The sequence below is a fragment of the Vanacampus margaritifer genome, chromosome 1, assembly GCF_051991255.1.
Source record: "Vanacampus margaritifer isolate UIUO_Vmar chromosome 1, RoL_Vmar_1.0, whole genome shotgun sequence".
In the NCBI taxonomy this organism is placed as follows: domain Eukaryota; kingdom Metazoa; phylum Chordata; class Actinopteri; order Syngnathiformes; family Syngnathidae; genus Vanacampus; species Vanacampus margaritifer.
In genome coordinates, this window is record NC_135432.1 from 14219199 (window position 1) to 14363377 (window position 144179).

General features: G+C 40.1%; 1 protein-coding gene across 1 annotated transcript; it reads right to left on the minus strand.

Annotated features, from left to right (window-relative positions):
• Positions 1 to 22077: 22077 nt before the first annotated feature.
• On the minus strand, positions 22078 to 77096 carry tshz2 (teashirt zinc finger homeobox 2). The gene is made up of 2 exons (XM_077545523.1): positions 76489 to 77096; positions 22078 to 25759 (listed from the first exon to the last, which is right to left on the minus strand). The coding sequence occupies exons 1-2, from the start codon at positions 76526 to 76528 to the stop codon at positions 22737 to 22739; spliced, it is 3063 nt and encodes a 1020-aa protein (XP_077401649.1). The 5' UTR covers positions 76529 to 77096; the 3' UTR covers positions 22078 to 22736.
• Positions 77097 to 144179: the final 67083 nt, after the last annotated feature.

Sequence of the window (144179 nt, forward strand, 5' to 3'; positions counted from 1 at the left end):
CAGGCCTGAGCCCGTCAATTAGAATTTGATCACAACATTAGTGACTATAATTTGATATGTAATCTCTTAATCTGTTGTCTGTTTTAACATATTTATTTCTATAAGCATATAAATAGTTAGGGTCATTGATATGATTAAATTTACAATATATTCTGCGTGTAAACGGTTGCAATAACTGAACAGGAAAAGCCCTATTTGTGTGAATCGTCTTCAATTACTGTCTACAGGAATCACATGTTGGCTGTTTTATTCATTTCAAATCCATCATGGCCGTGCATTGAGGCAGAACTCATACAAACTCTGTCCCTGTGCACATACTTGTGATCCTAACTGCATATCTATATCTATCTATAGAGCTGAGTAGTGATAGCGCGTAAACAAAAGAGCACTCTTACAGTCAGTCATGATGAAGCCACCCACAGCTGCCACTGGGACCTCCATTAAGCGTAGTGTTCCTGAGATGCTCTGGTCTTATCTGATCCATCAACAAGACGTTGGCTGGCATGATTTATCTATGCCACTTACTTGTTTTCATTTTGCCCGGGGGCTGCTGCCAGCATCGGGGGCTTCTCTTTCTCTTTCTCTCTTTTTTTTTTTTTTTTTTTTTAACAACATGACAGCTCCATCTCAAGAGAAAAGATTCCTCGTGAAAAAACAGTGCATCATAACAAATAAGGCCCAGGCCACTTAAGTGAAGTGGCTGCGTTCAGGACCCATTTTCACCACATGTCAAGCAAATGAGGCAGCAGCACGCACAAATCTGCATTGCTACTGTGCTCTTCATGGTTTTGTCTGCAACTTTTATGCAGCAGAATTAAAGCAGAGGGCATGTTGGCAAATTTGGTACTCATCGAAATCTACAATCGTATTTTCTTTTGCCTTTTATGCAGTCTATTCCACTTTTGAGCCATCTATCGGTCAATTTGTAATTTGTTGCACTCATGTAAGATGTTTAGCTAAAATATGACCTCTTTTTAGCTAGTAAATGGGTAGATTATAAAAATGCCCCCTCCGTCAAACAGCTTGTTTATCAATCTATCCATTATTCTGATATTGCTTTTTACTAAATCACTTTGCTAGAACCGCCATCCACAAATATTCCAACCTCATTGAATTTACATTCTCACTTCCACTGTCTATCAATTCTTCACGTTTCATCTTTTAACAAAAAAAGAATGGGACAGGTTTTTAACCCATCTCAACCAATAAATCTCATTCCCTGCCATTGACAAGTATTACATTTTTTTTTCAATGAGGCTAGATGAGGGAGAATCTGATTATGCTCCGCTGTAAATGTCAAACTTGGAAACAACTTTACTGATCTCCAACCACCAGTAGATTGACTTCATCGCCCCATTTTATACCAAATAACACCGTTTGGGAGTCCATGGGGAGTAATGGATGCATTTTTCTACGGTCGATTATAATAGAGCGGGACAAGGCAGAAAGGACAGAGTCTATGCTGTCATTTGTCAAATTCGGTTTATATATAAATTAACATAATATTGTGTGGGTATTGAAAATTTCGAAATTTTCTAAAATTTCTAAAAAACTGAATGAGATTCTAGTATAATCTAATAAGCAACCTTCCTATCTAATACAGTGGTACCTTAATTTTTTTAATTCAACTGAGACCAAATGTGTAGATCACTTTACTAGTAAACCTATATGAAATCAATTTTCTAAATTTCTAAAAATCATTTTCCCATTCCAGCCTTCAAAAAAGAACACAAGCTTGCATGTTTTGGGATAAATTTATATGGCACTAAATTGTAAAATATACATTTAAAAACACAATTAAACACAATACAAGAATGTAAAGAAATAAACTGGTTATATAAAATGTAAGCTGAAAGTCACACACACACATGCCGTGTGTTGCGTGTCATCATCTCCTTCATGTTCCTTGCGAGTGTTTCCATTTTGTCTTTATGCGTTTGACTCTTTTGTCTCATTCAATACATGACGAAAGGTGCATTGTGGTTAATGCTCTCATTTTCTTTTTATTTCATTCAAGCTGCAGAATATCTGATGCCTGCTCTTTCTTCAAATTTTGTCTTGCAACAAATAAATAAATTAGGCCACTCGTAAATCAAGGCACCGCTGCATTTTATTCGGACCCACCCACCCCGGATTTCAATTTAATTAAAGATGCTAAAAATAATGTTGAGACCTGACAGCAAAATACATTCTATTTGTTTCCTTAATGATGTGTCTTGTTTTTACACTTCCGCCCACCCCTTCCCTTGTTCCACAGCCTAAATCTACAGGCGACGGGACGCTTTGTGGTACATTAAATAAGAACTGTCACCCTGGGCGAGTTGCAGCGACGAAGCGTTTATTCTGCCTCACATTTCCTGGCACTTGGAATTATTTCCTTCATGCCTGATAACCAAATTACAATATGGCAGGTCTCCCCGGAGCCACGGGATTGTTAGTGCCAGCTCACGACATACTTTCAACCAATGTGGCATTTCATGTACAGCTGCCAATCAAAGGCGGTGGAAAGGAGAGATGTAAATGAGGGCGGGCTCGACGGTGTTCAATTACGCCTCTGAGCTCGGCATAATCCCCCTTCCCGCTGACGGACTGATTGACAGTTGTGCGTTCCTCCTCAACGCCGACTTTTCCCCCTAATTTCGCCGCTTGGTTGCTGCCTTATAGATTGAACGGGGAATGAGGAGATTTATGTCACTTGTATTTGGAATAGATAGTCCTACAAGAAATGGCTAAAAGGTTTATGTGGATTCAGGTAAATCCCGTTTAAGGCCTATGCTCAACACAAACCAAAATATTTGACAAAAAACCCTCACAAGCAAGCATGTTCTCCTTTAAGAGAATTCAACAGCTCTTTTTGCTGCCGACATTGCTTCAATCTTTTGTAAATATGGAGAATTAGGAGGATCTATGAACTCTCTGCTCTTTGTATCATGACGACGCCTTTGAATCCTTCCATGAAAGAAGAGGAGTAAAAGCGAAAAGGAATTTGATAAAACTATGGAATCAATGATCGGTCTATTCAAGACTTCTTGTTATTTTCTATTGTAATTTTTGATATCAGAATATACGGAACTAAGTCAAATGTATCATATTAAATAAAAGACATTTTGAGCCCTCTATTTCATTTCCCATTAAAACCCTGACGTATATGATCTAACACATGCATTGCACGGATAAGCCATTAGAGGGCAGTATCACCCAGCTGATGGCTTTTCCAGCGACCTTGCAAAATCGCCCCAATTGAGAAAGGAGAGACACCTATACTTAAAAATAGTGGTTAATGTTCTTTCTGATTTGTGAAAATACTAATATGTTTGACATGTCTGTTTATTATAATATTTTTGAAAGTCATAAATGTACGAATTTAAAGCATTGTGACCAAATCAAAAGTCATATGTGGAAGTTTTACTTTTTTTTTTTTTTTTTACAGAGTCAGAATTGTTTTCAAATTTACTTTCTTTATAGGGTTAAAGACCTTAAATAAAATGATCTGCAGTCATCAATTTCAATGCAGCAAAAAAGCAGTAATGCGACCTGAGGCTCAGAGTTCAACTGTTCAAGTCGAGGTGCAGCAAAACAAAGTCATGACTGTTGTACATGACAAATACAAACCTCACTCCATTCACTTGACTGAACACTCAGTCTTGTACCTATATACAGTAAATACTTTTTTAATGCTTACGGCAAGCATTTTTTATTATTTTAGTTCAAAATGCTCCTGTATTAAATTTCTTCAGAAACCCGTTTAGGCAGCAACCTCGTTGGTAACTGGTTGTAGCCAAAATTAACCAAATTAAAATAAAAAAATGAAAAAACAATTTGCCATCCATCCATCCTTATGTGAGTCGCTGGAGCCTATCCCAGCCGTCTTTAGGCAGTAGGTGGGGTACACCCTGAACTCATCTTAAAAAATTAAACCCATTTATTTATCTTGGCTCCTCCTATTAACCATGCAGTGCTTTATCACACTACAGTATAGCATATACTGTAGTGTGATAGCTGGCTCTGTTTAAAGCCATTTGAGAAATGCAGGTTGTTTTCCTCCACAGTTGTCTGATTTCCGTCGCTCCAAAAGTGGCACTTTTGTCGCCTTGTGAGGGGTTGATAAATCAATCCATCAAAAAAATTATTTGCGGTGAAACTCAATCAAGAAAGGTCATGTCGGCGGGAAAAGAACAGATTAAATTAGCATTGAATTAGACATGGAAAGTGAGCTCTGTCAAAACCATCACTGTGCTCAGCACAATTAGAATATGTTAATTATGCATTTCATTAAGGGGCCTCGGCGCTCTTTGAATGTGAGATGAAATGTCACTGGTGTAGGCAGCCGAAAAATGGAAGATTGCCAGGCACAACTTTCTTTGTGCAATGTGTGACACCTTCATTAACATCAGGGATTGCTAGTCTGATTAGACTTTTTGTATTAAGCCTTCGGGCTTTCAAATGCGACGCCTTTTTTCCCTCTCCGTTCTGATGTGTTGCCTCAGTCCCATCTCCATTTCCGAGCTGATCTTGTCTATTATTTCGGTCTTTGTTTCAATTCTCCCGACATCTCATTGTCTTTATGTCGACGACGGCATTTACCACGCCTTTGTTTCGCTTAATCTCGGGTCACTCTCAGCCATGTGGGATTTAACCGGACAAATTCCGGCACTAGAGGCTCATATCCGAGATTCTAATATGAACCTTTGCCTTGATATTAACTACCGACTGTAACAGTTTTCATTACAGCGTTTCAGCATGCTCATATACTGAGGGTTGATACTGGGAGGGCTAGATTAGGGTTACTCATGACCCCAAATTAGTGGGGGATAGGGTGGGAAAGCTAATTTTTGGGCAAAGAGCTCTTTTTGATTTATTTTACAAGTAAATGAAAGTTTCTCGGTCAGCATAGTAGTAACGTGGTTAACATGTGGGACTCACAGTTCTGAGGTTCTGGGTTTGAATCCTGGTCAGGCATGTTCTCCCCGCTTGTGTGGGCTTTCTCTGGGAACGCCAGCTTCCTCCCACATTCCAAAAACATGCATGTTATGTTCACTGAAATGTCTAAATTGTCCAAAGGTGTGAATGTGTGTGTGTTTTAAATAATATTTATTATTATTATTATTATTATTATTATTATAATAATAATAATAATAATAATAATAATAATAATAATAATAATAATAATAATAATTATTATTATTATTATTATTATTATTATTATTTTAATGTAATATAATTAATAATAATAATAATAATAATAATAATATAGTATATATTATTTAAAACGGGCAGCACGGTGGCTGACTGGTTAGCACGTCCGCCTCCCAGTGCAGAGGACGTGAGATCGAGTCCGGGCTTCGGCCTTCCTGGGTGGAGTTTGCATGTTCTCCCCGTGCTTGCGTGGGTTTTCACCGGGTACTCCGGTTTCCTCCCACATTCCAAAAACATGCATGGCAGGTTAATTGAACACTCCAAATTGTCCCTAGGTGTGAATGTGAGTGTGGTTGTTCGTCTCTGTGTGCCCTGCGATTGGCTGGCAACCAGTTCAGGGTGTACCCCGCCTACTGCCCGAAGCCAGCTGGGATAGGCTCCAGCACCCCCGCGACCCTAGTGAGGAAAAGCGGCCAAGAAAATGGATGGATGGATATTATTTAAAACACACATATTCAAACATTTGGGCAATTTAGACACTATTATTATTATTATGATTATGATTTTTTTTTTTTTATGTAATAATAATAATAATAATAATAATAATAATAATAATAATAATAATAATAATAATAATAATAATAATAACAATAATAATACAGTACACATTATTTAAAACACACACACATTCACACCTTTGGACAATTTAGACACTATTATTATTATTATTATTAATATTATGATTACATTAAAAATAAAATGAATTAATAATAATAATGATAATAATAATAAAACACGGGAAAGAGCTGGAGCCAAGATTCAAACACAAAACTGCTCCTCTGCAAGGCAAACTTACTCATGCCCTCATTACAGGCAGCTTAGTTCAAATTTGACTTTTAAATAAAATTAAAAGGTAAATAAAATGATCAAACGACATGGTTGGATGAATGGAACGATGCATAGGCTGAGACTGTATTTTATTGCATCCACTGACACGCATACAAAAGCGGTCCGCCAACTTTAAAAACTTCATTAAAAGAGAATGAGAGCACTTGGCGGCGCACTCCCATTAAATCCAAACGCTCCGGGACGACATGATGAAAGCTGGAGGTGGGAGCTGTCTGACAATCACACACACTTTGATGACACGAGATGATTCTTTTGTGGCGAATGTGAACGGTAGCAATGATTGTCTCCCGGAGAGCTCATCTCACAGATGTAATATAGATGTCGCCAATGACTGACTACCTGCTGCTTGCTTTGTCTTTGCACCTCCCACCTCGCTAGCTGCGCCACAAGATTGTCTTTTTATGCTAACCGCATAGGACGAGACCTCCGCTATCATCATGAGCCTGCAGCGAGGGATCAATGACTTTATGTTTTTACGCTTTGCTGTATAACTGTCATTCTTGTAGAATCAATCTCGACTTGGCTATTATAATTTGATAACAAGCTCTCCTTTCAGTAATGTACTGTGAACACATACTGCATCGGGTGAGCCCCCCCACCAACCCACCCCCGCCTCTCTTGTGGACACTTTTCATGTAGTCCTTTTATAAGGTAAAGGGGCGATATTTGGTCACTTAAGTGGGTTTTAAAAATGAATCCTTGCCAGTCGTCAGTCTCCCAGCTAATCAGTGAAGACAAATCATAATAATAAAGCTTTTGAAATGAAATACAGGATTTCATCTCTTTTTTTTTTAAGTCAGCATTTTGTACTATTGGGAGTGAAATAAAATATGGGGAATGAAGCAAACTGAAAACTACATCATCATCAGTGTTTACAATAATGCACGTTTGGATTATCAGACTCCATTAATTATGTTCTTCCAAGACTCAAAATTGTAACACTAATGAGTCACGAAAAATGACTTTCATCATTTCACTTAGGGGTGTACTCACTTTTGTTGCTAGCTATTAGCTATTAACGTCTGTATTTGAAGTTACTTTGAGGGAACAATACTTTTACACTGTACGCTTTACACTTATTACTTTTCATTGTGTCCAAAGTGTCATTGCTTCACTATTGTCAAATGAAAATATATAATAAAATATCTGCAGAATTGTGAGTGGTGTACTCACTTTTATGAGATACTGTAGGTTGTTTGTAGGAAATATATAACTCTAAACTTCTGTTATCATTATTATAATGTATTAAGATACTTGATTGTCTTCAGTGCTGACAAAAATCTTAATTATTAAACCGCAAAACTGTCTTATGTATGTTAGTTTCCTCACAGACTCAAAAGTATCCTCAATGTTTGCATTGCATGTTCATTGACGACTGTATCAACTACATGATATTATATATTCTGTAAATTTTCTTCAATGCTAACAAAAATATGTACAATAGGTTCTGGAAGACTGAATTGTTCATAGGTAAAAATGTAAGTCTCAATAGTTGGTGGTCTTTGTGCATCTGTCCTGTGATTGACAGGCTATTAGTGCAGAATGTACACCATCCTTGCAAGACGAAACTGTTCGTTTTAGATTCGGGCCTCTAATATGTGCAGTGCTAAGTGCTCACCTGGGAAAAATCGAGCCCCTGCTAAAGTTTACCACAGGTGTAGTCATTCCCCTCTCTCGTCTGGACGTCGGGCGTTTGTCACATTAAAACCTCGGGAGCTGTGACAGCTGCGCTCCTGCGAGAAGTGGGCTAATTAAAATGTATCAATCACTTGTTTGAGAACATGATTTTTCCTCCCCGCTTGATCCGTCCGACGTGGACGGCAGTAACAAAACGTACAATGAAAAGCTCGGCGTGGCAAAATAATCCACTTTCAGGTGCAGCACTGCAGGGAGGAACTCGATCAAAAGAGAAAAATGGAAGAAGGTGTCCAAGGCCTAAATGTATTCCATGGCCAGAGAATGAACCTGCCGCCCATGTGACACATGATTTACACAGGAAGAGGCCTGTGACTCTCTACAATGATAGATCTCCGTCCAAGTCTGCCTGGGCTCACTCTATGACACATCATCCTTCTCTTTTAGCTCGTAAGATAGAGATGGATAACAAAATGCTGTATTGATTTCCCTGTCCAACGTGCGGCTGCCTTTTTAAGACTGCACGTCTGAATTTTGACCACAGTGACAAGTGCCTCGCCCGTCTCCGTCGCCGTTGCTTACATTTGCATCATTAGATCCATTTGGCTTTCTTGACATTCGCGGCACGCTCTGCATTCTAATCTGCTGCTCGAGGAAAAACACAACTTTAAGTATTGAGAGATATTTCTGACTGCTGCGCTGTACACATGGCAATTGATGAGTCTGCAGGAAAACCTCATGCCCATTTGTGACTGGTAGTTGGTCAGTCTGACTTCTTTGCTCTCAGGTGGCGTCATTAGGATTTTTGGCATGGATAAGAAAACGCACATTCGAATATCCTCAGATCGGAATCATAGGAGATTTTTGGTGCCGTTTTAGAAAGCATGTAGGTATGTGAGCAAACACTTTTCTAATTGGTTCTCTTAAAATAGTTCTGTGCCAGCATCCATTCACCCATCTACCCACCCATACCCCCACCCGTCCGTCCGTCCATCCATCCATCCAAACATCCGTCCATCCATAGATCCATCCAAACATCCATCTGACCATCCATGCATCAATCCAAAGATCCATCCAAAAATCCATCCGTCCATCTACCCTTCCATGTCTGCCTCCCTCCCACCCTCCATCCATCATCCATCATCCATCCATCCATCCATCCATCCATCCATAGAAGCATCCAAACATCCATCCGACCATCCATGCATCAATCCAAAGATCCATCCAAAAATCCATCCGTCCATCTACCCTTCCATGTCTGCCTCCCTCCCACCCTCCATCCATCATACATCATCCATCCATCCATCCAAACATCCATAGATCCATCCAAACATCCATCCGACCATCCATGCATCAATCCAAAGAGCCATCCAAAAATCTATCCGTCCATCTACTCTTCCATGTCTCCCTCCCTCCCACCCTCTATCCATCATCCATCATCCATCCAAACATCCATGCATCCATAGATCCATCCAAACATCCATCCGACCATCCATGCATCAATCCAAAGATCCATCCAAAAATCCATCCGTCCATCTACCCTTCCATGTCTCCCTCCCTCCCACCCTCCATCCATCATCCATCCATCCAGTCATTTATCCATCCAGCCATCTATCCATCCATCCATCCAAACATCCATCCACCCATTTGTCCATCCATTCATCCATCTATCCATCTGTATCTCCCTCCCTCCCAAGTTCCCACCCTCACTCACTCCATCCATCCATCCAACCAACCATCCATCCACACATTCATCTGTCTATCCATCTGTCGGTCCATCCATTATCCATCCATGCATCCACCCAAAAATCCATCCATCCAAACGTCCATCCATCTGTCCATCCGGTGTCCATCATCCAGCCATCCATCCCTCCATCCATCTATCCATCCATCCACAGATCCATCTGTCCATCAATCGGTCTGTTCATCCAACTATCCATCCATCCAAAAATCCATCCATCCAAAAATCCATCCAAACATCCATCCGTCCATCTACCATCCATCTAAATCTCCATCCGTCCATCTACCCAACCGTATCTCCCTCCCTCCCACACTCACTCCATACATCCATCCGGCCATACATCCATCTGTCCATCCATTCGTCGGTCCATCTATCCATCCATCCAAAAATCTATCCAAACATCATTCCATCCATCATCCATCCATTCAAACATCCATCCATCTGTCCGTCCGTCCGGCCATCATCCATCCATCAGCACCACTAATGTTACCAAACATAATTTCTAGCCAGATATACATTCCCAGATTTGAACACATTGTCAGATAATTGAAAAGACTATACATGTGTATACTGCATGCTTTAAGAAATTAAAAACATAATCATCTAAGGCACCAATCTACATGGTTGGTGTGCTTTTCTCACATGGCCTTGTGATAGGTCGTCAAAACCTGTGATGTCACTTTAATGGGAGGCTGAATGCGGGCGTCGCAGCTGCACATCATGTCACATTAGTTGCTTGTCATTTCACATTATAAGATAGCTGTTTCGCAAATAACCTGCAACAGCTTACTTGGGCTCTATGGTTCACCAAAGTAGTTTTGGGGTAGGCGGGGCAACATGAGCTTGGGCTTCTTCATGTGTGTCTGCTGGAGGCCCGCGGACCTGTGTGTGTGTGTGTGTGTGTGTGTGTTTACATGGCTTTAAACGTGGCGGCGTCAATGCTGATTCATGTCACTGTGAGTGACAGCTGACCTGAGAGCCGGCAGCCAGACACTCAGACGGATTACAAGGCAGCTAAATGCACACAACCTCTGGCCTGCTGTGAGGCAGCTTGATGACAGCGTGGGAGGGGGCAGGCAGTGGGTTGGGGCCAAGAGGTGGCGACCCCCCCACTTCCATCCATCACCCATCCCCCTCTTGGCCACCATCCACGTTGCTGGCTGGTAGAAGAGGAATACTAGCGCTAACCATTGGTTAGAGTCACTTTTATTTGTTAAAGTGAATAATTTGTTCATATGACAAAAGCATGTCAGAGCATGAAAACGTGTCCCAAAGAAGAATCTGAAAACTCCACCAGTGCTTTCTCATTAAAAAGGAAAACAGTTGTCTGCAATTATACAGTAGTAAATGTTTAGTGTAGACACGCACGAGGATGTTGCAACCAAAACAGAATTGGAGGACCACAACATTAATGTGCTTGTGTTTAAAACGGTAGTTGTCAACTGTTGTTGCTCTGGGACCCTCATCTTCATTTTGTTGCAACATCGCAACCCATTTAGACATTTAAGAACATCAAAGCAGCCCCTGAAAATACATGCACAACATGCTACATTTTTAAAACTGCCCTTCAACTGCGTTTAACATACAGTACTACCAGAAGCAGAGGCTACTACTAGTTATGATGTCCTCTAACTTGAGTGGCAAGTTAGTAGCATTTCCTGATGCTTACCTAATATTGAATGATCTATGAAGAAACTTGTGAATACAAACACATGCTATTTTTTTATTAGCTGTCCACAACCCAGCCAAAAATGGGTCCCGACTCACCAGTTGAGAATCACTAGTTTGTAACATCCATTTACAACAAACACCTCACATTTTTTTTATTCCCTTATATCCTGACAAGGGTTATTCGAAAGCACAAGCATGGTTGGTGTATGAGTGTTGTATTTCTTTGCAACATTTATTTATTTATTTATTTTGGAGATCTGTTTGAAGGATTGTTTTGCATGTGAAATATTGTTTTTTCTGTGAAAACATATCCTTTAGCTATTTGAATTGGTTTTCTACTATAGATATAGTCTTTGTTGCTACAATTTGGAAATAAAAATGTTAAACAAAATATTAAGAAGTCAAATTAAAATTGCACATATATTATGCACCAGGGCTGTACGAAATTCTGAATTGAATTGAGAATGACCCCTAAATTCTAATTTAATTCTTGAATCTGAATTGAGGTGGCAAACAGGAAGCAGAATTGCAATTGAAATTTAAATTGCAGGCAGTGAATTGAAATTCCTTGAAAATTCAAAGAAATTCATGATGCAAATTTTTAATGTGTATTTAACATCGAAGCTTTAAAGTATATAAAACTATTTACAACAAGAATTTCATACAATTATTGTAAGGACTGTATGTATACAATAGTAAACACTAAAGTGTTTTTTAGTAACATGAAAAGCCAACTCAGATCAAACCGATCATTACAATTGTAGAAATTGCTTAATTTAATGACAAAGTCACTAAGATTGTAACACCAACACTATATTTGTATAGAGGTGCACGCGTGCTCGGCATAAAAATGGACACGTCTTGATTTCCATGTCGGGGCAAGTCTAGTTTGCTGTGTCTCAGAATTTGGCAGATGTCGCTGCGCCAGGCTGGGCAGACCGAGTGCCTTTTCGTTGACACACCTCTGGTGCACCTGAAAAGTTGATGGGCGAAAGTAGACTAAACATTAGACCAGCTGAAAGCAGGTCTGAGTTGTGGCACAGTTGGTGTCACGTAATTTTGCTGGATTTGACTGCACTTCTGAGCTCCGCGAGCATGTGAGGTTGATGTCATTCTATTCCATTCATAAATAGGACAAAAGTGTCATATTTAGCATCGAACCCTCTACATAATTGTAGAAATCAATTCGGCTATGTTGACGCACATTTCTAACTTTGTATGTCTACAAAAGAAAGAAAACTCTACCCATGTACAGTTAGGCTGCTCGTTTCGCTAGATTTGCTCTAGGAACAAAAACACGGTCCTGAGTGCGTGAAGATTGATTCTAGACCGGTTCCTAAATAAATATATTCAGTATACAGCATATAAAGTGCCTCGAGATGAGTACACCTGTGAATTGGCACGATATATTTGAACCGACTTGACCTGTTTTTATATTTATATTTACATTGTGTCCTTAATGAAGTGGCCAGCGGTGAAGAAGAAAAAAGGAGAGAGAAGGGCAACGATTCAGCCTTACCAGTACAAAACGAACGTATTCACGTGTCCTTGTCGGCTGTGACCAAGCCAACAAACCAACAAATCTCTTGACACAATCTAAGGGGTCCAAATCCAATTGCCTCCAATTCCTCTAGTTAGTTCACAGCAAGGACGACCTTGAACAGTTCTGGCAGTCTTTGCCGAAAACTTTCATAATTGTTAGACCACACGCAGCTTTGAAAATGTTTCCAGAATTCAACGTTTAAGAAAAATGGCCTACTTAAAATGTTTATTGCGAAAACAACCTCCCTCACACGCACAAAATGTCCCCCATCTTGGCCGTTTTACATCAGATGTCTCACTTTATTTTGAAATCAAATTTCCCTGTGGAGCAATACATGTAATTTGGAATGTCAGAGAGCAGCCATGACTTGCAACTCCTTCCAAGTTCTGTTCAATCGAGAGCATTCTTTCGTGATCAGCTGACTGATCATGCTATGCTCTTTAGACCCGTTAGTGTAAGGTGATTTTTTTTTTTAAATTGAGGTTCTTCTGGGAGCCTCGAATCATTTTTTATTTTTCCCTACCTTCTCTCTATATCCACTTTTTTCTAAATGTTGAATTGTTTTGCTATAAAACTCCTAATGATGTTCACACCTGAGCCAACTCTTCAACACAGTTTTTACTCCCTGTCAATCCTTTTATTAATCTTTCTGGACATATTTACTAGAGAAAGGGCCGCAATGAATTTGGTTCTGGACCACGGATGCTTATGGTAACACCAGCATGCACATTCAGCATGCATTTTTTTATTTTTTTGCACTTAAATGGCAGAACAGGGATATACGTTATGGCATAAAAAAAAAAAGGGGGGGGGGGGGGTCAATTGGCCAGGTACCACCTTTTACACATTCAAATTCACAGATACTACAGTGTAGAATGTGGGGATGGCAACCCCAAGATGACAAAAATAATACCTACATCTCACATGCTTATTTTGTTATGTTTTTTTTTAATAATCCCAAATCAGTTTTAATTACCAAAATAATCAATGGCATAATTAAATAAGCAAAAATAATTGCATATGGCAGCCAATAGAGTAATATGGCGCTTTAACCCAATGGGAGAGAGTCAGCATAGTCCATCAAGACGCAATTTAATATTTTTTTATATTTTTCTGAAGAGCTCAGTATTGTTCATTCGGTAATTTTACCGATTTGACATGTCATCATCATTGCTCTCTCTTTTTTTTTTTAAAATGTATTAAAAAAAAAGAAGAATAATATATTTTTTATTTTGTATGTGGGTGAGTATGTGTATGTGCATGTGCATGTGCGTGTGCGCGTGCGTGTGAGTGTGTATTCATTAATTCACCTAAAACTTCCAGCCAGAGTCGTGAGGCCGTCAGGAGACCCGAGGAAGGACTAAAGAAAAAAAGGAAAGTGAAATCCAGCACCGACCAGACACCACCCACCGGGTAATATTTTTATAATTTGTATTGTATGTATTATTGTTTACTTCTGTTTCGTCACTGGCGAGTGGTGACCCTTGCGGCGTTACTCATCTGCTTGCTCTGGTTGTTTCTTGTTTTCTATCAGTGTGTGGTGTGTCCGAATATGAACCCTGATGGTTTTGATTCCGGGTAAAAGATTGTGGCGGTGATCCGGGCTCATATTCAGACATTATTTGGTCACTTGTCTCTCAGTCACGCTTTCCTAACTTTTTGATGTCATAGCAAAATCCCCATTGGTTGAAATGAGGTCCAAGTTATAGCCATATTTTGTTCCTCGTCACCTTGCCAATATTTGTTTTCATTTGATGGTGTGATGCTATGCCAGTAAGAACAAGAATGCTATTGATTGTGATGCCTGATCCGGGATCGTGTTAAATGTCTTATCAGTGCATTTCTTTTTTGACAGAGTTCAACTAGTCCCTTTTTGAAATGATTCTTCTTTAAATTTTCAGAGGGCACTGTGTTATGGATCTGCGCCAAATCCATATTGACTAACGTCTTTTTCCAACTTTTTCACATTCTGTTTAATGACAGCCATATTGATTTTGACGTTTGAGGCAAGATACTTGCGGTTGCTGGGGTTACAGGTCAAATGGTTGAACATGGTTTCTTAATATTCTTCACTACTCTGGTCATCGTTTGCTTCAGTTCTACACGTCTTTATGTCCTTACTACTAACGTCCCTAAAAGAAATAGAAAATCTAGTCAAAGCGTACTATTGCCGCAAGACATGATAGGAGTTAATATGTTTTCACATATATTCTCAATCTTCAACTCATCCTCGGATTAAAGAACAATGTCGTCCTGGCAGGCTGCACATCATGGCGTTGCTAATAGGCGCTTATCTATTTTGGTGGTTGTTGCAGAGCATCCAGTTGGGATCAGCGTGTCTTCTGTGATCGTGCTGACGTGTGCAAAGGGGGAGGGCACGGCTGCTGCGTGTATGAAGCCCAATAATATTAATGGGAAAAAAAGTGTGATTTGTTGCTTTCATATTTGGGGGATGTCATCTCCAATTTGATCGCGTGCTGCCTTGAGGGACAAACATGAAGGATGAACTCATGAAGTGCTGGCAATCAAGTGTTAGCTCTCTCTATGTTTTTGCACTGAGCTAATGCTATCAGTCCAATTAGAATGACACTTATCAGCAAAAAATAAAAAGGGAAGTCTGCTTCATGCTTCTTTTCATTTCTTTGTGAGAGCCAGTTTCTTTTTATTGTTTGGATACAATTAGTTGTGTGTCAGGAATGCCTGCCCACCTATCCCGTCAAAATAAAACAAGTAGGCTAAATATTTGTTCACCCCACTGTTAAGTAGCAGTGAGATTAATAAACACAATAACCATCCCCACATGAGTTTTTCAGCCAATAACCGGCACCGAGGCTGAAGGAACCACTAAGCAGCGGCCGAAGCCTTTTCATGTCATATCAAAAGTCGAAAGGTCCAGAAAAAAAAAAGTCGAAAGGTAAGCAGAGCTGCAATCTTAATACAGATTAACTTTAACTAACAGTGTTACCCGCGTTAGCTTTTTGTTATAGAAATGTTCTGCTAAATTTTTGGTATTTATGTTGCAATGCACCACAGAGCAAACAAGTGAAAATGCTTTTGTTACCTTGACACGAAGCAAACTTGTTTTAGAAGTTGGCCGCCACAAACACTCGAGGCAGAAGAGGAGATGGCCAAACTCCGGCAGGATTGTGATCCAGCCCACTGGTCGTCACTCTTAATGAAAGCTGGACTTGCCATTGGCCTAGCAGAATATTGTGCGGGATAAAGATCCTAAACATGCTAATTTCAACATGCTCGGAAGGAATATGTTATATAAATATGTCTATAAATCTTGGCAGATTTGGGTAAAAACCTTCCACAAACTTCTTAAAAAAACAAACAAACAAACAAAACCCCACTATGTCTAAATTTCTATTGTTGCCATCTGTTAGTGCCTATTTGTGTTGATGATTAAAAAAAAAGCCTTTTAATTATGTTCCAACTAAAACAAAAAACTCACTCAATTTGGATGTACATGCTTTTCATTGGACAGCAACTCTGAACTGGCAATTGTAAAACCCGTCACATGAATCATAAACAGATGAAACCCAATCTAAACATGATACCGATAATGACACGGAAAAGCATAATCAAATGTAATCCGACTGTTAAGTGTGCAAATGCTGCATGAAACATGACCCGGACTTTCATGGATTTAATCCGTCTTCCAAGCGCTCCATCAACCTTCAGCTATTTTTTTCCCGGGACGAGACAGTAGTTTCAGCGTGTATGATTAATAAGATACAAATGTGCAACGGATACTTGATAAATGACTGGGCTTTCATATTCATGATGCCCAATGAATATGCAGCACCGGCGGCTTGGGCCTATACTTGATTGATCAAATGTATTCAATTCATCACACATTTTGTGCTTAATTAGCATATTTGAGGCAACACCATTAAGAGTGCAGCACTATGGGCTATTTGGGAGATATGATGTATGTATGCAGATGAGCACACATCCCTCTTTGTCTAGTACGGCTCTCCGTCGTTAGAAATCACTTCTGCCAGGCTGAGGAGAAACGTAGAAATAGAAATAAAAAAGCAGTTATTTGCTTGATAAATGTTTTCAAACGGATATTGTTAATCTAATCTATGATGATTGTTTCCATCGCCGTTTATTGTGGGGTAGTTATCAGGAGGCTACGTGACATTTTTGGTGTGAAATTCAAGTTTGAGTTGCAATAAAACACTTTGCTCCTCCCTAGAATTCAGAAGGTCGACTTCTGCCAGTTTAGGCTAGCATCTCACTATGTCAATTAAATGCCAATACTTCCGTCAGTCGTCAATGCCCATCAATGACGATGGCCACCTTTCGGTGAGTGCTTGATGCGAAGCCTTGACAAATACATGGACTGAGTTTTGTGAGGCTTTGCGTCATAAAGCTTTCACCAAAAATGACGATTGACTGCTTCGAAGACAGAAGACAAAATACATAATGTTCAAAATGTAAAGAAAAAAAAGCTGGGGTCTCCCTTGTCGTATGTTGTGCTTATAATGCTGCACACATTTTCAATGGGAGACAGGTCTGGACTGCTGGCAGGTCGGTATAGTACTACTCACGCTCTTTTACTATGAATCTGCACTGTTGTAACATGTGCATAATGTGGCTTGGCACTGTCTTGCTGAAGTAAGCCATGTCCATAAAAAAGACATTGCTTAGATGGCAGAATATGTTGCTCCAAAACCTGCATGTATTTTTCAGCATTGTGTCTAGCATATGCAAGTTACCTGCTGTGGGCAGTAACATGCCATCACAGATGCTGTTTTTTTTTAATTGGCATTGGAAATACAGTCATCTGAACAGTCATTTTCTTCTTTGACCCAGAAGACACAACGTCCATGATCTACTGAACAAGAAAAAAAAAACAGTTTTTTTGAGGGAGACAGTCTGGAACAGATTATTTCTATTCCTATTATTTCCTGTGGAAGAATTTGTTTTGAAATCAGAACAAATTGGAGGTCACCCAGCATCTCAAAGTGGATGGTGTTCATCCTTTATTAGTTCATTCGTCTGTTGTAGTTTTTTTTTTTTTTTTGTCAACGCTGTGAGAGGAAAATGAAATCATCTCTGAGAAAAGGAACGATGCAAGGCTCTCGGCAGGATATTTGTCCAAATGGGATGTAATAACCTGCACAGGGAGGATAAATTGGAGGAAGGGGAGTCAGGATGTGGGTCATTATGGCTCCAAGTTCTAAAGGCCTTCATTAAACACATGAGCTAGTCATTACCCCGCTGCAGACTTGATGAACATTCGCCGCACTCCTCACTGCGACCCCCTCCTCCTCATCCCCGGATTCACAGGCCCGATGATGCAGAGCGTCCATGCTTGTGTGGCGCAGGGGGAAGCAAAGTCACACATGCACATGTACCAAATGTTTGTTGTCTAGCCCAGCGATCACATTTAGATTGCTTTGTTACTGCACATGCATTCATTAGCGACAAGAGGTGGATTTTTCGCTCATGAACTACAGAACAGCAAAAGGGAGGAGATCGATTTTGAAATTTAATGAGAAAAAAAAGAAAATGGTGGCACACCATTTACTTTGGTAGACTACAGTGGACACCTGCATACTTTCCAATTAACCTATTCCCATTTTTTTGTCAGTATTTGTTGTAATATTTTTTATTTTATTTTTTTTAATGTTGCAAGCCAACCCCCCCTTTTTTTTTTAAATAAACAACAAAAATGCACTGACAAATTATTCTAAAATATATATTTTTAAATTGCACTGAAAAATGATCAAAAAAATTATTTTTTAATTACTTGTATTCAAAACACAACCAAGTAAATCTACCTATTTCCAAAAATATATCTGCAGGGGAGTAATTCAAATGTTTGCCTGTTACCTGCACGTGCCTCATACACGGATCTGCTACAGTAATTGCCAAGTATAATTTGGTATCTTCTTCCTCCAGTCGCTTTGTGCCCGCCATGCCCTAACGCCCATGGTCGTTATGATTACGAATGACATACTCTGCATTGGTCCAGTGGTGAACAATACAGCATTAACGAGTAAGTTCAACCACGGTGTTACAATTGGGTGTTAATGTTCTGTAATTTTATATTGAGTGTGTATTTTTGACAAAGGAATATCCAAAAACTTTTGATAAAACACTTGGAAACTGTTAAAAGGTAATTATGGTTAAATGCTGTACCACCACTGTTCAAGTGTTCCAACTAATGTAAAGTCAGTATAATGAACCGATAATACCGCAAAAGGGAATAGTCTGCCCCACAGTCAAAATAATTCGGATTTGCATGCAAAAACAAATTCATTTTTAGTGTAGACATGCATTTCCTGTTTGCTTGTCTATTGAAGCAAATTCGAGTAGGAAGATTTTTATTTTTTTTATACCCTTTCTGTGATCACACTACTGGTGGCAGTCTTCTTTCATTAGCCGACAGTGAAATATGCAGAGTCATCACAATGTGTTTGAGGCTCTTATATGCTATGAATGATGATCAGTTGCGACCCTTAAAAGAACATTTAAAAAATAATAATACAATGCAGATACAGTATAATTGTTAAAATCCATTCTATGATGTCGGTCGTCTTCCGAGTTGTTTTAATGCAGACAAAAAAGTAATGAATCAGTGAATGAATAAAACAAATAAACTGTCTAAGACATACTACAAAGTAGTCTGCATTGCAACATTGTTTGTTGTTGATGATAAAATATGTCTCTTTTTATATTGAAGTATTTCCCCGGTTTAAAACGTGCTTGAAAGTTAAACGGGGTAATTTAGAGCAGAGGTGTCTACATCAAACATGTGGCCCGTGGGCCAAAACTGGCCCAACAGGGGGTCCAATCTGGCCCGTGAGGACAGAACAATCAACTGTTGTTGCTAATTTTGTCCACTGGAGGTCGCAGTAATGACTACTTACAGACAGTAGAAGACCTTCTAAAATTTGGCTTAGTCTGCAATAAGATATGTGGGAATATTTTCAGAATGTATTGGTAATTATTTGCACAAAAAAACCCTGCAAATATTTTTTATCTGTCGGTATTTATAGCTTATTAGGCCACTGACATACTACTAGTATGGCCAGCTTTGGGTGAATGTGAATAAAGTTTGACACCCCTGATTTAGAAACTAGTGACACATTTTGACAAGAGATTTTTAATTCCCCTCTCCAATTATGAAACATTTATTTGTGTGTTAGTATAATATTTTGTGTGTACACAGTGTGGATATAGCCACATAAAAAATACATTTGTTTTTCAATTACAGCTGTATCTCTTCCAAAACCTAATCATTAAAAAGGCATCTGAACCCTGTCACCTCATAAAGAAATATCTATATTTTTGTCGTGGTCTCACTCCAAAGAGCATCGTAGGAGCTCTGCTTGCGCTCCAACATAATGGCCTGGTAGACGAATCAGAAAAAAGGCTTTAAATAATTGATGGCTTTAATCTGCTCACTGAGGTGTAGGCTCTTTGACAGTAATTATAAATGCGTGCAGAAATTATAGCGGAATACTTTAACTGCATTAGGAGTCATCTGATGAAGGAGGTGATTGCCGGCTCATTTCCAACAATGGGGGCCACGTCGGTGTCACACGCATTGGAATGGCCGCCGCTTTCCCCCCATTTACCATCAAATGTCACTCGCCTGTTATAAAATAAGGATTTGATGGGTCGAGGTAATTGAGGACTCGATTGCTGCGAGAAAAAGAGATGAATTGCATAAAATGTTTATGAATTTAGGAGGCAATTATTTTTTAATAGCCTTGAAATAATAGAGCTGGAGGAAATATGTTTAATTGTTATGATACCATCTTGCAGAAAAGCAATAAAGGCCGACATGCGGAAATATCTTGGCTGTGCATCTAAACGCCATTACGCGGAGATGAGCAAGTATTGTACAGTGCGGCCATGTTGTCCTTGATCTCACGTCGCTTCTTACTGTGGGATTAAAATGTGTTCCTGTTTCCACAATTGAATAAGATGCATCCTGCAGCTCCATCATTTCCTAATAATGTCCTCAGAGCAAACGGGGTACTTTAAGTCCATGCCAATATTCATCACTATTAGCTGTTGTTTACACCCTCTCTGTTTGCCATCAGGGCCCTTTTTACGACATTTGCAGAGGAGTGAAGCCTGAGCTGAGGAGGAGTCCATTTAATTCCGGGCCCGTTCCATTTAACAGGACCTAAAAAAAATCTCCTTTGCAGAACACAAACATTAAATACTGTAGGACAGCTTTCTAATGTGAAAAACATGGCAGCAAATTATAATAACATTTTTTGGGGCAAAATAATTCAAACACATCTGTCTTTTGGGAATAGCAGTAGTTCATCCATAAGAACTAGAGAGATCCTTGTTATCTCTATCCTGATTACTGTCAAGACAACTAACACTTACAAACCTCGGGTCACTGCAGCAAAATAAATTTATATTTTTAATATTGATTCATTCTTGTAAACACTAATATTATAGTATAGTATATAATATCTTCAGGTGGTGAATTAGGGGTTTTCGTTACAGCTATAAGCTATCATCACCCGAAATTTGAAAAATTGAATCAGAAATTATTTGACTCTGTGTGCATGTGTTTTACTGTGAATTTATATTTCAGTTTCACTGTTTCACTTTTTAAACACCGAAATAAATGGCGTTACCACAATGTTGCAATTGATTGAGATTTACTTTGCAAAACTTTTTCACTGTAGACTTCTCTTCATCTTAATTTTTGAGGTATATGGGGTGGTGTGTGTGTGTGTGTGTGTGTGTGTGGGGGGGGGGGGTTCTCAACACACTTCCTCCCAAACTAACATTTTTAGATAATACCAAATTCAATTTATGTCAACGTGAAAATGACTTATCACAGATTTATTATTTCTTATGGTTGTTACTGGTGAACATTTTTGAAAAAGCACTCAACAAATGTAAGCAATTGTTTTTGTTATACTTGTAGACCCCCTCCCCCACCCGCACCCACACACATTTTTTTTTTAATCATCAGTAAAACCTTGTATTTCTGGTATTCTATCATTCACTTTAAATCCCCCTTCAAGTGAGTAACTTAATCATACACATGTTGAATTTTTACAGGATCTAAAAAAAAAAAAAAAAAAATCACATTTTTCTACATTATTGAATGATTTATCCACATCAGATAGAGATGTGACAGTTAATGGAGTTATTTTTAAAGTACAGAGAAAAAAAACAAATATATCCAAAATAGAATATTTCTTTTCCTTGCTGTCATGTCGATGTTATATTTATCTTTTGATAAAATAAAAAAAAAGCTGTTAGGTTTTTAACGCGCTGCCACTGCCTCCCTGTGATAACCGCCGAAGGTATCAAAGATACAAATTTCACCATTGAGACATACGCTTGTTAAGTCCGTAAATGGTAGCAAGTTGCATGCATGACTATTTATTGTACATCGTCAATTATTTGAAAATGAATGAAATAACAATACAAACAGCTATCAAATGTTAACTCTTTATTTGAATATGTAAAAAAAAAAGGTGCAGGGATCACAGGTATCATTTGTCTTGCAGCTTGTCCTCATTGCATGTTTCTTTTTCATTGAAAACATCATTTACACGTGACATGGTTTTGCTTTTGAAATGCTCGAGCCACTTTTGAGACTTGTACAGAATCCAAATTGGTGATTAAAGATTAAAGTGCTTTTCTTTCTCTCCTATCTCGCTTCGTTTATGGGACACGAAACAGCTTTACAAAGAAATCGACTGTACAGCTCTGTACAAGGCTACCTGCTGCACATGTGTTTAGGTGTTCTGTATCCCAAAAGTTGCAAAGTACAATTCTTTTCATTATGTTGACTTTCAAATACAATTGAAACTTGCCATATCATACAAATAATAAATAGTAGTCATAGCCGTGGCTACGCATGCAAACATCAGCATTTATGTTTCTTCAAGCAGTAATAGAATTCATTACTGGTGATGCATTGGCGCAGGGTGCAAACGTTTGTCTTAGTGTCTCCTAACGTTTCTAACCAGTGTGTCTTTGCCGCCACTCCGTCAAATGTTGTCAAGTCCTACGCGCAATGCTAACTGGGAAAAACAGTTGAAATGTCCGACCCGTGTGTTCAAACAAGAACTGTGTCAATAATATGAAAAACTATTCTTTGTCCATCTCCACATACTGCGAATGGTTGTCAGGCGATTTGCTGTGAGTTTTACTCAAATGGAGTTTGACGGCGTGATTGCTAGCGAATGTCCGACAACACAGCTTACATTTAAACTTAGAGTCAGCGTCCTCCTCCGGCACCAGAGTCTCTGAGGCTCGGACGCCGAAGACCTTTGGGAGCTCCGCCTCGTCCCCCTTGATCTGATGCTCCACGGGCATCTTGCACATGTCTTTGATTTGGAAGCCCAGGTGGGATTCCAAGTGAGAAATGAAGGTGGTTGGCAATCTGAATTGGGAAGCGCAGTCATTGCAGTAGAAGACCGGATGGCCTGTGTCCATGTTCTTCAGGAATTTGGTGCCTCCTGTTTTCCGCAACTGGTACTTCACATTTGCTAACCAATGGCTTATGGTGGTCATGGAGAGTCCTGTGAACTTCGAGATGTGCATCCGCTCCTGAGGGCCGAGGTCAGAGAGGAGATATTTCCCCTCCGAGGTGAGGAAGAGGCTGGAAGCGAACTGAGCTTGCAAGATGAGAAGATGGCGAGGATTCCAGTTGGACTGGCGGCCTTTGCGCTTGTGGACCGAGTAGATCTCGGCGGACACGTCCTCAAAGCGCCTGACGTCGGATTCCAGTTTCATGGCCGGTAGTCTTGATGTTACAGGTGGTTTTGGCGTGGTGGCTTTGGGAAGAACTTTCACCATGTCGGCGATGTCGGACAGAGCGTACTTCTGTGGCATCGGGGCGGCGGGCTGCAGTAGCGAAGACCTTGGCTTGCTGTGTTTGGATTTTGTCAGGTCTATTGGTTGGTCATCGCTTGCAAAAAGAAATGATTTTTTCGGCTTACTCCTTGCAGGATTGCTGAGCATCAGCGAGGGCTTGTCACTACAATTGTTAGTGTTAGCAAAAATAGATTGGATATGAGACGATAGTTCATTTGCTCGCGAATTATTGGGCTTATTTGCTTTGCCCAAATGATTGTTCAGAACAGACTGCAGAGCACTAAGAGGGTTTACAGCAAGGATATCCAGAGTGTCTTTGAGAGGCTCTGTGGCGCTGGCAGAGGGACTCGGAGTCTTGCCCCTGTCAAAGAAATCGGGGCTCAGCTTCCCTTTGATCGGCTCACACCCGTCATTCCCACAGTCGGCATCAGGCTTTGAAGAGAAAGAGGAATCATCCTGACAATCGCTGTCGTCTGTTTCCATCAGATCAAGCTTCACACTTTGACTTTCTTTCCCGTCACTAACCACAACCGTTTCTTGTTTGATGTCCAGGTTTTTATGCATCCTCGGGGGACTCTCAACGCCCGTGGCACCTTGGTACTTCCCCTTTGGGGCGAGCGCCCTCAGCTTTTGGTTGAACGTCTGCTTCAGCTGAGCAGGGGGCAACGCAGCTGCGAGAGGGGTGCTTTTGATAATGCCAGAGATCTGATAGGCGGCGTGAATGCTCGGGTAGGCACTCCAGCTTGGCGTCCCCGTTTGAGCTTTATTGATGGCTGAGGCCACTGTGTTGGCTAAAGATTTAAGAATGTCCCCCCCTCCACCAGAGTCCTGCTCCAGATCTTCCTCCCGAAGATAAGGGTACTTAAATCCCCCATTTCCTGCCTTTTGATCGTCACTCTCTTCCTTGTCATCTTTTGCTTCAGTGTCTTCCATTTTGTCTGATGCACCCTCCCCTTGGTCATCCCTCTCGCTGCTTGCAGGGGAAACATTCTTGGGAGACAACTTTTCTCCATCTGGTTCACTGGCAACGGGCTCAGCTAACCCCTGGATTTTCTCCACGGCCAGGGGGTCAAGCGCTAGCTGTTTACCCTTCTTGGAAGCGGAGTTGGTGACCTTAATGAAATGTCCGGTCACCATCATGTGTGTGGTGAGTTGCTGTAAGGTGTCATGGGAGCTTCCACACTCCATGCATTTCAAAATCTGAGACTTGCACGTCTCAAACTGCCACGTGTAACTCGCACCGTTCTGGTAGCCATAGCGATTATTGCTTGCATTCGAAACGGCACTAGCGCGTTGGGTGTCGCCGTACCCGGGCGCACCGGTTGTAGAGTCGGGGGAGCACGGCCTGGCGGTTTCAAAGGCGCGCTTCTTTGCTGGTGGCAGTAGTTTGGGCGTGATTACTGGTATTGGCTCCTTTAAAGGCACTTTTTGGTAATGCTTAGTTTTGATCATATGGACACTCAGATCCTGGAGCGAGTCAAAAGAATGGCCACAGAACATGCACTTCAGAACTTTCTGTGCATCCTCCTTCCCTTCCATATCCTGCAAACTGCGCTTCTTAGATTTAGAGGACGAGGCCGAGGAATTACTTTGTTTGCTGAGGTTGTTGTCCTGGTAGTGGCCACTCTTGTTCATGTGGACCGTCAGTTCCACTAGGGTGTCATAAGCAGCACTGCAGTCCTTACAGCGAAATCGGCTAGCACCTGTGAATACTGAACCGCAGGGTTTGCTGCTTTGCCGGTACAAGTGGACCGAACTAAAGAGGTTGGGTTTGAACGTCGGCTTCGGAGAGACCGTCTGCTGCAGGGTCTTTGACAAAGCATCTTGGTGCCAGTCGAACTCACTCTTGGAGCTTCCGTTGGTGCTGTCACAGTTGGCTTTGCTGGTGTTTCTGCCCAATTTCAATTCACTCCCCACTCCTGTCCAGTAGGAATCTGAAAGAAAGTTTGCATAGGCTGCCTTCATTTTCTGCAAGCTGTTGCCCGTCTCCTCTTTGCGTTTAGAGCTCTCATCATCCGGCCGGCCCTCGCACGGTGAAGAGTTCTTGAAGTCGGACAGTCTGTCGCAGGTGTCGCTGAGGTGCGACTCCAGCTCCGCCTCTTGGTTCGACAGGAGACTGGAGGGAGAGTTCTGGTTGCTGTAACTGTTGGTGCTCTTGTTGTCCAGCTCGCGGTCCTCAGACACTTTTGGGCTTGTCTTCTCTGAGAATTCTTCTTCCGTCAGGGTGTCATTCTCTCCATCGTCCTCGATGATGGAGTCTTGAAGAGCAGCGTCTTCATCTTCAGGCATGTATACTACAAGGACAAATGAAAGACATTGAAAAATGAATGACATTAACGTTGTTTTTGTAGAGATTTTGCTGTGTAGCACCATGCAGCGGGTGGCTGCATATGGTCAGCACAATACTTAATTATAGCAAAACTTAATAACTTTCTTATTGGTTGTTACCCAACAGACCGGAGTGAAAAGGAGCATGCACGCACAGAAATATTTGAAGCCAAACTAAAGATTTATGTAATTTTTTTACATGACGAATTCTCATTTTCAATTGATTTACTTATTTTTAGATCATGTTAACATAAACCTACCTGAATACATATTCATTAGTCAAATAAAGCCTATTTATTTGAAATGCATAATCCTCAGGTTTATGCATTTAATATCAATAAAGTTTAATCACTTTTTTCCTTTTCTTTTTTCTGTTTTTGGGATGTCTGCTTTCAGTTTCATCCCCAAAACATACAAATGGAAATAATAATAATAATAATAATAACATTAATAATAATAACAATAATAATAAAAATGGACGTAAGTGTTTTCCACATAGCAGTATATTTATTTTGAATAGGTAACCTGATTATTATGCAATTCAAACAATATACTTTATGTATTTTAAAGAAATACTTTCATTATTATTAATTCAGAGTAATTATACTTTATTGATACGGAATATATAAACCGGAGGATTATAAATTTAAAATAATTATGCTTTATTAGACTAATGAATATGTATTTTATTAGGGTTATTTGGTAGGTTTGTGTTAAAATTATAAAAAAAAAATGTAAAAATGATTAAAAAAAAAAAGTAAATGGGAATTTGTCATGTAAAAAAAAATCATAAATCTTAAGTTAGGCTTGAAATATTTCTGAGTGTGTTTGCCTTCTTTTAGTTGCTGTACTTACTTTTTATGATTATAATCACCAACAATTAGTATGTCTGCATGTTTTTTCCCCCTAGCTCGTATGTTGAATGTATCAAGTTTACAAAGCTTCTTCCTTAAGTATTAGTCTGCTATTATTGTTTGTTGTCTTCTTTTATGTTCAAAGTCCTTCTTAAAATGATGATACTTGTAATGTAAGGAAAAACACCATTTATGAAAACAAAACCTTACTGCGATTAATATTATACATTTAACAAACTACAACTAAAATGTTGAGGGCTGTGTGCATAATGTGCAAGGGATGCTGTTGCCTAAATACAGTCCGAGACTCATGACTCGTTGGCAATTACTGTCATAAAGTAGTGAATACTTTTCCAAATGCTCATCCCTAATTCAGAATATAAACTACACATTAGAGCCGTTTTAGCCAACATTTGTGCCTTATGAGACCCGCGCTGGACACGGTGTCTTTACTAACAGACTGCTGCAGTCTGTGATTCACGACGGGCCATCGACTTAGTGCTGTGTCCAAGCTTTTCCTGGCCTCAACTTGATGTGTTTACAACAGTCATTGGCGACTGAGTGACAAAAGCAAATTGATTCTCCTGAGGCCTGTTAACTGTTATTGCAAATGACCTATTCCACAGTGATTAAGGAGGCCGTGAAGTGCAGTGAAAATGCGAGCCTTGTGCTTCTCGCCGCCTCCCCGGAAGCCGACACAAAAATTTGACGTACTAACGCCGCGACATGCGCGAGCAACAAATTAGAAGGCGATGGGGAAACATGACTCCAGCAGATGGTTTGCGAGCGATTCGACATCAGGAAACTGATTTTGCTGACGGCAAAACAGAATTATGTTGCAAATGTGAGCGATGATGAAGAGCAATGAAACTGTACATAAATAACAACTTTCGAGAGATTACGGGCAATCTGTCAGGTCTTTATATCCCCCCCCCCGACAGCCTCATAAACAGTAATTACATCTTTCATTATTCACCTGTTCCTTCTCCCAACTCATACTGCACAAACATTATTGCTTTCATTAACAGATAATTAAACAACACTATTACTAATTGGCACGCTTCCCGTCACGCAATTAGAAGAAGTCTGACTCAGCACGGAGCATTTTCAGGTGGCTGCGGGAGCGCAGGAAAATGTCCTCTTTAAATGGCCGTCAACGATATCACGCCCGGCGTTCTCTTCAGAAGGCACTTTGCCATAAATGAAGTTTGTCAGCACAAATCTGAGATGTTTTCCACCTCGCAGCCATGCGGGGAAAATGTGCATTTTGGGAGAAAGACTTGGCAGATGTGCTCCCGCTTAAAAAATGAATGGGACATAACAGCCGTGTCCGGGTGCACTTATGCCTTTCACGTGGTTAATATTTCCTCTCTCCACAGAGCCGCATTCGCCGGTGCCGCACCGGCCGGCTCGAGGAATGTCTTGCCTCTTCGCTTTCTGAAAATAAAACTTTTTCCTTTTTCAATCAATATTTCACAAGCGCCTCCAGAGAAAGCCTGGAGGTGAGTTGCTTGCCAGCTAATGGACACAAGATGGAGATGGGCTTTGGACTTTTAAAACAAATATAGAGAATGCGGCATCATAAACACACAAGAGCCCCCAATGTGCCGTGACCTTGATCCGTCGTAAGAGCCACGTTTTGATTGGCCCACCGACATCCGTGATGGCCTCTAAAACACCCTGGATGCTGAGGGAGCATGGAGGTATGTTTTATTTAGAGTCTTATATATAGAAGGAGAACACCGGCGGCTCTGACAAGCTCGACTGGCAAGAACAAACGTCAAAATGAAGCTATTAGTGTTTGTTAGGCTGGAGGGAACTGAACGCCACTGCTTGTTGTAAATTCCAAAATTCACTCGAACTTCACCCCTTTTTAGGAACATAATTGTGCATTCCGCAAGGGAGTCTCGCCGCTTACTGTAATATCAGTTTTAATATGAAGGTTCGTCTTATCAGGCTGGGAAGAATCGTGGGAGATTAACAGCTGCCCTTCCCGCTCTTCCGCACGGTTCTATCAGATGCCCCGAGTAGCAAACTTCCAGAGGCACCAATTAACCTTCTGGCAGGCAATGCCAGAATGTCCGACTCTTGCCTTTCACTTGACGTTTGTAACTTAAGTTTTTCCTAATGACCTTTAATACAAATTGGGCTTCAAGGGCAAGACACCAATGGCGTTTTCACATGAAATAAAATGGTGGATAACTACAGTAACAGCAATGTCATAAACCCCAGAGTCACGATTGCTTCGTGACAGATACCCGGTGGTTTTTAGAGGCATGCCTTTTTTTGAGGCGGGTAGGGGTTTTATTTTTTATATATTTATTACTATTACAATGTTTGTACTGTATTCAAATGAATATATTGCATCCAACACTAACTTTTACCATCATATTGCGAAAATTCACCAATATGAGCCATATACTGTGGACCCGAATATATGTTAGAAACACCATTTTTTTTTAGTGATAATTGAGGCACAGCTTCTATTACAGCAGTGGCCAAGGTTTGAGGGATGACAATCAATTTGTTCATATTTCTGGCCATGTCACATCTCTCCTTAAGTTTTTTTTCAAGCTGAATCTGCAGGGTACAATCATTAGTGCCCCATTATACATTTTCAGGATTACACAGGGAAAGGACTGACGACAGGAGCTTAGTCAAAACACGCAAACTGAAAAAATGGCAGTCAAACAAAGCAGAACTACAACTTTTAGATAAATATGATTTGAAGGTTGACTCCCAAGAGGTATTTTTTGTTTCATTTGGGTCACAATTTCCACTACATTTTGTACATTTAACTATATTAAAATGTGGGTTCCATAGATAAATGGACAAAGAAAGATAATTTGTAGTACATAAACATCTTTCAAGTGAAATTTTCCACGGCACACTGATAACCTCTCACGACACAGTGGTTGAGAATCAGTCCAGCAACTAAAAGAAGGCAAATACACTCAGAAATATTTCAAGCCCAATTTAAGATTTATGATTTTTTTTTACATGACAAATTCCCATTTACTTGTTTTTTTAATCATTTTTCCTTTTTTTTTTTTGTTGATAATTTTAACACAAACCTACCAAATAACCCTAATAAAATACATATTCATTAGTCTAATAAAGCCTAATTATTTTAAATTTATAATCCTCCGGTTTATGTATTCCGTATCAATGAAGAATAATTACTCTAAATTAATAATAATTAAAGTATTTCTTTAACATACATAAAGTATATTGTTTGAATTGCATAATAATCAGGTTGCCTATTCACAATAAATATACTGCTATGTGAAAAAAATTACTTGCATCCTATCGAAGCATTTTATGCTAGCAAAAGGCAAACCCAAGTGTTTAAGTCCGCTTATGTGGAAATGAATCTGACCAAATTTGGTGCTTCTTGAAACGCATACTGAAAACAAAGAACCATCTCCTCTCCCACGGTGCTATATCAATGATGCGATAGGAATCTGCCTCCACTATTTGCCATATCAAGAGACTAAAAAGCACCACAGAAGAAGAGCTGAACCTTGCTCAACGCTTTCTCCAAATCTCCTGCCACGGGGTAGGAAGAAGGCAACCTGACTACCGAGCTTGCAAAACAAGAGGTTGGCATGGCTTACAGGAGATTTAGCATGTCATAAACCGCTGTTAAAGCCTCCAATCTGTGTCAACGCAAATTTATACCTTCAGACGGAGATATGCAAAGGTCAAAAATGCCGAGGTGTCCGTCATAAATCAAGCGTCTGAAGTGTTTAGAACCTTTATCCGTGAAAGCAGGCTCTTGGCATAGTGAGGTCTAGATTTACGGAGGCAGCAGCCTGTTTGTCAGCCAACACGCTCTTTTCCTCACGTCTACAGAAAGCAGCTAAGTGCTTCGGCCATACTAGATTACTTTTACGGCTACATCCGCCCACTGGCAGCAAGTTGTCCGAGCCGATTGGTGCGGAGAGCGTCCATGACCAAATATTTAGTGCGACGTTTGCAACTTCAGCGTGCGCGGTCCTCGCTTGCCTGTTCGAGAGATGACTCTCAGGATGTGTCAATCATTTGAGGAATTTCCTGTTTCGACACGCCAGCATGTAAGAATGTTTAACCGACAAAAAGGTCAACACTTCATTAAATTCATTGTAAAATGCTTGTTACATCCATCAGGTGTGTGGCAATGTCAGGCCTATGTGTGTCCAACCATGTCTCCTAAATTTTGCGTGTTAGCAGAGTAAGGTAAAAACTGATTTACAATCAAACTCTACATTTTTGACAAACTTTTATATGTACAAGAGATTGAGTTTATACAAACATTTTCGCCGTTCATCAATGAAGCTAACAAGTGTTAAACACAAACAACAATCTATCATCTTCGTCATAACATCTTGACTTGAGATCAACCGTGTCCAATAGCATTTATGTATTTGTACAATCTCTGCATCCAACTCTGAGGTGTAAAGTTATCATTGACGCAAGCGCTAACGCAATGATAGAGTAGGTGACGACTGGGAACTTTTTTTTGCTCATTACAAGCCAATGCACGACAGTACGGATCAGAGCTGGGCAAACATTTGTTCTCCAAAGGCCACATTTGACTTTTAAAACAGACAGATGGGCTAGGTCCATTTGTAGATAAGCCGAAAAAAGAGTGAAAATATTTTAACAATGACGTTAACATAATGTCATTGCGATAATTACAATGATTAAAAAAAAATGAATTAACCAATGATGCAACATTTTTTTTGGAATTATTAACTTATTAATTTAGCTTATCAACAAAAAATGGATATGAATAATTTTATAATCAACAAATGACTACTAAATGACTAATAAATTAATGATAAATAGAGACAAAAAGACAAATACCAAATTCCATACAGATATTTGAAGGAACTATTTATTCATTTATTTTACAAACAGTTTTATATATAATAAATTATTTTACTGGATTCTTGAATGTACATTTTTAAAGAATAAAAGGCATACTTTGCCTTCCCCCAGCATTGATGGGTCTGTTACTAGAAATTCTAATGAAATATTGTTCTATAAGATGCATTTACATGCATAATTATTGGGTCTGAAATTTTAAACCTATTATACAAGGCGAGATGTCAAGTGGAGAAACTACGCTAGCTAGCGTGGACTCAATACGAAAGGTATCCTGCTTGCCCGTCAATAATATACTGTAAACCGTTAAAGCAGATATGAAATAAGCACGACAATGACAGAAATACTATTGTCCTTAAAACAGTCTCGGTGGATAATCCACATGATTCTCCATCTGTAGGTTTCAGGGTAATTTGAAAAACCGTAGGCAAATTGCTGCAGTAACGCATAAGTAAGTCATTTTCTTGCTAACTCAAAGGCATCCATGACGTTTCTGCATGACTGTGCTCGCACCCCCTAACATTCAGCCCCCCCCCCCACACACACACACAAAAACACCTCCACCCACGAATACTCTCAGGCTGTCTCAGGCTTCACTTTTGCTGCCCGCCGATCGATATCTCTTTTTACTTCTCATTGATTGCTTAGCGGCGGGAGCGACCTAAGCAGGACTGTTATGACATTTCCAGATTTCCCGCTGTCCTTGCAACAATCAATTACATGTGCATGGCAATCAAAACCTCTTTGCAAAATGAACCTGCCCCGTGACATTTTCATCTCGGAGATTTATGCCACATAAAGCGTAAGAAAAATGGCATCAGTGAACATTCTGCGGGTTGCCGCGGTAACTATCACCCTCTCCGTCACATGAAAGTACCAATTAATGGTGTGTGTCAATTTCAAAACACTTAAAATAAGTGTTGAGGTGTCAGTCAAAAGAAAAAAGTTGGATTCTAAACAAAGTTGAGGTGCTCTTTTGTGTCGAGAACAAGCACAAATAAAAGTCGTGTCCTCAGTGAGCTATGATTAGAAGGCGGCGCGCACCCTCCACAAGGTGTAATATTTGACATCTTGATATCTGACGACGTGTGCGAGTCACGATCAAACGCCGGCGCTGTCAGACATCCCGATGACAGACTTGATGACACGCTTGACGTCTGAAGTTAATTCTGAACACAGTCGCAAAAATAAAGGGATAAGTGTTAATTCTGAGCCCCGCAGCCATCTGTAAATATCTGCAAATGCTTTTCCTCGTCACTGCTTCCTGTCAGGAAACAGCCCCGGTGCACGCGAGGACGCAGACAGAACAATCAAGTCTGGGCTGCCTCCTTTTGACAAAATATGTCTGGAGGTTAATTGACATCATGGGATGAAAAAGTATTTGATTTGCCTTTAAACAGGAGCGTGTCATTACCTCCCTTCTGACCCATTATTTCCTTGCAAGTCTTGAGTCAAGCGGCTCTGATGACGCCCTCCAGGGACTTCAACTACTCTGACACGCTACAACTGATCATTTCAGAGATTTAGCTAGCAGTCGTGTGTGGCACGCTGCTGTGCAATGAGCAGACCGGGGATGGGAATTCGGACTCGTTCCCTTGATAAATATCAGGGAGAGAATTAAGCAACAATTCCGGATGGATGGATATACCAATTTATTTTAAAGCTCATTTAAAAAAAAAATATATATATAATTATGTTAGAGCATTTCATAAAAATTTGACATGATAATCCTCGTTTAAACAAAAGCATGCACAGTGAGCACAGTCTGACACTAATAAAAGAAAGTCATCCAATAGGATATTCAACAATCCACTTAAACATCAACCATTAACTGGCTTGTTTAGACAAAAGAAGTACAATCACAATGCCAGACAAAACTGAGGCTCAGAGCTGAATGTCTTCACATTCAAACACAGTCAAGAATAGCCTAACAATGATTCTTAGTCCGGCTGAACAAAGTGGCTGAAACCATCTGAACCATCGCAAAAAAATGACAGATGGCGAGGCGTCACCGCACATCAAGCCAAAACAAAACAAAACAAAAGAGCAAACCTGTATCGGGTTTTGAAGCTTTACAAACAATACTGTATTAGTAGGTTTTTTCGAACCGCAAAAATGGCTCGATTGTCAAGGAAGAAAAAGGAGAAAGTGGCAAAAGTGACAGGCCTTTTGAAAGCAGATGGGAAAAACAGTTCTTTTGGAGAAAGAGGAGGAGGAACCAATTCAAGTGGGGGAGCTCGCCGCTGGCAAGGCCGCTCTGATGCTCACCTCTCTCACGTGTGTCTCTGGGGACGCTTAACTGACTCTCTAGCGATAGCATTTAGAAAAAGCAGGTTACTATAATGCTGCAGAAAGTATTTTCCAAACCAGATCAAATTTGTTCTTATTTACAGAACAATTCTTTCTTTTTAGGTTTGAATTCATTTGACTGGAGTTGAATGCAAATCTATCTTGTGAAAAAAAAAAAAAAACTGGTGGAGAGCCGATATCCTGGCAGGAACGATGAAATTAGAAGCTCTTCTATGATTGTTCTCTCAATGTTTAAAGCTGCTGTATCAGTTGGGCTTAAAACCCAAATACTCATTTTCTCCAGACCAATAAAAGTAAAACTGAGCAATTTTCCTATGCTTGCAGATATCTTGTAAAGAGACACAAAAACTGCATCAAGATTTTTGGTCTCTTGACATATGAAAGAAATATGAATTTAACATACAGTTTTAAACTCCAAGATCAGCCAAATTCCACCTGAACAAAAAATGGATACACTGACTTATGATGCATATAAGACAGATAAGACCATTAAAAAGTGTCTTTAAAAGATGGGTGCTGAATGTGTTTTGGCTCCAAAAAGCACAAGTGGGGAAAAAGCCCATCTTGACTTGTGTATGCATGACAGAGATGCTACTTTAAGCACATTACGTCCTCCACTAAACACAAGTTATCCATGCAGATAAATGGCTCGTTCTCGTACACCCTCAACCTGAATATTTGATGCCCTAATATAATCACATGAAAACTTGCGGCTCAAAAGAGGACAACAGATTGTGTGCGCAGCAAACGATGCTCAAATGGACCCAGCGCCAGATTAATACGACGGGATGGCGGATGCGACACCATCTCCTGCCATCTGGCTCTTCATTTGGCCAAAAAGGATCACAATAATTAAGGCAATTAATCAAAGGAATGTTTTCACAAGCCGCATTCGATAAGCTAAAATAAAAAAAATCCCACAAAAACACTCAGCACACATCCAACTCTAATGACCATATGCACCCAGCCTCTACATCGCTTGTGATGTCATCAAGTGAGGCGAACGCCTCTTTTGATGATAGAATGTTCCGCGTCAGTCGGCCCAACGCCTAATTGGAAGCGAGCTGTCCGAGAGCGACACAATCTGCTCTCCGGAACCCAAAGTCATCAGTCTGAACCAGCTACGGATTACGCATCACATGAGGCCGCTGCTGCACCTACAGATCCCGATCGAGATCATGCACGAGCACACACACCATACACACACACACACACACACACACATTGTGGGGCCATCTCATTGACATCATGCATTTCCTAGCCCCTTCCCTTAACCCCAACCATCAAAAATAATTGCCTACCCCCATTCCTTACTCTAACCTCAACCATAACCAAATTCAAACCTAAACTCTAAAACCAAGTCTTCACCCTCAAAAAAAAAAAGTCTAAACTTGTGGGGCCACAAAGACGGCTGGGCCCCACAACTCTGTGAAATCCCGAAATGTTAGCCCCACTATGTAACAAAAACAAGACCACACGCACACACACACTTTCTGGCTCATCTTGTTGTCTATTGCGTAGCCTTCGTGACGTGTTTGTATCTGGATCAATCTTTGTTATTGTGAATGTCCTCTACAATTCATAAAGCAAATTGACATTTGTTGCATTCATCTTTTCGGGGTCTGGACATTATGCACACTTGTACTCCTATTAATTGAGGTCACACTGTAAACTACAAACTGTAAACCAATTAATTAAATGATTACATTTAATTGCTTTCATGAAATTACAGCTTTGAAATTACGGTTATCCTACATTGGCTTATAATAACGATGACACCCACTCCGATCAACTACTTAAGCAGGTCGTAGTAAGAGTGAACCAGTCTACACACCTCTCAAAGTTGCGTACTAGCTTGGATGCTAACATAGCCGTTGAGAGTTGTGTACAGTGCTGGCGTTAACAAAAAGAAATATCAGCAAATGTTTAGCTAATGAATAATAAAACTTTGGTCAATGAAACGAATGTGAGAAACAATTAAATTTAATACCGACACGAGGAGCCCCGTAGCCAAGAACCCAATTATTACCTCAAAGAAGGTTATGCTGCCTCTCTGACGCCTTGCTTGATTTTGGAGCATTGTTCCGCAAACGCTACTGGACTACGATGCTTTGGTTGGATCTAGACTACAGGGTTCAAGCGAGATAACTGATGTTTTGCTCTCAAGTGGCACAAATGAGATAGAATATGTAGAATGTGGATAAGAATCTGATACCTATGGGATATCTGCCAATCCGAGTTTCACGTCAGCAAAATACAATTGGTCTTCGCATCAACCAAGATTATCATATTTAACAAAAACTAACGAAATAATTAAAATGAAAAAAATGACAAAAACATTTGAACAAAAATAAAATATAAACAAAAGTACTTTTAAAAAACATGACAACTAACCGAAACTACATTTAATGTTTATAAAACTAACTATAATTCCAGCAAAATTGTAATTTGTTTTCATCTTTGTCAATTACAAATACATTAGCTTCTGGCATTGATTTAAAAAAAAAAAAATCTGTAAATTTAAATGTATTTTGTTAACAATGTTCGGCCGTACAGAAGCAGGAAGATTACTTTTTTTATACAATAATTATTGTGGCGTTTTATAAAACTTCCTCTCAATAAATACTCCATATATATACATATATATATATATATACTAAAACTAATAAAAATTAAAATAAAGGAAGTCATGCAGTTGAAAAAAATACTAACGAAAGCTGAAAAAAAAGCTACAAAAGTCAAAACTAGATAAAAAACTATAACTATAATGACAAAAAAGATTACTTCATTATACAATACTTATTGTGATGTTTTATAAAACATCCTCTCAATAAATACTCCATATATATATATATATACACTAAAACTAATAAAAACTAAAATAAAGGAGGTGAAGCAGTTGAAAAAAATCCTAACAAAAGCTGAAAAAACAAGCTAAGAACTAATCAAAACAAAAGTCAAAACTAGATTAAAACTATAACAATAATGACAAAAAAAATCCTAAACCGTTTATATTATAAGCCTTCTAACAACACAAATAAACACGTTAAAAAAACACCCCTTATAAACTAGAGCGAAAACATAGGGTCTGTGCCAGAATTAAAAAAATGATGTAAATGTGCTATATTGCCGACAGTGACCAGTCAAGTCATGTGGAGGTTTCCCTCATTTCAATCAATTCGGGAAAAGTCAACCAATGACAATTCACGTTATGTAACATTCAACATTTATGTATTGTTAACTTGTTGCGACTGGCTGGTGTTAAGGGATTTACAGTAAGTACAATTTTGGAAGATGGGATCTATCGTGTTTTCTGTCAGCATAAACACAGCCACATGGGGTATGTGTCAATTGAAATGTACGTGGAAATAGTCGGATCTGCAGCAGGCATTAAATGGTAATTGGGCAGTGTCAATTCAGCTTTTGTGGGGAAGTCAAGAACTGATACACCACAGGAGGTGTGTATCTATGACGGCTTACAATTTGGTGCTGATCCCATTTAAGATTGCTGGGCCAATGGAGGAATGTGAAAACACGCCCCCATAGCATCCTCCTCTGCTTACAGGCAAAGGTAAACAAAAGAAGCCATCTTGGTGAGAGTGTAAGAAGTCTTTACAAGTGAGGATGAGCAAACACTCCAGTTTGTATTTGTCAGATTACGAATGATTTTTTTTTCCCGCCGCCGCGGCTGATCCACTCACACAGACTCGCAGTTCCAGTCTGTCGGCTTAACCGGGCCGGCCGTGCTCATGACACGGCTCTCCCGCAGCAATGTGATGAGGTCCGATGCTTCCTTTCTGCAGAACAGCAGTTTACCCCTCATTCACCCTTATCAGAGTGGGGGAGCCATCATCTCGCCGTACGCCACTCAAAAAGCGTGGCGCATATTGGAGCTGACCGCTCCAGCAAACAGGGCGGCGCTAATAAAAGAGCATCCTGCTCGCCTTCAGATTTCCCTGATGGAGTGTCAGTCAGGAATGTTTGCGTGGCGGCCGCCAGGGAAGTGGGCAGCCGTTTAAAGGGCCTCGCAACACATGAGGCCTTTGTTCTGCTTAGGAGACACTGAGCGCCTCATTTCACTCACTGTGTGAATGCTGAGAGATGAGCATTCACACTAACGCTGTGGCACATCCAAAAACTGGCCTTCTTTTTCCAATCTTTCACCAGCTTGTCTTTATTGTCATGAATAGCAGCGCCAGAACTAATGCGACTTCAACTCCCAAAAAAGCACTTTGAGAATCGCAGCATTTGTTCGCAATTAGCAAATTGTGGTTAGCATGTCGGTCTCTCTTTTGTCAGGATCTGGATTCGAATCCCGACGTAGGTCATCCTGTGTGGAGTTTGAATGTTAACCTTGTGCTCGCGCAGGTTTTTCTGCGGCTCCCTCCCATTACAAAAACATGCATGTTAGGTTCATTGAAGACTTTAAACTGTCTTAGGGTGAAACGAGTCCCTGAGTAATTGGAGTACCTCGGTTAAAAAAATATCCTCAAGGTGTCGGGTACGTGCTTATTTAGTGTAGTCAGAAAGAAGAAGCAATAATTGTTCATGCTATGCACGGCAGTTACACGTCACTAACACAGTGAGAAAGCCAACTTCAAAATAAACCTTACACACCAAATAGTACTGTATATGGACATCAATGGCTTGGGATGCTTTTATTTTGAAGTTGTTCCTGGAGCGCATCGCGGCTCAACAGCTGACTTGACACATCTTTCCGACTGTAGTTGGGGAGTTTATAATGCGTTCATATTGAGTTTAGTAGCGGCTCCAGCGTTAGCGGCTAACCACTAAGTACGTTTTTTGTGTGTGGTTTTTTTGCGTTCCATTCAGGCAGGCGAGTGCCATTGGATATTAATCTATTAAGCAGTTTAATAGACTGAAATGATTCTGCACACTTTGATGCTTTAGTTGCCGTTTCTACTGACCACTTTCAACAGACCAGGCTCACTCAAATGTGCTGTTTTAGCCAGTGGCAAAATCTCCACTGTGGTTCTGACGTCTCTTGCTCTCATCTATTTCTAAATCTCTGGGGAGAGATCTGTCTAAAATCTCAGTAATATTTCTAAAGAGGAAAATAATGTGTTGCTAAGCACAGTTTAAATTTAAGTAAAAGAAAAATCTAAAAATAAAAAGCAGTTTGTTAATTTTTACGTGGGTGTTTTTTTGTTGTCTAATTATAATTGCTTTTTAAAGGGACAGCATCCTGTAACAGCGCACCTTATTCATTATAAATAGCGATTACTCGACCTACGATTATATAAAAAATAATAATGTTTTTTTCACATGCTATTGAAATTAATAATGTTTTTTTTTATTATGATTTTTTTAAACAAATATATATATATATATATATATATATATATATATATATATATAAAAATCTTCACTTTAACCAAGCAAAAATATTTTTCTTTTTATCTGAAAAGTCCAATATTTGATAGAATTTTCAGTAGGATACCTGCAGACCAAAATATTCACACAGTTTAAATTTAAGTAAAAGAAAAATCTAAAAATAAAAAGCAGTTTGTTAATTATTACGTGGGTGTTTTTTTGTTGTCTAATTATAATTGCTTTTTAAAGGGACAGCATCCTGTAACAGCGCACCTTATTCATTATAAATAGCGATTACTCGACCTATGATTATATAAAAAATAATAATATTTTTTTCACATGCTATTGAAATTAATGTTTTTTTTAATTATGATTTTTTTTAAACAAATATATATATATATATATAAAAAAAATCTTCACTTTAACCAAGCAAAAATATTTTTCTTTTTATCTGAAAAGTCCAATATTTGATCGAATTTTCAGTAGGATACCTGCAGACCAAAATATTCACACAGTTTAAATTTAAGTAAAAGAAAAATCTAAAAATAAAAAGCAGTTTGTTAATTATTACGTGGGTGTTTTTTTGTTGTCTAATTATAATTGCTTTTTAAAGGGACAGCATCCTGTAACAGCGCACCTTATTCATTATAAATAGCGATTACTCGACCTATGATTATATAAAAAATAATAATATTTTTTTCACATGCTATTGAAATTAATGTTTTTTTTAATTATGATTTTTTTTAAACAAATATATATATATATATATAAAAAAAATCTTCACTTTAACCAAGCAAAAATATTTTTCTTTTTATCTGAAAAGTCCAATATTTGATCGAATTTTCAGTAGGATACCTGCAGACCAAAATATTCAGTAGCTGCAGCGCTAGTCTTAGATGTGCATATGAGTATAAATGCTTGTTTGTCTATCTGTGCCCTGTGACTGGTTGATGACCTGTCCAAGGTGCATCTCTGTCGCTCAAGTCAGCTGGGACAGCCTCCACCTCATCCTCGACCCTAATAAGGATAAGCACCACAGAAAATGGTTGGATGTTTTTCCTCCTTCATTTTCATGCACATGTTTCGATGGCAGGTCATAACGTGGCCATTCCTCAAAGGACTTCATCAAAGAAAATAAATGCCACGTTTGTGAAAGGCCGACTAACCCCCCGCCCCCGTCTTGACTAGTTGCTCCCGATATTTTGGACACTTACTGCATCAATCAGATTGCTCTGATATCACGTTAGTCCATTTTGCAAGGATTAGGAAATATCCCGGTTTGAAGCTCACAGGGTCTGAACTCAAAGTGTTCCTATCAAGCGTTTAAAAAAAAAAACATGGCTGACCAAGATAAGCTAGTATTTGTCTGTAATTAGACTGCTACGCCATCAGTGACGTGTAAATATGAGGGTATTGCTATGCCATGCTGTGATGCAGAAACTCTCAGTTTATTTGTTTCTTTGACATTTGGTATGAATTGCTCAGCCTTCACATGTCATTTCTAAAGGATATGCAACTTGTAGTTCACAAAATCACAAGGTTTATATTGCCATTGTAAGCAATGCCATTAGCAATATTCTGCTAAATAGACAAAGCATACAATTGAATTTTTCCATTCAGTAATTTTCTTTTACATTACCAAACCTACTCAGAAACAACAATAAAGGCTTTCTAAAAGCAGAAGTCAGTATGAGAGATGTAGAAAAAATGTCAAGTTCTTGACCGTTTTGCATCTACTGTATGTCCAGTAATAATCAGACCTTGTATGCCCTTGTGACGTCAGGTGTTATTTTATTAACAATATCTCTCTCATTCCCGGCAGGACCTACCAAGACTCCCCCCTGAGATCACTTTCTCCCAGCAACATCACCTTTATATGAACCCAAAACAACGACCTGTCCTCCCCCCCCCCGCAAAAAAAACACCCTCCATCAAGGTCAGCCTCTGATGAATGTGATAGTGCAGCTGTGTGTATCCTATTAAAAACAATCTGCATGTCACTAACTCCTCCTGCCTGCTTTTTTTTTTTTTTTTACGAGCCTGCTGGATGTGCTCCAGCCGCAGCTTTCCTCGTACAAGCACTTTTAAGTTTTCAGCAAAGGGAGGCACTTTTTTAACATTCCCACTTCATTAATAGTAGATTGCCACTTTTTCCCTTCATTAAATACAATGAGGAGGCTGCGGATGGAAGGTGCGGCTGCGCGAGTGCCTCGGCCCGTTGTTTCTGGCGGGACCGAAACGCGGCAAGACAGGCAGTGTATTGAAAACAGCCCCGAGAAAAGCTCCCCCTCAATAAAATGATCATTTTTAAGTGCAAAACTTCAATGAAGCTTTGTCACTCTGACAGCCCATTGTGACAACAAGGCTGCCCAAACACAGACAGCCCACAGTTGAAAGTTTCATTCTTCCAAAACAGACCCTCCGCTGTTTGTGGGTATTTTACAGCGTTGATATCTGCGTGTTGATTAGAATGAAAAAAGAAAGTGTGTTGAATCAGGGCTCCCGGAGCAGCACACCAGCCATTGTGTCACAATGACAGTCACTCCATTGAGCCAATTATTTCTCTTTGACAAAAGCTGCTTAAAAGACTGCTGTCATTGTTGGGAGTAATAAGAAAAGGAAAAAAAAAAGGCATGAGTGCTTTAACATACATCCCACTAAGTATTGCTTTTACTACTTGGAAATGATTCCTTTGTCTGGTTAAAGCTGAAACCTTTGCAGCGTTATTGCATTCAGGAACCAGTCGGAAGTGAGATGCTAAAAACGAAAATCTTGAGTTTAGCGGGCATGATAAAAATAATCAATATATATAGTTTAGAATTTAACATAACGTAAATGTCCATATTCTCCCGCACCGACTTTCCACAATGGATAGCTAAATGACCAATGAAAACGTGCTTATTTTAAACAGGTTGGCCAGCGGAGTCTATTAGACATTTACGTTCACTACAGGACATCGGCACGATTAAGGCGAGAACTGACCCTTGTTTCTTTATTTTGATGAACCGAGTGGCGACAACCACTAAAATCTATTGGCTAAATTTGCCATTAAACGATGAATTATGCCGATATCAATGCTTTGATCACATTGTGAGCTGGTTTAACCTTGATACACGTCATGACAAACTGAGAGCAAGTAAGTGTGCATTGTCATGGGTATGAATTGAACAGGTGTGGCTTTTAAAAAATATATATTTATGTGGCAAAATGTAATCTTGGTAGAGAGGGCCAAAATTAGAAGCCATATCATTTGGTTAGAATCTGGATAAAAGTGGTGTTGCAAATGTACACAATTAGTACAAATTAGACATCAAACACTAAACTGAAAGTTGATGCTTTATTAGTGGCTGAATGAAGGTTATTATCACTTAGAAGTGTTTTTTCTGAATTATAAAAAAAAAAAAAATCAAAACCTACAAAAATCATGAAAAATCAAGTTGCTCTCAAAGACTTTATGTCTGCTGAATGAAATCGTGCCCCACTGGAAAATAGTTGCTACTTTGCCGAGCATCTTATTCCTACACATCCTTACAGGTTTGAAAATATATCCGACCGGGTCGTCGCGGGGCGTTGCACACCATGACGACAGGTGCTAGCCTGGCCACCAGCTAACAGGCTCCGGCCTAGTTATAATAAGAAAGGAACTCGCAATTGCGCCAGGTAACTGATGTGAACAAAGGCACTCAGGTTCTAATATAACAGGAACGGGTATTTAGAAACACATCTCTGAATTCGCTTTACAGGGTTTGTTATAGATCAGTTGAGGAAGAATAATAGAAGCATGTAGCATGTGCTACATGATGCGACCCTACAAACGCATCGCAGCTCTTCAAATATTGCCACCGGAAAAGTCAGTGCCACAACAATATTTTCCCTGCGTGACATTTGCGAGGTAAGAGAGGAGGAGAAGGTCGCTGACTTTTCTTCTTTATTCACGACAAGAGAGAGAGAGAGAGAGAGAGAGAGAGAAAGAGGTTAATTTATTGAAAAGAAGGTAGGCGGACGAAGCAGCGGCACGGAACTGATACCCTGCACGGCTGTAGGTTGTGCACCGAAGGAGGGGGCGGTAACACGGGGGCCGGGGGGGGGAAGGGAGGGGTGCGTCGACCAGTGCGACACAGGAACGGTTAATGGAAATGAGTGACAGGCTTTCAGAATGATTTACAACGGGTGGCGCTGCGGCAGAGGCGGCGCTTGATGGATGATCCTGAAAGACGGAGACGAACCATAAATCATGTCTGGGAATCATTGACAGAGATAAAGGAGGGCGAGAAAAAGCAACGGCATTGACGTTCATTCTTCCAATAATGTACATTGACGAGTTACACTACGGAGCCTTAATTAAAAAGTGAACATGGGTTCTTCTCCCCCCTCCATCACAGCCACACCACCGTCCCTCCGCACTCCCTCTCTGGTTGTCCTCCCCCATCCCTCTGTATTGCCTTATCAATGGTAATTAAAGATGTAGCGGTTTAGGCCAAAAGACACTTCCGCCACATGAGATAAGTGCTGTGCCAAAAGATAACGACCATGGCCCTTCCTCACAAAACAATATCTGACCCATTTGTTACTGTTTTTTTTTTTTAGGTACAGCTTGATTGTTTCATAGGGAAACATCACTTGCAGACTACATGCAGCACTTTCTCCGGTGTAAAAAAAGGGCTATATTTTAAACAAACTTGAAAAAAATAAATTTGAAAAAAATATCATACATTCAGCACTATTACTCATGTCAACTACACTCAGTACCGGGCGGTGTTAGGGGGGAGTACTTTATTTGTACGAATCTCTTTTTTTTTTAAGCTTGTCTTCATGGGTCACAAGAGAGCTGGCGTCTATCCCAGAAAACTTTGTGTAAGAGTTAAGGTACACCCTGGACTGGTCACCAGCCAATCACATGACACATATAGACAAACATTTATACACACTCACATTCCAGGGTTCCCACAGATCCTTAAAGAGTCTTAAAAGGCATTGAATGCATTCATCTAAAGACGAGGCCTTGATTGGCATTGAAATGTGTTAGATTAGGCCTCTTAAAGATTAAATAGGTGACTTGAGCTAGGCCATTATGTCGCTGTGACCTGTCCTGGCTTGGCGTCTTTCTATCCATTTGCACTACAGCACTCTTACCTAAAAAACAGGTAAGACCATCAGGTCACACATGGGTTTGGGTGAGCCGAGACGGTAAACCATTTTGGACAGATTAGACCTTCTTCCGCATTATTAATGGAAAAAGGCTCCACAGCTGTGTACTCGATCTTTCTGGCATCCAGTTAATAGTTCAAATGAGAATATACATTCAACTGGTTGTTATTATTAGTATAGCGAGCATGCAAGATAAAAGAACCGGTAAACGTTCCCATCAGAACTTTACAATTGGGGGCTCGTTTATGTCTTAAATCAACGTTTAACAGTACAGTGTAAAATGTTAATACATAAGTAGCCTCAAATCTCTCACTAACTAAATACATAATTTATCAAATGACTCAAGCTAACATGACAAAGGAAGCAATAAAACAGTGATATTGTTAGTTAAGTGCAAAAGCACATCATGTATGTACTGTAGCAGCATTGGACATTGAGAACATTGTAAAATTGATCTTAAATTTAAGTTTGAATGAAAAACAGACATGCAGACCACTAATTCAACGTACCGTCCAAACACATTTTTTACATGACATGAATATTATCAAATATACATATATTACAATTAGGGATGCACCGAAATGGAAATGTTTGGCCGAAACCGAAAATCGAAAATGAAAATTGCTTGGCCGAAAACCGAAACGGCCCAAAAAATTTATGCCAATTTTTACTATCATTGCATTTATTATAATTAATTAAAATTATACAATTAATATAAAATATTTATTTAGAACTGGCATTGTGACAAAGCACAATTTTGAAATGTGCCCACACCGCAGACATGTTGGCTAATGGTACATTAAACACCAAACGAGGGTTGAGCATTTGCTGGCGGTGCGATTGCACTTTATAATCAATGTAGTTTGCACATGCGGGCACGGATGCGTGCGGCGGGACAAGGTGCAACGCACTTAAAATCGGCACATTCCCATATTCAACAATTTTTAAAAATAGATAAATACATTTGTTCGCACCAGCCAATCGGCTTTGGGAACGGACTGCAAAGCATCCTGTACAGGTCTGTCGCCACCCGGAGATAGCGGTAAGTGTTTACGTTTTTAAAACTGTTGATAGCAATAGCGCTAACATTAGCTTAAGTATTTAGCACGGCCAACGGGATGCCGGTAAAAAAGTGGAAGCGTTCAAGGGGCTCTTACATAGGGAAGGCGCTGCGGGAGAAAGAGTGGCTCACCTGTACTGCAGTACACAGCAGTTCTGTTCAGTTTTTCGACCCTCAACCGGTGTGCGCAACGACCTCGGGAGACCGTTGCAAAGTTGCAAATTCACACGGTGAAAAGCCAGCGAGAAGCAAGGCGGACACTCACCCCCGCGTTCGCTGTTTAATTCAGCGTTTTTTGTTTTTTTTTTGCTTCAGTCACCAAAGCATCCTAGTTCGGCCATATTCTTTCGGCTTTAATTTTATTTCAGCCGAATGCCGAAAATGGCTATTTTTGCCATTTTCGTCCGGAAATTTTCGGTGGCCGAATATTCGGTGCATCGCTAATTACAAAATGTTGAAAAACAAAAAAAAATGTGAAAGAGAAAACACAACAAAAAAGAAGAATCTAGCTCTTTGACTGCCAGACGTTTTCAGAAAAGGGATGCCGTGGGTGCCAGCCGATTTTAAGCATTTTGACTGATCTTTCAAGGTCCATAGAAAATTATGTGTTTGGACTATGGAAACACACATACTACCAAATGAAAGATTGGACTCTCATCTTTCATCAGAAAAAAAAAGTTTGTTTCTACCTTATTCCGTTTTTCAGTAATCCACAATAGAAAATGGTTAGTTTCACCTCTGTTTTGAAACAAACGTCTTTTAACGTCTTTGGCACTCCTCCATAGGATTTTACTAAACGTTATTTAACGTTTTTGGCAGTCAAAGAGTTAAAATAAAAAATCTAGATAGGCTGGACAGATGCAGATTAGGCAGCCATAATATTAAGATGATAACACCCCTGATAGCACCCCTGAACATGAACAGGCACAAAACACTGCGGAAATCAACTTGAATGCTGCACCAAGAACTCATTTACAATACACTAATAATATACATACACGTCTCCACACTGGAAATCATCTGAGTATGTGCTTCTGTAGTTGCTGATGGTTAGCAACAATTAGCGACAACAGTCAAATTGGCTCAATAGCTGAGGTATAAACGATTAGAAACAATTTTTAGATAGCTTGCTTCAAGTGGACAATGCAACAAATCAGTTCACAACAAAAGAAAAAGTATGGCACCGCATTTTGAGAGTGTGTCCAATGATTTCTAATTTGTCTGCACAAGCACTGAGCAGTGGATGGCTGGATGAAGAATGCCAGTCTTGCCTAACCTCAAACTAAGCAAACGTATGCGTTATCGCAGTCTGAGTTGCATGCAAATCCGTTTCTGAGCATGCCATCTGTCAATGGTTAAATGAGCGCCACTTTTTCTTTCATTGTTTTTAAGCATCCACTTCTTGTACCGGCCACAATCTTGTTCCTTGAAGGGTTTACAAATCGTACAACAGCTCTGGAAAGTTAGCTTGTCTGATTTATTATCTTTAAAAAACACACATACACCAAGTGAGCGGTGCGTCCATCTTCCCATCGTGCGCCTCTTGAAGATGGCGTCAGTGTGTCGTGAGTGCAGATGGCACTTTGATAAACAGGAGGAGCCCTGCAGGAGCCAGGATGAGTGGCATTCCACATCAGCTGAGCTCGCTTTACGTGCACACAATAGAGCAATGAGGTGAAAGTAATCCTAAACATCTGTCTGCTGAGCCCTACACGCACTCGCTGTTTGTTCAAGTTCTAGGAAAGACATTAAAGAGTGGGGGTGGGGTTGATGGAGGGGCTGTGAGAGGAGATATCAGTTCATGCTCTCGCCTCCAGAGGGATTAGGATTCTGTTGTCCTTCCTCGCAGTGTTGCGACAAACAAAACGAGCATCCATTATTGTAGCATGTGGCAGTAATATTGAATGTCAGGAATACAATTCAATAGATTTCTGCTCAGGAATATTTTCGTCAATTATGAGACTTTGGATTGATGTAGCAATTGCATGAAAATGGCACTACATTTGGAGCAATGGAGGCATATTTGATTTGAAACCAAAAAATTGGACATGATTTAGAAATATGATCATTTGAGTGACAACATTTCCAACGCAAACAAAATGAACTGGGATTTATGTTGAAAAATAAAATGTTTATTCATCAAAATTCCAATATACTGAAATGGATATAGATTTTATACCTGAAGCTTGACAAATATCCGACTCTTCTTTCAACCTGGGCTATTTTCATTGAATTTCTTCAAAAATACACTCTTGTGGTTATTCTAACAAACACATTTTCATTGCTAGTGAATGTCATTCTCCTATCTGGGAAAAAAAAGTATCACGTTGAACGAAAATTTAATTTCAACATAATTGTAACACTGAACTCAGTTTTACACATCCTGTAAAAAATGTTGAGTGAGTATAGGCTGTTATGAGACTACAAAACGATGACTATATTTTTTTATATAACAACCTTGTATAATGCTGTTAGCTGTAAATGTTTGAATACTGTACATTGTATATCAATAACAGAGCGGTGTAAAGTGAAGGGAGAGGGGAAGATAGCACCTCCATAACTTGAATATTTCTTTAGCTGGCCTGTCACTTGACGGCTTTTACATGTTGACATGTTCATCTTTCTCTACGACAATCATTATTTTCTTACACTTGACTTGTCTAATTGAATGTGAAAGGCATTTACTGTAGCCCTGAGCCTCAGGTTTCATAGCCTTTTTTTTTGCCTTTCCCTTTCCATTCTACTGAAGCGGGCCAATGTGGAGTAAACATTTTTGATTGGCAAATGCATTCGAATGTACTTGCAAATACAGTACGTTCAAAGTATTTGCAAATACGTTCAAACATACTGGTAGGTTAAATGCTAAAAAAAAACTAGCATTTTTTTCCCCATAATACCATGGGGCATAATTTGTGCAAGTGTAAATAAAAAAACTAACAGAAAAAAACTTTTAGCAGTTGGCCTAAATGATGCAATATGTTCAAAAGCATTGTTTATTCGTAATTCTTAGGATTCATGATTTGTATGATTTTTCATTATTTTTCCCATAATGCCACTGGGCATGCACATGCACAAGTCAATACCCCATGGCATTAGGTTTTTATTATTTAGGCTACAAGTACGTTCAAACGTACATACTTGAAAGTATGTTTAAATGTATTTACATGTGTTCAAGCATATTTGTAAGTACGTTGAAACGTACTTGCCAGACAAAAATGTTTAGTCCACATTAATTCCATGCTTGTGTACTATTCCACCTTTCCACCTTCCTAAATCTATTCAACCCTTTGAAGTACATGGAATCATATATCAATATGTAAATAAAAATGCACCACACACACCTCATAATAAGGCAGCAGAACAATATGGTAATCATTAAATATATATGGAAATAATAGTAAATAACACAGGTGAATGATTATTGCATAATGTATAATTATAAAGACGATTCATACAAATTAGAAAAATGTTGCAGTATTATTGGAAAATATATATTAAAATACAGTATGTAACAGAAATATTTCTAATATAATTTCTTCATTTTATTTAATTGCTGGTAAAAATAACAATTGATAATTTGTCTTTGATTCCGTCCGTCCTTGGCACCATCAAAAACAGTGGGCCTATGCGCTATGGGGGGGGGGATCAAGGGGGGCTATGAGGGGAACTCACTCTCCCGCCATCCCGCTGTGAGCAGACATGTTGGCAGGCTGGAATGAAAATGAATAGACAATGGCCATCGAGCGTTGAGAAGCTGTGGCGATACAATCCTGAGTGTGTGTGCGTGTAAAAAAAATCATTTCCATTTGAAGGCTTGAAGTTGTTTGGATCATGTTTGATCGCATCCCTGCATCAAAACACACTTTGATAGACAAGGCAAATAATTAGGTGTCATTCAAACGTCTGACTTCCTTCTCTTCGCCTTCCTGCTCTTATTTTTTTTTTCCTCACTACTTTCGTTTGCTCACCAAACTCAAACCCAAGTCTTCCGACGACAGTTGAGCTCAACAAGTCAAAGGGCTACAACGTAATGAACTCCTCCGAGTCATTAGCGGATCGTAGCTCTTGCTGATCTTTAACGGTCTTAAAAGATGATCCATACAGTAATGAAGCTAGTCTGCTGCTGGCTCGGAGCCCGAAATGGGACAGGATCAAATCCTCAAGGGATGCGGCACTTTTGCTCATTTTTGACCATTTTAAAGTAAAGGGGGTCCTCCATTTCCAACGGCCCAACAAAAGAGATTTCAAGGTTATAAACAGCTTGTGCAGAAAGAATATTTGTTATGCAACTTGAGAAGGCACACTTAATTACTACCACACTTGTTTTTATATTTATTTAATTGTTTTACTGACCTAAAAGTGTTTCTTGTACACATATTTACTATATTTCTTACTTTTCGACTATTAGTGTAGGTTCGAGGTATACTACGGTGCATACAATTCCTTTGTAAACCGAGGACATTTTTATTTCTATGTCTTATGGGAAAAATGAATCTGAAAAAAAAATCACGTGTTCTCAGAAGCAAACTGCGTGTATTTGAGATTCAAGTGTAAAAAAGAAAGTATTTCAATGCGAAATATTCTAATTCAGGGCATGTTTATGGCCGTCAACTGTGCCCGCACCAGCAGGACGTCCTACAATGGCCTGCAGCACGTAATGTCCGAAAGCCTAACCCCTCCCTTCCCTTCCTTTCCCCGCCGCTGACGCTTCTGCCGGGACCACCCTGCACGCCGGGCTGCGCCGCATGACAGGATGCTGCTGCTCACAGCTCAGACCCGTCGCATTGTTTTTCTTGGAGCGCGCTGAAAGCAAATCGCAGTTAAAGGGCCGCAGTGCTCGCAGTAAAAAACAAAAGCCGAGCAGTCATTCATCAAAGTCCAAAAATACCCCCAACAGCCGACAACCCGCCCACTCCCCTCCAGGCCCGGTGCGCCTCCCACTCTGTGCTTTAACTAGGACTCCAAATAATTCCAGAAATGACAAATGATACTTATATCTCTGGCCTGTGCCGAATCAATAAGCATGCAGAACAACGATCCATCTTGGGACGTATCGACAGATGTGGCTCAACATCTGTGGGGATGCGCTTAGCAGTTTCATTGCAGTGGGCGGGGCCAACCAACAAATGGTTGCATTAAACAGAAGGAGGGGGTGAGAGCAGACCTTTTATAAAAGTGATACAAGTTAGTCCGACGAGAATGCCTCCAAATGTGTACATGGCAGTTGCATGAACCTGAACCGACCCCCACAACTGCCCCCCCCCCCCCCCCCCCAAGCACAAGAGCAGCTGACAGATCACACTTCAGAGCAGCTTTAGCTCCAGCTCCCCTTGAGGGGCTGTGATGGATGACTCTCGCTGCCACCTCCATCCTTTTTCTCTTCCAATCTGACTCCACGCAGGTAGACCCCAAACCCGCTCTCGCCGCGTTTGAGTGTTCTATTTTGATTTTAAAGATGGCGTGGCTTCGAAATGGCAAATTAACAACAGATTTCGACTCAGTCAAAGGAAGCAATCCTGAAAACGAGAGATCCGAAAAAAGCAAGACAATGTTGTTTAGGGACAAGTTGTCATTAGCACAAGGGGAGATGTTCAGACCCCTGCTGGTCTGAAGGCATTGAAGAGCAGTTAGCTTAGCCATCTGGTAGACAATTACGGCGGAACAAACGCACCGCCTCAGCAAATAAAGCTCGGCTCATCAATCACCACAATGGCCGCAAGTCGGCCTCGTATTGGCTCTGATTTAATAACCCGATGAACTGCGGCGGTGTCAGCTGGTGAACATTCCTGCAGCAGTTTGTGTGTCCGAGAAGCTACGAATGTAAATAACTCAAAGAGGCTGTTCAGTAGCGGATACGGTTTATGCTAGCTTTTGGTAGACAGGTTGACATACGTGTAGCCCTAGCAGTGGCCATTTTATTAAAATTCCTTAATAAACTACGGGGAAATTAAGATTCAACGAATCAATGTTTAAATTGTTTAAAGTAGGGAGGACCTCTCTTGAAATGCTGTCATCTCCAAGCTTGTTTCCATGCCATTGTGGAGAGTTAAAGCCACAGCAAAGGTCTCCATTCTGGACCCCAACAGCTCACTGAACATCTTTAAATAGCAAAACAACCGAAACAACAGCACCTCTGCTGGTTGCAGACCAGTAGTGCATTGCATTTGGACTCAAATGCTTCAAGACACAATTAACCAACAATCAATTACACACAACAGAAAGAATTGCTAACAGTCAATCAATTGATTATTCAGTCAGTCCCTGGGTACTAGCAATGAAAAATACACACTCTTAACAAGCTTTGACCTACAGTATGCCCGGGTTAGGACATGTCAAACCACCACAAACTAATTAAACGTGCCTGGCAGAAGAAACACACAATTCTAACACAACTCAACACCGACAACAATACAGCTACCATGGTTTAAAATTTGTATAATATAATAGCTGTTGTTAAAATTGTGCAGTATATTGTATTACAGCTAAGCTAAAGCTTACTTAAACATTGTCTGCAGAATTTAAAGAGGACGACAGTTTGAGCTTGACAATTAATGACTGCCGTGTGTATGCTTTTATGCGTACCTGTGCAACTGAGTGGGTGAAAAAAAAAAACATATTTTATATTCGAGTTGTTGTTTTTACAACCATATCATGAAAGGAGCAGTTTCTCCAATCAGCAGCATGCATGACAAAAATTAAGTGGTGATCAACAGCCTCAATTGTGAAGCGGAGTTGTCTAGCAAAAAAAAAAAAAAAAAGCTCATGTTTAGTGCAATTACAACTGGGCTATAATACAAATGTAATTGTAAATTTGAGAACGTGGCACATTGGCATTCAAAATAATAGAGCCAGCGTAATGTATGTTCTTAATGACAACTCAGCACAAAGACAAAAAAAAATCTTCAATGTGACTCTGTTGTAATTAGCCCCAGTTTTAAATTTAAATTTTAAAAAGGTGGTGGAGGTTAAAAGTGACACACATTTAAAACATTCCCTCTTTCGGGTTTCAAGTAGTTTTCTTAATTAACGTTTGCCTGATGCTTTTAATTGCAGTCACACTCCCCCGTGGGACCCGAGTGTGGCTCGTCTGGTAATTGCAGATGTTGATATGAGATGATGGTGCCACCGTGTCAAGTTGAACTGCAGAATTTACAAAAGGAGGAGGAGGAGGAGAAGGAGGGCGACCGCGTGTGGGGAAGAGAAGGCGGAGTTTCACCTGAATGCAGGTCAGTCTTTGTCAGGAACAAACTGAGCTGTGTTTCTGGGTTGTGGCCCATGTGGAGAGAAAAGAAGTAGGCCACCGCCGCAGTCTCCGGTTCGGCTTTGTACACGCGTCACCTGCCAACTCGTGTTGTCCCGTACCAAGCTGGACGTGAGCTGCTCTGGCAACAAGCAAATGTTCTCATTTACCTCGGGGGCATCTGCACTCGGTGGCAGGACTGGAAGTGTGAAGGGTCACACACTTTGGTTTGGTAAACCACAATATAGAACTGTGTGCAAGACAGACTCTAGATTAAATGCTAAGGCGATCAGCTTGGTCATTAATACTAACGGATGTGCACCAAAGCCAGTTCTTGATTTATAGTAAAAAAGTCCACCGCTAGCTTTTTTTAAAAAATGACCACATAAACGTATTGACGTAATGTATTTCACTTATAATATGTATGTTATTATATATTATATATGTAATAAATATATTTATTTATTATAAATTTAATTTTTATAATATTTTTCACAATAGTCTTGTTGACAATGTCATAGCACAGAAGGATTATGCAAAAACAAAACAAAACAAAAAATATATATATTTGCACAAAATTTTGTAGAGCGGTCGATGAATGGGCCCAAAAAGAAGTGATTATGTTTTAATGAGGTTCTGGATAACGGTGCAGGTAAAGGTAAATGTTTTGGGAAAATTGATTGGTGGAACAATTAGTTTTGAGTGTGAAGCTCAGAGCTAAATGTCTTCACATTTAAATAGACAAGTCGAGGGCAAGAATATAAAGTCCTGAGTGAAATGTGAGCATGTCAACAAGTGAAAGCAGCCAAACAAATGGTCACAATGTACCAAAGTTGGATACGTCATCAGCCTAGACCTAGAGGAACCTCACTTCATCCTTGACACCTGTTATCTATTGCTTGTTTACTTGCCAGATTAGTAGAAGCACCTGTGGCTAAAGCCAAACTGTGGTAGGGTTTTTGCTCTCTGGACCTGGTATTGCCCTCTTGTGTTAGCAATTGATTTAGCTATTTTCCTTTCAAAACGGTCCGGCACCAGACTTCCACTCTCTTTGTTTAGTTCAGTTTTGCTTTCCTTGGAAACCCATTTCGGCAGCAAACTACTTGGGTCTGATCTGAACAGTAAACATTTGAGCTATATGTACAAAGTTATGTATTAAGAAGTTACATTAGTTGTAGGAGACAATTTGTACAGTTGGTATAATCATAACTTAAGTCTGAGTTCTGAAACATCACAAGTCCAATGACTGACCCCTGTGGAACGCCAATTGTTGTTAATTGTGCCTACTGCCTATATTGCACGGTTGTTAGCAATGTAAAATTGATTAGCCATGCTCATCCCTACTTGGCTAACACGAAGTAGTCTTTGAAGGGGGCTGCAGTGGGCAGTGTTTGCCCATCTGCGCCAGATTTTTACTGTGTGTGTTTTTTTTTTTTTTGGCACCTTTGCAAATGCATTCAGTTTTCTGGAAGTTTCACTCAATTAGAGCAGCGGGGGTTAGGAGTGTGTTTTTCGGAGGACACGTTAAAGCTTCACACATATTTATTTGCTGCCATCGCGGCTGAGGAGCCGATGACAGCCCGTCATAAGTCGACTTCTTTGATCAGCCGTCTACAAAAAAAAAAACAGCGGGGGGAGGAGGCTGGGGGGAGTAACCATTCCTGACAAGTGAAAAGAGAAACCCAAAAGGTACACAAAATGTTTATAAAGCACAATTTGAAAAACCAAGAGGCAGAAAAGAGCTGATAAAAGACGGACAAGGATGTGACAAAAGCTGCGTTAATCAAATGATCAAACAAGGCCGAGGAGCCTCACAATCGAGAACGACTTTGGAAGGACTCAGCGGGACGAATCAAAGTTTAGCTGTTCATTTCAAACCGGAAAATCACATCTTTGAGACTATTAGCGACGCAGCCAGTCGGCGTAGCAAAGTGAGGAGTTACTCATATCCTGCCTCCGTTTAATGATTCACCACCGAGGAGCGTCCACACGCTTCCAGGAGGATTCAAATCCCTTTTCCCACAGCCTCTTTCAGTCGGCATGATAAATGACACCCGTCATTCCACCGCTGCCAAACAGCACAGAGGGGAATTGTACTGATATATGATTCACAAGAACAGGAAATAAACTCGGCCTTTCAGTGCAGTGTTCCTGCTCGCCAAGTAGGACGGACCTGGACAGCGTCAAGCTCTCAGGGAAGAGGCAGTAGGGGGGGAGGGGGATGGTTCTGCCGAAGCCCAAAAAGGGAATAGACAGCGGGTCCAAAATGCTTCTAACGACTGATGAAAGACACACGAGTCGCGGCGATAAAACAAAAGCCAGCTCGCGAGGGTCGCACTGTTTAACGGAGGTTCGGCTAAAATGTGCAATTATCAAACGGGAGGCAAAATAGCAAGAAACAAGAAACCTCCCTTTGCCCCCAATTACAGCGCAGTGAGCAGGGCTAATTAGTGTGTGGTTGATTTGAGAAAGAACTTGCACAGATCCCATGTAAGCTCAGGCATTTCTATAAATAAATAAAAAAGACCCCCCCCCCCACCCAAAAAAAAAACATCCAGCTACTTTTAACTATGTGTACTTTAAGGTCCAAATAGCCACAAAGACTGTGGGGTGGGGGGTCCCAGGATGTGGACCCTTAGCAGTGCTCGCCCTCCCCAATCTTAATGCCAAATAGGGCATGATAAGCATCCTTTATTTAAACTGTTTTGCCAAATAAGTTTCAAAATACATTTTATTATAGTATACAAGCTACTCACCTGTTTTCGCTTCAGAAAGCCTCAATTTAATTAGGGATTCAATTACTATCTTTTTCGTTTCTTCAAAATGAGTTCATCTGACCCATTTCTTGTCAGCGGGGAAAAAAATGATATTAAGTAAAGTCATGGTTTAAAAAGTGAGTTTTAATAAGTTTAAATATGTTTAAATTGTGCAGGAAGGTAAAACTACTATACAGTATCTACATCGCAGATTTTCACTGATCCCGGGTTTACTCTACTTACACTAATTATGATAAAACTGAAATAGCACATTTTTGAATGACCCAAGTTAGAGCACAGTAATCTAAATCTGCAAGAATAATATGTGTTGTCAAATGATGTCACCTTTAAATACAAACAGGCTACATGACATGATGTAATGAGTGTGAAAGGTAAGAGGCCTGTTGTAGAAATGCATCCTGGGACTTGTATTTTGAGTCGAGTCATTCCTATCAAATAGTGATAATTATGTGGAGCTTATCTACTTTTTGAACCTATTAGCCCCATTTCCACTTCAGGATGTTCGGGTAGAGGGAGGGTGCTAGGGATTTACACAGGAACCGTCCTCTCAGCCGGCCCGCTTGCGGAGTACGACCCATTTTGCGACGCCACGAGTTTCGATCGACACATAATTGCCGTGCGACTGTTTCTCCCGTGACCCCACCCAAGCACAGCGCGGTAAAAACGAGGAAAGAGAAAAACTCGAGGCGGTTGCCGTTTTTTTTCAGATTTTTATTTTTGTGTACTTGGTTTGAAGAGAGGAGATGGCGTCTAGGTGAAGAATTTGAAAAGGCTAACAGTAACGAAAACAGACAAAGGATTATTACGAGAATTATTTTGGTGGAAGATACTTTAGCCAAGAATGCATCATCGTCGAGCATGGAAAAAAAGATATTTTTATATTACATTATTTTTAGCCAATCGGAGACTGATCGGGAGTTTATTGGGCCGCTGGAGTACCTACCCTCGAGTAGGACCTCCCCTCGTCCCTTTATGTTCCTGTAAATGTGGCTCGGTTGTGAAGGCTGCCGCAGTGGAGACAAGCACATACGGGCCTGGCCCTGTAAATCTACCCCGAAGTTCCTGCGGTGAAAACGGGCCTATTGGGGAGAAAGTCAGTCCTAACCAAACTAAGCGATATGAAATTATTAATATGTTAATAATATGATCTGTGTGATTGTCACAGCCACGTACATGTATAGCCTCAGAGATTCCATCCTTTCAAGTAATATGATATGGAAAATGCAAAGAGAGCATCAATCCATACATATGATGCCAATTATCTTGTTCAGGGTTGCAACTAGCTCAAGATCCTTTGCACGATCAGGATTTTGGAGACGATCGCCGATCAGCAAATTTAACAAAAAATGATAACCAATCACCGATCCAATCATCAGATGGACCACTATATTTTAAAAAACTTGTTCATTTACTGTACAGTAAACCTCCATTATTTGCGCTACGGACCCACAAATTCACATATTGACAGATTTTGAAATGAAATAAGGAAAAATAATAATAACAATGAAACCTCTCTAGAGAATGCTGATAAAGATTCAATACATGGAAAATAGGGCAAAAAACCCAAACAAATCCAAAAAAGGGAACAGAATTAAAATATTGGAAAATAAATGGAAAAAAATCTGTATATGTTGCAAAACCTTGGATTATTAACATGTTAGGACAGAAAATCCCTGGAGTAAAAGAGATTATGTTTGTTGTAATGTTTGTATTTCGGGGATCGGCAAATTATGATGATCACTGGTTTTGCATAAAAATGCAAAAATATCTGCCGATCCGATACAGCCGATCAGATCTGTGTAATTAGTCTATTCAAGACTGCCAACCTGACTCCACCCTTCACAGTCACTGAGGGTACATCAGTGTCTCATGTAAAAACACTACTCAGTAGTCAAAAATATACAGTATATATACAGCATAGTCACTCAGTCAGAATTGGGCATTAAGAATGCCAATATAAATCCAAGTCCAGGGGAGGAGGCACCTCCTGCTGCAGGCCCTCACACAAGCCCCCTCCCACACACCACCCTCGGGCCAGCGACCAACGGTGGGCTGCCTCTTGAACTCGTAGAAGCGAGATGTGCCCAGGGCCCGGATCAGCAGCACTCAATCATCCGGACAGCGACATCCTTTCGCCATCAACTATCAGAGAGGCCCCTTTTGGAGGGGGGGCTGGGGGTGGTGTGCTGCTGGGGTGGATATTTATGTGTGGCTTGTGCGCGCGCACACACACACACACACACACACACACGCTTGATGATATACTGTGGACTGGAGCGGTGTAGTTCATCTCCTCCTCATTTCCAGCCTCTAAGCACATCGCTGTTGTTTGTGGCCCTCTCAGCTTCCCAGGTCTGACTCCGGAAATCTAAAAGTGACTGACTGGACCTCACTATCAGTAATTGCTTTGTTGGAAAATGTACACCAAATGACCAAAAATACATAGGCAATAGCTGTTACCAGACACTTTCAGTGCAGTTTGCTGTGAGCTGTCCTTACACGCATCTACTGTTTCATCCAGATTGTAATACACTTGAGTCTGCTTATGCTTTTAAAGACTGTTTTAATCTCTAATAAATAGACAATAGGCATACAGAAAGAGAACCATCCGTCTCTGCAGCTCAACACTTTGTTCCGCACAATGCCCAAGATGATGATAGCCCCTTGCTGGACAAAATATACAACTGCATAAATAAAATCTAACTTTTAAAAAAAAAAAACACACACAAAAACCCAATAACATAACTCTTAGCTCTTAACCCCTTACATGACAAGTGTCTATATTTTAAAGGAGCAGAACAAGACTAGGATTAAAAGTATGCTCAAATGGTATGAGAAGACACCATAAATGTCTCACCTCAAGGGCTAGCTAGTTTTCAAGTTAGCATGCTAGCCTAAAGTGTCATAGCTAAACTCTCAGAGGGGAGTTACACGACACCATTTTTAATTTGCAAATGGATACTGTTGACATTGTTAACATTTTTATTGCTTTATTTTACATTTTACCTGTTTTAGATTTCATTATAGATGTGTTGATGAAGGTCTAATTATGTTGACCTAATATAACCTGATGAGTAATGCTTTTGACATTCTTGTTATCTTTTCTACTGTTTTCCCAGACATGAGAAAATTAATATGTTTCTATGTTTATCTAAGAAGTCTAGTTGCTGTTCGTCAGAAATCCGGTTTTCAAAAGTTCAAGGACGATCTAGTTTACTGGGAAAATGCAAACTCATTCTGTACCTCACTGGATGACAGAGGCGTTTCCTCATGTTTTGAATAAAGAGGCTGTGTGGGCAAAAGAGGACATTGGATGACACTGCTTAGGTGATATGCAATTGTGTGACCAGAGATCTCTGTAATAAATCAACCTTGCAAGGACCCTCTTCACCAGAATCTCATCTTGGAATTATTTGAACACGCAAAAGATTACAATTAATGTTAATTCCTTCAATACAAAGCCTATAGTTGTGGCTGTTTGCTTATACTCTACTTCCCAATAGTGTTTTGGAGCCTGAAATCAGTCTGAGCAAAACATCAATGGTGGGAACACAGTGCTGTTGTTGTGTTTGTGTTCAGAGCACAAAGTTAACATATTTGTTACAATATTATATTATTATATTATTGTAGTTGTGTATTACTTACACTTACAAACTAGCAAGAGCACGATGGATTTAACAGTTAACGGTTAACAAGGCCATGTGTTGCCATTTGATCACAGTGAAAGTGCGAGGTGTTAGACATGACTTGACTACGGCCGTTTGCTCATACCACTGACTGAGGCTCAAGCCACGCCTATGTCATCCACGGAGCATCAATCAAAGTGGGTCAATAACGACCAGAACCAGAGCCGCCCAGAACTCCTCCCCCTCACCTCCAGTTTGCTCAACAACTGTGCTCAACGCTGCTAGCGTCTGAGCAAAATAGAAATGAATGGCAGTAGATGACCATCATGAATCTCACAAGGTATCTTCCTATTACAAATTATGTTTGGCTCGCTCATGTAATTCAGCGAGGTCACCAAAATATAGGACACAGCTTTCATTTCTCAACCTCAAATTCAGCAATGGAGCCATTATTAAAAACAAAAATTGTCACCTTGATCCTACAATGAGAGGCTTTTTTGATGGGCGTAACCTCTTCCAGGTTAACAGTGCGTAAGCGGCTGAAAACTTTAAAACCTGTTCGGATTGTCTAACGGTCAAATGCCTTTGTTTTTGTTTCCGTTTTGCATGCTTTCAGCCATTTAAGGCACTCAAAATGTCAATTCATTAAAATTTAATTAGCAGGATTACGTGTTTTCTGGGGTAGGACCGGACCTAGATTGTTTTTCACTTCTGGCCTGTCCCTTCAGCATTCTGATGCTTGATATCAACTGCAGCTGTTTACAATTAGATGGATCGCGTCCCAGAGCAGTGCTCAAAGTTTTACTCAATCTATTAGAAATCTGTATTTTCCACTTCAAAACACCCCCCCCCCCCCCCCCATTATTAGCACTATGTCATGTTTTAACTGGAAGCACGTCAGTGTGTGTTGTATGATACAACAGTAGATGAGATGCTTGGGAAAGCTTAAGGGGGTACACACCACGGTTGTAATAGTTAACAAAATAAATAAATAAAAATGACAGTCCTTTTACTAAAAATGAATCCCATGTTTATGTTTATAAAACTCTCTATAATACAAGATCTTTATGGGTTATTTTAAATAATTTATTCTGTACGGGTATTACTGTACGGCAGTGCAAAAGAAGGAAGGATGAACTGCCATTTGTGAATTGTAGTTTATTACACAATACCTGGTTGTTGTTTTTCCATCTTGCACTCGACAAATACTCCATATATTATTTCATTTTTTTTAAACCAATACTAAAACTGACAACTATTCAATTAAAATTGAGTATCAAATTAATGAACAAATCCTATCTAAAAAAAACAATGAAAACTAACTGAACCTAAAAAAAGAAGACTGAAAATTAAATTAAAAAACTAACTATAATGAAAAATAAACACTAACTTCAATTAAAAATCCCAAATCAGTCAATTATAAAAGCATGTTTCGTCCCTTCCAATCAAAGCCACAGAAGTCTGATAATGGATGTCTCCTAAAGATAATTCTGACCTGGTGTGGAATGCGTCTTCATTAGTAATGAGTGATTTTACCTTCCCGATCTGCTTGATAAACCAATAAGTACCTTCAATGTTAAACCTGTTCAACATTTATGATGTCAGATCCTTCTGTATGTGGTCAACAATGAGTTGGGCCAAGCCACGGAAACCGTAACTGAGATGTGGTAGGCCTATAGAATGGCAGCCAATTAGGAAGTGACCTGAAGCTTGTATTGTTGCTGGAAACAAATAGAGAAAGAAGCAACTTGTTGTGCCGAGTTATTTTGGCCATCTTAGGTACACTACAACCTGTAAGAACCGTAAGAATGCACCACTGTGGTCGCTCACGTTTTATAGGTCGGTTACGATGTTAAAAATGTGTGTCCCCTCCTTAAGAAAACAAACTAGTTCACACACATTTTTCACTTTTTTCGGCTCCCAACCATGGAAATCTGCAGGCTCCACCGGCTTATTGCACAAAAGGATAATGCTGTTATCACATGTGGCCCAGATTCAAGGCCAACAATAGACACATATTGTAAGGTTCCGAGGGGCGTAAATCTGCAGCAGACACCTCGAAAGCCACCCCTGGGCTGTGTTCAGTTTAGCTGACTTACAGAACAGTACCAATCACAGCACTTTGGTGTTTCTAGCTCCACCCTTTTGGTACACTGCAACTGCAGAATGGTGCCAAAAAGTGCTTCCTGGTCTCCTTGTTGTCATTCGGGTCGAGGGTGAGCTGGAGCTTTGGACTATTTGCAATGTAATCCCAGGGCAGCCAAAAAGCGATGCGGACCAGTTATTTTGGTTCGGCTAAGGGCTCACAATTTTTAACAATGGATTAGGAAGTGAATCGTCAATCACGGCTGGACGCTTGCAAACACGTCGCCGCGCACACACCTCTCGTTGCATTCCAGCTCTTTATCCAGCCTAAGGTGGAGATGATCCACTCCTGCGGTGGGGCCTTCCCTTTGTGTACTCATGTGTTAGGTGTTGCTGTGACAACGAGGCCGGGCCTGCACATCCTGACAGCTGTGGTGCGTAGCAGGGCAGAGCAAATAGGCTACCTGAGGTTCATCAAACACTACCGATAATTAGAGAGCTGAGTTACGGCCGTATGTTATTTTGATGAGCATTCACTTCCCGTCCGGGCCTGAAGTGTAAACAGCCACCCACCAGTTTAATCACAGTGCAGTTTTTTCTCACTGTGGTATCACCCCGCCCTCGTGACTTGACACTGAATAGCATATTTATTTTATGGGGGGGGGGGGTAATAGATGTCTGTGTGGAGACAGCCAGCTCAAGCAGTCATGTGCACAAGACAATGGGCCAACTTGACTACAATAACAGTGTTTTATCAACGGAGCGGCCGCATGCTGCGCAGAGGATCTAAAAAAGTAACCGTCTATTTCCTTACGACGGCAGCTCGTGTTTTAGCAAACCCTCTTGAGGTTTTACCACCAATTGAAATGCAGGCGACCTTTGGCAGGAAATAAGAAGGGAGGGGGCGGGAGCCAAGACGGGGCTTTTCATCATTTCAGCCAAATCAGAGAAGGAAATGAATATGGATGTCCTCAGGCAAGAGAGGAAGACATTTGAGGGGCTGATGAGGTCCCTCAAGGAAATGACTGGACAGTACCAGAACTTCTCAGATAGGTCATTGCCAACATCAGATGTCCACATACACTGTAAAGACCCCACCAGGCATCCCTCAGTAGTTCATACTAGGGCCTGGTCTGACCAATATGCGCTGATTCCGATATTTGGCTGAATAAAATTCCAATAACGAAATAATCGGGCTGATTAATCAAACAATATTTTAAAATAATACATAGAAAAATAAATAATTAAATAGAAAAATAATAAATTAAAAAAAATATGCAAAACCACTGGTGTCAAACCATGAGAATGTGAGTTCGACTGGCGCTGTAATGGGTTAATGTGTAAAAATCTGAATACAATTTAGGACTAAATTAAAAGATCAATGTTTTTCTATAAGTGGTGTGAAAGTATGGAATCTTCTTGATGATGACTTAAAAGGGTGTCAGACAATTTTAAATTTCAAACGTTTTTTTTTAAGTAAAGTTATTGAAAAATATGAGAATGTAAGTTGATGTTTGGATCTTGTTTTGTTAATTTTATTATCATTTATGTGTGATATTTCAGTTAATCGCTTTGAGTGGTTTGATCTTGTAAAAAGAGTAGGCAAAAATAAGCGTGTGATTCTGCCTATTCCTTTTGGGTTTGTACGTGTTTTCTTTTTTATGACGGACCTGTGTGTGGTATATTTTATTTCTTTTATGACAGGTCAAAATAAATTGTATTCATTCATTGAAAAAAAAAACAGCAAAAAAAAGGTCAGATTTTTGCCAATTAAAAAAAAAATATTAAATCGATCCAATCAGCCAGTTAATCAATGGGGTCCTAGTTCATAACCCTGTACAGTGGATTTTAAACTGTGACCAAAAAAATTCATTTGAAAAAATAAATAAATAGACATAATATGATTTATAACTGGTATAATCTTTTTTTTTTCTTTAAAATATTACAACAGGGCTACGTTTACTTTACCGGTTGTATTGTGCAGCAAATGAAAATGAAAATAGTATCTAGATTATATTCCATAAGGAGTAGCCCAACTTTTTTTTTTTCATTTTTGAATGAAGTCTAATGAAAATATTCAGACAACAGACGGTGTGTATCTACTGTTCTGATCCAAATTAGGTTTGACTGGCCTTGGTGCAGGTCTGCTCTACTGAGTGCCATGCTATTACTAGATGCGTGACCTTGAAAATAAAAGGTAAAAAAAAAAGCTGCGTCAAAGCTGACTCCAATCTGCCCACGCTGCTTGTAGACGGCTGCTGCCAGCTGGAAAAGGCCTCTGCTGTTGCTCAATCTCTCAGCGTGGTGAATAGTAACGATGACATCAGCGGCCGCCCACGGGAAGTGTGCGTGTGACGTGTCCGCACAGTTCCCACCGGCGGCCTTTGCTCTCCGCCAGACGAGCAGGCAGCTTCCTGTACAAAGACCTCCCTGTGTAATATAAATCATGTGAGGATACGTCGTATATCCTCCTAGCTTTAATGTCCTGGAGGGGTGTGGCTTTAATCAGCTGGAAGTGCCATAGAATGTCATAGTGACAAACGTGTTTTTTTTTTTCTGCTCACGGGTTAGCCTACAGAAAAACATCAGCGAGAGATTTAATGCACAGTTTTATCAAATTAGCGGAGCTTCATGGAATATCACCATTACGAAGACATTACGATAATATTTTTTAAGTTTCCCCTGCATTCATTTTCTCCTCTAAATGATACCATTCGTCATGCACTCATTAGCGAGACAGTCAATTCCAAACGCCTCCAATATCAAACTCAAATCACACTGGAAGCACATTCGTCACCAGGCTGACACCAGACAACTTTATTTTATGTGCAAATGTAATATTGAGATGATAAAGGTTTTTAAAAAGTTATGATAACTGCAGTTTTAGTGTATGGGGTAGATGCCACGGACTTCCTGGGTTTCACACATCAGCGCCGTTTCCGGCCAATACTGGCCACGTTCCAACACTCGCACCCGCACCCCTGCGCCCCCCAACCGTGCACTCCTACTGACGGGCGGGAGCGCGTGAGGCGTCTCAGCTCTCTGAAATGCCAACTAAGGAATGGACAACTAAGACAGACACACTAACCCTCGCACCGTCGGCGGGAACGCACGACCGAGGGGCACAAGGGCGGAAGCGCAAGAATTGGGACGCGCCCCACACGTCACAAACCGGAACAGGAAACAAAGCTGATGTGTGAAAACCAGAAAGTCCCACTTCTCTGTGGCATGTACCCCGTTGTGCAGCGCTGTACAATGGCCGACAAGGGATTTTAAATGTGAATTTGTACTCAGTGTGCTGTAATCTCACAATTTATTAAAGGTGGAATTCCATCCATCCATTTTTATAGTACTTGTTCTCATATGGTCTTGTGAGAGCTGGCTTGTTTCTAGCCAATTGCAGGGCACATATAGACAAAAAAAAAAAAAAAGAACAATTCGATCAAGGATGCCAGTTGACCTCACAGATTTAAAACTAATTTTAACATTGAAAATAATGTAAATGTAATCTGTTCAGGGTTAAACTGTCACCATCGGAAATCCTTTATCAACAGTACATATACGTGTAAAAATGTGTTATTTATACAGTATATGGTATTACAACATCAGGGGCCTTTCCGGATAAATTCCAAACGTGTTTAATCAAAAGTTCGACTCCTGAGGCTTTACTATATTCCAGGACGTCCCGCGGGTGCGGCGGCCCGACACTCGTCAGCCACCGTTGTTGCTTCTCTTAATCAAGTTGTGAGCACAACACAATTATTCCACATCCATCACGGACACTGAAGCTGTCACCGCTGTTTAATGAGTATCAATTAAGTCGTTTCAACTGACTCGCTCAGCACGTTGTGAAGTCGCAGGCGGGCGGGCGGGCGGGCGCGTTGACCTCCAAACACAAAAGACCTTCAGGCACAGTCAGCTTAACGCGACAATATGTCGTCATTTTAGCCTCAAATAATGGCTTCATTTAGCTGCTACGCTTTCTCGTAATCAGGAGATGTGAAGCTACGAATAGTGGACCAGGCAGGACACCTCTTCTTTTGCGTGAGATGGTGATATTACCATTTGTAACGATACACTTAAATGATTCATCAGTGTTTATTTCATGACAGAAGAGTTTGCCTTGAGCAGCCGTGTCACAACAGGACACGCAACCGATGCCATTGCCGAGTTGGCTGAAATTGGACCATATCAAGACAAAACAATAACACTGCTTTTTTTATTTTCTCATAAAGTGTCATCAAGGTATATTGGGAGTTCAAATAAAATTGGATAACTTGAAATGGACTTTAAGAGCAAATAAATTGACCATTATATACTGTAATAATGTATTATATACTCTAATACTCATACTTGTGCATTTTCAGAGCTACACTTGAGACACACATTTCTTCCTAATTAAGATTATTTTCATGTGGTATAAAATATCCTATATCTGACCAAATAGACAAAATAAAAACAAACGTATGTTTAAAAGTATTTTTAACATCACTCTCAGCTTTCTTTGGCTGAGTAATGGAGAAATGGAAAGAAACACATTGTTAAAGAGCAGTTAGAGTTTCAGTCTGTTCAAAGCACTAAAGTAAAATTTGCACTTTGACCTGTTAAAAGTGGCATGACTAAAGTTTTTTTTCTCTTCCTTTTCAAGTTGTGGTTACCAGAACAAATAAGTTTCTAGGTGATTTGAGCTAGGTCTTTGGGACTTTTTTCCTGGCTCTGCATCATCCTATCCATCTGCACCCTGACAGTATAAGATTAGGAACCATTTTGGACAGATTACACCTTCTTCCGCATCTAGCAGAAAGTGCTCCATAGCTGTGTACTTGATCATTCTGGCATCTATTAAATAGTACAACTGAGAATAGGCAGTTTTCTGGTAGTTACTGTTAGTAATATATTGCGAACATGAAAGATAAAAGGACTGGTGAAAGTTGGTGACAATCACCTACCTTTTGATCTCGTTATAAATTCATGCTGTTCCGTCCAAATGGAGAATTAAGTATGAATTACTGTAACAGTTGTTGCAGAGTGCAATGAATTTAGAGTGCTCTTATCATGATATTATCATCATTACTCATCTTGGAATCATATTTATTTTTCTTCAAACAAATAAATGGCATTTTGGGTAATCTCAACATGCCCAAAAACGTGCAAATTTTTTAAGTATGTGAAAGCCTATATCCAGGCGCTAATGTGTGTATTTTACAGGTCCATTCATCGCAGCTTCATGTATTATTATTATATTACACAGTTCACATATTATATCATCTTGTTTAATGAGCACAAACGAAAATACATAACAATAATTTTGGACGTCACTGCAAGCGGAATTATTTTGCTTCATTACAGTTTTTTTTTTTGCGTTTAAAAGAAGCCAACAATGGCTCGTTACCAAATCTCATCAGAGATGCACGAGACCTCTGTTTGACCCGCACTGGGAGATGGAAGACGGCGGTCCAGCAAGGTCAACGACGGCGGCCGTGCATCGACTTGATTCATCAAATTAGGTCGTGTGTAATTGCGCCGCGTGACGACTCATAAAACACGGGGCACATAAAGCTGTCGGGGCCCCATCAGCCCGCCGCTAAACGAAGTTACCAAAGGTGCAAAGTTCAGCACTTCATAAGGTGCCACAGGAACGTGTCCGGCAACACGTCTTCCGCTCACATGCTCATTGTTACCGAGGAGACGTCAGCTGAGCATCCCTTGGAACCCGAAGCCCAAGTACAAAATGAATACAAGCTTTATGTTTTAGGCTAATTGGTAGTAGGTGATTAACGACAACAGCGACCGTTAAATGTACTTGAACAGAATGTTGGAAAGATGATTCTTCAATTGCACCTTGATTGGCTCAGAAACAACCAATAATATTCCTCAATAATGGAGCATGATGACATTGCTAGCCCTCATAAAGTATTATAAAATACAAGGAAATTCGAAATGCTACACCTCAACTATTTACAGCATTTCTGATTTGTTATCAACATGGGTCACAATTAATATTATAAGTCTGCAGGATGTATAGAAAATGGATGGAATACTGTTACATTTTATTAACAAATTAAAAATATTTAAATGCAGCATTATGTGGTTTGATGCTATCATACTGAAATATTTTGAGCAAACACTCAAAACTAAATTAAAAAAAATGTATAGTTTTTATTTGACCTTCACTTAAAATTATATTTCACCAACTTTTCTTAAATGTCATTATACTCAGTACAGTATTAATATTGTTGTTGTTTTTTAAACTAATAGGATGGGTCAAATTATGACCTCATAGTCAATTGTGAACACCCAGTCAAGTAACAAATTAATCAAAATGTGATATTTTTTATCTTTATATTAAATAATAATAATAATAATTACATTTACACAATACATTTACATTTATTATTAAATATATATAAAAATAAATGTTCAAATTAAGCAGTTCCTCTGCCTTAAAAAAAACATTTTAAACAACCACTCAAGTAACAAACAAATTTAGTTCCTTGTTACATTATAAAACAGACGCTAACAAAGTTAGCTATTTTTATAAATACAAGTAAGCTGTGGTGTTGTTTACATAAGACATTTTGTTGAAGGATCAATTAGCAATCAGTTATTGGATTTTATGTTCAGTTTTATAATAGCTGATCAGGGGCAGTAAAAAAATTATTTCAATGACTTTTTGCTCAATTAAATCTTAATTCCAAGAAGAAAACTGAGCCAACAATTCCTGTTAACAGTCACTGCAAATAAACAAAAAAAGTGGGCAGAATTGAAAGGCTCACAGTTGAACAGTTTCACAAACAGTAAGTCTCAGCGTCAGTCTTTTCCAAGATTGTGATAGTGATCATTGCTTTTTTTTGTGTGTCCAAAATACTGTAGTACCACTCCACCTTTTTTTGTACTGTAGCTGTTTATTCACCAAACTAGTTGGTGGGCCTGAATGAACTGTGGCCAATACAACATCATCTGAATTCAAATGCCCCCAGGACCGACCCACCATGAAGATGTGACGATGAATTTTCCTTTACAATTATCACAGATCAACTCCATTAGCATTAGCAGCAATGTTGTCATCGCTCCTGCAGTCACGAGCAGCAGAGGGTTAATTTACATAATTCATCTCAATTGTGGCTCATTAGGAGTTTGATAAGAAGCAAATCAGATAACTTAAGATGAATGTTTTTTCTTTTTGCTTTCATTCATGACAGTATCATTTTTGTATCATGCGCCCAATTCAATCCAAGCCTGTGCAATGAAAAGCATGTATTTCCACCTAATTTATTTTCATTGGACAACAACACAACATTTTTTATTTATTATAATTGTAGGAGCTACAGAATAAAACCAGAACCTTATTTGGTCTCATTTAGTATTAGGTAGACTGCTTCTCAGGTGAACCTAATCCGTTGGTGATTTGTTTTTAAGGCCTCCATATGGCAGACATGTGCGCCCCCCCACCCCCAAGACCCCCCCCCCCTGCCCCAACTCCCCACCTCCCGACACTACACATGTAGGTCAACAAGTACAAGATGAACGCCTAAATCTCTGTGCAAGGAAAAGATGGAGATGACGTGGGGCCGCAGGCATAAATTACAAAGACGAGAGCTGTGGCAGGAATGGGAATGTTCATCGTAAAAGTAACACACGGCGCACGAGGAAGTGTGCATTTCAGTGCAAAGAACATAAAACACACAACCCCGCTGGCACTGTGTAATCGATAGCAGGCCCACCGAAGCTACTGTATCCTCCTCATATGGACAAAGACTCCTTTTTTTTTTGTCTTACGGACACCGGGTGGCCCTAAAATTCATATCCCATTATTTTAGTTCTTGTCAGACATCACATCTACATGAATCAAATTGTGTCGTTTGCCTGGAAACTGGTGCACGTCTCAAGGGGGGACGACGAGGTGAATGAGCGCTAACGCTGTAGCGGAGGGAGAATAAAGTTGGGCATTTTTAAGTCAGAGTCTATCTAACGCTGCCGCCGCTGATCAATTCGCACATTGTTCTTTACAGTGCAAGAAACTTAAACCTAAGATGAAATCAACACAAAATGCTTACTCATGAGGCTGTACTGTAGAAGCATGTGAATTCTTCTGGCCAATCAGGGAAGACTTGCAATAAAAAAAAGTAACTTAAATGAAAAACAAAAAAAACATGCATTGCAACGTACTACAATATTTTTCTGCAGTCAATATTTTGAGATTCAAAGTCTTTCAGAGAGCGCGGTGCACTGCTCACAAGGTCAAGAAAAGAAGTCACGACCTTACTTAATCTCTGTGCAGCCTATGTAGAATACGCAACAAGAGGCAACCACTCACCACTGTCATGGTCAGTCCGTGACCTGACCATGACCTTTATATTCGTAGACAGGGAAGCTTGCAGTTGAGCATAAAAAGCTGGCACATCTTGATTGAACAAAGGTGTTGTTTTTTTACGCACCCCTGGTGCACGTAACAATTTCCTGGTAGCAGGTCTAAGTTGTGGCGCAGGTGATGTAACACAATTTTGATGAATTTGTTCGAGGTGCAATCAGATCCACGGCGATAAATCGTATCGAACAGCAAGCATCTGGGAGGGTTACACGTGGATACAAACGTGTCCAAATGTCTACTTCACAGCGGTGATTTGTGATTGCGCTGGCCAACTTCACATCATCCGTCCTTGCAGTCCCTTTTAAGCGTCATTTGCACACTTCCATCTCCTGCATGGACTTTAGCAAATGAGTTTCTGCTTCCGCCAGATCAGGGACTGCGCTGCTCGTATGTCAAATTTCAATGAGAGCCTTTTCCATTGGTTGAAGCAAGACGGCTACCTAACGTGTTTCTAACTGCATGCAACTGTGAAAATACCAAAAGAAAGTAAACCTCGTCCATGTGCACAGACCACACTCTGCACCAGACTTGCATAAGCACAAAAATACAGTCCATCGCGTGAACATCTGTCTAATGTAAGACTGTATAAGTCTATACTATAAGCATAATTTATATATATATATATATATATATATATATATATATATATATATATTTATATAAAGAGAGAGAGAGGTGTTAGAAAAAAAAAATCTGCAATTTATCGCGATATTACAGCGCGCAATTCTTGAATCGATTCGATATGTGGCCGAATCAATTTTTAAACATACATTTTTTTATGGGAATATTCAACAAAACGTCTTACTTAGGGTTAGGATTCACACATTAAGCATAGAAGTATGTTATATTAATGAAACATTAAGCCTTAATATTTGATTTCAATGTTGTTCAAATATGAAACGGATTGCAACAAATTGTTTGTTAAATACAGTGGCTCAGTTATAAACCTGAAGTTTCAGATAAATGAATACATTTTATTACAAATCTTACAGTGTACATGTACAAGTTTACTGATTAGTATTTTCTAAATGTGAGTACCCCCCAAAAAATCTCAATAATCAATTTATAGATTCGCATCGTTATTAATCGGTATCGAATCGAATCGTGACCTATGAATCGTGATACGAATCGAATCGCCGGGTACTATATATAAACACACAACATGAATGTAGGTCTATGTCCATTCACATACACATATAATAAAACCATCTGTCTTTCCCTTCACACACACAATGTAAACATCTGCATGTGTATTCACATGCACACAATGTAAAACTCGACAAAAAAAGTACTGTATAAAATGTAATGTAATGTATGTCTATATGTATGTCACAATTTTTCTATTTTTTCTACTTACTTTCTACTGTTTTCTACAAATATACTTTAGTAAAATCTTGGAATCAATGTAAAATCATCAAATAGAAAGCATATTTTGATTCAAAGAACGTTCTAATAGCTTTCTTTGGTCCTTGAATACATTTTTGATCAAAACGGTCAAAAGTGACAAGATTTCAATCATCAAGCAAGTAAAACTGAAAGTAAAACTACTATTGTCCGTGTTTGTCCATCTTAGCGTCTGTGACTCCCCTCTAAGTGAGCAGAGGAATGTGAGCAGAGGTTATAGTCCACCACAAGAAGTCAATAAAATTGTGTAAACTCCGTTATTATAACGTAAACATGTATCTGTCCACTCACTCACTGTTCATGCACACGAGTCTCGCTTCACCGTCAAGCAGAAAACGCAACCCCATCCACATGTGCGCACACGGAAGGAAAAGCTAGTGTGCACCGCTAGCGGCAGCTGCCACCAGCTCACCTGACTTGATATTTCTCCTCATTTTACAGTAAAAAGTCGCTGATGAAGAGGAAGTTATTACGGGAAACCTCTACGGGGGAGAGAGCCTAAAACTGCAAACGCTGCAGCAAAGTGTGGCGCGCTCGGGAGACTGCATTTGATCAAAACATTTGTTGACGTCAACCTCGTCGCAGAGAAACACAGAGAGATTTAATGCCCGCTAATGATTGCATCACTTTACAACTTTCCGGACCTCGAGCAAAAGTTTGGCCCTACAAAAATACTTACGTTTCCGCATATTATCATCAAAATAAAGTTACACAACTTTTTTGCTTTTAATTCAAAGTTATTTTTTTGCTGGGAGTGAGCATTATTTGCTCAACAATAAACATACAAATTTAAGTACCATACCACGATGCCTGATATGCCAAAAGAGGGTGCCGAAATGTGGTGCAGTATGGATCAGTTATAAGTGGAAATAGGTCATGTATTCACCGCTGTTTGTTTATTAGCAGGATTACACATTAATTGCTTTCTGCCAAACTTTTCGAGAATTGGAAACTGGGCCAAATTTGAATGCATTAAATATTGTGGGGCAAAATCTTTTCTCTCTACTTTTTTCTACACTGTGGTTATTTTCGACGTTCTTCTTCATTTGTTACTGATTAATGTAGAACTAAAAAATTCCAGATGAGCATCTAGAATGAAATGCAATCATTTGGTTCCCTAATTACGATTGTTTGGCCTTAGTGGAAGTGTGTGTTCATTTTTTTTAGACACAAAATGTCCCATTTCCTAGTGTTAAAAAAAATATTATATTATTAACAATATAAAACATGAGCATGTCACAGAACAAATAGAGCACAAAAGACAGCGTGATAGTTCAATAGAAGGTGTACACAAAAAAAAGCTTCGATTTAGTCCCTCTTTCAAACTGGACTAGCTTTTCCCACCTTAAATAGATCAACAACATCTGCCTTGATGCTCGGATGTTTTCTGAGCAAACCACTTAGGAGGAATTTGTGCAAGGCCATTCCCACAAGCTGCTGTCAGTCACGAGCTGGCGCTGCAACACTTAATGCCTTTGTCTGCTCCCCAATTCATCTTGTTAACAGCAAATTGGGTTACAGGCACAACGCTATTGTAAAAATTAAAAACAACAACAGCAATGGGCATCCTCCCGCGGGTCGCACAGTAACATATGGATCCTTTCACTCAAACATGAACCTTGCGCTATTATGGCGCTATTATGGCGCCTTTAAACCGAATAAAAGCACAACATGTGGCTGATAACGTCTCACATTGATGAAGGTTCATTTCACAAGAGCTCTTTTCCAAAATGCTATTATTCCATTTTCATTATTCAGGGAAGACTTGAACAGTTTACAATCATTCATTTTATTTGTTAAAGCATTTCTTTTCTTTTCTATAAATACTTTTCTTTTTTTCTTTTCTTTTTTTTTTCTTGGGGAGAGCTCAGTATTGATCATTTGACATGTCATCATCATTGTTCTCCCTTTTTTTTTTTTTTTTTTTTTGGTATGTGTGTGTGTGTGTCTATAAATACTTTTCTTATTCATTTTAAACTTAGCTATATACAATGGATCAGTCACCTTCTATCTCGAAATTCACGTTTGTCATCACAATTTACATATGTAGCAGATCTAATAGCATGCCCCTCATTCATAAACCTACAAGTGATGGATAGCTAGCTATCTAGCTAGCTAGCTAACGATCTAGGCTAGCTAACTAGCTAAAACAATAGGGAGAGTAGCCTTTTCATCGAATATGGCTGTCTTCACATTTAATTCAATAAGTGTTGTGTTCTTGTATTCCACATCTCTAAGCCTATTGAATTATCATATTGCACGTACTGTTTTAATTAATTATTTTTGATGTAAGTATGTTTTTGTAATGTACACTAGTGTAGAGTGATATTTTTTTTTAAATCCTGCTACAGAAATTGTTGTTGTTGTTTACGGGGTGCTAGATAGGCAAACAAACACGTTACTGTTGTTTTGGGACTTGGCGTCGCCACCAAAATATAAAATAAATAATAACTAACAGTGCTTTTTCTTAATTTTGAATCCTTATGACACCCTCGAGACAGAAATTGTGTAGCTATGAATGCAAAAAAAAAGACTTTCAGATTGTTTAGCCTTGGGGGAGGTTTGCTTTCGAGTGAGTGCTATTTGGGTTTTTGATGCTACTCTTGTATTGGATCTCATTAGACTGCGCAGGTGTACCTAATGCAGTGTGCGGTGGGTGTACTTATGATGTGACATTTCCATATGCACCTATTAATAAATGCTACAATTCCCAGAGGAGCATCCTGACTGCTTTGTGATTTAAACAAAAAAAAACAACAACTCCAACAAGAGGGACATTGCATCTTTAAGGGCCCTACATCAACAATGAACACACTTAAAAAATATATTCCTTATTTCCATTCTCCGCTCTCCTTGTTCCGGCTGCACACATCATTAAACATATTATTATAACATGACTGTCAGCCGCCGTCTCCGCTCGCTCCATTCTTGCTCTGCCAGGTAATCAATTTGTCGTCACTCTCTGTAACCTCAGTAAAGTCATCAAGTGAAATGAGTTACAGCTGCAAAGAGCCTTCAAGAATACTGGAGGAGGACGAGGAGGAGGGGCGCGGAAAAACGAGAAAAATGACAACGAGGGCCGGGAATATTCCACCGCTTCACGGCACCGTCGCAGGTCTTGAAGATGAAATATTAATGCACAATTTGTTTATCTGCGGGCCCACATCTCACACGCGCAAAGCTGTTAATTTTCAAGCAGAAGGGGGTTGGAGAGAGGTGGGTGGGGGGGTGCTCGCAGACAAGGGATCAGTCAGTCATGAACTCTTCACAGCCATTAGCGGGCCGACATTTTGATGAAGTATTCCTAATGTAGTGGATAGGAAAGAATGAAAACACTCTGCCTGCCAACTTTTGATTGACCATTAAGCCACTGATGAATGTGCCTGTCAGCCAGGAGACAATTACCTCAACAATGAAGAAACTCTTCTGGAGGGCTTATTTGTACGCTCGCACAGGCCCGACACATTTAGGGAGCGTGTAAAGGGATCACTTAGGCACCGTCTAAAAAGTTCCCTCAGCCCACTTCCAAATAATAAAAGCATGGGCTTTTTAGGGAAGGGCCACTTTCAGGGGTTGAAATGTGGGAGAAAATATTCTGCGTGTCGAGCAGTGTGACCATATTTTGCGATCCAAAAATAGCCTCATGAATCTAGGTGCGTGTGTTTAAATGTACTGCCTTTAACACTGCTAAAACAATAACAGTATCAACAACTTTATGCCAAATTAATATTTGTTCTTTTTTTCACCTAATAAAAAAAAATGAAAAGTGCTAATTGCTTTTATTTGTGTAGGACATTGCAAACACGATAAACAAATGACACTTCTTTTTTGACACGCTTCGCAAAGATATTCCCCCAAGCATATATAACTTACATAATATAATCATCCTACAGCTGAAGTGATAATGTAGTTTTCCCATCTGCTGTAACAATTCAACAACAATAATGATTGACACAACACCAATCACCGATGCTGCTATAATGCTTGACATGTAAGACTGCCTGATGACTGTATAACCCGTAACCGGGGAGTAAAAACGCAGACGAATATGAGCTCAGTGATTTGATCGAAGATGCATTTTGAAGAACTCTATATGTGAGATAAAGGGGGAAAACAACAATGGGGAAATTCGTTTTGATAAATATTTTGTAAGGTCAAAAATATCTTCTAGGATAAGTAATGTCTGGTAACCATCATATGGGATTGAGTGCTTGTGTGTGTGATCTCAGTATCTTCCTCACGTAGAAAAGCGATACTATTATTGGCAGAGAAACAATCGCCATCTGCTCGCAGCATCCGCAGCCATAATAAAGACTGATAACTTCACACAGCTTCACACGCAAGCAAAAGAAAAGAAAAAAACAAGGCATCCTCCGAAAAGATGATCTAAAGGGGTTAGGTGGCAGGGGACGAAGGCCGCTGATTATGTAACCTTTTGGAGAACACAGCCCGAAAGGCTAAAAGGATTATTAAGACATACATACAGCACAGCCCCCCAAAAATGTGTCTGTGTCCGTAAGATGATGAAGAGTTCACGGAGAGTTCACAAGCAAGATACAGCAGCTCTACAAAACAACGTGCAGCCAAGGAAGGCATGACTTCTTTTTTACAACTAATTAGCATAGAGGCATGCAGGATGTTGCAGATAGATAGATAGATAGATAGATAGATAGATAGATAGATAGATAGATAGATAGATAGATAGATAGATAGATAGATAGATAGATAGATAGATAGATAGATAGATAGATAGATAGATAGATAGATAGATAGATAGATAGATAGATAGATAGATAGATAGATTTAAAATGACATCAACAGAGCCATTCATTTATCATCTTGATTTCTACTGCGTAAAACGATCGCCGTTCATCAAGTCTACACGGATGCAACCGAAGAAAAATGGTGCTTAATACTATTATTGGAGATATAGGTAATCTTACATCAATAATTCTATAGGGACACATAAAGTTTGTGGATTATTTTCTACCCCCTAAAACTATAATATTGAAAAAAAATAAGTGAATTATGATCTCATAATTCAAGTCAATCAAGGAATTGTAATCACATGTTCATCCCAAGACCTAATATTAGGAACAGGCTGCTCTTAGTACGATGCAGTGCACTTCTACAATCACAATAACTGACATATTGTTGAAATAAACCCTCCAAATTAAGCATTATTTTTCATTTAAGAGTAGAATCTTTGTATTGTATGCCATTAGATCGGGCATCTTGAAATTGGCTGGTGACGAGTCCAGGGTGCACCCTGGATGAGACTCCAGCTGTGTTACACAGGATGTTGGGCAGGTGTGCCTAATGGAGTGCCTTTCTCGCTGCCTTACTCCAACTACTTACTTTGTAAAAGTTATAATCGTATTTTAAAAACGGCTTCACTGAATTCAGTGTATGTGTATGTATAAGCGGGTCCTGTATGAAAACAAGCCAAAAAAGTTTGTTGGGAGGGTGCAAGGCAGGGGTGGTGAGAGGAGGAGGGATTGCGCGGAGGTGAGGCGGTGACCATGGCAACAAAGGCAAAACAAGCCTAACAATGTTCCTAATAAAAAAAAGAAGAAGAGGAAGACAACGTAAAAAAAAAAAAAAGGCGTCTTCTTACCCGCAGCCCGTCGAGGCGCCTGCTGCTTCCTGCGTGGCATGGTGCCGCGGGATGGCCGTTCGCGCGCGCGTGTCCAGGTGCAACCACAATGCGGGGCCACGCTCGTGCGCGCGCATAGAGAGTGCACGCGCGCGTGGAGTGCGTGGTTTCTTTTCTGTCGGTTTTTGTTTGCTTTACGTCGCTCGTGGCTCGCAATCTGGCTGCCGGGGAGAATCCAGTTCGCTTTGTGTCGCGAAGCAGACCAAAACAAAACAGAGTATAAAAATCAATCAATAATAGTCATATTTAAAAAATAAAAAGACAAATCAGAGCTTCTTCCGTCTTCTGCGCGGGACGGAGCGCCCCCCTCCTCGTGTCCATCTGATCGCTGGTCCCCGCGTGTGTGCGCGCGTCCACTTCCCACTCCGTGGATTCTTAAATCGTGATGGGGCACAAGAAAATCAAATGAAGAAGAACCAAAAAAGGGCTTTGGCACCGTTAGCGTGGACTGTTGTGTGCCGGGGGGACAGGCAGAGCAGAGAGGCGATGTCAGCGCGCAGAGATCCACGCGAGAAACTGAACATTGAAAACTCCTCCCTCCCTCCTTTTTTCCCTCCTTCCACCGGGCCGGACCTGACGACGACGACGACGATGATGGCAGCGAGACATTTGTGAGAACAGATAAGCGGCAGTTTATTAAAGAAACAGAAGCTGCATGCCGCTTGCTGCCATTCAGATGTGTTTGATTTAATTGTTTGTTCAAAATTGATTTTAAACCTAACTTTTTTTCTTCTTCTTTTTTTTTTTACATACTACTGACATTTTATAATCGTCTGACGGTCCTCACAAAATACTTTGAAAAATATATACTTTATTATAGGCTACTGAGTCAGTGAATTTTACTTAGCTGGACTTAAAAGCTATTGTTATATTTTATAAAGTGGTAAATTGAAAACTAGTTATTGGGGGGGGGACAAATATTTATAGTTTTGCTTTTATTGACTTATTTTTCTAGACGTGGACCCAAAAGTGAGGAGGAGACAGATGGCAAGATTTGAGGTAGTATTTAATGACAAAAGGGGAACAGTGTCCAGGAATGATGCAATAGGTGAGGAGGTCCCTCGGATCCGCTGTGGAAATGAAGGACTTGTGTACAAGTGGCTCGGCAGCTGGTCGTCTGGAGGCATGGTAAGAAGCAATAAAGGATCAGACAGGGAAAACACACTCGATAAAGTGTAGCAAAAACTCTTTTGCAGAAGTACCACTCGTGGAAGTGGAAGTCATGTGGCACCTGCGCGTAGATCAGAATGGACCTTAAACTGTGGAGTTGGTTACAGATCAACTGCAGCTGTGGGAGAATGATTGAGTGCCCTCCAGAAGCCGCCCTGAAATGAGAAAGCTACAAAAAGCAATGGCACAGGAACTACACCCGCCAAAATAAAATACAGTGTGCCATGCTTGGCATGCTTAAAGCTAAATAAATAATAGCAGCTTCATATAAGAATCAAATAGTCATTGTTGAAGGCAAATAAGCGAATTTAGTCAAGTGCTTAGTTCTACCATCATCATCATAATCATCCAGTTTAGCGATTACGAACCTTCCTATAGGGTTCGCCCAATCACACGTGTGTTGTTTTTATCTATTTGGCTGCGTGCGCTTGTGTGTGACTTAGAAATTACGTTCTTGATGCCGATTGGCTGTTGCTGACGAGGGTAAACTGGCCTGGAATACTGATGGGAGCTCACAGATGGAATGACAATGCCCAGCTCGTAAGTTTTTATTTGTATCTTAAAATGGCTTACCTTCCCCACATCAATTTGTAGTCGTTGTCATCTTCTTCTCTTCTTCCTCCATCTTCTTCTACGGCAGATGAAAAAGAGTCAACTTCTCTCTGAAGTTTTGTCATTCAACACTCCTTGTTAATTCTACTCCTTTCTTGGAATCAGTTTAAGAAGCCAAAGAAAAAGCAAAACAAGCTAATTGTTACTCCTTCAGTCTAGAATATGATTTAGATCAATTCTAGCATTGTAGAAGACTCCATTAGTTGTAACTAAGGCTTTAAACTATTCTTATTTGCTTCTGTACGAATTGCACTGTACGGATTGCACTGTGCTTTTACTCCCAGTTTGAGTTTCACGTGTGGGAACATTTGGAACGTGTCTGTCTCTCCTCAAAAGCCGCTCATGACTTCATCCAGCATGAAGTCGAGGTGATGGATGACTTCATTCCAGAGAGACAACACCCCTCAGAGATCCAGGCTCGGCCCACATTACAAATGGCTTCCTGATAATATTCCATCAGCTTATTTTGTGTGTCTGTCACTCACTCATGCCGCAGCCGATACCGGAGACCTCCGCTGAACTCCGCCTGAACCCGCACGATCAATCACGCCTCAGATCAGGTCTGAGTTGTACCTGTCTGACAGATGCGAGCACCTTGTGTTTACGCAACCGCCCGCCCTCACACCAACACGTACAGTACACACACACACACACGTTATCACTACCAACATTTACTGCTGGTGCCCGCATCTCAGGAACTTCTTTGAGATTCAGAGAGTTGGCAGCAGTGCAGATGGTGATGCGCGGTCACAAAAGATAATTCATCAAATGGAAGGTAACGTGAAACCATCCTGGATGAGGAAAAGTCCAACACAATTGGATGTCAGGGCAACTTCACACAATGAATGTGAAATGTGGATTGAATTATGTATTTATGTAAACAACATATCTCACAAGACTTTACAAGCCCATTCAGTAAACATTAAAGGAATAGCTCCACTGGGCATTTTCTCATCATTTCACAGACTTCAGACTGGCGCAACAATTGTCTTAGTTTAGTCTGCCCTGTAAAGTGTCCTTGGGTGTCATGAGAGGCGCTGATGAATTTAATTTGTTATTATTATTATAACAAAGGTGTGTCCTTTGCCACATTTGACCATTTGGGGGCAGAGACTATCTGACCTCGCGCCTGCTTGGACCTCATCTAAGTTTTGTCATATCCTGTTTTGTTTGCTTGTTTCCTGTGGGGTTTTTCTTTTGTGTGGCGGTTCCTTGGAGTGTATTTGTGGGCGGAGTCTCCAGCGTCAAACCTGCCAGCAATCTTGATGAGCAGGGTATTTTAGTCGCAGATGGTAGGAAGATCCAGAGATATTGCGCTTTGCTAATTTCCATTGACTTGTATATTTTTTTTACTACCTCATGCTTTTCTGTATTCTGCCAGTAGTTCCTAATTTCTTTGGTGTATTTTTGTATATACTACTGTGTTTACTGTGTTTGTCTTGTTTGCTTAGCCTTGTGTAGGTTTTGAGGCCTTTTCTGTTCTCGGTTAGCTTCCTCCTTTGTGTACACTTGACTTGACCTTTTGTCTCTGCGCTTTTAGTTGTTAATGCTACTTCATTTACATAGCGCTTTTCCACCTTGCAAGGCCCTCAAAGCACATTCGACTGCTCATTCACGTACTGATGACGCAGCATTAGGAGCAACTGGGGGTTTAGTGTCTCAAGGATACTTCGACATGGTCACAATGGCATAGGATCGAACCCACAACCTCTGGGTCGGGAGACGACCATTCTACCACTGAGCCATGCCGCCCCAATTGATATTAGTAGTTTTAAGTAGGCCTATTTGTGTGCTCTTTTTGGTTAAATATGTGCTGTGAACTGGCAAAGTCATGTTGTGTTTGTTCTGGTGTCAATCTATTGCCTGATTTCGCAATAGTGACAATTTTGGTGAAGTTCATTGGGGCACAGGCAGACCGATTCCAAGCCTCGCAGACATGTGCTTGTATGTCTGTAAGGCAGTGTTTGGACCCAGATTCATGACCGAGCAAAAACTGAGAAATTTAAATGACTTTCATTTGACAGAAATTGCTGAGAAGAGAATCCTAGAAAGGCAATGAGAGCAAAGTGGAGGCTGGAGCTCAGGTGAGTGTTGGATGAAGCTTTCTGAAAACCAATCGAGGCTCACATGGGGTGAAGAAGCACTAGCTGAGGTAAACAGGTGGACTGGAGGAGACACGAAAGGTAGACGGGTCAAAGTTATGTGCTTAGGTGCTCAATGATTGGCCAGGAAGGACATGTGGAGGTCCGCAATCCAAATCAGAGAACGATCGGGGTGGTGGGGATAGAGACATGAGGTCAGAATTAAAAGGACAGAGAGAAGTTTGCCACTGCAATGTAGTTACCATATAAACTGTTTAGCGTCTCTTATACGTTCTTCTTCCTTTTTGTATTTTTTGGGATGTTTCTCTTCAACGCGGCAGTCCCATTTTGCAGTAATCTTGTTTTTCTTTCAGGAAAATTCCAGACTTGTCTTTAAAATGCTGGCTGACAATGCTAGAATTTTTCATCCTTTGACAAAAACATGTCATGTTAAGACACCTGGGAAATGTTTTTAATTGTGTAAAGAAAAATCTTGCATGACAACAACAACAAAAAAAACTATTCGCTGTCCTCTGATTTCATGATTCGTTTGATGCATTTAATACCTCGACTACCTGATGACTTTTACAGTATATGGGTGTTCAAATTCTTGGTCATCTCTGACCTCATCACGGAGTAAGACCAAAGTGTAAAATTAACTAAAGCTGCAATATGTAGCCATTTAATCAAAAATATCTTTACAATAGCCTTTTTATTTTTCTAATTAGCAGATTAACACCGTTATCTGTTTACAATGGCTACTCTTGCAAGCTTCTGGCCAATAGTTTTTAAACTGGGTTCGGGTTTGAATTTCCCACCCTCTTTCTGCGAATGTGACATCATGTGTGCATCGTTTACGTGAGAAAGGAGCGTGCAGTTTCATTTTTAGGCCACATGTTGGCAGCAGCAATTTGAAATTCAATTTTCTGCATGCATTTGAACTCTGCAGTATTCTTTCAAGGGGAATGTTTAGGAGAACCACAGACTGTTTAATTCAACGTTAGAAATGTTCATGTATGACAGCCTCTGATTGAAATTGAGAGTTTAATCCCTTTCAAAGAGAAGCAACGGCCAAAACGGCTGCTTGATTTTCTCTGGCAACGCTTGGGGAGCGAAAACAAAATGGTGAAAACAAAGATCTATGCGAACTCAGAAGATGTACAAAAACATGCATGATTGACAAGCACATCAAAATGAAACGATAAGACGACACCGTGTGATCATGTAAACATCACTCACGACACTTTTTGTTGTTGTTGCTTGTAGCTCCTTTTCTGGAAGGCATTTAGCAAGCAAAGGGGTCAGAGTTGACCACATTTGTACAAAAAGGGCACATCGGGTTTGAGTGCAGGCGAAGGGGATTGAGTTGACGTGAGAGTCGCTGCTGTTGAAAGCAGTCAAAGCAGCTTTGTGCTACACGCCGTGTTCTGTCCTCAGGGCTGAATGTAACAGATGACGCAGATCATTGAAACCTTTTTTTTTTTTTTTTCAAACATCACTCAGAACTTGATGTTTTTTCACCCCACTTTGACTTTGTACTTTACTATACATATATATATATATATATATATAGTGCTAAATGTACTAAGCTTATATAGCGCGTGCACACATACAGATACAGACTTTTAAACAACCCCACATACAGACCAGATATCTGCTGTAGTACCAAGACAGCCCATGGGAGGCAGCATGGTGCCACGGGGCATCCAGATGAAAGCATAGTAGTAGAAGAAGAAATATAAGCATATTGGCTAACTGCATATCTTTTAACTACACTGCAGTTGCAAACTTGAATTGGGATGAACACATGGGCACCAAGCCATACAAATAAAATGTACAGTGAATACATATATAGAATAAAAATATATTGTGTATTACAATACTGTATATGTATAATATAATATGTACCTATGGATGCTGTAGTGAAGCTTGAAGTCATTGTTCACACATTGTTGCACAAAAAGCGATGTAGACCTACTGTGCGTCTCATGCTGGATGCATTCAAGTGAATGGGGCCAAGTGAGCTTCCTGATAAAGCCCCACTTTTCACTTTTATTTGAGCCCAGGTCCTCTCTCTGTAGCAACCGCTTCTTCTTTGTCTGTTACTTGGATATTTTTAGTGTTAAATATAAGCAATACATTACAATATGTTTTAAGTGCAGCCTCAAAATCCTATCCATAGATCAAATTGCTCACTGTGCGGGTGTAAAACGCCAATCATTTTTTCTTTTTGTGATGGTCCATTCCAAGTAGGTTTCAGTATTTAGAGATGACACCTTACTGACTTTGATCAGAACATGACAAAATGTTCAAATTTGACTTGGTTACCGGTTTGTGTGTATCTAGCTTTAGTGGTCGTTCTGTATAATGTGTAATGAATATTGGCACTAAAGTGAAGACCTTTACAGCAAAATACAGACTCAGAGAAAAAGGTCAGGTAAATGAAGCTAAGCCAGGCTGTCCCGGTGACCCAGATGTAACCCTTCTGATCACATCTGCATTAAGTGAGTGAAGCCATCAGTCATTGTGAGGAGGATATTGTTGGGCTATTGTTGGCCATGGACTGAAGCCAATAAATAAATAAATAAACAAATAAAGACGCCAGCGATCGCACTCACACTGCTGCTTGACCTATTTCCTCTCGTGTAATGTATCGTTAAAGCAGCCTTGTGAAAACGCTTAATTATTCATGCTTGATTTCAAAATGAAGAGCTTTGAGAACATGGTTCCACAGGAGGATTGACACACGCAACACATGCAGAAGCACACGCACACACAAGTACACACACAGTTTTGTGCACAGCGCATTAAACCACGAGTGAAGATAAATGCCCTGTCAGCGCCTTTAATGATTTATTTCAAACATTCCTCTGGATCCAATAAGGTTGCAAATCCATGGCAGGTAATTGTTTGTACAGAAACGAAATTGGAGGGCCTTTTGTTTTGTTTTATTGAGCACTGAGTAGAGCACACACTCACCACAGAGAAGTATCCACGGTCTCAAACAAAGAAACACAAATATTCAGAATCGGCGCGTTTCTCTTGATGCCAGCAGGCTACTTCCCGTATGAAAAGAAATTTACTTCCTGTCTAACTGCTTGTGAATTTGGTGCAGTTATTCAGAAGATAAATGAAATGAAATGTTGTGCATCTCGAACATATTCTTAAATGGAGGGCCAAATAACGGCTAAATGTTCATCCTACTGACTTTGTCTTGTTGCTGTCTTTTGTCTCAACTGTCACTCTAGCCCCCTGTCGTATTTTTCTCAGAAAATAAACAATGGAATTAGTCAGCTGGATTCTCAACTCAATCAGCAAAAAAAATCTCAATGACAAGAGGAGGTAGTGGGGAGCCTTCTTGCCTCTTGGGCACATTTGTTGCTGGGTGCACCTTATATTCCTGGAACAAGTGGGGAAAATGGTGTGCCTGTCAATTATGCGATTGCTAATTCGGCTAATTTACACACCGCTGAGAGTCACAGCCAAAAGACTCAAAAGTTGACCGAATTGTTGTTAGCCTTCTCCCAAAACATTTGTTATCTGGAATTTTCCTCTGGATGAAAACGATTCCTTCCCCTCCTACTTGTGCTCTCCATTAAGATAGCCAAGGCTGTCTCCACGGTACTGAGACGATATGGTATGGTAAATGGTACTTCATTTATATTGCACTTTTCCACCTTACGAGGCCCTCAAAGCAAAGCGGTAATGAAAAGTATCGACACGCTTTTCCATCCTGTCTCCCTCTGTTGGTCATTGTTTTTCAACGTTTCTTGGGCAGGTTGTGCCTGTTGAATACATTTTGTTGCTCTGTGCAATGACAATAAAGATTATGGTGAAGTGAGTGGTAAGCACTTTTCTGCCTCACAGATTACAGTTTTCATTCCGTTCTGGAGAGATTCAACTTTATTCAGGCTCACCAAAACTTAATTCAATATCATTTACTGTGCTGGCCCATTATTGCCGACCCAGGGTCAAACTCAGGAAAACACAGCTTGTAGGGTTCAAGTGATCCGAGGAATGCCGTGTACCTACGGATGCTGTTATGGCAGCAGCCTGTCAGTTGTCGCTCCGCATCGTATTTAGTGCGGCCGGACAGTGCGTCCACATTGGGTTTGTCAGCGTCTATTCCGACCCAACCTGTCTGCTTGAGCACGCGGCCGCGCACGCTGATGGACGTTTCCAGCGCTCCTTCCCGGTGTCCATCACTCGGCTCGGGACGTTCGCCTGACGCGTCTTCCTTTGAGCTCCTGAAATCTGTTGACAGCTGCAGAGGGTGGTCTGCACTTGTGTCAGCCTCCATTACGGCAGACGGGACGGGATCCTGACGGCGGGGATGCAGGTTGCCTGCTGTGCATAAATGCTCAATTGCGGTCGATCGATCGTTTGCTAATAGGTTTTGAAAATTGACAACAATGCGAGGAGAAGGATGAGTAAAAGCACCGTTGAGGGATGTTTTGGGTATTATTTTGAAAATACAGCCCCAGAGGGCTAAGTGAAGGTGGGGTTTTGGGGCATGGCTTATTTATTTATTTGCCGTCAGGCTGGTTTAGAATCACTCACAATGCTTTCATGTTTGTTGCTTTGCAGCCACTTCATCTCGTGTTTGTTCTCTTAATTTGCTGCTAGCCTCTGAAGAGAAAGACGCACTATTTAATTAGCACTCCCTCTGTTCTGCTGAAACTGTTTTACGTAGCAAAGGGTGTGTGTGTGTGTTTTTCCAGTGGCGTTGGAGGCCCCCACGTTGCCCCCTCCCCTCCGCCTGAAGAGGACAAGTTCAGCTTTTAATAAACACGTAATAAGAAAGAAAACAGCTGGTAGCGGCTTCGCAGATGGCGTCCTTCTTGGCATCTCCGAGGAAAGGACCGCACACATGCAGATGGCTCATTATTCCAACATTTGGTGATGCATATTGCACAACATTTTATTCCAATGCTTAACAACCAGGATAACCCGTACAGGTGTTACGGCGGCGTCTTCAAAGAGTTCAGACCTCTTCAATTTTCTTCACATTTGGGATGTGGTTGGCCTTATGCCGCAATTGGTACGTTTTTTCTTCTGGAACTTTCACCATCTCCACGTAGGATTTTTGGGAAACGCAAGCATGCAAACCACCACAATTTATTTGGACAACGGAACCTCAAAATAACATCACGAGAGCTTACTTCAATGAACATCAAAGGATTAATGCAGCTGGGGGCTTTTCTTTTTTTTTTTACTTTTGGAAAAGCCTAATTGAAAAGTAGCAGCCTTCCTGTAAAAATGGAAGTTATGAACTCCAGCATCACTTGAAGCCTATTAAAAAAAATAATAATTTGCTGTACCTATTTTACCAGAACATGTCATAATATATCACTAACTTAAGCAAATAATGAACAGTAAGTAACTGAATGTTGCTTTTTATATGTAACCTCCAAGCATATGTCATTATTATTGTAAATATAGGAATGGGCAACTTAAATGCTGGAGTGGGCCACCATTTTTCATCAGTACTACTTTGATCAATGGACCACATACTTCCTAAATCGGATGTATGTCAAAAATGTGATCTTAAATACAGATAAAATATGTACAAACACAGGCTCTCTCGTATAAAAATTAACTCACTCAGAATATAATATTATTGAGGTACTATGATTTGCCTGCATATTGTTCTAAATGTGCACAAAATTATTCAGCCAACTCACATTGTAGTATAGAAAGCACTATGTAAATAAAGATGACTTGACTTGACTAAAGGGCAGTCTAAGACTTTTTTTCTAAGACTCGGTGAAAGCGCAATGAACACATCTCTGCCATCTAATGGTAAAGAGTGATTTTACGTATTAAAACTAGGGTTGCCACCTGCACACTCACGGTTCAGCACCTGCTGATTCGCATATTTGCAGATTTTTTATTTTTTTTAATAAATTTGATTTATATTTTGAGTGTTTTTTGCGCTTTATCTACACCATATAGTGCCCAAAGATCTTTACAAAGCCTCACATTCATAAACCAGTGGTCGGCTGCTGCCTTGCAGGGCGCTGCCAGGTCCACTGGGACCAAATTACCGTCGTATTTTGTGCAAAACATATTATGACTGTTTAGCACTGTTTTTTAAAGCATTTTGGGGTGTTAGTAAAAACAAACAATAAAATATAACATTTTTTAGGGAGGATGGTGGAGTGTGATCAAGGCCTGCATGCAGTTGCCCATCCCTGTACTATATTATTGTACTATTAGCAGTGGTTTAGCTCTTTTTAGACGTTTGACTATGAAGAATGTTGTGACACAGTTCACCTTTGCATTTTATCAGTTTTATCTGTCATCGTTAATGTACAGTAATTATTTATTTAAATGTATGTCTATTAGGGATGTCCCTTTTGCCTTTACTGTTAATAAAGGGTTTATGAGAGTGACAGTTTAAGCCTGGTAAATATATATTTTTTTCCCATCACTTCCTATGGGATTTTTTTTTTTTAATACTTCCATCTCAGAACAGATAATGTTGGTCTGCCATTGTTTTAATGTATTTATTATAATACATTAGAAATGTATTTTCATTATTTTTGTTAGTGACACATTGATCACATGACTTGAGTTTTAAGTATGCCGCTCGACCCAAAATACGTATGTGAAAAATATATGAAGACCCAACAGCACCCCTGTCAACTATAAATTATGATATGCACACGTGAGAATCTTATTTATATTTATGTAGAAAAATAGCACAGTGAGATTGCAAAAAAATAAAAAAATAAAATAAAATACACACTGTGAATGAAACAAGGGAAAAGGGCTCATTCCCACGAGAGAAATGTGCTCTTTGTTGAATCTTTTTTAGGTTGACTGTTTTAAATTACAGATGCGCTCTAATTGGCTACGGTCAAATAAAACCCACCTAATGAGGCATCGCAGTCATTTGCTTCTTCCCTTTCAAGTCGTTTCCCTTTGGATCTCAGAGCAAAGAGTTTGCTCCTGTGTGCGCTACTCTTCTCCGAGACTTTGGGAGTTTTCTTTGTCTAACATTTATTTTGCCATAAATAAACTTGCAAATGTTGTTGTTTTTCAAGAAAAAAAGTTTGTGCAAAAGTGTAGGAATTGCCGTTTAATTGCAATACTTGCACACATGATGACAACTACAAATAAAAGTACAAAGACTATCTATCTATCTATCTATCTATCTATCTATCTATCTATCTATCTATCTATCTATCTATCTATCTATAAAAAACAAAAACAGAATGTTTTTCTTTTCAACAACCTTCAGATTAATCGTCAAATGAGTCCCAATGTAATTTATTTCTCTCTCTCAAAAACTTTATATATATATATATATATATATATATATATATATATATATATATATATATATATATATTTTTTTTTTTTTTTATTCAGTTCATTTATTTATTTTTTTCACTCTGAGCTGACTTCATTTCTATTGTCATTTTATTCCATTTGTGTGCAGCATAACAGCTAAATGCAGCTTCACCATGTTTATTTCGAACTTGTTTTTGGTTCCACCTTGGTGGGATTTACATTGCATGGTTCAATGACACGATTCTTTTTTGCTCTAAAGCAGCACTTCACACAAACTAATTTCCAACGGCGGCCAGTGGTGTACCGCATTGTTTACCATCATTGCTTTGAAATTCATTGGAATTAGGGGTTCTAATATTTATCTCATAAATGGAATTTACTTGCATTTTTTCACGGTCCAGTGTTGACACGTGATTTACTTAAAGTGAGCTTAGTTTGATATGGGTGTGTTTGTGTGTCCGTTTGAAGAAGTAATGGCACTTAGCTTTGATGTTGAGGTCTTTCCATGCAAGCAGGCATCTAACAGCTTTCAAGCATCTCCAAGGATAGACAAAGAGCTTCTACCAAATGTGCTCCAGAGTAGCATCATCCATATCCAACACATATACTCAGATTTTAATACTTTACTTGGTCTTTATCCAATATTCATCCTGCTTCTCTCCTTTTCGTTATCTTTTATAGTTTTTCATCCCACCTGTGTGTCACCTTTTTTTTTTTGCTCCTCTTGACTCCTGCTGGTCCGAAACAATTCAGTTTATATTATTTTAATCTCTCTCAAAATGCATGTATATGTATGTATATTTACATTTACACAGTCCGACCACTTTTTTAGGTTTAGGACGAAAGACTGGAAGAAATACACATTAAACTGGGAAGAATAAACAACAAATACATGTATATTTTATTTGCACTTTTTTGTGATTAAGAAATCACTAAACTTGGCAAAAACTTGTAATAGTAATTTCCGTGTGAGGGAATTTTTGCAAAATACAATATAAAAATAATGACTAATGTATCCATCATATGCAGGTACTTGATTTCCATATTTTAACATATATTTACATTTGTATTATAATTATAATAATTGTACAACATAGTGCTGTAAATGTGATCATATACATTTCTATATTCAATTTTGTATGTTTTATATTCAATATTATTTCACACATATTTTCCAAATATGTAACACATATGTATAATAAAATAAATGAAATACTAAATTATTAGTGCAGTTCTATTTATTATAAATATATTGATTTAAATTTATAATATTCATCTACAGATTCTGTTATATATAAACGTGATCTAGGATAAAAATGTAAAAAAGATAACCATTTGCACACAATATACTGTACAGTATGAACTCATACATATATATATAGTGTAGTCCATTACCTTGAGGAAGTTTACCAACTCCTTCTCCGCATTGGTTTTTATTTTAAACTTTATTTACTTTGTAAAACATTTTATTGCATACTTCCCTTGAATGTGATGATTAAGTGTTGTGCTAATCTCAAAAGTGTGAGTGTGTGTGAGTGCGTGTGTGTGTGTGCATGTGCGTATGTGTGTGTGTGTGTGTGAGTGAGTGGTAGTGCGTGCATGTCCCAAATCATCCGGGGGATTTTCTTTCAGACCTCCTCCCCCTTGACACTCGCTGTATGGCCGAGCTGTCCTGTCCAATTTAGAGCAGCAGCCAATGTGACCTTTATCCAGGCGATGACTGTAATGGACTTGAGCACGTGTCAGTCTCCCCGCCCGTGTCATATGTTTTGTCGTGCATGTTTTACACTCACCGGGGAGCCACGTCATGTCTTCTCTGCTGCCGCCTATTTGACTTGAAATTCCACTTAGACAGGTGATAAGCTTCAAAATGCAGAGTGTTTTATTCCTCCTGAGACACTTTGCTGAGGCATATTTAATAAACTATGTCCTATAGTCCTACTTCCATAATGCAGTCTAGCCGTGACCTTTAATACGGATGGCCTGGAAGCTGGAGAAAATATGATAAAAAGTTATAAAGAAACAATCAGTATGAAGTGATTGTGAATGTATGATAAATTGTGTGGCTAATCGACAATGTGTGTTATGCAGAGAAGAAATACAGGAAAATAATCCAATGGCAGTGATGTAAATGACTTCAAAGCATAGGTGGGCCTCACAAAATAACTGTCACATGTTTTTGGCTCTAATCCCCCCCATCCACCCCACCCCCCATGCTGCTCTTATTGCTCATCAGCTAACTTGTCAGGTCCGCTACGTCCCTTTGATGGCATCACTGACAATTAGCAAGACGCCGCCACACAAAACCATCTGGACAGGCACGTCGCTCGTTGCTGAGCGAGACAGTTTTGCTGCGCGACAAAAATAAATCTCAAGGTCACTCGCTGTCACTTTTCCAACGGCGCAGGTTCCTTCAGAGGTGGATTTATTGGGATTGGAATTTATTTTGAGAAGGTTTACTCGCTAATGACAGAGTCTCTTAAAGACTGTTAAACTGAGATGATGAATTAAATCAGCAGAGTGTGCGACTTTATGTCACATTTCACACTCGGTTATTATTCACTTACGCCTTGTGTAGCATTTAGCTGATGCGCAATTACATAGATCTATTCGCCTACACAGGTAGTCAAAGTTGTTTATGTGTTTTTTTTTCCTCTCCACAATTTAAAAGTGTTGTCTCAATTAAAGGTCTCTGACATTCTATTGGAATAAGGATAAAACCTTCTAACAACCACTGCACTCCTTGCCCAGTGCCCACCTGTACTGCAGAGCCAATGCAGCGTATGGGGCTCGTTACCATTTGGTTCCTAGGGTGTTGTGATTGAGCGAGCGAGTGGCTTACTGTTCTCAAGTAGTTCATAGTCTAAAGAGAAACACAAACCCCCATTAAGGCATCATTTGTACTTTCACTTGTGGAATCAGCACTTCACCATGAAGCTGTCAAATTCTATAGTCAAGTTAGGATCCTTCATTCCTAAAAAGATAGCAAACTTCACATTGCATTTTCCTAAAAGAAAAGATTTGACCTACTGATGTTTTACTTTAAATGTCAGTAGCACCTTCAGACCCGCATTTTTTCTGCTGGGCAAACTGTATTTATTTTTGCTGACTTTGACGCTTTTCCCACATAAAAACAACGTAGAAATGTTTTTTGGGGGGTAATCTCATGTTTTTAGTTGGTTTTTTTTTTTTTTTTTTTCCAGGAGAGCTCAGTATTGTTCATTCGATTTGACATCATCATTGCTCTCCTTTTTTTTAAAAAAAAATAAATAAATTAAAAAAATTTAATAAATGTTTTTTTTTTTGAAATATATATACATATCTATATACATATACACACATATATATATATATATATATATATATATTTTTTTTTTGTACGTGGGTGAGTATGTGTATGTGCGTGTGTGTGTGTGTGCGTGCGTGCGAGCGTGTGTGTATTCATCAGTTCACCTAAAGCCCATTAAAAAAAATCCCATACTAATAATATAATATAATAATAAATTGCCAAATGCAGAAACATCAATGTAAGTTATCACGATGTAGTGGCTCTTGCTAACAGACAGAATTAAGTAACCAGAATTAGGTTAAAAAATTCTATATACGTAGACCATGTTTCTATAAATTTTGATATTTGGTTTTTATTTGAGGCAGATATTTTTTCCATTAAAATGTGATTTATGAGGAGGTTAGACCATTGGTCGATATTCAGAGTTTGTTTATTTTTCCAGTTAACAAGAATTGTTTTTTTAGCGATAGTAAGGGCTACAAGTGTAGATTGAAATTGTTTATGTGGTAAGTCAGTTGTTGTTAGGTCACCTAGCAAACACAAGTTTGGAGATAAAGGTATCCTACAGTCCAAAATAGCGGAAAGTTTTTCTAAGACTTTAGTCCAGAAATACATAACCGGAGTACATAACCATAAAGCATGAACATAAGTGTCTGTAGTGTTTTGTAAGCATTGGAGACAAATGTTGGAGTCTGAGAGTCCCATTTTCTTCATCATATATTGAGTAATGTATGTTCTGTGAATAATTTTATATTGGATAAGTTGTAAATTTGTGTGTTTTGTCATTTTAAATGCGTTTTCACAAACTTGAATCCAAAAGTCATGTTTTTAGTTGTTATAGTGGACGCCAGGATAATATGGTTGTAACGTGTTTGACATCATCCAAATTATGTGCTTTACTGGTTTAGACATGCAAATATGTCATGTCCATTGAGACCATCTATGGGTCTGAAGAGGTTTAATTAGTTCCTGTTTACACCAAGCATACATGTATGTATACTATTACACCCCGAGCAATATGCACATCTCTGTGATTTCACCATTATTATGTCACATCAACCACTTCATCAAGCAGTAAAGCACCTAGAGCTAATCTGTTCTAAAACTGCAGCTCTGCTTACCTTTTGTCAGTACAGTGCTTCCTTGTAGATAAGGTCATTGCTTGAGAATTTCAGGTCTTCATCTAAGATAGCTGCCAAGTGATGTCCAGAGAAATTCTGTGTTACGTCTCAATCTGTGTACAATTCAGAACAGCAATTATAAAAGCAAATTTCACATAAATCTCATTTGAATATTTCACATGACATCCATACTCGTGCTATGTCAACGGGTGCACTAAACACGTATTGTTATATGAGGTTATGTGGAATAACGGAATATAATAAGATAAATGTATATTTTTATAACCGTTGTGTTTTTCCATTCACGGTCTCTGCTTTATGGGGGTCGCCATTGTTGAGTGACGTCATATACTGTATATTGAAGCAACTCTATGAAGTCGGGATAGATTTCTTTTTCTGAAATGCTGTGTTCATTTATGCAAGACGAAACGAGATGCCATACCTTACACATATCTTCCAAAACGTTCAACTTTCGTCAGTCCATTGAGTGTTCTCCCAAAAGTCTTGGGAATCAGAGATTTGTTTTTTCAAAAACGGATGCCATTTTTGCCGAGTCTCTTCCTCGTGGTTGAGTCATGTCAACACTGACCTCAACAGAAGTGAGGGAGGACAGCATTTCTCCAGACATTATCCTGGGTTCCTTGTGACCTCCTGGATGCGTCATCGCTGTCATCTTGGGGCGATTTCAGTAGGCTGGCCACTCCTGGGAAGGTTCACAAGTGTTTTATGCTTTCTTAATTTTGGGATAAAGGCTCTCACCATGGTTTGCTGGAATACTAAAGCTTTATGATATGACTTTGTAACCCTTTCCAGACTGAGAGATGTTAATTGCTTCATTTCTCATCTGTTCATCTGTTCTTGAGTTTATTTGGACCATGGCATTTTTTTGTTGTTGCGGCTTTTTGAGATCTTTAGGTCAAGGTTCTATTTAGGTGATTCCTTGATTGAACAGGTCTGGAAGTAACAGGCTTGGGTGTGGTCAGTGAAAATGAACTGAAAAAGGAGATTGGCCACAGTAAATTACCAAGTGGGGCAAATACTTTTTCCACAAATGGTCAAGACCCTTTTAATTTTTTGTTTTAATAATAAATTACCATTTAACAAACCACATTTAATGTTTATTCAGGTTATCTTTGTCTGATTTTTAAATTTGTTTGATAATCTAAATTAAAAGGGGGCTATTCCTTTTTCATGGCACTGCATCGCCGCATGTTTCATGCTGCAAATTTTAGTTAATTCCAATTTCGTTCATTTGCATTCTTTGAGATCAAATGGTGTTATTTTAATATTGCAGAAACCGCAAAGCTCATCAGCAGCTTCTACATACACCGTGCATCCCCATGATGATTGTGTGTCCATACATCTTTTTTTGATGTTGCTCATTGGCCCCAACAGAACAAGCTCCACAGTGTTGTTAACAATTATTTCTCATTGCTGGCTGACCGTGGTGTTATTCCAATGGGACCCTTTGACTAATAAGCATTTTTTTGCTTCACATGTGTTGGTTCAAGTTGATGCTGCCGCTCTGAATTGATACACGCGGCACAGAGGACACCTTGGAATAGAAAATAAATAAAGGTGGATGAAGTTATTATTAAAAGCACCTATGCCGGTGTGGAAATTAGTGATTTGAAGAGGGGGGAAATGTCTTATGGTAAGTAAATCAAACAGTGATTCATAATATTATGAATGGGAACAAGCACGTCTCATTCAAGTCTTATCCCTCCATCTATCTTTTACCGGGTCGCGGGGGCAGCAGCTTTAGCAGGGAAGCCCAGACTTCCCTCTCCCCAGCCACTTCAACCAACTTCTCCAGCGGGATCCTAAGGCGTTCCCAGGCCAGCCGAGAGACGTAGTCTCTCCAGCGTGTCCTGGGTCGTCCCAGGGGCTTCCCGCCGGTGGGACATGCCTGGAAAACCTCTCCAGGGAGGCGTCCAGGAGGCATCCGAACCAGATGCCCGAGCCACCTCAACTGTCTCCTCTCAATGTGGAGGAGCAGCGGCTCTACCGAGTCCCTCCCGGATGACCGAGCTTCTTACCCTATCTCTAAGGGAGAGTCCGGACACCCTACGGAGGAAACTCATTTTGGCCGCTTGCATCCGGGATCTTGTTCTTTCAGTCACGACCTACAGCTCGTGACCATAGGTAAGGGTAGGAATGTAGATCGACCGGACCACAACGGACTGATACAGAGTCTGCATCACTGCAGACACTGCACCGAACAGCCTGTCGATTTCCCGCTCCATCCTGCCCTCACTTGTGAACAAGACCCCAAGATACTTGAACTCCTCTACTTGGGGCAGGATCTCCTCACCGACCCTCAGAGGGCACGTCACTCTTTTGAGGACCATGGTCTTGGATTTGGAGGTGTTGTTCCTCATCCCAACTGCTTCACACTCGGCTGCAAAATGCTTCAGTGAGAGTTGGAGATCACGACTTGATGAAGCCAAGAGCACCACATGCAATGCTGATGCCACCAAACTGGACCTCCTCAACGCCTCGGCTGCGCCTAGAAATTCTGTTCATAAAAGTTCTGAACAGAATTGGCGATAAAGGGCAGCCTGGCGGAGTCCAACCCTCACTGGAAACGAATCCGACCTACTGCCGGCAATGCGGACTAAACTCTGACACCGGTCGTACAGGGACTGAACACACTGTATCAAGGGGCTCGGCAACCCATACTCTCAAAGCACCCCCCACAGGACTCCCCGAGGGACACGGTCGAATGCCTTCTCCAAATCTACAAAACACATGTAGACTGGTTGGACAAACTCCCATGCACCTTCAAGGACCCTGCCGAGGGTGTAGAGCTGGTCCACTGTTCCACGGCCGAGACAAAAACCACACTGATCCTGCTGAATCCGAGATTAGGCTTCCTAAAGGACCCTCCTCTCCAGTACCCCTGAATAGACCTTACCAGGGAGGCTGAGGAGTGTGAGCCCTCTATAGTTGGAACACCACACCGGTCTGGTAATCCAGAGACACTGCGATGTTGTAGAGGCGTGTTAACCACGACAGTCCCACAACATCCAGAGCCTTTAGGAACTCCAGGCGGATCTCATCCACCCCCGGGGCCCTGCAACCGAGGAGCTTTCCAACCACCTCAAACCAGAGTCCCTAGACTCTCCTTCCTCAAAGGAAGGCGTGTCAGTGGAATTGAGGAGGACTTCGAAGTATTCTCCCCACCAACTCACGACGTCCCAAATCGAGGTCAGCAGCACCCCATCTCCACTATACAAAGTGTATAGTGGAGCACTGCTTTCCTCTCCTGAGACGCCGGATGGTGGACAAGAATTTCCTCCAAGCTGACCACAAGTCGTGTTCCCTCACCTCACCGAACTCCTCCCATGTCCGAGTTTTTGCCTCAGCGACCGCCAAAGCTGCATTCCGCTTGGCCAGCCGGTACCTGTCAGCTGCCTCCGGAGTCCCACAGGCCAAAAAGGCCCGATAGGACTCCTTCTTTAGCTTGACGGCATCCCTTACCGCTGGTGTCCACCAGCGAGTTTGAGGATTACCGCCACGACAGGCACCGACCACCTTATGGCCACAGCTCTGATCGTCCACCTCAACAATGGAGGCACGGAACATGGCCCACTCGGACTCAATGTCCCCCTGCCTCTCCTGGGACAAGGGAGAAGTTCTGCCGGAGGTGGCCATTGAAACTCCTTCTGACAGGGGATTCCGCCAGACGTTCCCAGCAAATCCTCACAATACGTTTGGGTCTGGCAGGTCTGACCGGCATCTTCCGCCACCATTGGAGCCAACACCCCCCAGGTGGTGATCAGTTGACAGCTCTGCCCCTTAAGACTTAAACATTTGATCTGGAAATCTTTTTCAAACGTTTTCCACTAAAAATCACCTGAACAAATAATTACCTTTCAAATTACTTTATTTAATAATGTGAGTTACAAATTAGAAGGTGACATCAAGGTACCGCTGTGCTCCACTGTATATCCTTGCATCACCGTTACAGACCAGCTCGCCAACATCCTCGTGTCGTATCCTCACTCCTCCCAGCACCGGGATCCGGTCCATGGAGGGTTCTGTTGTGAAATGGCGCGGAACGTCCCGTGGTCCCTAGTGGTCAAAGCGGCGCTAGAAGTTCAACACACGTGAGAAACATCTGTCACGCTGACAAATAATCAGAGCAGAGAGCCTCCGGAAAGGGAACGAGGACTGCAAGCTCCGTATTTTATTTCCTTCTGTCGAGGGTGAGAGTGTACTTTACGTGTAATGCAATGCATGCTCACACAGACAATTGACATTTTAAGAGCATTACCCTTGACAAGGCGACCTGGACAAATGAAAGGAAAAGGCAAAGTGATTTATCAAGGCGCTTGGCAAAAAAATATATCTCAATTTACATTTATCCACTCTGTGTATTTTGAGATGAATCGGTACTGGATTTACACTGCTGGTTTTAATGTTTAATTCAGATTCAGCGATATTATTTCTTAGTGTTTTTTTTTTGTTTTTTTGTTTTTTACTATTTTCAGCAACTTTTAACTCACGCATATTCAATATTGCTGCTTTTAAGTCCATTCAAACACAAATTTCCCATCCAGGGGCTGCACAGAGTACCAGTAGTTCACATTTTGGCCTCAAAATTCCAAAGTTTTGGGTTTGAATCTCCGGTCCATTTGACTTTCTGTTTGGCGTTTACATATTCTTCCTGAGCTTGTGTGTTTTTCTCCTAGCACATTGGCTCTCTTTAATATTCAAATATTAATAATTTCCCCCAAAACATGCATTTTAACTTTAATTTAAGCCTATATATAGTCCATGGGTATGAATGTATTGTATATGTGCCTTGCGATTGGCTGGTGACCAGACTAGGGTGTACGCCGTAGCTCGCCCAAAGTCAGCTGGATGTAAAAAGGTTATATAACTCTGAGGGTAGAAACAAATAGTAACAGCAAGACAAAGCATTGTATTGTGTCACCATCATCATAAACCATTCTGGTCAGTTATACAGGCTACACTAGTATACTGTATACACAATCCGTTTTAGTGACTTCAAAATTTTGTCCCATAGTAACGTGCATTCAAACACGCACGCACCTAGGGACAATTCAGAGTGTTAAATTAAACTACCATGCATGTTTTTTGGAATGTGGGAAGAAACTGGAGTACCTGGAGAAAAACCACACCGGCACAGGGGAGAACATGCAAACTCCACCCAGGAAGGTCAGAACCTGGATTTGATCTCACAACCTCTGCATCGGGAGGCATATGTGTTAACTAGTCAACCATCGTACCACCTCACAATGAAAGCTTAATCAATTAATAAAAACTTAATTAATAAAATGGGTCCAAGCAATTTAAGCAAGCAGTTTCACTGTATATACTTCTGATGTTCCATATTTACTTATGTAGCTCTAATGTACATCACTTCGTACCTCTTCTGTGCTTCCTCTGCCATTTTGATTTGATTGAACAGTTGTTTATGTTTGTGTTATTGATCAGCGGTATCGAAAATACATTATGCCATATTGGCAGATATCTCATTCATATCTGATTTTTATCCCTTTATAAAGACAAAATCAAGTTTTTGAGGGTGCTTTCCTCCTGGTACTCTTGTCATCCATTTGAAAAAATGCTGTTTGTGCTTGCACTGTTGAGGTTTGTTTGCTATGGGTTGCGAATAAAGCAATCAAACTGGTTCAGTTTTGTTTAGTTTTTTTCACATGCAAAGAAAATGAATCACAGTTTTTCTGCTTGCACTATCATGACGTCTATCCGTACTGAGCCACATAAGAAAAAGACAATCGGAATTGTGCCATTGCTATATTATAAAGAGAGTATGCTGTCTGCATAGGGCCACCTGACCTGGTAATAGCTCGGACCAAGAGCCCCCAGGGCCCCACCCCTTGCAAACGCAAGATGATGCCGCAAACGCAAGACGATGCCGCATCCGCGCTCCACTTCCCGTTCTGCAAGGTCCGTGCGGCTTAATTGAGAATTTGAACAAACAAATTAATCATCGCAGCCCATAAAAATGACAGGATTCATGCAGTAGCATTCTTCATTCTATTTAATTTGTTGTGTTGGCGCAATGCACCCCCCCCCCCCTCCCTTGAAGCCCCCACAGCATTTTTTTGTGCTGAATCCGCTAGTTTAGTCCCCTTATGAAAATTACTAATACTTGTCAAGGTTAACGAGTTAATATTCTCATTCAATGTTTATTTTATGGGCGAAAGAATGCGTCTCCCTTCAGTGCGTGCCCCGGTTCCGAGCTTGTTAATCAAACTGACAAGGACAGTGTCCTTTTGATAATCCTTTGAATTTGTATTTGTATTCATCAGCGGCCTCTGATTAATTGTTCTGAAGTGTTGCTCATCCATTTCCTCTGCATTTCCGGGGTTTTCACGGATGCCTAACAATCTCCCAGATGACTAGAAGCCGTTTGAGCTCAGAGGCAGATAAATAGCCCAGCAAAAACGCAACGCTTGTTTAGTCCCCGTGCTCGCCGCGTTGCTTTTTCATTCAGTAACTCTTTAGTTTGCACTTTGCAAGCATTGTGTAAATGTCAAGATTGACATTGACAAAAGTTCCTTCATGTTTGCACTCTCCACAAATTCTGCAATCCATGAGTAAAAATTATATTTCAGCAAAGATTTTTTTTTTATTATTATCATACTTGATTAATCCGCAATGGGAGATGTTTTAACGATCATGTTTGCACGAATCCACATTGGCTTGTACACCAAAAACCTGACCATTGATTTTATTTTTCAACTGAATATACAGTTAGAAACTAAGAACCAAATTGACAAGCTATGAGTTGTGTTGTGTGTTATATAGATACTGGATAAGCTTACAGTTTGTGCAGCTACTTCAATTTCTTCTTCTACATCTTTCCCTTTAAGGCTGTGCTTCAGCACCATGCAGCCCCTTACAGGCCAGTCTTGGTATTACAACATATATGTGTTCTTTTCATGCCCGGCACAAATTCCGAGATACGGTTTAGACTGAATGTTGGTAATTTTGTCATGCACAAGCCAAAAATGGCAGTTTGCACTTTTCTTCAACTCAGTCAGAATCAACTTACTTTTCCCAATATTTTATTTTCTGGTTACAGATGAGTTTGACAATTTACCTTTGGCCCACAAAGTGAACACACCCCTTATATTTAATGATTACATGCTGTGGGATTTAGCCTGAGCTTTTTTTGGGGTGGGGGGACCAGTGGACAACGTGTAATTAATAGCGGAGGTGTTTTATCCATCACGATGAATAATTGAAAAGGAATGTTAATAGGTGTCCCAGACTTGGCCAAAGGACGGAGACAAAGCTTTATCAGAAAAAAATGTTTCATTACTTCTCATCTCTGCTCTTCATTTGTTCTCTGCTCTTTCATCGGTTTCATTTTTTTCCACTTGGAGAACGGAGATGAAATCAACACAGAATGTTCTCTTATATTAGAAAATCAGCTCAGTTTTCAGTTACTGACAAAAATACATCGTTTGGACAAAAATGTAAATTTTGTGATTTCTCCAAAACTAACCTCCTTAAGGTCTATTGTTTCATTTCCCAGCAGCACAAAAGTTCAAATTGTACAAATTGTGTACGTTATGAAAATGAATGATGTTTTAAGCCGAGTTGCTAGCTAGTGCGTGTCGGAAACCTGCTCCAAAAAGCTAATTTAATCATTACTTTGTTTTAATTTTGAAGGATTATTATTCTTATTATTCTTATTATGAAAACAAAAGTTGGAAAGGAAGAAACTTTTTAAACATAAAGCTACAGTGTCAGGCCAGTGTGTGCGTGTGTGTGTGCGTGCGTGTGTGCGTGTGTGTGTGTGTCCCAAATGACGGAGGGCTGACATCAGAAAGAATTCGTCTCCGTCAGATGAAATCAAGTCAGATTCTCATGCACGTCGTTCCCGATCCTTTGCCCTCAGCAGTCAGCAGTCGTCTCACCGCATCAATTAGCAATTGTGACGACGCCCCCTGTAAGGCCGCCATCCAATATTTGGAAAGGAACAGCGACTCAGCAGGCTCCCCAAAAGTAAATCCAAGTCTTGCAGTATTCATTGTCAGACCCTTCCCCACTCGGGATACGTCGTTTCATTTTACACCAAAGGATTCACAAATACAGCAGCACATCAACCATTTTTTTGTACAGTCCCGTCAGATGGAGATCTATGACATCAGTGAGAACAAAAGGCGCTCCTTCAATGACAAGTGCCAAGTACATCATCTAGTCCTTCTCTTCAAGTAGTAATTCCGAGCGAGGCTATTCAGGGTTTGCCCTGTGGCGAGAGAACTCGTTCTCTCAAAATAGCCCCGGCTCATCTTTCACGCACGCTCAGGTCTCCTTATCACAGGCACGGAGGTTAATTTGAATTTCTAACTCTTCAATATGCCTGGCAATCATTGTGTCCAGTTAATATTGCATTTGGAGGGCCCGCTTTGTGTTGTCATCCTCTTCCTGCTCCCCTCAGGCTTTGCGGCAGGCCTGAAGAAAATCTCATTGCATCTCCATTTCGCCTCTGGATGGATGGTCACCTTAACAACACGTCCAATATACAATCTTTGTGATTCCACTGTACTGCTTAATTCACAATTTGATATGTTGTTTTAGTAATGTTGCATAGGGACGACCTGGAGATGACACTGAACCGGCCTGTCGTGAATGGATCCTGTCCTGTTAAACCACTGTACGTCTTGGCCAATGTGCTGAATCTCAGTTCAGGGTGTTGGCAATCATTTTATAGTCTAGGCTGCCTTTATTTAGAACAACACTTGTTTATTTCTCATCCTCTATGATTTATTTGCCATGAGGTGCCATAGTGAACGTCCAGTTATCTGTATTAGAGAGTGTTTGAGCGATAACACCGAATTCAACACACTTGCTTCCTGGGGTGAAAGTGGTTAGAATGTCTTGCTGGGACTCCCTGACTGACATATTTTTATTTATTTTTGTTTTGTTTAATTCCTCCTCAAACCACCGACATGCAAAGAACAAACAAACAACTTTTTTGGTAGAGTTACATAGTACACAAAATAAAACACAACAGGTCGTACACGTGCATTAGGTTACTGCATTACACTTACCGTAACATGATTGTAACAAGTAGGGGTGTGCCAAAAAATCGATTCTCATCAGAATCGCGATTCTCATTTTGTACGATTCAGAATCGATTTTAAATGTTTCAAAATCGATTTTATTTAAATTATTTAATACTGTCTTGCCTTTGCCTGTGGGTGCCTTTATTGGGAGCACTGTTCATGTTGTATGTTTGGCCACTTAGGGGAAGTGTGGTTCCACGCGGTCTAATACACTGTTAAGTTGTAGCCACATTAGAGAGTAGAAGGAAAAAGTCACGATCAAGTTATTCCAATAAAAGTTGTTTTTTTTGCAGTGTGGAGCCGTTGTTTTGAGTGATAAAAGTGCCGCGAGTAGCACAAAATAACAGATAACAAAAACACCAGTAACCCCAAGCTCCGTCTCCTATTAATATTTTCCCTCATCTAAATGCAAAACCTCAATTTTAACTTGTTTCGGTTTTGTAGGGGTTGGATTATGTTTAATATGGGTGTGTTTGTTGTTTTTGTCTGTGGTTGGTGTTTGTCATGTGTTCCTGATTTCTCCCTTTGTCTCGTTATGTCTGATCACTTCCACCTGTGTGTTTCTTCCCTTCCCAGTGTGTCTGACCAATTGGTGCCCTCAGCCTATTGTGTTCTCCAGGTGTGTCTCATTAGTGTTGGTGTATCTAGTCTGTTGTGTTTGTCCAGTCTGTGTCGGTCCATTGTCGTTTCCAAGTTTTGTCGTTGCGCCCATGTCTTGCCGGTTCCTCGTCATGCCACTTGAGTATGCTTTGATTTAGGACTTTGTTGTTTTTTGTCGGCACGTTGTGCACCACCTTGTTTTTGTTTAATTAATAAAACCCTTTTGTTTTTGGACTTCACCTCGGCCTCCTCTCTCTGAAAACGCACCGCGTCCGTTCCGCAGTCGGTGTAAATCGGGCGTAAGGCTCGTGAGGAAAAGCGGTTCAGAGAATGGATGGATTGATGGGTGGATAGATGGACGGGTGTACTCACTGTTGTTGTCAGCAGTTTACACAATAATGGCTTTGTGTTATTCCCTTTGAGTTATTTACACTCCTATACAAGTCATACACAAGCTACATCACATTGCAGCAACATACAATTTCTTCAGTGTTGTATGATACCAAGACCAAATAAAAGTTAGGGATATACCGTACAGTAGTCACTTTTGTGAACTACTGTGATGAGAACATGACTTGGGAGAGCGCAGAGCTCCACGGAGGTCAAACTGTTAACACAAGTGGGGGGGGAGAATGTCATATTCGTCAATCTGTTACCTCTGTCAATGAGCAAACTACTTCCTGGTACATGAGGGGACATAACAGGCAAGAGGGCCATTGGTACTCAACCACTGCATGGAAATTTCTGTACCCGCACCTTGAGCTACTAGTGCTTTTAACTAAGTAGCATACCATGCACGGTCATAATAGCAATTTAAGACCTCACATACCATTTGAGCGTCTTTCTGTTTTTGGCGTCGTCACTGTTTTCACTATGACTGATATTTGAGGAGGATGATATTTGTAGCACATGCCGGCACAAATCAAGCCCACTTTAAAATGATAAACCCGTCACTCCCAGCCTTTAATACAACCAATCTTCCGAGCCCCATTTTAAGAAGCTAAGCACAGGAGCGACGAAAAACGAATGTGTCTTATGCCTCCGTGATTTATAGCAAGTTGCCTGTATGCCTTCTTCGGCTTGTTATTCTTCTGCTTGTTTTTATCAAGATTAATTGCAAGAGATCTCAGAACACAACTCAACAGATTCAAATGAAATTAAAGAAGTAAATGCGGTTTATCGCTATTAGATTTTAGCATGTTGTTGCTGCTGCTCACGGACATTCCAGAGCCACATTTGCATGGCACGTGTGGACTGATACTGGGGCGTATTAAAGTGAGTGTGAATATTTAGGATGCCCAAAGGTGTACTGTGATTGGCCGGTGACAAGTACAGGGCTAGCTGCCTCTCACCCAAAGTCAACGCATAGAGTCAAGCTCATGAATGACCCACAAGCACAATAGAAAATGTATTGGTCATATACTGAATATACAGTAAGTGTTTGTGAAAAGCACTATGGGAATTCTATATACTAGTATTATTATTATTATTATCATTTCAGCATTTTGTGATTAAAAGCAAATTAGCTTTTTGTTAGTGACACCTGCCCAAAAAAAAATATGCCACTAACCAAAGAAATCAGAATATTCTTTTGTTCCCCGCACTCAGAATAATTATTAATTAACATGCCTTGACAACTTTTTCGCTTCTAGTAAAAAGCGAGAGAAAGGTCTCGTCTTGATGACTTTGAGATGAAAGACATGGCAGTCACTTCCTTCCGTGACATATTTGTTCTTGAACAACAAATCATTGGTTGAGAACACTTGGCACCTGCACACGGAACGATGGCGAGATGAAGCGTCGATTGTCTTCATTAGCGACATTAATATTCATAGAAAGAAGAAAATCTGACACGACGAGGACTCGCTCACCTTTTCTCATTTGAGGTGTTTTTTTTTTTTGCTTCTTAACACAATTAAAGTCCAGCGACGACTTAATTAATGCACTCCTTCTGTCAGGCGCTTTAAAGCAGTGTCGGTTAGGCCCGGGTCCGCCTGTCAGCCAGGAAGAAAGACAAGTCAGAATCATAGCGCCGGATGAAGTGGCATCTTCAGATTCTTTTCTGTCAGATTACCTTTACTTCCACACTGCCTCTTCTGCTGGATGGCTGTCAAATCTTAGAGAGGATCAGAAATCAGTTTGAGCTTTTTCTTTCCCGGGTTCATTTGTTGATCGCGGCCCGTTTTAGCTGCTGTTTCATTGAACATTGCTACGAAGCTGCGAGTAATTGAATCAAAGACAATAAAGGTTTATGTCGGATCTTAAGATGTGGGTGATGTTCTAACACCCAAAGATTGTCACGGGGAAAGAGTTCAACACCCGTACATTTCCAAAGGGCTATCATAAAACGAGCGGTACACTGGCACTATTCATATGAACTGGACTTCAAAACATGTGTATGTTGTACTACCAAGACTGAACTGTGAGAAGCAATATGATGCCACACGGTATACAGACTATTGTAAAATACAAAAAAAACAATAACAAAGTAGTAGGTTAGTGGTTAAATGGACCTGCTTTTGTATAAAATAGAAGATGCTAACTGTTAGCTTGTCTGGCAATACTGATTGTGCTACTTGGAAATATGTACATTTTTAATTTTAATAAATTGTGATTGTTTTTCTGCAAATTGCCATAGAGATTAGGCGAAACATTGGAACTCTGAACCGAGGGAGTATGTTTTGATGTTTTGTTTTGGTCCTCAGTTTGAGGTTCTGTCTTATGAGAAATATGTATAAGTAAATAGTGGAAAATAAGGGGTAGGATAAGTTTTCTGAACTTTTACATACTACTTTTGAGTACCACCTTTGTATAACTTTGTTTGTAATTGTTTTTTTTTTACTTTTCTTTTTTTATTTTCTAGAGAGAGTTTTGTTTATCAACATAATGTTACTCAAATAAATCAAAAAGAAAAAACAACAATGCCAACTCTTCTCCTTGTCATTTTTATTCTTGTGAATGACTTGGGAGACATATATTTTACAAATACGATTCACACAACCTCACATCACAAGATAATCGCTCATGAGGTTATTTTAGAGAAATACAATAACCAGGACTTTGCTCAATTATTAAATAATTGTATTAAAACTGAAGAACGTGTAAACTGTGTATCAAAAGAAGCAACCTAAATTGCTATGGTCGAACCTACACGATTAGCTGTTCATACTCTAGCGTCAAATAAATAATATCTGACAAAAACAAATACTCGTACAGTATCTTCAATCATATACTAACAATCTACATCGGTTGGATTTTTTTTGTTGCAGAGAAGTTTCCTCATGATGATCAAAGCAGTTATTCTCAATATGTTTGAATGCCATCGCTCATTTTTTATTAGTAGGAAAGCAAAGATAAGAGTCAAGTCTGTGGACTGTAAATTTAACTCTTTGACTGCCAGACGTTTTCAGAAAAGGGATGCCGTGGGTGCCAGCCGATTTAAGCATTTTGACTGATCTTTCAAGGTCCACAGAAAATTATGTGTTTGGACTATGGAAACACACATACTACTAATGAAAGATTGGACTCTCATCTTTCATCAGAAAAAAAAAGTTTGTTTCTACCTTATTCCGTTTTTCAGTAATCAACAACAGAAAATGGTTAGTTTCACCTCTGTTTTGAAACAAACGTCTTTTAACGTCTTTGGCACTCCTCCATAGGATTTTACTAAACGTTATTTAACGTTTTTGGCAGTCAAAGAGATACTGTACAAAACTGTGCATTGACCTGGAGAAACTTTGCTCATCACTATCAAAATTGGATATCTGGGGGGGGTGCGAGAGCAAGACCTAAACCTTCTCACACATAAAAAGCAAATGAAAGCATAATACTACTTGAATCACGTGGATGACTTCACTGGTGATTCACTGGGGTCTACTAGTTGAGGACATGCAATTAGAACTTGATTTTGAGTCTTGGAAAGGGACTGAAAGAGTCGTTCAAGACTGCTTCAGAAAACAATGTCAACCTGGCAAGGTAATCATGCCATTGTTGGAGACGGACAGACTAATTGGAATTACACTCAAACAGACAGCTCATTAAAAACTCCAATTGCTTTAAAGGGCTGCCACTAATATGACGACAAGAAGTCTTTATTTGTCACCTTAACGGGGAACACACCTGATACTTAAGCTGCTTACTCTCGCTCAGCAGTCATCATGTTCGACTCATGTAATACTGATTTTTTACACCACATAATCATCTCATGTAATCTGCTATTCACAGAGGTTGTGACCTTACAACATCACACTTTGTCATTATTCAGTTTATATACATCATTTTAATGTCCGTTTTAACCGTTTTCCATCATATTCCAGGTCTAGCTTGCCTTTAGCTCTTTTTCTGATGCATGGACGATGACAGAATTCAGATCTTCACCACCACCAAATGGCAGTGCAGGTTTCCTTGGTCCTTGCACAACCCTTTTAAGACTTCTATCAGTGGCTGAGGTGATGAGGAAGAAATAACCATGATGACTCACACCAAATATTGTCAAATGCTTTTTTTCAATGAGAAATTACAACACAAATAAAGAAGGAGATGGATTCTATTTTTGGCCCATGTTGCAGGGTCATCTTTTACAAACATATAAAAAGAGAAAAACTGTAGAGACTGTTTTTTAGTAACTTAATAACAAAAACGTTAACCACAAAGGTAAATTAAATATTAAATAAACAATGAAACACTCAAAAATCCCATGTGATGGTCTTAAGTATCGTTGCAACAAAATGTGAACATGTTTGAAATAAAACAGTGATTTGTGTTGTGCGGAAGCACAACTATTCAGCCAATGTATCCGGCCCAACACCCACACATAAAACCAAACCGTGTTTTATTACGCTCAGCTTGTTATGGACAATCCAATGCTCGCCTACCGGGAAAATGGCTTCCCCCCCGAAATAACTAGATGTCCTCCTGCTTTCCAAGCGCACTTCATTAACGCCGTCTTGCTCAAGTTGGATTCTTTTTGCCATTTTGACTGCATTCAAATCTCCTTAATGCCATCTCGTGTTTAAAGACTGGCCATAAATCCCACATCAGCTCTTAATGACCACTGCAGGCCGGCTGCTAATATGTCATTGTTCTCAGGCGATCACCCAGCGGGGAATAGACCATGCCAGTCTTTGTAATTGCACACCCGGAAAGATTTATATTGCCATTATGCACACCCATAAGAAATAATTCAAAGATATCATTGAAAAAAAAAAAAATCTGCCTGCACATTGCTGATGCCCAAATCTCAACTGAGCACCTCGTCTTCTCTGCTGCCACAGTTAGCGTAGCTTTACTGTCGCCTAGTAAAGATGTCCCCAACCTTCATATTCCATACGTCTATTTATTAGCACTAGCGCTTCTGGCTCTTCAAAGGCACTTTGGGAGGAGTATGCAAAGAAAATGCAAGGCGCCGTAAAACCTGCTGGAGCACTACAGTGTCTAAGTGGCGGGAATATTGCGCGCGCATCAATCAGCTGATGCAGCATTCATCCCTGAACAAACTCCCCCATGTGCTCGGGGCTCCAGTACACCGTGATTGAAGAGTGCAGTTAGCTCATCTCCCCCAACAAGCGCGCAGCGTTGTTGTGCGCCTCCTCCCGAGAGTGAAGGCAGGTGTTGGACGATGACGAGGGCGTCGTCACCTTGGAGTCCGCGGCGGGGGCCCCCGACCCGTGGGGTTAGAGGGGAGCGTCCGCAGGGAGGACGGACAGAAGCCAAACAGTGGAAGGACGAGCGTTCAAGTGGCAGTCATGAAATGGAGGCTTGGCTGGATAGAACATCATGCTTGTTTTCTTTGAAAGGAATTGACAGGAAGATACAAACAAATCCCAGCTTGATTGCATCGTTCAAATCATACGATTCTATTTTTTTTGCTCTCAAGTGGCATAATTGGGAATTACATCATTATAGGGGGGAAAACTGATAGAATTGGCCAATTTTAGCCTGACGTAAACAAAACAAGCTGATCTCACATCTGTTATTACTAATAAAGATTGAGAAGATTGGATCAGGTGTCTTTTTTTTTTTTGATTACTTGATCCCATTACTTGATGCGGCCCCCCTCACAAATTGAGCTTGAGACCCCTGCTATAATATTTTTGAGTAAAATGGTGCTTAATTCTGGACCAACCAAAGGATTGTCAACACCCAACTGCGTGCATGAGCAACAAGAAGACGATGAGTACCTGAATGTTTTCATGACGCAAGACGCATCTTCTAAGGCGTTTGTTCGACACGTTCATAAAAGCATTTCTACAAACAAATCATTCGGAATAAACAAAACTACTTGAGTACCCGTCACATCTTTTCAAAGAAATTAAGCATGATGCCAGTCTATCCGAGTAGCCAATTCATTAGCAACCGACAAGATTTGGCCTAACACAGTTTGGCTGCAATACGTGCTCCCGGCGGACGCTTGCAAAGTCCCCTTGGACCAACTCGTGGAACGCAGAATGACATCACACTTGTTGTCTTTAAAAAGATTTGACAGGTACTCAAACATGGCTGCCGGTGTTATCATTTAAACGATGCACAGTGGGAACAAACTGAGAAATGCGAATTGACAAACGGGATGTTTATTCATGAAGTGATGCTTGAAAATGAGGTGTGGGAGTTTGATCGGGGGCGTTGGGGTTTAGCATCCACTATGGGTCCTCCCATTTTAGGTGACTCAGAGTGGATGGGAAGTCAGCCATTAGCAATGGTCACACTCAGTGGCTTTGTGTTCATCCCCATCCATGCCTGGAGTATTCTTGTTGGAGGGGCGGGTCTTGGGGGTGGAGAGTTGGTGGTCTTCACTCTGCAGCGCCATTGCCAGTCACAATCCAATTCATTTTTATTGGCTCTGTCTTGCAGCGTAGCACTCTACGGCAAAAACATGTTTTGTTCCCTTTAACCTACTCCGCCGGGGACGCAAACCAACAGTGACACTGTCATTTGTGAGCAATGCGCTATGACTCCCCCGTGGTCCAAATGTCAGATTATACTGCGCAGTACTAGTTATCCTCCCCGAGTGCTCCTCTCTCCACTGCCCGAGCCTGTCGCAGGAAATTCATGGCTTTTACGGCCTTTAGTGTGAGCGCACACAACTGTCAACAGGCTCAGGATGAGAATATAATTGTATGTTCATATCAGGCCTTCAGTCTTCCACCTGCCCTGAACGCCTCACTCGCTATGATGTGTGCTTTCCCCCAGTCATCCCATAGCAACACTCAGTATGTTTACATGCATAGTGTAGTGGTGCTAGCGATAATGCTCTGCTAACTGAACTGAAGTAGACGTGGGTTTCCCCGCTATGGCCAATTTCATGACATCACGAAAAAGAGAATCATTTCTTCTCCTTCATAAAACAATTCAACATCGGAAGTCAGGAAGTGTCGTGGCATTTGATCACTCTGATTCGCTGTTAGCTAGCTAATCAGTTGCATGGGGGGGGGGGGGGGGTACAGGAAGTGACGAATGCGGATAGGCAGTATCAGACAGCGATGGAAAGCCCTTACAATTTTGCTCGTTTTGCGTATTATGACACATTACATTTAGTAGCAGTTTCATAAAGCTGAATAAATTAAACGAGTCGGACAGGAAGTCGAGCGTCGGCATCAAGGCAGATCCGGTATATTTTAAAATAAAACCGTTTTCGAACTTTTGGGGGAGGGAAGCTAGCTAACTACATACTATGACATGAGTCGGACATTTAAGACAAAAAAACGAGCTCAGATTAAATCAAACATGACAAAATAACACAATTTAAACACAAAACGTACTTACCCATGGTAGAAGAGCCATGGTAGAAGTCACAGAAATAATGTCCAAAAGCATATCGATCATGTGACAACAGGCAAGTGTGGCTATTGTTTACCAATAGGATTCTATATACACGGTTGTTTTCAACTCTCCAGCATGAACCCCCGTGATCTTGTGGTCTGACGGGTGCAGATTTCTGGACACGGACAGCTGCCGTTCCGCAGTCAGTGTAAATAGGGCTTTAGTCTGTATTGCAAATGACATGCATACTATATGTTTTGTTGTGCGTTTAACGCTTGACTTGTATAATTCTTCTTTTTAGTTAACAACTTGATATCACCTGCCAAGCGACTGTTGCCAGCGGAGTGCTCATTAACACACTCAGATTAAACAAACGTATGAAGCCAATATCGTGAGACAGGCGCAGTTTCATATCTTGCTTCCATCTCACAGCTTTTAATTCAGTTCAGAGAAATTTCAGCAAAAGTAAAAGTGTTACTTTTAAGCTTTTGTTGAGTGTGGTTTCAAGTCATCATTTGGAGTGTTGAATGTGTCACACTGCAAGACAGACTGGGAGCCATTGTTCCTGCTACTCTTAAAAGATTAAAAAAAATAAATAAATAAATAAATAAAAATCATTAGAGTACATGGCAGCATTGTCTTCTTTGACATATGAAAGATCTCACCAACTGATCGGGGAATCAAGAGCTGTTTGTTTCTTTTTATCTGAATTTCATCACGTTACCGTGGGAGGTGATTGCATACAAAGGCAAGATCGCAAACAAGATCGCTGCCTCTTCCTCCTGAGGAATCGGTTTGAGCTTGCGGACCGTCATGGATCCCAGGGTGCGGGTGGGCTCATATGTCCTGCTCGGGTAAGTGGGCCCGGGTCCCTCTATCTTCTTTTTTTTATTTATTTTATTTTTTTTTTCGTGTCCCTCTATCTTCGCTGTACCTGCACAGCAACTCCAGACAGAGACACACATCCCTTGGATTTAGTTTCTTTGGGGGGGGACTTTATCCTCCCGGTAAATTCCCACTCCCACCATACACTACATAGGTAAAGAGTAACACACATTGTACATGAATGGGATTTTGGGACACAGTGCCATATATAATTGGTAAGAGTTTTGTGTATAAAGAGTGCAACTTGATCTCTCTCTCAAAATGATCTCTTTATTTGGCTTGTTAGCAAAAAATAAAATAAAAAATAAAAGCATTTTGTACTTTGCGGGATAATACAAACTATGCCTCTTATCACTTGACTAATTGTAGAGTGCTGCTCCCTTTAACGTGGTTCAGCTTTTGTGGCCTTGCTGATTTATTTATTTATTTATTTATTTTTAGTGCAGTTGTTTGCCCGCCATCTACAAAGGTTTAAAATTTAGGAGTATTTAAACAGAGTGAAATGTGACAAATTGTTCATGCCTGCTTGAAAAACCTGTATTGTGTGGTGAGAGGGTTTACAGCCTTAAAAAATGTACCAAGTATAATAAACGCAACAAAAACATAATTAATAAATGAAAAAAAAACATAATAAAATTAATATGCCTATAATAATAATAAAAAAAATCTACTTCATTGATGTCACTTCAACTGTCACACATAGGTTGGGAATTAAAACGTGGGTCAAGAGTTTTCATTAAGTGGCCAAAACACAGAAAATGGCTGCAAATCTCCAACAAGACATGATCCCACTCTATGATTCTTTCTTGTGTTCATCTATAGATGTTGTATGTTATATGTTCAAAAGCATTCTGACTTGTTTTGCTAGAGTTTCCCATACAAACAGAGGAGATACATTGCTTGTGTTTCACTAAAAAGTACGAAACATGTTTCAAGTAAAATGTCTGACAGTTTTCACTCACTTGTCGTCTTGAATGGTTCTAATTTGTGTTCTCGTGGCTTTATTCCCTCTTTTCTTTGTGTGTCCCCTCTCAAACCTCATTCTGTTCAAATGTGTTTTTCAAAAACACACTTCCTCTGCAAACCACACCTCTCACGTTCACTTGGACACAAGACAAGTGAACAGGTTTGATGGTTGTTATTTTGTTTTAATGAGCCAAGTGTCAATGGCGTTGGCTTACGGATGTCATGTTTGGAGCACATTATTGATACGTTCTCACTGTCAATCAATCATAGGAAGCCGTCGTTACTTTTACACCTCATTCTCACATAAATATTCTATGCAAGTATGATTAAATGTACCGGTAACTTAAACTGTAGTTTGCGATGTGGTTTTATATAAAGATTTGCTGTTAAAAGCATTTTTTGCAGCTGAAAGTGCACGATAGTGAAAATTACGCATGAAACTGCATTTCCATTTTTCCATGTGCAACTTTTAATGTCGTTCTTTGAACCTTTTGATCGAGAGAATCTTCATTTCATGTATTAAAAATAATATCCGTCAGCATCAAAAGTGACCCAAGAGTTTTATCCTGCTGGCTTTATAACATTAATGACTGAAATGAAGATTTTTATTTTGTTTATTTGATTATAAAGGCCAATCTTGTATTATTACTGACAAGGAATCATTCAAAGCCACATCTAGTGCTTGTCTTTCTTTTCAGACATGGCTCACTATAAATAATCAAGGCCTTGGCTGATTCCTGCGAGTCATTATCTGTGTTGTGTGACAGCCACGGGCAAGCAGCAAACTGACAGGCCTCCATGAGGGACATGTTGTGTAAATTTTATGAGTGACAAAGAAGATTAGTAAAGTGACTTTCTACATGGAACTTTGACCTCCTCGGAGCTGTGCATGCAGGAAGGCAACACACCACTGTGACCTAAAATGTTTTTATTACACAAGATGTTTTTGTTGTTAGATACTCTATTAATGATTTCCCAATGTGGGGATTGGCTGTCACATCCACCACACAATTCTGAGGTGGAGGGTTGAAACCGTGCTCCAGTTATTATTTATTATATATGGGAAAAGAAAAAAAAAAGAAAAAAATTATTATATATGGGGATGGGCGATTACAGAGGGGGAGCTTAATAAGAAAGGGAAAAAATCACATTAGTGGTGCGTATTATACACAGGTACACTGTTAAAATAATAATAATAATAATAACAATATTCACTTGAAAGAACCTAGTAAATTTTGTTCACTCAGAAATTCTAAATAACTTTTACAAGAGAGTTTTTGAGTACATTTTCCAAGTTTATTAAAATAAAAAAAAGTAAAGAAAAATGAAAAAAAAAAGCTATATTCATGCGTTGAGGAACGAACCCATGACCTTCAGCTTGGGTGACAGCCACTCTACTACCTGAGCCATGCCACTCCTTCTGTAGGTTAGTACAATGCTGGAGTCAGGTGGAATCCTCGTACCGCCAAGAGACCGGTTTTGGTCCCATTTTGGACATCGCGGCAATGCAGTATAGTGACAAACAGCAGGTGTGGCATTGCTCAGGTGGTAGCATGTCTGTCTCCCAAGCTGAAGGTCATGAGTTTGTTCCTCTACGCTATTTTAAAAAAAAAATTTTTTATATAAATTAGTCAAATGCACTCAAAACTGTCCTTGTAAAATTTACTTCGAATTTCTGAACATTGTTAGATTTTTTTCAAGTAAATATTACTCCCCCCTTTTTTTTTTCTTTTTTTTTTACAGTGTACGGGTTATTTATGTGATTTTATTGAATTTGTATTCTTTTCTATGGGGAATATTTCTTAGAAATGTGAACTTGGTTCAGGTGGTAAGACGTTCCGCTATGTTTCATTTCTCTATTTTGGAAACTCGTTCCTCACTATAAATTCTCACTGATGCCGTATGACACAAGCGTTGGCAGCCATGATTGTAAGCTACACGACGTCGGTCTGTCCGGCCTCAAGCTCTGTAATTGACAGCCACATTTGACGGAGACATCGCACACGGGTGAAGAGGAACACGGCGGCGCCATCACACCCTCGTGTTTACCCCGAGTGTCACATTGGCCTGATGTCACGCCAAGAGAGAACAGAAGAGGCGGTTTGGTTGGCGTCCATCAGTCTGTCTCCGCGGACGTGTTGTGGAAAGCGATAAGAGGGCGGCGGGCTGACTTGGGCGGCCGTGTGGCGAATCTCCCCGGCCATCTTGCAGGGCTCACGGCTGTTCAAACAGGTTGGGGCGTCTTGTCCTGTCAAGTGGCTGACATTGTGATTTAATCAACATCCACGCCTGCCACATGAATTAGATCACTATCAAAAATGCATAGGCAAGTGCCATGTCCCTCACTTGTCAGGACCAAACTCGTCTGCTCATTTATTCATGACATTCTCCATAAGAGCAGGGCCTTGCTACTTGCTTAAAGTTGGATGAGCCCCCAATGGACGTCGCTAATTTTCACTCTCAACTCACATCTTTAAAAAAACAACTAAAACACACATACACAGGCAATTTTTACAGAACAATAATATTCAGTTAACCTCTCCTCTGGAATCCATCTTATCCAAGTCTTCATCAATCTAGGATGCAGGCGCTCTCAATAGACAATCTTTATTCCAGTGTGATGGATGACTTGTAAATGTTTAAAAATAATAATAATCATCATTTTCTTAAACTACGTAGTAACAGTTGTTGAGCCAGTTTATGAACTGATTCCGATTGTGGCATCTATTTTTGATCATCATCAAGTCTCATCAATGGGCAGCGGATAACAAAAAAGGATAACAGTGTTAAAAAGCTCTTTTTCAAAAGGAATTTTAAAGAATAAATTAAAACAAAACTTTGCATTCCCTTATAAATTAAAACCAAAAATTTGCATTCCATTATGCACAGTCTCTAATGTCTTCTTTTTTTTTGGAGCATGTTAGGACTGAACCAGTTGATTGCTTTAAAAAAAAAAAAGTGTTTGTATATTTTACATAACTTGTAGCCTAAATAAAAATGCAGACTCACTTGTATTGTTTTGGAAAAATGATCTAATTAGGAATGTTAAAATATTTAACTTCCCTAAGACCTGGCGTCACATGTGCGGACTTCACATTTTTAGATGTCTCGAGCACAATATTACATTTTGCTCTACAAGGGCCTGGTGTCCTTTCGAAGACATTATACTGGCTTTTAGTGGTGGAAGAAGAGTAAAGCATATTAAGCATAAGCATTACAGGTCCTCGGATGCTTGAATTCATTTATATCTTTGACATGGTGTGATGATGTCATCTCTCAGCATTTACATGTAATTTATTTATGATTTTTTTATTTTTATTGATTATTTAAAAAATATTGCCGTGCCGCAGATGTTGTCGTGGATGTCATTGTTCTTCATTTGTAAATTTTGACAACATCGTGGGACAATCCCTCTCAATCATTATCATTATCATCCTCAATGTATTTTTAATGCAGCAAGCCCCTGATCGCGAGGGCGCCTACAGTGAGGCCAGGCAAGGCAAGTTTTATTTCTATAGCTCATTTCATTCACAAGGCAACTCAATGGGTCTTACACAAACAAAGACGTCGCACAAGCATCGACAAACACAACAGTTAATGATGTTCACAAGCAAACCAGAGAAAGCTTACAAAAATGATCGAAAGAACATTGACAATGTTAAAACTCATTACCAAGAAATGACAAAACTTTTCAGAGTAAAAAAATAAAAACTGTTTTCTAAAATAACTAAAAGAAAAAACGTTTAGAGGATTTTTTTTTTTTTTAGAAGACCTTAATCAAAGGTTTGTGGAAAAAAGCAAAGTTTTAAACCTGGATTTTAAAAGTATTTACACTCGGGGTTAACTTGACACCTAAATGCAGCTTCACCAAGTAATTGAGTCCTACTGGGTTTATATTCAACCAGCATTTCTTTAATGTATGGGACTCATTTGATTTACAGACCAGTAGCAGAATTTTGTCATCTATTCTACAGCTGACTGGGAGCCATCGTAAAGCCTTTATGACCGGAGTGATATGTTCTGATCTCTTTGTTTTGGTTGAACCCGAGCTGCAGTGTTCTGAATGAGCTGCAACCGTCTGATGCTCTTTTGAAAGAGTCCAGTCAAGGTGGTTTGAAATTGCCCACATCACATCATCCACAAGGGGAGATCTTGAATTTGGCCTGACGAGGTCATGCACAGGCTCCAGCGAGTCTGTTTCTTATCAAACAAAAAAAGTTAACTACTGATCCCATTTAAAACTCTTTTGCTGACTAAAAGAGCAGTACAGGAGCACATAAACAGTCTTTTACAGATTGGAGTCTTAAAGTATTTTGTGAATGAGTTTCCAGCGTAATATGAATTACGGGCTTGCAAAATCATTCTGCGGGAATAAGTTTGTGTCCTGGGTGCAGGATCATGACTCTGACTTTTCCGTTTCGTTCCCAACCGAAAACAACAGGCATTCCAGCAGTTTCTCCGTTGGCTTGCATTTTTAAACAGTTTACTCGTTCACCAACGTACACTGACATTTTGAAAATCTCTATCATATTCATCATTTTAGCTCTGCCACACTGCTTCATTTGCACAATTCTGTCGCTGATCAGAATTACTGCACTACTGTATTGCGTAATGACACGCGGTACTTTGTGCATTTGTCTATGCATCCTAAATGTATATTTTTCTAATACTGTAGTACTATTTTGCTTTAGTACTAGAGCCACTCCAACTACCAGGGATAAATACTGTCCCTTTTTTCCACATAGGCTACTTGGCCATTTCGATGATCCTAATTCCGATTATGCGAAGACAATTAGTGTTCCAGGAGCGTTTGAAGATGCGATTGCTGATTATTCCGCCCAGTCTGCTGTTTTCCTTGCTGCATTTTAATATAATTGGAATTTTGATTTGATTTTAACAACTTCACTTGACATAACTGTCACAAAAAAAATGCACCTTCTATTTTTTTTGTTAACAGTTTGGCATCGGAGGATCCACCTGACATTTGACTTTTGCACAGTACGGCATTGTTTTGCATGACTCATGTGGGAGGTAGAGATTGAAATTGAGACATGAACTCACATCTGACTGCTGTTATATTTTCATTCTGGACAGCAAAAGATCTGAAATAGCGGGGCTGCAACAACCAGATGTTTTCACGCTTCGGAGCATCCTCAATGTGCAGCGCAGTTGAAGGATTGCTGTTCGATTACTAAGTACAGTGACACTCCTATCTACACAGCAAGCACCATGCAAGGCTCTTTGGGCTTCTTTTTCTTCCTCTGCACCTAGATTGCTCTGGTGTTGTCACTATTCTGCTCGCAGCACATTTTAACGTGATGTGGCGATTTCTGGAATATGTACTGATACAGTAATAGTACTCAATTGATTTCGTTGGGCTTTCACACGCAACAAATGCTTGGCTTTTCAAAAGCCAAAGAATCACTGGGCAGTGAACAAGAGCGCTACAGGCGGAACAACAGATAAACAATGTCATCAGAAGTCAACCGGAACAAAGGAAGTAATTGCAGTCTAAGATAAGAAAGCACAGCTGAAGAGGACTCATGTTGAGCTGATTGGTAGGGACACAATAATAATAATGATAATGAACCTATCCCAGCAGACCTTGTGCAATCGTATGGTTATGGACAATTTAAAGTCTTCAATGAACCAAACATGTATGTTTTTGGAATGTGCAGGATGCCTAAAGACTAAAATAGCGACCCCAAGAATTGAACCCTGTGGACCACCGTAAGCTCCATTGTACATGTGAAATCAAATTGCACGTTTCGTCTAACCACTTTATTTTTTTTACTCGACATTAGTTAGTATCAAGGAATTACAATAGTAAAGAAATCACGTGACGTACCATCACAACAGTCACAAGTCGACTACTGAGCATACTAAATTCCCTGCAGCAGACATAGGCATGTAGTGTGATCACCTGTAGCCAATGATGGCCAAGCGGGGGTGTATCATCACAAAACTTTGAGTCGGGTTTGTGTCTTGACCTTCGCCAAACCCTTAAGACTGACTCACCAAACCCCTGGAATGATCATATCCAGGTTAAGAAACACTGTAGTAAAGTAACTTGTAATCTAACTTATTTACTTTTTAAAGCAAGTAATTAGTAAAGTAACTAAGTTACTTTTTTTTTTTTAAGTCATCAGTAAAGAAACTGTGGCAACGCTCCTTGTGAAAGGCTATACAAGAATGTACACTTATTTATTTAGTATTATCTTACTTTTACTATTACCTCTTTATTGTAATTGACACCCTTGGGAAAGGTTGTAAGACAAAAAGTGTTGCCCCCACATTAAAAAAAAAAAACTTTAGATGAGATTCCACACAAGTCCACTTTATTTGCCTACCCACTGCTCAAATTTTGAAAATAAGGTTTATTTGCATTTAACTCATTCACTGCCATTGACGGCTATAGACGTCAAAAATTCATTTGAACTATTTCTATTAGTTAAATTTTTTCCCACTTTTGTTAAAGAGTATGAAAACCTAGAATTTTTTAATTGTACATTTAGAACAGATATAAAGTTTGTGATTAATCGTGAGTTAACTAGTGAAGTAATGCGATTAATTACGATTAAAAATTTTAATCGCCTGACAGCCCTAATTTTTTATGATCTTTTCTCTTTTTTTTTAATCGCGTCAGGCAATATTTTTTTTAATTGTAATTAATTGCATGACTTCAATAGTTAACTCACAATTAATCACAAATTTTATATCTGTTCTAAATGCACAATATATTTTTCTAGATTTTCATAATCTTAAGTGGAAAAAATGTTAAATTAATAGAAATAGTTCAAATTCATTTTTGACGTCTATAGCCGTCAATGGCAGTGAATGAATTAATTAATAAAAAAACAGTCCAGAGCCACACCTACCAACACAAAGATGTCAATATTTGGTTTGATATGCCAAGAGGCCTCAAAAATGATTTTCAATCTGATTGACTTGGCCAGTGTAGAGTTTTTCAGCTGCATGGTAAACATGGTAGATGTGATTGGTTGTTCTCTCATCCAGATCAGACCCGGGTCAGGGAAGATGTATTCTTCAAGCCGCGCCTCACACACGCAATGGAAAAGCTCACTCGGGATCAGCAGAAAAAAATACAACACTGTTCCGGGAGAAGCTCACATTTGTCTTGGAATGAGCTTCTCAACCTGACCCTTACCGTGTAGGAAAAAAAGAAAAAGGAATGAAATGAAAGTGCGGGTGCTGTTCACTCATCTAAGAAACATTAAATGTGCCGTTTGTTTACCCGCATGTGCACTTATGAATCCCAGGGGCGCCCCCAACCTGCGTATAACTCACCCTGAGGGCCCCGCAGCATTTTTCACCATGAAATGAAATTTTATAGCACGCAAGATTAGCCGACACTAATGCAAGGTCAAAAATAATAGAATCAATAGGCGAGCTTGGCCGTGTTAACATTTACAGAAAATAATGGGCTGAAAAGCGCCGGCGAAAACGGAATGAAATGAGTCTCCGCTGAATTCTTATTGATGGCTTTTCATTATTTCTAATAATTTGACTTTCTTTTGTTGGGTTGCATGCTGCGTGCCGAGGGGTGCGGCGAGGGGGGGTGGGGTGCACTGAGGTCCATCTCGCCATCTGTAGCTCTTTGTACGACATGCTTTATGGTCAATAAACAGCTTCTTTTTTTCATTTTTTTTGCTAAAGTCTCCCAGCTCGTGATCGCTATTCACTGAAGTTTGACTGAGGATTCTGAGCTGCATGCTAAAAACAAATCAACAAATAACTGCTTTGACAGAGCTCATAATTATCTTTTTTTTTTTCCATTCTCCTTTCTGAACAACATTGAGATGCTGGAATTCATGTTGTTGTTCATCTGTTGTTTTTGTTTCTCTGTTCTTGGCATTGTCGCTCTCCGGTTGCTGTTGTTTTGTGGTGGGAAGTAACGAAGAACAAATATTTCATTACTTTACTGAAAGCATGTAATAGTGAAAGTAAAGATTTGTTTCTTAACAAATTATAATACATATTCTATCTATCTATCTATCTATCTATCTATCTATCTATCTATCTATCTATCTATCTATCTATCTATCTAACTGTGAGGTGTGGTTGCATTCAGTGACATTTCGAAAACAGCATATGGCCTTCAATCAATAGCCTACATGCTTTTTAATTAAAAAAAAAATTGGTGTTATTTGTAGGCTGCCAAAAGTAATCCAAAAGTAATTCAGTTACATTACTTTAATATTATGGTACTTGGATTATTTTACAAACTACATTTTTTTAGCAGCTAATTTAACTGTAACGGATTACGGATTACATTTTAAAAGTAACCCTCCCAACCCTGGATATAAATGCAACTTCGATTCGGCGAGTCCCCTGACATGACACCTGTTTTCAAGCGCCAGGAGGAGAAAAGAATGGTGCGGGGCAGTGACGTGCAGTGAGCTCTAGGTTCGGGTAGGCAGGCAGTCGCAAATTGAGAAGCACACACCAATTACAAATTTGTGTGTCGGCAGGCGAGTGTACAACGTATCCTAGGGTGACCATATTTTCATAAAAAAACAAAAACAACTTCAAGATACTTGATGCTCAGATACAAGATAACAATTTTAACATATAACCTCTGTGTGGGTAGAAAATAAAACACAAAAAATATCACTCTCTTCTGACGTCTTACATTTTTTGCTCCGCAATCTTTTTTTTCCTTTTATTACTTCGAGCGGGGTTCGTACCCATCGCCTCCAGTGCGACAGCTCAATATTTAGCCATTCAGCTAAAGTTCTGGGCCACCATCACAGCCAGTGCAAGGTCTGCCAGCCACGGTAAACATTGCAGTGCACTCCACCTCCCATTTGCCGCATAATGAAAAACAGTTCATTTCAAACCCGCCCAAACACCCGGAAAAAAAATTATCAAGTGAATATCTCCCTGTAAAACAGCCTAATTCCTCACAAAATCAAGCTAGCAATAGCGACAAATATCATGTAACGTGAACCCCCCAGTTAATCGAAGCACATCCATAAAGTCATTTTGTACAACTCTTTGTGAAAAGCACAAATAATCCTCCTGTCCCTTACTTTGCTGAAGATCCGGTAGCTAAGGCGTTGGTCTCCCATCTTTCAAAAGATGATGTTTTTCCTCAAAAGAAAGGCGTGAAAATAGTTTTAGATTTTCCAGAGTGGTGTCATCTTACAGCGTGTTTTGAATTCACGAATGCACTGTGCGAACGTATGTTCGCATAGGAATAATACAGCGACGTAAAAAGGCTGCGTAGCGATCTGCCTATTTGCGTAAAGGACTTTTCTACTCGGAAACTGACTACGCATGCGTGAACACACATTGCTACGCTATGCTAGGATAATTTTTTGTCATTTTTAATTGAGGTTCGAAAATCATCAAATGTGGACTTTTAAACCTATATGTGGTGTAGGCTTTCTGAAATAAAAGAAGTAATTCAAATAAATAGAAAAAGCCAAACGGTTTCAACTTTCATTTCAGCCTGGGGCAGGCAGTGCCTACCTTGCCTGCTCTGACCGCATGTCACTGGTGGTCAATCAAAGGGAGTCAGAATTGACAGCCAACATGTTCATACTTTCAAAATGTCCACCTTGGGCATCCGCAGCCTACGCAGACCGCGGATGCACACACGGTTCAATTCATAACTTATGGTAGTAGCAAACACTTCCCCTGCGTTATAAATATGGTTCCTCTCCAGAAAAAATAAAATAAATAAATAGATAAATGAATATGGTTCCTTGTCATCCTACCATGCTTATCACTGCTACAAGTTTTGTACAATTATTAATTTGTTACAATTTAATTTTATTAGTGTCTGCAACTCTGCATTGTTTACATTTACATTATTAAAGGATGATTGCTCTTTGAGATTGGTTCCTGTTTTTCTTTCTTTCTATTGTTGTCTTGTAAAGATAAAGCCAATGGTTGTGTTGAGTGCACTTTTGATTGTCACATCAACCGCTTTTTTACTGCCGTCATTACGCCATGACATCGCGCTGTTAATTCTGTTAATTAAAAAGCTGATTGCCTTTTGCCAGACTGCGATCTCCATTTGGTGCATCCATATGGCGTTGATGGCGGGTACATGACAATGAAGTCCTGACGCTGTGTGGTTGTGTATAATCGAGCGACAAAGTGCTTGAAAACTCATCATTGTACGGCAGCTTCATGAAAATTGACGCTTTGTTAACTTTGGTTTGAATGAGACCCGATTTAGATAAAACCTTACATAACTACATTTACTGCGGCACGGTGGCTGACTGGTTAGCACGTCCGCCTCCCAGTGCAGAGGGTGAGTCCGGGCTTCGGCCTTCCTGGGTGGAGTTTGCATGTTCTCCACGTGCCTGTGTGGGTTTCCTCCGGGTACTCCGGTTTCCTCCCACATTCCAAAGACATGCATGGCAGGTTAATTGAACACTCCAAACTGTCCAGAGGTGTGATTGTGAGTGTGGATGGTTGTTTGTCTATGTGTGCCCTGCGATTGGCTGGCAACCAGTTCAGGGTGTACCCCGCCTACTGCCCAAAGCCAGCTAAGATAGGCTCCAGCGCCCCCCGCGACCCTTGTGAGGAAAAGCGGTTAAGAAAATGGATGAAAATATCAAAATTTATAGAAACATGGTCTACGTATATAGAATTTTTTAACCTAATTCCGGTTACTTAATTCTGTCAGCGAGAGCCACTACATCGTGCTAACTTACATTGATGTTTCTGCATTTGGCAATTTATTATTATATTATATTATTAGTATGGGATTTTTTTTAATGGGCTTTAGGTGAACTGATGAATACACACACGCTCGCACGCACGCACGCACACACACACACACGCACATACACATACTCACCCACATACAAAAAAAAGTATATATATATATATATATATATATATATATATATATATATATATATATATATGTGTGTATATATATATATATATATATATATATATATATGTGTGTATATGTATATATATATGTATATATATTTTAAAAAAAAAAACATTTATTAATTTTTTTTTAATTGATTTGTTTGCTTGTTTTTTTAAAAAAAAGGAGAGCAATGATGATGTCAAATCGAATGAACAATACTGAGAAAAAAAAAAAAAAAAAGAAAATGGATGAAACTACATTTACTGTACATATGATGGATTCGCTATGAGTAAAACTCTGATACCCCTCGGCACTGTCGGCTGGCAACATAAAGTAAAGACAGCCTCAAAAATGAGTACAAATACAACATCACTTGGATTTTGGCCTCTTCACTTCCTGATTCTGCCCGAGCATGTCAATACGTGACAAGACAAGCATGCACAGCTAAAAGTGAAATTTGAATAGCACCGTCACAAATAAGCATGTCACAACCTGTACATTAAAAATAATGTATTGTTGCAACAATGACCCCAACTTCGGGGTGTGTTTCTAATTTTAGATGTTTATCTAAAACCGCACATACCAAACTTGAGTAAAAGACATCATTTTTGGTGGGGAGGCAGCATGTATCACGCGCCTCATGTTGAAATGGTACCGCGCCTTTCAATTCTTCAGAAAGCACTTCTCATCCATGCGGAATGTCAGTGTTTAGAGAAGAGACAGCGTGAGGGTGCACTAGCGGACACGTCAAGCCTGTTTGGGAGTGGACGTCTATCAGTTCGGAACTCGGCCGCTCGCACGACTCATCCATTTCTCATTTTCATTCCGTGTGACAGGCCCGAGTTCTGTCTCTTCTCGGCACTATTTACAGTGCTGGGATGTGTTTATGTCACGCAGATGTAAATGTTTACACACGGTGCTTTTTTTTTTCTTTTTTTTTTACAGTCTGAAAAAGAGAACTGCACTTTGGGGCTGAGTGAGATCGTTTCATCACAGCCGCTCTCATCGTCAGGTTTGTTTGGGTGATAGCAGCGTCCATGTTTGGTACCAGCCAAGTCAAGTGCAGGGGTGGGTAAAGTATGGCCCCTGGGCCATATGCAGTCCACTGCGTTCTGTAATCTGGCCCACCAAGCATCAATATTATCTATAGTTCTGTAATATTTGTGGTATTTATTTAGCAGTCGTTTTTTCCCTCTAAAATTGGTTAATTAAAATGTATGTAAAAATTAACGTATAAAATGTTTAGCATTGTTTTCTTTTATTGCAAATAATGAAATAAGTGTTTTTTTAACTACTAAAATACTTAAATAATTAAATTAACTGTAATTTAATGAATCACATTTTTAAAACATGAGAATAATGTATTTACTTTTAACTTTGTTTTGCTTCATCTACAAATGTCCTGAACCATGTGTCCATTTTGCTAAATCAAATGTGACCTCTGGTCAAATCAAACATCACCCAAAACATCTACAGAAAAGTATAAAGTGTTGCAGTATTGTTGACATTTAATGTAGCAAGAACAACGTTCATGCATTTACGACCAAGCTTGTAGCAAACTTAGCTTGTAGCAGACGTGTGTGACGTCATGCATGCTCTGATCACGTCTCTCAAGTGCCATTGATCTCTAAATCGTTGGCAAAACAAAACAAACACACACAAAAACCAGTGAGTACACCCCAAGTGAAATTGTCTAAACTGGGTCCAATTAGCTGCCAGCATTGATGTAGAAGAAGTGAGGATGTGTGGGTCAGCCTGTCAGTGCTCAAACCAGATGCCGCAAGCTGCATCAATTTGGTCTGCATAGTTGTGGTCCCATGAGCGAGCCTCTTCTAGAGATGAGACACAAAAAAAAGTCTACAAACAGTTAGCTGAAGACAAGCAGACTGAGGTTCTGATGAACTCATGATTCAGATGGTGTCAAGCGTGTGTAAGGAGTACAAGAACAAGTTTGTCTACGCTACAGCCAAGAAAGGTAGTGGGGGTGTCATGATCTGGTTCTGCATGAATGCTTCCAGCGAGAACCGTGAATGCCAATATGTACTGTAACTTGCTGAAGCAGAACGTGATCTGAATTGTTGTTTTGGTTATGTAGTATTGCACTTGTGAGTGTCAATATTGAGCACTTCATCATTTCAGTGCTTAGAAAACAATAACAGTGGTGTGAAAAACTTTCAATTTGAGACCCTGTATAGAATGTTTATATTTTGAGGATCCTAAAAGTTGTTTTTTTGTCAAATGAAAACTGTGTTACATGAACAATCGTGTATTTCATAAGAAAATTGCTCATTTGCAATTGAAAGCGCGGACCTCTTTCTGAACACATCAAGTAGAGAAAAAAATACTTGACACCACACCACACATACAAATGTTTTGGAGACACGAGTGAATAGGGCCTTTGCTGTCTTTGATTGCAAGGGAAGGAAAATGTTAAAATAGTGTGTACAGCATCTACAGATAAGACCTGAAAAAAATAGTAAATAGGTGTGTTTCCATCAACCCATTTTTATTAACTCTTTTACTGCTAAATGTATCAAACATGGTGGATAGCACATGAAAGATCCCAGTCCATTCTTTCATTTGAAAAAAAAAGTATGATTCTACCTTATTCCGATCTTTGCGAAAATGGAAAAATATAAAGAAAACAAGCTTTTTGTGAAAAGATAAATTTTCTGCTCAACAGTGACTTTGAAACAGTGTTTAGTGACACTTTGTGAATTTGATTTAATGTGACAAAGGCTTTGATCATTCACGTCACCATCACGTTCTACTTCCTAAGATCCGCCATGTTTTCTTGTAATTTTATACTACCGGTAGCCTATTGAAAATAGATACAATGCTGCCATCTGCTGGCCATAATTAGTGGCTGTTTTGTGATTTTTACACCCATTCACAAGAGGAGCGCTGGACAAGACGTTGCACTGCCCATTGAGAAAAAATACGTAGTTGACGTCAAGTGACGTTATTTGTGGTATACAGTGTGCGTGTCCTTAATGTCAATTGACTTTTTGGGCGGTATAAGAGTTAATAAAACAAAATAGAAAACGCTAGAAATTTGAAAAAGGGCCCAAAATTCTCCAAAAAGTTTTTACGCTTGGACGGGGTGGATTTTGAAGTGTATTGAAAAAAGTAAAATGCGAATTTTGGCTATGGAAACAGCTTTTGCAAATAAACGCTGACAAGATCGGATACACGTCGCATGTTTTGACCAGATAAAAAGTCACACGTACGTTTGTAGTCACAAAGCAATGGCGAACGATAAAGTAAGGTATGTTTGGGGGGGGGGGAAGAAAAATAAATCTTTTTGGAATTATTCAAAGAAACAAATATTAATGCAATTTTAGATGGAAAACCGCAAAGAAACGCTACGTTTTTTTAAGAATTACAAAAGCAAACTCATACGACGTCATCGCACGGTGCAGTCGCTTCCTGGTTTTCTTCTTTTAAATTACTGGTGGATCACATCTCTATGGTGTATACCGCCACCTACAGCGGCAGAGTCCCCTCTCAATATTCGCAAAAGAAGAACAGATGAAAACGGGCATAAGTCGCATGTCTGTTTTGCGCATTTTCAGTAAACTCACTTAAAAAATTCAAAACAACTAGATGGAAACCTGACTATTGACGCCCCACTCAAATGCAATGTTAAAGAATTAATTGTCTGTAGATGCCACAAGATGCTGGCAAATTACGGCTTTTGTAAATGAAGCTCCTCATCGCACTTCAACATAGTCCCTTGGCACCAAGATGTCACAAAATGGCGCCAAAGCAGTACTTTTTTATGTTGTTGCCTTGGTGTGTGTCCAAAAACAGTGACAATATGAGTTTTTTTTTCGGCAAGCAGTGGTGGATAGGTTCCCTCCCAAAATATCTTCAAATACGTACGTGTGTTCACAGTCACAGCCCCTTGTTTTAAAGCAGCTCTGGATCTTCACCCACCCTAGCTGATCATGTCATGTTCAGAGAGGGCGTGTATTGTTTGAACAAGGTATATTTGCATTGTATGGGGATAAGTACAAGTACAGTACTGTATATGTTTTGTTGAAAAGCAGGCTGAGTGATCCCGGGTCTTAATTTGTTGAAGCTGTTGTCCTGAGCATCTTCCAGGAGGCGGCCTATTCATCATTTAGCAGGCCGTTACTTTTAATGAGACTGTTATCATTCATTTTAAGGCATCCCACCTTTCCTTGACACACAGAGTATTTCTTTTTATAGATGACTCGGGATTTATGTCCCCCTCTCCCCTGCGGTCTCCACTCTGCTATCTTCGGGCTGCGAGATGTCAGCTGATTGACAGTTTAGGATACGGCAGGGGCACAGCCCTCCGCCATTTGGCACATGGGCCCCATTGGGCTCGTGTAGCTCAAACCATAACCTGCTCACAGCATTCATCTTCCTGTGCGGTGGACCTGAACCCAAGTTTAGTGCTTGTCCCATCTAAAGACCAGCAGTTTCGGAAGCGGCACAATTCATGTTTGCCACTAGGGGGGGAAACAAAAAGGAACCATGAACAGAACATCTGCAGCTAACCCTTTAACCCTGGAGAACCCAAGAACCCTTTTCTTCTCTGGAAAATTATGAATTATACATTAAATGACTGCTATAAATTCACTGAACACCAAAATATATGTTTTTTCAATTTTAACCCTTTATTCCCTAATTTAGGATTAGGGCGAAATTTGACCCTTTTGGGATTTAGATCAGTAAACTATTTAGAATTTAAGAAAATAATCAATCAAATACAAACATTGAACAATATAATTTTTTTGTTTTATTTGTTGCATTTTAGAACTGGATTTTGAATGTACAAACACACTTTGGCCAATGGAAACAAGAACACAGGGACAAAATCACCGCTGGAAAAAAAATAAAGGTCTTTGTTATTTGAGTAGCGGAATTCATAGGGGCCAAATTTGACCCCGTGGGTTCTCCAGGGTTTTAAAGTAGACATTGTGTATTTTTCACAATTTCAAACAGTTCACAGCTGTGTCAATTACACCTTTTAGACTTGTTGTGCTCTTTACGGCAAATTCACACTGACTGCGGAACGGACGCTTGGCGTGTTCCATACGGCATCGGCACGGACTGCAATTCACACCGCGTGCGTTGCGTGAGCTGTCCGTGTCCGGAAATCTGCACCCGCCAGACCACAAGATCACGGGGGTTCACGCTGGAGAGTTGAGTTCACGTGATAACAACCGTGTGTATAGAATCTTGTTGGTAAACAATAGCCACACTTGCATGTTGTCACATCAATTTGCTTTTGGACATTATTTCTGTGACTTCTACCATTGCTCTTCTGTCATGGCTAAGTACATTTTGTGTTTAAATAGTGTTATTTTGCTACGATTGGCTGGCAACCAGTTCAGGGTGTACCCCGCCTACTGCCCGAAGCCAACTGGGATAGGCTCCAGCACCCCCGCGACCCTTGTGAGGAAAAGCGGTCAAGAAAATGGATGGATGGATGGATGGATAGTGTTATTTTTGCATGTTTAATTTATTCTGAGCTCATTTTTTGTCTTAAATGTCCGACTCATGTTATTCCTTGTAGTTAGCTAGCTTCCCTCCCCATAAAAATGAGTTTGCAAACGGTTTTATTTTGAAATAAACCAAATCTACCTTGATGCCGACGCTCCACTTCCTGTCTGGCTCATGTAATTCCTTCAACTTCATTAAAATCCGCATGCGGCATCCGGAAAAATAGAATGCTTGCGGAAACCTTCCGCAGCGCCGCAACCCTTCCGCACCGCATACACACCGCACTGCAGTTGGTGTGAATCGACACGCGGACTCGAATGCTGGATCTGTGCTTCCAAACAGTACTGTGGCGTACTGAAGTTAAATGAACCAGTCGGCAAATACGTCCTCATTTACTGTATCTGCCCATTGTTATGAAATGCTGTGATTAACCTGCGTTGTAATCCCTTTTTTTTTCCACTTAACCTTGGTAACAAAATCTCACACACAACTTCTCATAACTTCTCAGTTTAGGATTATGACTATTAATGGCATCTAACGTTTTTGCATGCTTTCAGTTCTATTGACTGTATTTTACAAAGACAGGTGAGGAAAGGGCACACATTAACTTCCAATCACGCAACTGACCGGACAGCTTTCACACAGCTAGAGATTTTCTGCTCCACTACCCTTCTAGGCGGCGTTACCAGGACATCTGCTCGGTGCCAAACGCGAGATCTGCCCCTCTCCACAACATGTCACTGTGGACTGTCTGAGAATGGCCTGGGAAGCATTGGTATTTGCAGGTCAACGTACAAAAACAAGCTGAAATTTTGAGGCAAGATGAAGTTACAGAGCGTTGCAAGCTCTGCGCCCTTCACTGAACGCAGCCGGGCCCAATACATCACCACTTTTATGAGGACAAGCCGACTCCAAGTGCAGATGCATCATAGTTGCACACTGAGCATTTTGTTACAAATAATGCTGTCATCCATTTTCATCTTTTGTTTAAACATATTAGTCTTTTGGACAAGATAGGTCGTATTTCAGCACCTTGATAAATCGTCTCCGCCCCTCGCTCCACTTCACACAACGTGTGTTTAATTAATTACACAACCTTTAATTGGACAGATTATTCCTAATGGTGCTGCAGTGCTAAATGTACAAACTCGGAGAGGGCTCGCTAGTAATTATTTTAATGCCACTTTCTCAGCGTGCCACAATCTGTACATTTCCAATCATTTTTCATCAAGAAAGGAAGCGATACTTTAAAGTAGACAAATTACATTTCCATTTAGATTTTTTTTTTTTTTTGGGGATCCCGCAAATGATTTCTCTTCCTCTGCATCACATCTAAGTGCTGAGGCTGCACAGCATGAGGGGGCGTATGATCACCCTGTGATATTTTAATATCTGGCGGCGTTACCTCCTGTTTAATTACCTCCGTAATGCGCATTGATGTACGTGATGGATTTTTACGGACGCCCGCTCCTTAACTATCTGATGCGGCGACATGAATGATCATGGCCGCTGATGGAGGGAGCGGAATGTAATTAGCAAATGCATCTGTGGTCACATAAAGAAGACAAAGCCGCTAACATGGTGGGAAGGTTTTGGAAGGTGTAAACAAATAAACCGAAGACAACCAAACCACAACATTTCCATCCCAGCTCCATTAGAATCATGATTTAGCTCAAAGGCCAGTTAGTGACTTAGTGAGCAAGATAGCTAGTTGTTTATCATCTGATATTGGAAAGCTAGACATGATTAAAGATTTTATTTTTTGTCTGTGTTCAACCCAGTGAAAGGGTAAAATATGTATCACGCAAGAAGCCATTATTTTTTGGTGAGAACCTGAATAAAATTCACAAATACAATCCTTCATAATCCTAATTAAAAAAAAGTCAGAAGTTTGTGTTTCCGATTGTTAAACCTCGGTGGAGGTGGCATTCTAGTAAATGGGGCAAAGATCAAGCTTCTCAGGTTGATGGAATGCTTGAACTACAAGCTGAAGGCAAGTTTTTGGGTTGCAAAATGCCTCAAAGTGCCATAATTCAAAAGCATGTTTGCATGTGAGCACGGTGCTCATTTTCATGACTGATCATGATGTCAGCTAGCATCCTGCCCGCCTGGCACCACAACCTGCAGGAGGTACTCTATCTGACACCCAAGACCATTTTTCATGGACAATGTTGTGTGGAAGCAGTGCAAGCTTGTCCGGGACCAGAAAGCGTTACGAAAAACATTCCAGGATGTTTATTTTTCCTTGCCAGGCACTAAAACAAGTGTTAAAATGAACCCCAACTGTGATGACAAGTTTGCACTGTATTATTTATTTGGTTGTTACTAACATAACTATGAGATAAATTTTTCAAAAATCATTTCCAGTTTAATACATTTTGTAGAAACTTTATTTGGACGTACGCTGCCATCGTTATTTACGTCGCAACGCATTCAGTGCGTAATGACGCAGAATGGCGGCAGGCTCTCGAGCAATGTGAAATGTCTGTAAAAAAAGCAAAGTAAGCCTCTGTAGCGTTCCTAAAGGGGCGATCAAAACTCTTGAATGCGTCTGGTGAATGACGAGGGCACGGCGTGGGGGAGGGTGACTCTCCTGATTGCATGTTGTTTCTTTAGGAACGCTACGAGGCTTAACTACAAAAAAAAAAAAAAATGGCACCGTATGTCTAAATAAAGTTTATACAAAATGTATTGAACTGGAAATAATTTTTGAAAAATGAATCTTATAGTTATGTTAGTAACAACCAAATACATAATATAGAGCAAACTTGTCATGACAGTCGGAGTTCCTTATAAGCAAAAAAATTTAATTTGACTAAAAAGTGTCTTTGTGTTTAACTCTTTTACTGCCAAAGACGTTAAATGACGTTCTGCAAAAACCTACGGAGGAGCGCCAAAGACGTTAAAAGACGTCCTCCCATTTTTTTGTTTGTTTGTTTTGTTTTTGTTTGTTGTTGATGACGATGATCATTATCGATGATGAAGATGATGGTGACTCCGTGGTTGGAAAGCATTGACGCGGCAGTAGGAGCTAGATGGAGGAGGGAACGGGCAATGGCGAGCGTTTGCAAGACACTTACAAGACAAAAGGCATCGACCAACGCTAAAAGAGTACATTGATGACGATGATGATGAAGGTGAATCAGAGCTTGACGGCGAAATTGGAACCGCTGACGCGGCGGCTATGACGGTGTCGTAACGCGGAGCGCAACCGAGCACGCACAGGCGGACGTTCGATCGGACGACGGAGAGTGCCCCGAGTCCAATGCATATTCATCGGAGGAAGTGTGTACAGTCTGCTACTTGCTTTTTATTCACCGGAAAAAAAGGCCGTCAAGAAAGAGTAACGTTTGCACGCAAAACGGACCAATGTGAAAGTGAAAGTAAACTGTTGTGCGAGTCCTGGCGTCTCCTTGCACGCAGGAGAGCGTTACAAAAAGAAAAACTGTATTTGAAACATCCACATAATTGTAAGTAGTACCACAGTTGCACACATTTGTAAATAGTTTGCGAAATTGTTTTGTCAAATTGTTACACTGTTGAATGGAAATAAACGCATTTTGCGATCAAAAAACACTTTTTCATTGTTGGTGAAAGCGTTTTACAGAAGTAAAGCACTATTTAGGTGTTTGTGGCATCATTCATGGACAAAAAGAAGTGTACAATTCACTAGAGTGCATGAAATAACATCGTTTCACAAAAAGCTCTTTTTCTCCGTTTTTTGTTTCAAAACAGAGAATTTCGGTGAAAGTAACCATTTTCTATTGTTGATTACTGAAGAACGGAATAAGGTACAAACAAACTTTTTTTTCTGATGAAGATGAGAGTCCAATCTTTCATTTGGTCGGATGTGTGTTTCCATAGTCCAAACACAACATTTTCTGTGGACCTTGAAAGATCACTCAAAATGCTTAAATCGGCTGGCACTGGCGACAACCCATTTTTGAAAACGTCTGGCAGTCAAAGAGTTAAATTGACTGCGGTCAATTGAAGAGAAAAAAAACATGGTTTGATATGTCCTCATGAAACCTCTTATATAATGATATGTTGTTGTCCTGAACTGTTGTGCAAATCCAGGTGCCCAACAATTTGTAAATAAAGGGCGGGATCAGCCTGGGAACTCTTCCTTGTTTATACTACAGCCTTCCCTGCTTTGCAAAACATGTTTTCGAAAGTGTCTGAGAAAGGGCTTTGCTAGCCCGGTTTCCCACGCTAATGAATAAAAGACGGAGCGGCACGCGGTCCCGACAGAGTCAGCTGCGGAACACGTACGATTGCCCAGCCGTTTTGCAGCTCGTTCTACCGGGACCGTAGGCTCTCCGGTCTAGTGTCAAGGTAAGCGCTGATGATCATCATATTATGCTGCTTAATGTTGTAGTGCATTGATTGCCGTTTGCGGGGAATAAAAGGTACAATAATTCTAGCAAAGCAAGTTGTGATTATTGCTGTTTGCGGGGAATAAAGGGTACAATAATTCTAGCCAAGCAAGTTGTGAGTATTTCTGTTTGCGGGGAATAAAAGGTAAATTCTAGCAAATCGAGTTGTGACTGTTGCTGTTTGCGGGGAATGAAAGGGATAATCATTCTAGCATAGCGCAGGTGTTGATTACTGTTTGCGGGGGATAAAACGTACGATTATCCTAGCACAGTACAAATGTTGATTGTTGATTGCTGTTTGCGGGGAATAAAAGACACGGTTATTCTAGCAAAGCATATCAAGTCTCTGTGTATTCATTGTTGCCGCCGACCACTCACGATCCTGCATAAAAATATAAAGGTGAAGTAGTGTTTTCCACAAAACATCAATGAACACAAATTTTGTAGGGCAGTAGGGCGCACTCCTATTTCTTTTAAAATAATAATATTCAGGCATTAATCAGGGATGAAAAATGTGACAAGTATACGACCCCTCTCGGATTGTAATTGGAAATGCAAAAAAAAAAAAACATACTTAAAAACATCAATTTGATATATTTTGAGAGATAAAAATCAAGCAGACTTAAAAGACAGTATCAATGTACAATATATCTATATCTATATATAATATATATAATATACTGTATATATATATATATTAGCGCTGTCAAACAATTCAATCTTTTAATCAGATTAATCACATCTTAGAATTTTTCGCTTAATTAAAAAGTTTTTTTTTACCAACATTTTTTGCCCGCCAAGTTTGAAGACCACCTGTTATGTGTTAATTCTTTCAACATTTTATGTAACGAGGGTGTCTTCAACATTTCTTGATCCAGGGATCTGCTAGGGACAAGTAGTACTGCTCTTCCGCCTCTTCCTCAAACCGTTTAGTTGGCTCCTCCACGGCCGACTGGGGCTTGAGGGTCTGTAATTTTCGATGCTCCGTAATGTGTTAAAAAAAACAAAAAAACTTTACGTCATAAAACGGCGCATCATTAAAGCTGCTAATTTTGTTGGGGGGGGATTATTTAAACCATTTTGAAAAATCTGTGTGAGCGCAGTCAAACGTGTAAATCCACCTGACTTTGATGGAGGTAATGATCTTGGTGCTTTTATTTTAGTGTTCACGTATGTCAATTCGCCGTCAAGAACTAATGGTTGGGGTTATGATGAGGCTTTTAGTGAGATTGTACAGTACACGTTATGTCTTTACATGAGACACTAATGGTTGAGGTTAGTAAAGGGCACAGTGAGGTTTTAGACCTACAAAACACGTAGACAACACTGAAACAGGCACTGGCCAAATCGCTCAGTCAGATAAACACTTGTCTTTGAACCGGACGGGCTGGGTTCGATTCTCACGTTTAGATTTTTGCACTATTTAACATGGCCAGTAGAGGTCGCTAAACTAACATATGCAACACTTGGTCGTAATTTGGCACCTTTTTAAAACGTCCTATGTGGTTGTATTTATTGTCTCTATAGACCCATTCACAGATGAACAGGTGAAAAAAATGTGAACAATTTCAATTGATCCATTGTGTATGTACTGTGGCAAAAAGTTTACAATGTCAGGATATGCCACATTTGCGCATTTCTCAGTGGGCCATTTCACTCTTTGTATTTTGGAGGCATCGCTGTTGTTTTTAACAGCCACTTTGTCATCGTATTGTCTCTTTGCCACTACGTCTAAAGCTTCTCTCTGCTCTGTCAGCTTTTTAGCACTCATCTTTGCACATCTAATAAGCTTGGAAGGTTTATAAACATATCAAGCTTATTCTAACTGATTATGGTTAACCAACAATTTGGTTTGCTAGTCTTCCAAATTGAAGTCTTTGTTATCTTCCAGATCTGGACCTCCAACCTAGCGGACAAATGTCAAATAATTAAATCAACTGAACAGTTTAAAAAATATATTTTAAAAAACGGAGCTGACAGTTGCTTGCTTTTCTACAGACAAATAGCTCTGAAAAGTTTGAAGATTCTGGCTGCTGTGTCATAAATCTTCAAAAACTCAATAGGATTATTTCCTTGACAGGAAGAAAGGAGTCCTCAAAGTTAAAGGATTGGTTTAGTGCTGACCACAAGAATGCAATGATGATGCATACTTCTTTCAGGGGTCAAAACAAATTGGAATCAATGGCATTATTGTTTATGTTGTATTGTGAGGAGGCTCAAAAGTCCAATCAATAATGAGAGATATGCGTATTACATGTGATGCCAAACGGCACCGAAGCATTTTATCCGGACAGTCATTTTTCTAAGAGCTCACATAGCTGACAGTCACTCGTCACCAACCATCAATTCCACTGTCCTCGCCACTGTCCAATCATTTTCTTTCTTTTTTTGGTATTGTTGTTTTCCCCTCTGTCTTTCTTCTTTATAGCTCTGTACAGCAAAGCACCATTACTGATCCCTTCCAAAGCACAAACTAAAAATCTATCCCGTTGTCATTTGCCGCACCGAGCCATCTATCATCGGGCCAGGGAAGGGAGTGCATGTGTTGGGGGCATGGGGAGGTACTGGGTGGGGTGGGGAGGGGTCTGGCAGTGTATCCATACAAGAGAGGAGGTGCTGGAACAGGAGGCAGAGTCAAGGACTTTCACGCGCAACAAAAAAACTTGTCACAATTATTTATGGCTCTTGCCGGGACACATAATAGGACACATCAAACCGCTGTTTGTGTGTGTGTGTGTGCACGCATGTGTGTGTGCGTGAGAGCCGGCCTGTTTGTCGAAGTGGGTCACAGGCATCTCTTGCCTTACACATACAATTTCCAAGACAATGGCGGAGCGCTGGGGGAAAGTGACAGTGACAAATACTGGAGCCCCCACACAAAGCCATGCCGGGCTGTTACATGAGTGATTGCGCCAATAATCATGCGGCGGAAGCGTCACGTGTGAGGGGGGGTATTGGTGGGGGTTTGTGTATGTGTGTGTGTGTGTGTGTGTGTGTAGCGCGAGGCGGGACGACACCGATGGGTGGAAGGATAGCGGGGATGAGCTTAACAGGTCTCGGCAAATCATTTCTTATTTCCTGATCATCCATCTCCCACTCGAACCCCTCAGATGAGTTGCTGCTAAATGACTGTCACTGCGGACGGCGCTGTGATATGTTCTGCTGGAGTGCCTGTAATTGGGGAGGGGTCACTGGCACCAATCCCCACCTCCTCTAGCATGACCTTTCTTAAACTTGGCCGCCTGTGGGATTGGCCCAGGCCTCCGATTAAATGACATCCCCCTTCACCCTAAGTACTGCCACTTGGCTCCAGGCCAGGTCACGGGAACGACACCCCTTGTACCCACTCCAGTGCGCCGACATGCCCACGTCGCCAGACTTGAGCTCATCCGGGTGTGGAAGGGGACCTCGTCATGAACTCTCTAAATAGTTCAAATATATATATATATAATATATAGTTCTATAGCTAAACTGATCCTCCCATCGACTTACACACATTTAGGAAATGTACTCACTCTGGGTGGAGCAACCCTCGAATGAGGGCATTTCCTGTCAAATCCGAACCCTGGAGGTTGTAGTAAGTCTAGCGCCTCCTGAAGGCGAAACATCATATTGCACGTTTTGATTCAATGAACTGCTTCTGTGTTCTGCTTGTTGCAGCCAGGTGATGGCGCAGCTGCCGATTCGTGCTGGCGGCTCGGAGTTTGTCTGAAAGTGCTGCTCACAACGACTGCAGACGTAAGAGTGGCCATGTCGAGTCGGATTTATTTATTTTTTCCTGGAGAGCTCAGTATTGTTAATTCGGTAATTTTAACGATTTGACATGTCATCATCATATTGCCCTCTTATTTATTTATTTATTTATTTATTTATTTTTTGTATGTGGGGGAGTATGTGAATGTGCGTGCGTGCGTGCGAGTGTGTGTGTATTCATTAGTTCACCTAAAACCTTTTAAAAAATCCCATACCGTTCACCTAAACCGAACACTTCCAGCCAGAGTCGTGAGGCCGTCAGGAGACCCGAGGAAGGACCAAAGAAAAGAAAGGAAAGTGAAATCCAGCACCGACCAGACACCACCGACTAGCCGAGTCGGATTTTAATTTATTTTATGCCAGTTGTGCAATCTTTAAAAGTGACTCTTAAACTACAGCTGGATTACACACTACGACTTCAGACATGCATTCAGCCATTAACATGGTATTTTGAATAATTTGAATAAATGACACGTATTCATGTTTTGTACAGAATGCAAATACACACACTCCTTCAAAGTAGCCTGTTATGGGCGATGCACACACCACTGGCGACGATTAGTTTAACTTCCGGATCCACTGCGCATGTTAATTTCACATCAAAAAAAATTTTTTTAATGGATCTCTATGGAATTTACACATCTCATGGAAATTCCAGGATCAGGAAATTAGGGCCACCCTTAGACTTCACCAAATTGCACCTATTTGGCCAGGGGTGTAAATAAATGACTCAAGTGTGAACAGGAGAATTTGCTCCTTAAAAAAAAAATTAAATTCACCCCCCCTTAAAATCTCAGTAGTGATTTAAAGCATTTTATATCAATACATTTCACATAAATTATGATGCCCACTTTATGGGCGTGGCCTGCTTTTTTCCACTTCTCCCCCTTGTCAACATCATCAATGGAAGGAGGCAAGAAGCCTCGGAATGTTTCCCGGCTTTTTTTTTTGGTCACATTCTGTTGTCACCTAGTGTCTGATAACAGTAACCTATCGTCACCAAAACAAAAAAATATGCACATTCATACTCTTGTCTACCTCAACTTGTGAAAATATAAAAGTGATTGGCACATTATTTGGGATTTTATTGACATAATGTGAGCTCCTATGAGGGAAAAACAGAATCAACAAAATCGAAAAGCATTGTGCTGATTTTTATTTTTTTTTACGTTTACAGGTTGGAGTGGATACGAGTATTTTGTGCGTATTGACAGCGATTGGGCACCATTTTCAGACAGTTAATGACGCTAAAAATTTGTTATAGTCCATACAGGCAGGCAGCTTGGGCCACCCCTGACTAACAACACAAAGCTGTCAAGTCAGCAATTAGCGTTCGGCCGCTAAACAGACGAGGTTTGCAGGACCAGAACAGCTTCTTACTGGTCAGACATGGGGCTCCGTGTAAATCGTACCCGCCACCCGTGACCGTTCAGGCAGCCAAGTAAGCTCAGTGAGCTCCGACTCCGAAGGGGCTGATGATTATAATGACATAGTTATTTACTGATTACTCCAAAACATATGAATGAAACTGAAAATGCATGCTAATCCATTTTCCTGATAAAAAACAAAAAAAACATAATGTGAGTTAATAAGTGAAAAATGGGCCATTCAGAACGGATGATCCCTTTACTGTAATAGGTTGAAACCACCAACCTGAACTCGCCCTCAGGGTGTTCAATTCAGAACTAACCACCAAAAAATTATAGAACCATTTTCCTAACCAGTTAACTATAACTCTTATACCCTGGCCTGGACTGGTCACTAGTCAATCACAGGCCATATACTGTATAGACAGACCATTCACACCCTCATGAATTGGAAAATTCCTGCTTCCTGCAGTAAGGCAAGTGAACTACTCACATAATATAGTCTACAATATTAATAAAAGAACATTTGTAAACCAAAAAGCTCATTATGTGATGAGACTCGCCTCCCAGGCATAGCCTATGCTGTCATTTTCCTCTGCACATTAGTCAGTGTGTAGCATGTCTGCCCGCTTCCAGAGGGAAGTGAAATTGTAACAGCAAAGAAATTGAGGACTGCCCTGATTAATGTACTATTGGGCCCCAATTAGATATCAAGGCAATAGATAGAATGTCACCAAGTAACACGTAGATTTCTGCCAAGGACTGTTTACAAAAGTGTCTCATCATGTTAAGGTTTGTTTCTCCAGATAGACGTTGTCTTTATAATTCAGGGGGTGGATGCTTCTGATGACGTCATCAAGACTTAACAGGAAAAAAAAAATCCTCACCAAAATGTAATGGCCTTTTCCACCAGCTAATAGTTTGCTAACTAAATACAGTATATAACTATTTCAGTGTAAAAGTGAGTCATTCTGTCACGTTACCCTGATGTGTGCGTGTGCGTGTGCGTGTGCGTGTGCGTGTGCGTGCGCGCCTTCGCGCGTGCGTGTACGTGCGTGTGTGTGTGAGTCTTGTTTTTGTTACATAGTGTGGCCAACATTTTGGGATTTCACACAGTTGTGGGGCCCACGTGTCCATGTGGGGCCACAAATTTAGACCTCTTTTTGAGGGTCAAGACTTGGTTTTAGAGTGTGTGTGTGCGTGCATGTGTGTGTGTGTGTGTGAGAGTCTTGTTTTTGTTACATAGTGGGGCCAACATTTTGGCATTTCACACAGTTGTGGGGCCCACCTGTCCATGTGGGGCCATTTTGCTAGGCCCCACTAGTTTAGACCTCTTTTTGAGGGTCAAGACTTGATTTTAGAGTGTGTGTGTGTGTGTGTGTGTGTGTGTGTGTGTGTGTGTGTGTGTGTGTGTGTGTGTGTGTGCAACTTGTGCCAGTAGACTGAACTGATGTTGACAAAATGAATGTTTATTTCTCCTTTTTTTATTAGTATTTATTTTATTTTTTTATTTTGTATGTGGGTGAGTAAGTGTATGTGCGTGTGTGCGTGCGTGTGTGAGTGCGTGTGTGTGTGTGTATTCATTAGTTTACCTAAAACCTATTAAAAAATTCCATACCGTTCACCTAAACCGAACACTTCCAGCCAGTCGTGAGGCCGTCAGGAGACCCGAGGAAGGACCAAAGAAAAGAAAAGGAAAGTGAAATCCAGCACCGACCAGCCACCACCCACCAGGCCACCAACCAGAGTCCTTCACCAACCCCAGAGACATCTAAATTCCAACAAATCAGGGAGACCTCAAGAGACCAAAGGAGAGACTGAGGAAAGGAAGTAAGGACAGACGAAGCAAAGTGAGATCCACAGACACCAGCCTCCGCCGATTCAATGACCTGAAGAAGAAGCAGATTGTGTCTGAGTTTCGATAGATGCAGGTGTGGTGGAAAATCTCCACCAAAGAGGGGACCCGTCGACCCTTGCCAGGACAGAGCAAGCGCAACACCTCATCGCCCCCCAGGCCACGGCAGCGCAAAAGAACAACCCTTGGGCCCCGCAGGGGCCACCGGCCGGAGAGCAAACCCAGGAGCAGGAGCGCCCCCCACCCCAACACGGCCCGCGCCCCCAACCCAACGCAGAAGTACGGGGCACTGCAGGCCCGCCAGGCACCTCACCGGAATAATGTTTCTTTCTTGTTTTCTGTTAATATACAGATTATTTTAAAGTTACAGTGAAATGTGAAGATGCAGTATAAGTATGTATTACTGAATATATTTTTGATAAAAGCCAATAGGCGTAAATGCTGTTGACAAAGTGTGGAGGATCTTATTGTGTAAATTAGAAGAAGTGCAGAATGGCTGACAAAAAAGAGAAAGTTTGGGTCTCCTAGCAAATTCCACCAATTTGAATGCACTGCAATGGTGAAAGCATCACTTCATGGTGCAGAGGTGCGCCATAAAAAAAAAAAAAGTGGGAGTGTTTATGTGGCATTTCTGATGAATGACATGACACGGAAGGAACGTTTGTTAAGCGCTCTGCAGGCACTGCGGCATGATCATTTTCTGTCACTGCAGCCTTTGAGCATGTGACAAGCCTCATGCTGACTTGGCGGTCCGTTTCAAAAAATGCCAGGCGCGCCCCTTTATCTCACCACATGTTTCACGGCAATTGGACAATCAGCCAGTGCGGCGCAAAATCCATAGTATTGATCGGCCTGTATCTTCTCTATGATCCTACAGAAGGGAAATCCCTGATGACAAATTATATCTGCACCACTTTGTGATGGCTGCTAGGGTATAAGTGATCTCCAAGGGAAGAGCCAGGAGATGCTTGAGGCTCTATTAAGGGAGCGCCGGCCCACTACACCTTCTCACACACGAGGACAAATGTTGCCCACACAGGAAAAAAAAACACACCACAGCAAGTCAAAACCGAGAGTCAGGTCGGAAGAAGTGCCACCTGTGTCTGGATTGGAACACCTCACTATGACCACAGCCTTGCCTCGTCCTCTAATCCTGCAGCCAGCAGCGGAATTCATGCCGAAAAGTCTCTAAAAGCCACTGACACAAGTGCTGATCATTTTTGGGAAAGTGTAACGCTTGGGGAAAGCTTTTATTGCTTGAATCTGGTGTGAGAAGTGGTGGTGGGGGTGTGGATAATGTTGGACATAATCCAGCCTGTGACAGAGGAGGCGGGGCCGCCAGCATGGTTTACAGAGAGGCATATGCTCCCCCCCCCCCCCCACCCTCCTATCACACAGACATGAAGTCAAGCCTAGCAACCTTTTAGCAGCCAGTCAGAGGAGGATAATCTTCCCCCCTTGCAGCACAATACAAGAGATTACACTGAGAACATGTCAGTCCGCACTGGATAAGCTCCACACATGATCGTGTCTCCATCCATTCATGTTTTCGCATGAGCAGGCCTCTTGGCGGGGGGGGGGGGGGGGGAGTAGCTGTACCCATCTTCTCACCCTCTTTGAGTGACATCTGCACCCACTGACATACATTTTGTAACCATAGACACCTTGACCACTGCAGATGTTTGAAATTCCCATCTTTTGTCTCTCTAAAGCAATTATTCAATTGGTATGCCCAATGACAAATAAAACGCGTGAATGTAGTTTACAGAGGCTGCTTTGCTCACTCTAAACCAGATTAGACCCTGCATGTTGTTTTTTTATTCATAATGCGCCACTGCAGTTTAAGCAATGAGACAAAGATTCATTGTTGTTTCGTTAAACGGCCCGCGGAAGCAGCTTCTTGGTTCATTGAACACATGGAACACACTGTGTGTCAAACACTCACCATTTTGACGAGTTGACTAGTCATCTTTTGACATTATCTACTCTAGCTCTCCATCAATTCATATTGTTGTCTATCTACAAGAATAGACCCAAAGAAGAGTTTGCATCAAAACAATCAGGTGCCAATAATGAGGTAAGCGCAACTGGAACTGTTAACTGGCTTGCGAATAAGAAAAAAACATCATCTTAGTGAAAATACAGTTTTCATGTGAACAAAAGGCCAAAATACACAACATCAACTACAGTTGATACGATGCTATTCAACAAAGTAGTTTTCAAAGCTAACATGACCAGCTAATTTTCTGTGTACTGTTAAGAGATACTGTAATACTCTAAATATGTCCAACGCTTTTCCTGTCAATTTGAGCTCCATTTGGCGCATATATATATATATATATAATATTTTTGATATTTATCTATATTAAAATATTTTTTTAATACATTTCGGGGTTGGCAGTTTTTTGTGGAAAATGCTTTTTGGTGGTATAATCCATCCCCAGTTATTCAAGAATTTTGAGGGTGAGGTGAATAAATATTATTAAATAATACCTTATTGATATCTTTTTTCCCAATGCAGTTATAATGGATGTCAATTCTATTCGATTTCACTCTTCACAGATTGGCGCAATAATAGGGGTCCATTGTACAGTAAATTATCATATCATATAATAATCATATAATTTGACAAAAATAAAGTGCATATCTAAGTATTGGGACAGGGGCACCAATAAAACAAATATGCAAAACCAATTACCGTATCCAACCTTAGCTTTGGGCCAATTAAAGCCAGATATCATTTTGCCGTATCCCATAAGCCTGACATCCGTTCATGTGTGCCGTATTATGCCTTTGTATGTCGGCTGATATTCAACACGATTGACTCAGTGATTGCATTCCACCGGGCTCCTTTCATTTGTTATGTGATACACCGGTCATGCTATCGGTTTTCTTGTGGGAAGTCGCTTGAGAGGTCAGAAGAGTCACTAAATATGGCGACCAAATCACTAAGTTGGCAACACTGCTTTTGTAAACAAGTCGCTCTCTGTTCACAGCCATGTGGTTCGTGAAATCAGTGCACGCCTGTTAGTGACAATGGATCAATATTGAATGGAACATTATTGAAATGGGTTAAGTTCATTTCTATCTAACAGGTCATGAATATTTGGGTTGAAAGGTTGAAAATGAACAATTCCCTTGGCATTTAGGGGTGCACTTGTGTTATGATAATGAGAGGGTCCTTGGCAGGGGCGTCACTAGGTTTCATGGAAAGGGGGGGTTTAGCCCCAAGGACAGGGCAGGGCAAACTCCGTCCTCGAGGGCCGGCGTCCTGCAGGTTTGGGATGTTTCCCTTCTCCAACACAGCTGATATATGATCAGCTCATCAGCAAGCTCTGCATAAGCCTGATAACGATCCTGTTGATTGGAATCAGCTTGTGTTGGAAGAGGGGAACCTCGGAAACCTGCAGGACGAGTTTGCCCACCCCTGCCCTAGGAGATGCACAGATGGACAGATATAAAAGGAATTCAATACTGTGCAAAAGTTAAAGTCATCATTAGACTTGAATATATATATATATATATATATATATATATATATATATATATATATATATATATATATATGTACACATTGTCTACATTGTACGAAAAACTGTATGCAAAAAAAAGGTAACCGTGTTGTCATAAAGTGAGTCTATCATTTTCAATTAAGATTAGAGCTGTCAAACGATAATTTTTTTTAAATTAGATTAATCACATCTTAGAATTTTGATTCATCACAATTAAGCGCTTGACAAAAAAAAGCCTTTTTTTAAATCAACATTTTTCCCGCCAAATTTGAAGAGCACCAGGTTATGTGTTAATTCTTTTAACATTTAATGTTATGAGGACGTCTTCAACATTTTTTGGATCCACTGCACACGCTCATCCTCCTCTTTTTCTAATCAGTTAATGACTTGCATAATTTAAAATGGGCAAAAAAAATGACCGCAATATTTTGACATTAACAAATATTCTAAATGTGATACGCAAACATTTATTAAATGCTTTACTTTAATGCATATAATTATGTTTATTGCTCGAACACAACCTGTGCTACCTTAAACGTAGCCATCCGCTGTCACGCTAAAGGCTAATCTATGGTCAAAATTAATAGTGTGATTAATCTGCGTTAATTTATGATTAATGCGATCATTTTTTGTGATTAATTAATCAGTTAACGCTTTAACCTTGACAGCACTAATTCAGATACATTGAATTAATTAATAACTGATCAACAGAGAGGCAAATGACATGAATTTGTCTCAAAGCACAGTAACTGTTTGCTCCCAAATACTTCTGAAGTCACATGTTACATTTTGGTGCATATGTGACTAGAAGGAAAATATTACTCAAAGACTTCTAAATTAAATATGAAAGTAACATTAAAGTGTGAATATTTTTTATTTCAGTTTTAAAAACTATGCTTTTTACCATGCCTATGATTGCGATCTTTCAACGTTTTTAACCCCAAATTATTTTTCTTACACTGTAAATTGTATTTATCAATGTTAGTAATCTCTAAAATGTAAACGTTTGTTTCTGTTTGTTACTTTGAAGGTGTCTTTAGTTCTTTTGAGGGTTGTTGTTTTTTTTTGCTTTAAAATATTGTACTTTTAATTATGTAAAGCAGACCGAGTTTCCTTGTGTATGACATGTGCCATAGCTGCCTGCCTTAAATTTGTTTTAAATATCTCCACTTTCTGTTCATTACTCTCAAGTTAAATTAAATTATGCACCTTGACTAACATGTTTCATATTTAGAATATTAAATCCATATTGAGTTTTATATGATTTTCAGACTTTTACTGTCTGCTTCACAAATTGATTTTTTTTCTACATGGGTGAAGGATTAGTATTGTCAATTATATTATTATCATCATCCACTGACGACAACCATAAGTGAATGATCTTTTAACTTTTACTTTACTTTGAATTCAAGCATAAAGTTATCTCTAAAAACCCGCTTCATCTGTATATCAGCCAGGAACTTCACATGCATTGTGGCTGTCGAGGCACGTTCAACTGCAAGCATGGTCGCAGTCAAACATGGACTGGATTATTACTAATAGGGACATTTTCGACATGATTAAGTGGAATGGATTGGATAATGACAATAATAATA

Bases quoted from the DNA above. Each gene is read 5' to 3' on its own strand.
- tshz2 (XM_077545523.1), bottom strand. From the start codon at position 76,528: ATGCCACGCAGGAAGCAGCAGGCGCCTCGACGGGCTGCGG. The intron at 25,760-76,488 runs GTAAGAAGACGC...TTGTCCTTGTAG, and splicing joins GGCGCCTCGACGGGCTGCGG to TATACATGCCTGAAGATGAA.